The sequence below is a fragment of the Thamnophis elegans genome, chromosome 2, assembly GCF_009769535.1.
Source record: "Thamnophis elegans isolate rThaEle1 chromosome 2, rThaEle1.pri, whole genome shotgun sequence".
NCBI lineage: Eukaryota > Metazoa > Chordata > Lepidosauria > Squamata > Colubridae > Thamnophis > Thamnophis elegans.
Window position 1 is genome coordinate 142,108,880 of NC_045542.1, and position 142,291 is coordinate 142,251,170.

A 142,291-nucleotide genomic window follows, 5' to 3' on the forward strand; every position below is an offset into this window, starting at 1 on the left:
TCAGTTATTCAACCCTAATTACATAGGTTTGTTGGCATTTATTTTTAAATAAATTTTATCACTAGCTTGGGAGACCAGGAACATATAAATTAAACTATTAATAGAATTAATAAGCATTATATTTAAATTGTGAGCTGGAAAATAAGAACTGCTGGAGTATATTATTCAGAGCTGAGCACTTAGAGCAGTGGTAGTCAACCTGGTTCCTACCGCCCACTAGTGGGCATTCCAGCTTTCATGGTGGGCGGTAGGGGTTTGCTGTAACTCTGCTTTATAAATTTTATAAAGTTACTTCCCTACTTTATAAATCACTATTACTGTGGAACCGGTGGGCGGTTAGAAAATTTTACTACTAACAGAGATACAAAAGTGGGCGGTAGGTATAAAAAGGTTGACTACCCCTGACTTAGAGAGTCCAAGTGATAGGGCATATGAAAGTGTTTTCTCATTACCATTGTACAGATTTTGAGTTTTAATAAAAATGATAGGTCAGGATGGTTAGTGCTGACTTGATCACCACAAAGGAAATAGGGTGTGCCAGAATGTTGAGTCCTATGGACTTCAGTATCATCCTGAATAACTTGAAATAAATACAAAGTCCCTTTTCAACAGAGCATCATTTACAGTTTGACTCAAAGCCAGGAAAAAAAATCAACCATCTAAGTGTATCAATGGCAGATGAGAACTTGATGGCTATTCATGGGTAATTCATAAACTGGCAATTCCTGAATACTTAACAGCAGCTGTTTTGGTTGATGTTAGACTGGTTGATCTCATGTGGCAGTTCAGGGAATAGCTTATGAAATTCATGTTGGAAGAATGTTTTGGATGTACAGAAACTAAGAGCTAGCTAAACCAGAGAGAAACAGAATGTAACCTCTTTGCCAGCATGTCCAGAAAATATTTTTCAGTAATCATGATGGATAGCAATAGCACTTAATGCTATTGCTTATATGCAGCTCCATAGTGCTCTACAGCCCACTTTAAGCCCACAATGTCAACATCTTGCCCAATCTGGGTCCTCATTTTATTGACCTCAGAAGGATGGAAGGATGAGTCAACCATGATATTGAGCATTAACGAATATTACAATGAATACCCAGTCTAAGGATGTATATCTAATTGCACAACAAGTAGAAAGAGAAAAGCACACTAGAGTGGACTAAAACAATATGCTATGAGATTTTCAAAGTATTAGAGATTAATAAAAGTATCTAGTCAAGATGTGAGTTTCTACAATCAAGAATACCCACGCTAGACTACTGCCTGACTTGGTTTTAATTGTAACAATGACAAGATTGAAGGAAATAAATTGATCTGAGTCCAACACACTAAAATAGGAGAGCAAGAGAGGTGTTAAAAGCTGTAGTGTGCTTTCTAGAATCAAGGAGCTGCAAGACAAGTTTTGGCAACCGACTATTTAGATAATCACTCTGCTTAGGTTAGATGAACAGTAATGTGTATGGTAGTTGTGCTGGAATTGAGATACTTAGTAAAGGGGCAATTACAATCAAGATTTGATTCAATAAACCTATGCAATTGTTACACTTTGTGGTGTTGCCTTCCTGACAATTGTACCAAGAGAGAGAAAAAATGCTCCATATTATCTCTCTTTTAAGAGAGACAACTTTCTTCTCTGAGCTACCATCATGGCTCCAACAGTGGATCTCAAAAGTTCTTGATGGTGTAAGCCTGAAATGTATTCTTCACTATCCTAAAAACAGACCTGATGTATCAGTTTTGTCTAGTATGTGGCTTTGCACACAAACAACAAATTTACCAGCAGGAGAAAAGGACATAGAAAAAGGACACTTTCCTTGCAGTTTAGTATTCAAAGACATGCTGCCCCCATCTGGATGGGAGCACTGAATTGTTGAGACCAATAAGAGCTTGATGGATTTGTTCTCCATTCATTTCCCTATATATATATATATTTAAAGCTATCCAAGTTCTGTCATTACATCATAATATGCTCCACAGGTTAGTAATGTGCTGCATGAAGAATTGCTTTTTTAAGAAACAAAATCTCCTTTGCTACTTCATTGGTTTCAATGGCTGGTTTTTACTGTTAGTAGTAAAGTTTACTACTTTGTATCCAAGGCAAAACTAGGACTCAAGGCCTAGTTTCTTGCCTGGAGCTTTAATCACTGCATCAAACTGGCTCTCGTGTATTGACTATATAGCTGTCAAGCTGTCTACTCTTAGCAACCATCCAGATAGGGGTGTCAAACTCACATTGTCACAGTGTCATCACATGACGTATCACAACTTTTTTCCTTCACTAAACCAGGCGTGGGCATGGCCAGTGTGTGATGCATCTGGCCCACAGGCCGCGAGTTTGACACCCCTAAATAGATTTTCTCCATGATGATCTGGTCCTTCTGATTTTCCAATGGTACACTCATTGCCATTGTAACTGAGTCCATCCAACTTTGTGCTGGTCATACTCTTCTATATTTCTCAGCAGGAGAGCCTTCCCCGGAGAGCTGGCTCTTGCATGTGTCTGAAGTAATTTGTACCTAAAGTAAAACCTTGATTGATGCGTCGTCAGTTTGTTTTCTTAGCTATCCACTATATTTTCAGGAGTCTTCTACAACACTAAAGTTCATTCGCTTATTACTTTCCTGTCTTCTGTCTGCTGACACAGGTTGGAAGGGACCTTGAAGGTCTTCTAGTCCAACCCCCTGCTTAGGCAGGAAACCCAAACCACTTCACTGTTACCTTTCCCATTTATTTCAAATTAACTCCCTTAGGTACATCTTCTCCCTGAATCATAAATAGCTTTGTTATAGAGCCTGGATGTTTTTACATCTCAACTCTCAAGGATATTATTAAAAATGCCATTTCTCCTGTCCAGGTATTATGAGGGATACTTTTTTAAAATAAGAAATGGCAGTTAAAATGCAATCTGTTATTCTGAAGCTAAATGCCTAGCAATACAGGATGTTCTTAAACCAGAAAGGAAGATGCCAGAGAACCTCATCTGTACTTCTTTTCAGCATTATTTATTCCTGTGATAAGATCAAGCTAGTATCTATTTGACTCTCTGTGAACTGTATTGGGGTCCCAAACCTCCCGGCCGCGGCCTATTGGGCTGCCAAAGCGGCAGGCAAGCGTGCAAAGCTATATTTGCGCATGAATGGGGCTTAGTTTGCGTGTGAGGCCATTCCTCCCCCCCCCACCCCACACAAAGCTGCCACCAATCCATAGAACCAAAAAGGTTGGAGACCCCTGCTGTATATATGATCTGCACTCTTGAAGACCTTGCTGGCTGGGAGCTCAGTGACTACTTATCATTTTATAGTTTAATGAAGAAAACTGGTTTGGGCTCAGTGGTGGGTTTCAAAAAATTTTTGAACCTACTCTGTGGGTGTGGCCTCCTTTGTGGGAGTGGCTTGCCAGCCATGTGTTTTCTTTCTTACTTTCTTTCTCTCTCTATCCTTCCTTTTGTCTCTCTGTCCCTTTTTTTCTTTCATCTCTCACTTTTTCTTTCTTTTTTTCTTTCTTTCCTTTCTTTCTCTTTCTCTGTGCGAGTCAGTCAGTCAGTCAGTCAGTCAGTCTGTGTGTGTGTGTGTGTGTGTGTCAGTGGTGGGTTTCAAAAAAAATTGGAACCTCTTCTGTAGGTGTGGCCTGCTTTCTGGGTCCACTGGTGGAACCTTTTCTAATCGGTTCGGTAGATTTGACGAACCGGTTCCACCGAACTGGTAAGAACCCACCTCTGTTTGGGCTTCTCCAGTTGCTTTATGATTTATTCTTTTTTGCATCAAGATGTATTGTGGAAGGATTGCAAACAGTTGCTACAGTATAATTACATAGTAGAATTACCTAAATCATTAAGAGCAACAATACAAGGGTTTGTTTTTTTATCAATTGGGACAGTTAATATAAAAGGAAGATAAAAGAGCTGTAGTTGAGATTAACATTCCAGAGAAGTGTTACTTTGTGCAAGGAGAATACCAGGCATGTACTGCTTTTTTTTTCAGGAAGGGTATTTGAAAAAATAATTAAGTTCTTAATCTTATTTTTCATCTTATATCAAACATACTTATATAAATGACATTTGTGGGAGGAAGTAGAGGGTAGATGTACAATGTTCTTCTAGTTAATGATAAAGAGGATGGATTGCATTAACTGCCTAAGCAATACAACTGTCACCTGAGTGGTTATTGTTCATTGATAAAATTGAGAGCTAATGGGATCACTGATCAAACCCAACATGACAATCCCTAAATCTGTCCAATATATAAATCTAAATAAACAACTCAAGGCATTTTAGATACTGATTTTTACCTCAGCATTCTTCTGAAGCTCTCATCCTATCTCACTGTCACATTGAGAAAAGCAAAATTATCTTTTAAATCAGATCAACATCAAAATGTTGGAATTAAACTGTTTCAAATTCCTCACAGAGTTAGGTAACTATCTGATTACAGCTAAAAGTACATCTCCGCTACCAACAGGACACACTATACAATCAGGTCACCGGTTTGTGATCTTCAGGCACTATAACTTTAACAATACCCTCCATGACAATTTTGCCACTTTGGACAACTGTACATGACACTGCAATATAAGCAAGACATCTCTTCAATTTCTTCACTTCTGCTGAAGCCAAGACCTGTTCTCCAACATATAAAGGAGATGGAAAATTAATTTCCTGAGAAAGGAAGATACACCCAGGCCCAGGCATTTTCGTACCTAGGACAGCTGAAATAAGTCCATTGATCAAAACACCATGTACAACTGTTCTCCCAAACCTTGATTGCTTTGCATATTCTTCATCCAAGTGTAATGGGTTAGTATCTCCTGTTAATTCAGAAAACATAACAATATCCTTTGATGTGAACTTCTTAATTATTTCAGCTTTGTCTCCAACTTGTATGTGTAAAAACTGAACACGGTGTTGAGTGAAGAATGGCATAGACACGCTTGGCTTTGTGGAAAATATTCTCCCAAGTCTCACACAAAAAAATCTGCATTTGGGCAATGCCATCAGCATCATAGTGTTATACAAACCATAAGCAACTGAATAATTAATCGAGCACCATTTCTCTGCTGTTCCCAGCTAATGCAAGAAGAAATGGAGAAGTCTAAAGAAAGAGGGAAAAAATTCAAATAAAAGCACTAAATCAATTCCTTTTGCATAAAATAACATTCAGGCAGCTTTAAGCAAATAAATGGTAGTTGATTAATTTCCTTGAAGACCAAATTTAATAACTGTAAGCCTAGGACAGGATGGCTAAGTGACTGAACTCAAACATTTCAAGTAGAATGAGATGAAAGGAAATGATGCCAAAAATAATGGTGGTGTCAGCCTGAAGCCCTGAGAAAAGAAATGGCCATAGCAATAGCAATAGCAATAGCAGATTTTTATATACCGCTTCATAGGGCTTTCAGCCCTCTCTAAGCGGTTTACAGAGTCAGCATATTGCCCCCAACAACAATCCGGGTCCTCATTTTACCCACCTCGGAAGGATGGAAGGCTGAGTCAACCCTGAGCCGGTGAGATTTGAACCGCTGAACTGCTGATCTAGCAGTCAGCCTGCAGTGCTGCATTTAACCACTGCGCCACCTTGGCTCATAGCCAGGTTGGCTTATATATTCAAGAAATATAAGTTGCTAACAGCAACAGATTATTTGTACTCAGAGCAGAACAAGCCGGGATGAAATTATTCTCCAAGAAAACAAAAATAGTAATACAATAAAGCAATCAACAGTAAAGCAGCAGATAGTAAACAAAACAAACCTTTAGAAAAATATATTTATCCTATTTCTTATCCACCCAATGAATTCTCTGATTAGGTTAAAAAAACTATACTAGGTTAAAAAACTATTGAAAAAAATATAAAGCAATAAAACACAGAAAACCCAACATACCGTATTTTTTTGGAGTTTAAGACGTATCTTTTTCCCTCAAAAAAAGAGGTTGAAAATCTGGGTGTGTCTTATACACTGAATACAGCATTTTTGCCTCCCAAAACCCCGCCCCTTCACCAAAATGGCCGTGCAGAGCCTGTAGGCTTATAGAGTGCTCCCAGGAGCACTCTATAAGCCGCCTAAAAGCTACGCATGTACTTTTTTTGACAAAACAGGCCCGTTTTTGCGAAAAATGGGCTTTTTGCTTGTTTTTGGTCCCCCACTCCACCCCCTAGGAGCACTCAACAAGCCTCCTAAAGGCTATTAATGTCCTTTTTTTAAAAAATGGGCCTGTTTTCGTGAAAAATGGGCTGTTTTTCTACAAAAACTTTTTAAAAAAATTTGTCTCTTCAAAACTTTGGTGCGTCTTATACCCCGGTGTGTCTTATACTCCAAAAATACAGTACATCCACACACAATGAAAGTCAACTCTAATACTTTAAGGAAAGCATAGGATAAGAAGTACATGTGAATATAGTCTATGGGATGCCCATCTTCAATATAAAATCTAAAAGTCCCAGAGCAATAATTTTATTGAACAAATAAAATTTTCAACAGATTATTTCTCAATTCTTACCTGTATCACCCTAAAGGCACATTTTCTGTTCTGGTATGAACCAAGCAGTGATAGAGCACTCCACAGTTTTACAAGGCCACTGTATAAATAATAGCATTGGATATATTAATGGAAATGACTAATCAGTAGGCAAGTAAAGTAAGCCATAAGTATTTCATAGTAAATAGAATCAAGGTTCAATGAGCTTGGAGCCATATCTATCCAGAAATTAGATCCAAATAAATGTGATGCTGAAATTTTCCAGCATTTATGCTAAGATAAATAATGCTTTCCTGATTAAAAAATAGCAGTTAATGTAATCAATGCTAGCAAGTATGGAGCCTGTCCATTTATATACAGCAGCTTGCCCTTCCAATATTAATGAGGGTGTGGCTTTCTCCTTGGTCTTTTCTTAATTAGTTGTTTTCTGCTTTATTGTTTGACTGGTGTCAATACCTGCTTCTCTGGATGTAGGCTAGCAGTCAGAAGACACACTGAAAGCTCCTTAATCTTCAACCATAGTTTCAACTGGGAAATCACATAAATAATCCAGATCAAGCCATATCCAAAAATGCTAGAAAATTTCTGGAAACTAAGCATTCAGACAAACCAGCCATCAATGGACACATAAAGTTAAACCACATTTACAAATCATTCAAGAGACTATAAAAAAAACTAAGAAGGAAATAGATTAGAACACATCCTCCACCAACACTGGCAGGACAAGCTATTATATATAAACAGGGAGCAAACACCGCTCACAATCCCTGATGGTGTTAGCTACTTGGGTAATGAAACATCTCCAAGCAAACAAGCTCAGAGATCATTAAGAATTCCACAAACCAGTGGTTCTCAAATTTAGCAATCTCAAGATGTGTGCACTTCAACTCCCAGAACTTCCCAGTCAGCATGGGAGAAGTCTACCCATCTTAAAGCTGCTAAGTTTGAAAAACTGGTACAAGACATATGACACCTTACTCAAATTAAAAAAGAATTATCTTCATTTTTTTTTATTATGCTAGAGAGCATTCCTTTATCTAACCACACCTGCCAAGAAAACATATTCAAAATGTCTTACGCATTAGATACTCTAAGTATGGCAGTCAATGTTTTTTCTTCATATGTCAAAACATCAACAGGTAATGCAGCACCAACCTGAAAGGAAACATGCCACTGTTACTAAGATGCACTTTATAAGTCTCAAAGCCATTAAGAAAGCTCTCATAAGAAGTTCAATTCTGTTCCACCAGTACATTTAGTTTAATTTGATGTAATTGCAAACTTGGTATTTAAGGTAAACTTAATGAAGGATGAATGACCTGCAAGTTTTTTCAATATATTTCATTACAAGCCCAAACTTGTAGGATGTAATGGAGAATAATGAGATGATCTTGAATATTTGTTTTTCATCATTTTCATTTTTTAATCTAATTTTCTTGTACACATTTTAATCACCAAGGCCTCTTATATCTGAGAGAAACAGCTGGTATTTGTAATCAGCGGTATTGCCTGATCCTACCTTATTTAAAACATGACGCTTTTGCTGCCAAAAACCATAAATGAGGCTTGGGAAAGGTTGTTTATCTCTTTAGCTACAAAACGACAGCAAGGAATAGAGCAGTGATGCAATATCATTAGAGGGGGCAGAAATTATCTTTTTAAATCTTTGGTGACGGTGTATTTTCATTAAAACAGATGCATGCCAATTAGTGTTTGACATATTTCCTTATTATTTTTTTCCCATATAACAAAACATTACTGTCATTTGATACTAGATTTTACAAATGAAGTTATTATGAAGCAGGAAGCAGTGCCAGAGTGTAAAGAAGAAACTAAGTGACCACTGTGTTCTAAAGCAGTGTTTTTCAACCACTGTGCCGCGGCACACTAGTGTGCCGTGACATAGTGTAAGGTGTGCCGTGGGAAAATTACTTTATATATAGTCAATATAGGCACAGAGTTAAAATTTTTTAACATTTTCTAATGGTGGTGTGCCTCGTGATTTTTTTCATGAAAAAAGTGTGCCTTTGCACAAAAAAGGTTGAAAAACACTGTTCTAAAGGATATTAACTAATAACAGATAAAGGCTGATATGCAAAGAACCAGTTTATTAACAACCTGAATCCTAGCTCAGCATGGTGTATAAATGCAGCTAGTAAAAGTCTTCTTAATACAGGGATTTCAATCAAAACTTTTAGAGTTTTCCAATCACCTCCTTCTGTATATACTGTACATAAATCAGAAGGATTTATAATTACCTCAAAAATAATTTTAAAAAATGACATACCTCACCATGGAGTCGTTTCAAAGCAGAGATGATAAGTTGTTTGAAATCAACAGGATTTAAACTAATGCCAGCTTCTTCAAACTCCCTACAAAACATTTTATGCAATACGGTTTATTAGTGTAATATGCCACAAACATGTTAAAATTATTCAGAACCGGGCAGAAATGGAATGGGAATATTTTAGAAAAGGGATTTGAACTTACAAATGGATCTTCAAATAATGGTATTCAGAAACATTCTTCAGGACTATTCTTTCATAAGCAGCAGGTTCGATGCCCTTATTTTCATCGTCAAATTCAGACATCTTAGGATGCCCACATCTAAAAGACAGAACAGTCCATTCTGACATATTGCCAAGTCCTAAGCTCAAAATCACAAACTCTTAATTATGATCGTCACCTGCACTTTAAAAATGTATGCACTGGCAGAGGGGGGAAATTTCTTATTTTTCATTCTTTTGGTTCACTAGGCAACCTAAGCCAGGCTGCATAGGTTTGTTAGTAGTTATTCCCATAGTGGCCATAGGTGAGTCCAAAGAAGCAAACGTAGACTGGAGGAAGAATGAGAATGTCCACATCTTAACTGGTGTTTCAGATTCAGGCACGGGCATCTCTTCAATTTAAGTGATCTGGTGATACAATCTGTCTGATCCAGAACAAGAAGCATCTAAAGCTGTCAAGCTTAACTGAAACTCACTTTTGCTTTACTGTAGCTTAAAATAATTTAAATGCCCATGCAAAAGATCAGATGAAAATGCAAGCTTGTAATTTTTGTGGACCAATCTATGGACAGATAAAACTGAAAGCAATTTGATTTCAGGAAAGCTAGGCTGAAGGGACTTGGATCCCCTCAGAATGTTTCCACCTGGAATCTTGTTCTGCTAAAAAAAGTCACTAAACATCTTTATCCAAACTACTTTTTGTTACATCAGTGATATGACAAAAGCATGTGTTTTCATTGCATCCAGACAATACATACAGTGCACAATTTAAGTACACAAATGTTATGGAGAAAGGTTGGGTAACAATAATGTTTAAGTGTTACCACTGAAGGAGAATATATGTAGCTTAGGGTTCAAATGAGGGAATCCTTCGTGCTTGCTGTCTGAGCTTGGTTGTTTTCTTGCAGACGTTTCATTGTCCAAACTAGGTAACATCATCGGCGCAAAGCAGAATATGCTTCCAGCATCCATCTCTAAGGAGAGATGGATGCTTCAGCGCACCATCCTACAACTCTCATCATCATGGGCCAGTGGCATTGATGGGAGATGCATTGATAAGACATGGGGAAATGGAACTTAGGGATATTAATGGAACTTGGCGAATTTTGTCTTGATCACGATTAAGATTTCTGAATCTTACCCCGTTAAGCAAAGCTCTGCGCTTTTCACAGAGCTCCTGCCTAAATGCGGGTCATTGAGCTGGGCCAAAAACGGATGTTAAGATAAGCTTAAATTGGTATGAAAGACGACAGAGTGCATTTCTTCCTCCCAGCTGTAAAATGCGCCAGTCCCTCCCTTCTGTCAATGACCACCGCTACTTACACCCGAGACCTTACAACCAGCGCAGATCGCTCATCCTCGCGCGTCCCCAACACGTGGCCGAACGGAAGCAACGAGTAGACGGGCCTCCAAACGCATCAGCCAATCGTAGGCCGACATTTCTCTTTCTGACCAATGGGAGTGCGTGGCACAATAGGATTCCGTGCGGCGAGTTGGGCATCTCCATAGGTCAGGCGAAGTAAAGACTCTGGGACAAGCCGGCAGTAGGCGGGGTAATTGGAAACCAATAGGATGAAGCGCCGTGGCCGGAAGGCGTGGTCTTTGTTTCCCCCGATCTCAGGGTTGCGTCGTCTTTGCTGCGAGTAGAGTTTCGCCTTTTTCTTGGCTGCTCAGGAGGAGGAGGGGGCGGCGGGCTTGTTTATGGCTGGTTGTTCTGTTCCCGATCTTTGCTGCCGTGACTTAGTAGTGTCTGAATCCTAAGACTTCGTACCCGTGTTTTCTTCGGGAATAAATGTCCCCAAATCACAAAGGATTTGAGTCCCAGGGAAAATGTACACTACATATCTATGGAGATTCTCAGTCATCCACGTCATGGTTGTCCCAAAGGTGCTTTTTCAAGAGGCAACTGGATTTTTTGGTTTTTCTGTGAAGACGTTTTGCTTCTAATCTAAGAAGTTTCCTTGGCTCTGATTGGATGGTGGGGAATCCAATATAAACCCTTCTAATCCCCATGAGAAGCGAAACGTCTTCAAAGAAAAACCAGAAAGTCCAGTTGCCTCTTGAAAAAGCACCTTTGGGATGTACACTACATGCTTCAACTCTGAGTGCTGAAATTTTACTGGCTGGATTCACGCTTTGTACCAAGTTGTGACTCACATTTTAGTGCTAGATGGTTGTGTGAACCAAGGCTTACTTTGTGGTTTACTGTGTTATTGAAACTTAATGTTGGGTTCCTATCGTGTTGGGCTGCATAAACTAATTTTGGCAGTGTGTTCATTTAGATCAGCGTTCCTTAAACTGTGGTTTGATGTTAGACGCTCTGAAGAGTCTGTAAAATACAAATTATCTTCCAGTCAGACAATCACAAAAAAGTCATTTTTATTTAAGAGGTTTTTTATGAAATATTTAATATTGTAATGAACTTAATACTGTTTCAACATGAATCAAATCTACAAATGCATCAGTTTTAATTTTTTAAATTATAAACTGATAAATATATCACTGGAGGGGGAGTTGGAACCAGAAGCATCCGATGGGGATGGCACATCTCCCCCGGAATGTCTGGGGAGTCCAGAGGCGGAAGATGATTTTGGTGGGTTTCAAAAATTTTTAGAACCTCTTCTGTAGGTATGGCCTGCTTTATGGGAATGCCTTGCTGGCCATGTGACCAGATGAGAGTGGCTTGGCAGCCATGTGACTGAGTGGGAGTGGCTTGGCAATCATGTGACTGGGTGGGAGTGGCCAACTTGTAAAATGTGGTGAAACTCAATAACGCTCTTGCTTAGCAACCAAAATGTTGCCTCAGAAACACTGGCATTTGAAGCACACAAGTCTTACAAATTACAAGAACTTTGCACCCCTAACCTTTTAGATAAAAAAACCCAGGGGTGTTCAAACTTGACAGCTTTAAGACTTGTGGACTTCAACTCCCAGAATTCCTACTCCAGTCATGTTGGCTCAGGAACTCTGGTATTGAAGTGTGCAAGTCTTAAAGCTGTCAAGTTACAAGACCCTTGCATCCCTAACTCTTTAGAAAAAAACCCCAGGGATGTTCAAACTTGACTGCCTTAAGACTTTAAGGTTTAGATAGGACTCTTAGAGGTGGGTGGGGCGATTGGTGAGCCAGCCAATCACTGAGCGGCGGGGAGGGCAAGTGTGGTGTGGATGGACAGGGGGAGGGAGCTGGAACCGGTTCTAAACGGCACAGTAGATTTGTGGAACCTCTTCTATAGAAGAGGTTAGAACTGGCAGGAACCCATCCCTGCTTCACAAACACAGGGGAGGATCGGCTGCACACAGGCAGTGGAGATGAGAGACAACAGATCTATCATAAGGAACAGACCCGTCTCCCTCCTCTTTTTGGACTTTTGGAAATCTTGACTTCTAGACTCAGGCTCATGTTTCAGCCTCTGGATTTGCATATCCTGCTTTATAGACTCTGATTCTGACTGGTGACTTACAGATCTTGTTCTGCTCCTGACTTGTGGACTTCGCCTTTCTTCCTTTGGGGAGGCTTGTTTCTGGCAACTATTGGATTCCGTTGGTGGGACTATGTTATATTGACTTGTGGGTGGCTGGTTGTTGGGGAAAAGCGAAATGGAGGTTTACCAACACCCCTGGAGGGCTGTCTGTTGTGATTTAGCAGTACAATAAAATACTTTATTGATGCCTGCATCTGCCTACTCAACCTGGGTCAGGAGAGTAGATCTTTAAAAAAAGGAAGGACAACTAGAGAGATCTTTGGAGCATGCAGAGAATAGATTTTTCTGGACAGATCTCTCTTCCACCATCACTACTTTAGGAAGGAGGGGAAGCACGGCAAAACAGTGCATTCCCTCAGACATGTTGCAGTAGAAGGTTGTGATCAGTTGCACTGAAAGCCACTGAGAGATCAAAGAGGGCCGCACTCCCCCAATCCTGCACTCTCCATAAGTGATACATAAGCGTAACCAATGCAATTTCCATGTAGCATGCTGCCAGAAACTGATTGTCAAGGAGCCAAATAATCTGCTTCCTCTAAGTCTGTGTGTAGTTGCGGAGCACCAACCCTTTTACAGGCAAGCCAGATCAGGAATCAGACACCACCAAGTCTATTGGAGTGCTTTAATATTGTTGCGGTATAATAACAGAATCTTGAAAGCCCATCAAGAGTTTTCCATTCATGGGCTGTCTGTTAAAACAAAGTAAGGTTATGGCATACACTTGAAAGAAGACGGGGAAGGATGCAATTGTGGAATCTGTCTGGCAGGAATAAAGACTGCTTATTCGCAGGGAATATGCTCGTGTAAAGCTTGTATCAATCCAGGCTCAGACCCAAACTGGGGACAACACCATTGTCTCTTTTATCATGGGGTGCAGAGGCAGGATAGGATTATTTTGAGTCTCTTGAGTGAAAAGAAGGCAGAATTCCATTTCTTGTCTGCTCCTTGCCCCCCACCCCCCCATGCAGGGATATAACTTTCTCCAGGTTTTCTTAAATATGGAGGGTTGCAGATACGTCTAACATTGTTACAAGCACTTGGATTGAGAAGGCTTTCTGATCAGGATGGAGATAACAAACACCTACTTCTTCCCATCAGAAATGTACCTTTCTTCCTTCTTTGCATTAGTACCTGCAATGTACATACAATCCACCAGGATCTCCCTCTGCAAAGAGAAAGCAACATCCATGCGCTTCAGCATTGAACCACTGGAGGGCCACAGATGGATTTCAGAGGAAGGTGAGAATGTAATGACATGTATAATCCTGCTTCTCTAGGACACTGCACTCTCTCTCTTTAACCCTTTGAGTTTTGCAGGAGGTAAAACCGGAGGAAAGCCTTGAAGGGAAGAGATCCAACTATGGTGCTGGGTGACTGGTGCATGTTTTCCCATTCAAAGGGAGGCAGGGGGTTCTGACGCTGAAGAAGTAAGAGATATATGCCCTCAGGTTTAACCTTCTGAGTCCATGGATTGGGAGAGCCCTGATCCCATGCTCCCCTGCCCCCCTTTCTATGCTCGTAACAGGCGGGGGTGATGGGAGGAAGCAGATCTCCAGACAAGGCTGTTTTGCCTCCAGTTGTGTTGACCCCAGAAACAAATCCAGATCCCCAGGAAGAAGAAAGGTATTCTGGGGTAGGCAATCACGCGCCATTTCCTGGGGAAATCTCGGTAGTGGGAGAGGGTGAGCTTGCATGGCAAATCACAAGCAGGAAAGAAGAAAAGTTTTACAAGGAAGTAGATGCAGAAGATTGTGCCTGCGTTCTTACTATGGGCTGGATGCCGCTAAAATAGGGCTTGGGTCATCTGCTGTTCAATTTGTCTTAGGAGGGTGAGTGAACCTCGAAACCATCTCCAATCTACGTTCCTTCAATCCTTGTGTTTCACACGAACTCACCACATGCAGTTACTGTCTGGGCTTAAGGCACGTTTTTGTGAACCTCCCTGCCTATAATAATGTAATTTGACTCTTAAAAAGCAACTAGACTCACTTGGTTTTCATTTTATGTGACCTTTCATGGTTTGCTAAGGTGTTCGGGGATTGGCATGTTGTGTAAACCCTGCCTGCAGGTATATAGATATATAGAATAACATATATATTGGAGGTCTTCTAGTCCAACCCCCTGCTTAGGTAGGAAATCCTATACTATTTCAGACAAATGGTTATCCAATCTCTTCTTAAAAACTTCCAGTGTTGGAGCATTTACAACTTCTGGATGCAAATTGTTCCAATGATTAATTGTTCTGTCAGGAGATTCCTTTTTTGTTCTTGGTTGCTTCTCTCCTTGATTAGTTTCCACCCATTGCTTCTTGTCCTGCCTTCAGGTGGTTTGGAGAACAGTTTGACTCCCTCTTGACACTGCTATCATGTCACCTCTAGTTCTTCTTTTCATAACACTAGACATATCCAGTTCCAGCAACCGTTCTTTGTATGTTTTAGCTACCAGTCCCCTAATCATCTTTGTTGCTTTTCCCTGCACTTTTTCCTAGAGTGTATATGTATTTCTTGGTTTTTAAAAGCCCTTCTTTGGGGGAGAAAGAAATAGGGGGGGGGGAGAGAAAAGTGTTCTGAAATGCATTTATTCAGTGCATTTCATCCCAATTTTTGATGAGGGTCAATCCCATAGTTTGCAACACACACGCAATCACACACAGAAACGACCGTATTTTTCAGAATATAAGACTCACCTTTTTCCCTCAAAAAAGAGGCTGAAAATGTGGGTGCCTCTTACACACTGAATATAGCATTTTTAGCCTCCTGAAACCCCACCCGCTTCACCAAAATGGCTGTGTATAGCTTGTAGGAGGCTTTCAGAGAGCTCCTGGGGGCTGGGGATGGCAGAAATGAGTAAAAAACAGACCATTTTCGGCTCAATCCCCCCCCCGCCCCCAGGTTTAAGGTTTATTGACATTTGTATGCCGCCCATTCCCTAGGGACTCTCTCCCAGGAGCACTCTATAAGCTTTCTAATGCATGTTTGACAAAAAACGGGCCTGTTTTCGCGACAAACTGGCTGTTTTTGGGAGGTTTGCAGAGTGCAAAAACTTTTCTTAAAAATTTGCCTCCTCAAAGCCTTGGTATGTCTTATACTTCAGTGCGTCTTATACTCTGAAAAATACGGTAATTGCTGAGTGCCACTGTAATTCTACACTAGCTCAGAAACATACTTCCTTCCAGAAGTAGGATTATTATTGAATGGTTAAATGCACCACTTTCTAATTCTTGGCATTTATTTCGTTTTTGGTCTCAGATACGTAAACTGGAAGCAATTTGTACAGCCTTTCATCTTCAACAAAGGGGGCTGAATGGTTTGTTCCGGTTAGTCCTGAGGCTAGATCAATGTTCCAATGAATGAAAAAGCATTTGGAGATCCTCAAGATTCCTTCAACCTATTTGGAATTGTGTTATAGGAGAGAAGAAGAATGGCAAGCCGTTTAGCAAATGAGAGAACTGGAAAAAGCCCTTCCAATGCTCAGTCTGGAATCCACGGGGAGATCTCGGCAAGAACTGGGCAGAAGATGCTGGAAGAAGGAATTATCGTTTCACAAGTTCAGGCTTTGAATTTCAGGAGCGTCCAATATCAGGAGGATGAGGGTCCCCGAGGACTTTGCAGCCGACTCCACTACTTTTGTAGTCGATGGTTGATACCAGAAAAGCACACAAAAGCACAGCTACTGGACCTGGTTGTTCTGGAGCAGTTCTTGGCCCTTCTGCCCCTGCAGATGGAGAGCTGGGTGCGGGAATGTGGAGCAGAGACCAGCTCCCAGGCGGTGGCCCTGGTGGAAGGTTATCTCCTGAGCCAGGCAGAGGAGAAAAAGGAGCAGGTTGAGTCGCAGGTGAGATAATTTCATCTCAGGAGCCTAGAATGGGTTTAAATGTAATAAACAATGTGTTTGAATTCTATGCTCCTCATTACCAGTTCTCTGGTATTAATAAGATTTCATTAATTCTTGAAGGACATTGTTCCATTATCCATTCTTAGAAGAAAGATTTGGGGCAGCCTTTTCCTAACCCTAACTGATGGACATTGGGTGTTTTCAAGTGGTGTTGAAAAACAGAACAAGAATCCATTTCATGGTTTGCATTGTCCTTTCATTTTTATTCTTTTCTCTGCTTATATTTCAAGCCCTTCACTGTGGAGAATAGAGATCCTGAGAGAAGGAGACATCTATCCGATACCCCCCGGGAACTATTTTTCTTAAGGATTACTCAGGATGACACAAATCAAGAAGCATCCAGAGGTAATACAAGACTCTCCCATTCCCCATAAAGATGTCAGCTGTCTCATCTTCTCTATGTCTTTGCTATTATAGCACACCTCCACCTAGCATTTTAAAAGTCTGTCTCCCTCACAGGGAAGAATAGAGGGATGCTGACTGTCCCTTATGATAAAGATGAAACAATGGCGGAACCTACAACTCAAGTAAGAGAAGGAAAATTATTCATTAGATTTGTATTCTCCCCTTTCTTCAAAAAAATCAAGTTGTGTACATTGTATTGTCTCCTTCCATTTTTTCCCTCTTGTTTGGGCAGCCTTATTTTCATGTCCCCAAGCAACAAAAATTCAATGAGATTCTTATTAGGATTTTTTTAAGACCAATATTTAAAAAAGTATTCTTTATGCTAATTATACTCCATACATTTCAATAACTACTTTTTTACAAAATCCTTCACGATGCCCATTCTTTTTGCCTTAATTTAGGCAAGGATGCTTTAAAAAATGACGTAATATTCATACTGGTACATTACCATTTGAAAAAAAAGCTTTGTTGCAAAGTTTATATTGTATTTTACAAATACAATGTTTACATTACAAAGACATAAGAAAATAAATTCATCAGATTAAAAGATAAGTTAAAATTGATTGAAAGTGGCCGTATAGAAAAAGCTTGGTACAAAAATTGTTCTGAAAGTCCCCTTTGGCTACAAAGGTTAAGAAATGTTCTCCTTAGGAAATTTTCTGTTTCTTTGTCTCCTGTTCAGCCAATGGCTCAGACTATTAGCAGTTTCCTTGCTATATGAAGAGTTTTGTGTCTCTGGATATTGATGGCACTTTACCAAATCTTCCAATACACACACACACACACACACACACACACACACACACTTATTTCTGCAAACATAGGAAGGATTACTGACAGATGGTGTTTCCAAGGCCCACCTGCCAGATGACTCTCTCCAGATGCTGAGATTCTTTTGATGGTGGATGGATTAATGGATTGAGAAGAGTATTTTGAGAGTGGATGGTAGATGTATCAATCCAGAAGGAAACACGGGTTACCTTTACTGAATGGTATCAAAAGTCCTGTAGAATCAATCAAGATGATAAAAGCTGCCTAAAATATTTTCTCAGTCAAATGCTTTCTGTTCTGTCCATTTTCTCATCTCAATCCTGGTACCCTACTAAGCATAGACCTTAGCGCATAACTTTGCTTTGGGAATTTCTAAAGAATGGGGCAGTTCTTTCAGTCCTTCCTAGGCCTATTCTGTACTTTTTTGTTTTTGTTTTCAGGGTTTTTTTGTGCCCTTTGAGGAGGTGGCTATTTATTTCTCCGAGGAGGAGTGGTCTCAGCTGGATTCTGACCAAAAAGCTCTGCATTGGGAAGTCATGCTGGAGAATTATAAGAACGTGGCTTCTTTAGGTAAGGTTTTTTATTCCCCAGTCAGAGTTCAGGAAAACATGTTGTAGTAAGATGCCATTGGCTGTTTCTTATTTAAAAATCTCCAAATAGAGGTCATCTCTTGAGAGGAAAAAGAAAAAAGATATGCTGTTTTACTGCTCCTAGTATGGAAATAGATCAATGGCTTTCTGCTTAGATGCATCCTGTGCCATTTGACATCTGTTGAGTTTTTCTATTTCTATTTAAACCTGTCAGTGATAAAGTAATTCCTTGGTTTGAGATAATGTTAAACTCTGTTATAGAGATTTCATATTTTTGGGCCAGGTACTTCTGTATCAGTACTATGAAGGATTACAATTCAATTAATTTTTGGCTTAATGGACTTTCCTTCCATTTAACTTCTATCCTGAGTCTTGGAATTAGGGCAAACTGGTGCCATTTTTCTATTGCAAACATGCTGCTTAGGATTAATACAAGAACTCTTCTTTTTTTCTCTCTGCAATCATGTGATCTTTGGCAGGAAAAAATCAAAACACAAATGGAAGGTAGCTTTGTATAGGAAGAAAAAAATGAGTTTCAAAATTAATTCTCAGAGGGCTCTTCCGGAATTGGCCCACCTCCAATGAATCTTGGGTTTTCTATAAATGCTTTCTTGGATGTTTCTCCTGGTTTTTAAATTTAAATTTTGTTTTAGATGTTTGAAAGCTTTGATGTCTCATGAATAGAGATATTATAATTTATATACCACGCCATTGTAAGTATAAAGGTAAAGGTAAAGGATCCCCTTGCATGTATGTGCTAGTCATTCCCAACTCTAGAGGGCAGTACTCATCTCCGTTTCAAACCCGAAGAGCCAGTGCTGTCCGAAGACATCTCCATGGTCATGTACTAAACGCCAAAGGTGCACAGAACACTGTTACCTTCCCACCAAAGGTGGTTCGCATTTTTCTACTTGCATTTTTTACATGCTTTCGAACTGCTAGCTTGGCAGAAGCTGGGACAAGTAATGGGAGCTCACCTGGTTATGCAGCGCGAGAGATTCAAATCGCTGAACTGCCAACCTTTCTGTTCAACAAGCTCAGTGTCTTAGTCACCGAGCCACTGCATCCCTTATAAGTGTACAAATATGCAATATATTGGAATTTTGCACAATATCAGAGGGACATTCATATGACTTCTGGAAAATTGACCTTTTTTCATAACCTTGCTAACATTTTTATTTCTCCTTTCCTTTGAAGGTAATAATGGGCAGGAAAATAAAGAGTCAGTTGAACTATTCCAAAAGTTCAGACATGGGAACAGAACAGAGAAGCCTGCAAATCAAATGGAACAACAAAGGCAAGAGAAAAAGCCGTCAAACAATTGGAATAAGGAAAGCTCATCTTCAGTTGATGCTCAGTTGCAAGGCTTTCTTGACCAACTAGGAAAAATAGAGAAAAAATATATTGGGAAAGGTATAGGACTATTCAAAGACATATTAGATGTAAACGAATATTATCCAACCCAAGCCAAACCAGAACCCTATATATGCAAAGACAATGGAAAAAATTACAATGGGACTTTTACCCTTTCTAGGGAAAGAGTGACATCTCATAAAAGGATGCACGTAGGAGAGAAGCCGTTTAAATACTTTGAGTATGGAAAGCACCAATGGGGTCATCTTATTTCCCATAACAGTAAACATATAGAGGAGAAGCCGTATAAATGCCTGGTGTGTGGAAAGGGCTTTAGCCAAAAAAGCACCCTTATTAACCATCAAATGATCCACACAGGAGGGAAGCCATTTAAATGCATGGAGTGTGGAAAGGGCTTTAGCCAAAAGAGCACCCTTATTAACCATCAAATGATCCACACAGAGGATAAGCCATATAAATGCATGGAGTGTGGAAAGGGCTTCAGAAGAAACAGTTATCTTAGATCCCATCAACGCTTCCACGCAGGGGAGAAGCCATATAAATGCATGGACTGTGGAAAGACTTTTAGTTTCGACAGTAATCTTACTTCTCATAGAAGGATCCACACAGGGGAGAAGCCATATAAATGCATGGGGTGTGGAAAGGGCTTCAGTACAAGCAGTGCCCTTACTCTCCATAAAAGGACACACACAGGGGAAAAGCCATTTAAATGCATGGAGTGTGGAAAGGACTTCATAACAAGTGGTGCCCTTACTCTCCATAAAAGGATCCACACAGGGGAGAAGCCATATAAATGCATGGAGTGTGGAAAGAGCTTCAGAACAAGCAGTAAACTTACATCCCATCAAAGGATCCACACAGGGGAGAAGCCATATAAATGCATGGAGTGTGGAAAGAGCTTCAGAACAAGCAGTAAACTTACATTCCATCAAAAGATCCACACAGGGGAGAAGCCATATAAATGCATAGAGTGTGGAAAGAGCTTCAGAACAAGCAGTAAACTTACATCCCATCAAAGGATCCACACAGGGGAGAAGCCATATAAATGCATGGAGTGTGGGAAGGGCTTTAGCCATAAGAGTGCCCTTATTACCCATCAAAGGATCCACACAGGAGAGAAGCCTTATAAATGCATGGAGTGTGGAAAGAGCTTCAGAACAAGCAGTAAGCTTACACCCCATCAAAGGATCCACACAGGGGAGAAGCCATATAAATGCATGGAATGTGGAAAGGACTTCATAACAAGCAGTAAACTTAAATCCCATCAAAGAATCCACACAGGAGGAGGCATATAAATGCATAGTGTGGAAAGACCCTTAGTTCCAACAGTCATCTTCTCATAGAAGGCTCCACACAGGGGAGAAGTCATATAAGTGTGTGGAGTTTGAAAAGGGCTTTAGCCAACAGTCTTAATTCTCATAAAAGGATCCACACAGGAGAAAAGCCATATAAATGCTTGGAATGTGGAAAGGGCTTTAGTCATCTTACTTCCCATAGAAGGATCCACACAGGGGAGAAGCCATAAAATGCATGGAGTGTGGAAAGACCTTTCGTAAGAACAGCCAATTCCATAGAAGGATCCATACAGGGGAGTAGCCATATAAAGGCAGTGAGTGTGGCAAGACTTTTACTTACAGGAATCAACTTACTGGTAATAAAAGGATCTAAATGGGAAAAACCATACAAATCCTTGGAGTGCAGAAAGGGTTTCAGCCAAACTAGCAATCTTACTTCCCATAAGAAGATATGTACAAGGGAAAAGCCATGTAAGTGCATGCACTGTGGAGAGAAAGCAACAGGAGGAGTGATATAATTTCCCATACATTTGGGTGAGAATCTATGTTAATTCTAGATTTAATTACTTAAATCCATGGATTTTCTTTTCAAAAGTGAGTTTTCAGGTCAGTTATTTCTTTCCACTTGATCACACACCAAGTGTTTAAAATGTCCTTCTTTTGACTAATCTTCTTAGAATAGTTTTCACCTTCCTTCTCATTCCTTAAAACATTATCATTTCATTAAACAAACCTATATCCTTTATCCTCACAAAAATTTGGAAACAATGCACCAGAGAAAATCAAAATTATAATCCAGACAGTTCGAGTTTCATCAAAGTTTAGAATTGGAATGATGTGATGGAATGTAATACTGTCCTGTTGAGATGAATCCTGTTGAGATGAAAGACGGGTAAGATCCAATGAACCCACAGTCATAAATCAAAACTGGGAAAAGACAAAGAATCCTATAAGAATAATATTAATAGACAGATCTGGATTTTGGCAAAAAGAAAGAAAGAGAAAAATAGAGGGATGAAACACTAGCCCCCCCAAAAAGCCATTTGTGTGAAATAATTTGGACAGAAAAGGAGAAAGCAGAGAAGTGACAAACCCACTGAAATACAAACTCTAAATTTGGTTTTGGATTTGAAATAGAAACCAAACATTCCGTCGAGATTTCCTTCATCCAAATTTCTAACTAATATATCTTAAGCAACTCCAAGTAATGAAGGTGGAATGCAACAAGGGAGAAAAATCAAGAAAAAAGCACTATTTTCTCACTGATAACTGATAACCTAATCTTACCTGTGCAGGAAGATTTAATTAACCAACTGCCATAAATCAGAACTTGGAAAAGCAGAAGGCGAAGAGAAACATACCCGAGTTTGGCTATATGAAAGTTTGGTCCAATTAATATATTTTTAGCAATTATAATCAATGAGAGGTGGAAAGTAGCAAGGGGGAAAAAAATCAAAGAAAATACAAAGGTTTTTTTTCTGCAAAAGATCAAGATGGCCTCCGCTTCTCTTCTGTTTTACATTAGCTGAATGAGTCAAATTTAAGAGGGACCAGAACTTTGAAATAAGAACTTTATAACTAACTGCAATTTTGGAACTCGACATTAAGGAAGAACAAAAGAACAAAATGGCACTTGCCGCTCTTCTTCTCCACAGCAACGGAACTAGCTAAATTTAAGGTGGACCAGAAATCTGAAATAACAACTGTATAATCAACTGTAACTTTGGAACTGGACATTATGGAAAGGTGGGAATTTGAATAACTACATGAAATTATAAAAAAATATGCATAAATCATTAAAATCAATTCTAAATAGAATTCTGAACTCAGAGAAGCAGGAATTTAAGGAAGAAGGGGGAGAGATGATGAAGGAGTAGAAATGGTGAGAAATAAAAAGCAGACAAAAAACTTCATTGGGTTTGGCAGTGGTATAGGGAAAATTGAAAAGTGGGGATGTGTCCCAACAAAAGGAAATAAAAAGCAGACAAAAGATCTTATGGAGATTGACAGTGGCATAGGGAAAACTGAAGGAGGGGGTTACACCCCAACAAAGGAAAATATAAAAGATTTATTTGACAGTGGCTTGGGGAAAATTGAAGAAGGTGGATGTGTCAAAACAAAGGAAAGGGAGAAGACAGGAATAGAGAAGTGGGACAAAAGACTAGGAAAAATCAGACAATTAGAAATTGTTATATGGGGAAAGATAAAGCTGAGATATGTGGTTTACTCCTAAACATGACAATACAATTGAGTTGCTAATTGATTGAATATGATAACAGAAAGATAATTAAATAAAGGTTAAAATATGGACAAATATGAAACTAATGGGGAGATTCTAAAGCAGAGGTTTGTGATTCACTTTTATACATGATCATTAAATTGAGTTGCTAATTGAATATGACAAGGACAATTAAGCATGGGTTAAAATATACGAAACATGGACATATATAGAACTTCTAAGATGATGAACAAAATGAGATGTTTACTGCTTGTTATTCAATATAGTAGATTAAGGGAATTGTAACGAACATTGAACAGCAAGGATTGCTATTTTTAAGACAATTAAGGGTAATCTAAGCCAAGATATGGAAAAATGGAGAGGGAATATGAAATATACCTACAATGGGAAACTATTCAGATTTAAAGACAGAATCACAAATTAGGGGTGTGTAAGGATGCATAATTATATAAATATAATGATGAGAGTATCTGGGAATTGTAACCAGATCTACATCTCGTCCAAAATTAGGCTGTTTTTTTTTTTAAAAAAAACCACAATTACTATATATGTATATTTTTTTCCTCCCTTAAAAAAAGGAGGAAGATATATGTTAATTAAATATGTATATTGAAAAGGAATTATCATCAACATAAAATGGAGCTCGCTCAGAAGCTGAAATATACCAAATAAATGAGATGAAGAATGGTGTAAAGTAGAGGAGAGTGGCAAGGGAAGAAGAGAGGGACAGGAGAGAGGGCGGGGGGGGGGAGAGGAGAGAAAGAAGGTGTGAAAAGGGGAGAGGAGAAGGAGAGAGGAAAGGGAAGTAAAGAATGACAGAGGGAAGAAAGGAGGTAGAGAGGGGGAGGAGAGAGGGAGAGGAAAGTTATGGATAAGGTACAAATATGGTGTATGAAGAGCAGAAGAGCCAATAATTGTTTTTGGGAGTTGATGGTAAGGTGAGTTGATGTAAACATTTAATAATACAATATGATGTTGGCTGTGTAATAGTATATATGTGATTATATGCTATGAAAATGGAAAAATAAAAAAACTATATATAAAAAAAAGTTGGATACAATGCACCAGAGAAAATCAAAATTATAATCCAAAGACAGTGCAAGTTTCATCAAAGTTTAGAGTGTGATGGAATGTAATACTGCATTGTCCTGTTGAATAATTGTGATATTGAATTAAAAGTGACAAATAGGAGGAGTTATACTTTTAATTTTTCATTACTTCCTCGCTTTCTATTTTTTTCCCTAGTTGGGGATACTCGGGAAAATAACAAAGAAAGTGATGCTTAACATTGCAAATGATCAAGCAGGAAAGGTGACAATTGGAAATCAGTGGGGACCAAAATAAAATAATATCAAATTAAGAAAAACTATTTCAGAAAACTATTTCTTGTCCTCCTATCTCAACACAGAGAAATGGGAAAGGGAACTGCTCTAGGATGCAAAAACACCCCCAAATACCGTATTTTTTGGAGTATAAGACGCACCAAGATTTTGAAGAGGCAAATTTTTAAAAAGTTTTTGCACTTTGCGGACCTCCCAAAAATGACCCATTTTTTCTGAAAACGCACCCATGTTTGTCACAAAAAGGGCATGCATATCCTTTGGGGGGCTTGTAGAGTGCTCCTGGGGCTGAGGGGGATGAAAACGAGCAAAAAACGGCCCATTTCTCGCTCATTTGTGCCCTTCCCAGACCCCGGGAGCACTCTGAAAGCTGCCTAAAGGCTATGCTCGGCCATTTTAGTGAAGTGGGCAGGGTTTTGGGAGGCCAAAAATGCTGTATTCAGGGTATAAGACACACCCAGATTTTCACCCTCTTTTGTGGGAAAAAAGGTGCGTCTTATACTCTGAAAAATATGGCTAATCAAAGTTGCATTCATGGTGTAGAACTGAGACTTGAGGCAGCCAGTAACTATGCGAAAGCATGGAATGGAATAATACTCGGTCAAAGGCCTCTTGGTTTGAGAAACTTGTCACCTGCGGATCAATGGGTAGCCTGTGGGAAGAGCTGAAAGGATGAAGAATTCCTTTCTCACAAAAGGAGCCAGAGCGACAAGTTCCAAACAAGGGTTTTAAAAATAAAGGTTCAATGTTTATTACACTTGTACGCCACCCTATTCCCAAGGTTTTCTGTGGAGCCATGAGTTTTGGTTTTGAAAAACAATTTTCAAATTTGTTTTTGTCCTGCTTGTGCTTTAGTATCTCCCCCAGGTTTCTTTATGTTACCTTTCTAAAGACAGAGGAGTCACTTCAGATATATCTTTTCCTCCTCCTCCTTCCTGCAGCTTCTTATTGGAAGAAATATCTATCTGGTTCAGTTCCAAATGGGGAGAAAAACACTGGAAACATGCAGCTGATTGGAAAGATATTTTAATGAAGCAGAACCCTCAAGCATATGGTCCTGCTGTAGCTGACCAAATGGAGTGGAGAATGAGGGTTATTTATATTAAGAGGAGCCTTCCAATACTTGAGAGGCTGTCACAGAGATGTCAACCTATTTTCCAAAGCACCAATGGTAACATAAGTAATAGATGAAAACTTACCAGATAACCAGCCTAGAACCAAAGAGAAATTTCCTGACAGAACAATTAACTAGTGGAACAGCTGGATTCCAGATGTTTTTGGTGTTCTATCACTGCAACTTTTCAAGAAGACATTGGACAGGCATAAGTCTGCGATGGTGTGGGGTTTCCTGATGGAGCAGGGAATTGAGCTAAACAACACGCAAGATTCCTTCCAACTATGTTACTGGGTATTTTGAATCTCTTGAGTAAGAATCCTATTTCTTCTGGGTGCCTTCACTCCCTGAATAAAAGGATGTAGCTTTCTACAGGAACCCTTCTTAAAAGTGAAAGGGGGCACATGGGTGTAACTCTGTCAGAAGCAATTGGATAAAAAGAAGGGTTATTGATTTGGAGAAAAACAACCTCCTCCTTTCAGGGCCCTGATGGAAAAGGCACCGTTTCCACCCTTTGCATAAGCCCCTTCCATGCACACAGGAATCCACCAGGTGTGTCCCACTAAAACGAGAACCGGATGCCGTGCGATTCCCCATTCGGCCACTGGAGGGCGGACGCCAGAGGTGATTTACCATAAGAGAATGAGAGGGAAGTGACGTCATTGGATCTGACGTCTCTATTTAACCCTTTGAGCTTCGCAGGAGGTTTGAATGGGTGCTGGAAAGTCTTAAAGGGGGGAGAACTACAGGTGGGCAAAGTAAGTGGCGGGTTGAGTGTGTGAGTCTCCGCGTGCAAAAGGGGAGGGGGGACAGGGGGTTCCTGGTGCTAGAGAAGGAAGGGAGAGAAGCCAAGTCCCCATGCAGGTTCCGTCTTCGGAGTCCTGGGGGTGGGAGAGCCCGGGATCCCATGTTCCCCTGCCGCCCCTCTCCACGCAGGTGGCAGGCAGAGGAAAGCGGTGTTCAGGACGAGCCGCGTCGCCCCAGGAACAAATCCCCAGAGAGGAGGGAGGGTCCCGGGGGAATCCTCCGCCCCCAATAGCCTGGAGGTCGGAGATGGGGAGAGCCTGGAGGGCAAATCTGGAGCAGAGAATAAGGAGATGATTGCAAGGGAGGAACTGCAAGAGATTGTGCCCGCCTTCTGCTTATGTGCTGCACGGGACTAAAATAGGGTTGGATCCCCGGAGTTCAAAGCAAAACATCAAAAGCAGGTCACTTTTTTGAATTTCATTTTTTTTAAAGTGAACTTAATGATTTGTTCACCTATTAGAGTTTGGCGTTTTGGGTAAAATCTTCTTTGTAGGTAAATGCAGATCTAGGTTTTTATAAAGCAAGCCCTACTTTGTGAGAAAAAAAAGAAATTAAAATAATGATCCAAAATTTATTTATTTACACACATTCCTGCAAAAGGGCTAACTGTTCAACGTATACAATCCTGTACTGGCTCAGAAAAATATATCTTTCCATCAATTGTTCTTCAGGGGTAAAATCCACCATTTTGTGTTTAATCTCATATACAGAAATTGGAAACCATTTGCCTCTGGGAGGCAAAAAAAAAATTGGGCACCATTTATACTGACTCATTTGGAGGAAAACAAATGGACCACGAAGGCTGAAAGACTTGCCTGACTATTGTTACATGAATGGTACTATGAAAACAAAGGTGTTTGGAGATCCATAAGATTCCCTAGACCCATTTGGCATTGCACTACAAGACAGAGAAAGAATGAAAAGCCAATCTTTAGGAAGTGAGGGAATTGGAAAAGACCCTCTTGGTGTTCAGCCTGGGAGCGATGGGGAAATCTGGGCAAGAACTGGGCAGAAGATACTGGAGGAGGCAACCAGCCTTTCAGAAGTTCAGCCCTGGAAGTTCAGGGGCTTCCAATACAAAGAGAATGAAGGTCCCCGAGGACTATGCAGCCGACTCCATTCCTTTTGTAGTCGATGGTTGAGACCAGAAAAGCACACAAAAGCACAGATGCTGGACCTGGTTGTTTTGGAACAGTTTTTGATGCTTCTGCCCTTGAACATTGAGAGCTGGGTACGAGAGTGTGGAGCAGAGACCAGCTCCCAGGCGGTGGCCCTGGTGGAAGGTTATCTCCTGAGCCAGGTGGTGGAGCAGGAGAGGATTGACTGGCAGGTGAGAGACCTTCTAATCTAATGCACTAAATCTAACAGTGGGTTTGAATTCTTAACTCATGCCTACCAGAGTTCTTTGGCATTCATTATACATGGAGATATTTCTAATTCTTGTAGGATCTTGTTCTTTTATTTGTCATAGTCGTTCCTTTCCTAATTTCCAGCTTCACTTACAGACTTCTGGGGCTTTGGAGGGGTGTTCACAGAAGAAGAATCCACTTTTTGATGTGTATTGTCCATTTATTCTTCTTGTTGTTTCCTGACTACTTTTTCAAGTCCTTCATGATGGAGATCAGAGATCCTGAGGGAAGGAGGCATCCTTCAAGTTCATCTCCGGAAATCTCTCAGGAGATTCCAAATACGGACACAACTGGAGGTAATCTAAAGCTCTCCCATTCCCCAGAGGGATCTCAGCTGTTTCATCTTCTCTATGCCTTCTCTTCTATATAGAATTCCCACGTTATGAATTATGCAGTATAAATTGTCTCCCTCATAGGGAAGAATAGAAGGCAGTTGACCCTTCTTGATGGTGGAACTGAAAGAATGGTTGAAGCTCCAGTTCAAGTAAGAGGAAATTAGTTTCTTAGATTTTTTAAAAAAATAACTTTTATTTTTATTTCTCGTATTCACAAATATACATTCTCATAAGTACTGTTAATATTTATGTGTTATCTTTTAACATTTATTGCAATTCATTTAAAAGTTTAAAAATACAACATTTTCTGGGCTGTTTTCTTTCCACCCCATCTATCCATCTTATTTGACAACAACCCTACTTCTTCTTCTGTCTCCTTTTCCTCCCAAGCTCCTCTCTTCTCTACCTTCTTCTCTCCTCCTCTCCTTTCCCTTTTCTTCATACCCTCCCTCCCCCACTCCTCCTCTCCTATTCCCCTTCCTACCCTCTCTCCTACACTTACTACCCCTCCCTTACTTCTGCTCCTTTTCCCTTTCTTCTTTCCTTCTCCTTTCTCCTCTCTTCCTCTTTCTAATTTCTCTCTCTAATCTTTTGGGTGGCATGTGCCATCTATGAAACATTTTATACAAATTTTCTTTATATGCTGTTGCCATTGTTGGTTTACACTTCCTTTCCCATAGTTGTTGCCATTTTTCTAACTGTCGTGTAACCAAAGTTTTTTGCCCATGCTATCATTGTTTCTTTTACTTCTTCTTCCTCGAATTTAATTCTAAGTAAATAACTATATAGTTTCTTAATCATTTTTTCATTTGTTCCCATAAGTATCTTATCCAATTCTGTGCTTCCCAAGTAAAAAACATTTTGATATCTTGATTGTATTTGCATTTGTGTAAACAGCCTATATCAATCCCTTGTTTTTCTAGTTCTATTTTCTCTTTTAGTTCTCCCCTTTCTGATAAAATATCTTTGTATCTAATAATGTTTCTCATATTACTAATATTTGGATGTGTCATTGTGGCTTCCATTGTTGAAAGCCACATTGGTATTTCCAAGTAGTGTTTTCCTTTCACTTTTTCCCATACTGTTGTTGTAATGTTATTTTTCATTCAGGAGTCAGACAGCCCACGGATAAAAACTGTTCGTCAGCCCATTTGTGTGGCTCCCTATGCTTCCATACCTCCTACCTGATGGTAGGAGAGGAAAGAAGGGCTGACCAGGGTGTGAGTCGTCCCTGAGGATTTTCTTCGCTCTCCTAAAGCAGGGAGCCCTAGCGATGTCGGCTAGCCCACGATGTTTTCTGCTGTACTCACCAACCTCTATAAAGTCTCTATCCACGGCTGTCAAGCCAGGATACCACACCGTAATGCAATGAGTGAGGACGCTTTCTATTGTGGACTGGTAGAAAGAGGTCATCAGTTGTGGTTCCATTTTATTTTTTCACAAGACCTTAAGGAGTCTGGCTTCCCATTATGCACTTGGTTTGAGAGGGCAGGCTGATTGGCATATGAGTGGAGTAGGCTCCAAAATACTTGGGGTGTGTTTGTCTGTCTGGCCACTAGATGGGGCAAGAGAGCAACAACAGTATAAAGTTATATGTTGTGGCAGGGCACTACCCAAAACATTTCTTCAACCCAAACCTTTTCTCTGTTTTCTCACATAAACCCTGTAATGCTACTTAGCTGATCCATTCATCTAAGTGCATAGCTTTGCTTTGGGAATTCATAAGTGATAGGACCTTTTTCTTAACAATTCCTCCTGGGCCTTCTGTGTACTCTCTTTCCCCATCAGGAGGGCCTTGTCTCCTTTGAGGAGGTGACTGTGTATTTCTCCGAGGAGGAGTGGTCTCAGCTGGATCCTGACCAAAAAGCTCTGCATTGGGAAGTCATGACGGAAAATTACAGGAACGTGGCCTCTCTTGGTAAGGGTATTTCCTACTCTGCAGTCAGAAACTTCAGGAAGACTTTTTGTAGTTGGATACCTCTGACTGTTTCTCATTTAAAAAATCTCAAATTGATGTCATCTCTGGAGAGGAAGCAGATAGAAATACATCGTATTCCTGCTCCTAGGAAGGAAATAGATCCATGGTGTTCTCTTTAGATGCATCCTGTGCCATTTCACATCCAATGTATTTTCTATTTCTATTTAAACATGTCAGTGGCAAAGACATTCCTCGTCTTGATGTAATGTTAAACTCCATCGCAGATTTCAGCTCTTTTGGCCCAGATAATTCCATATCATAGAAGAACACTAGTTTCTCCCCTCCTTCAATCATGTGATTTTTTGGGGGGGAAAATGCAAGTGAAACATAGTTTATGTAAGAAGAAAAAGCGGAGGTTCTGACCCATTCTGGAGAACCAGTAGCGGAAATTTTGAGTAGTTTGGAGTACCAGTAAATACCCCCTCTGACTGGCTCCCCCTCACCTATTCTCTGCCTCCTGAGTCCCAGATGATCAGGAGGGAATGGGGAGTTTGCAGTAACCTTTCCCTGCCATGTCCACCAGGCCATGCCCCTCCAAGCCACACCCCAGAACCGTTAGTAGAAAAATTTGAATCTCACCACTGAATTAGTACCCTTCCAATAAATAGGTTTTCTCCTAATACATCTTCGGATGCTTCCTCTGATTTTTCATTAGGTCAGAGCTGATCCTTGTTGATATTTGAGTATCTATGGATAATTATAAAGAAAAAGAATGTTTGGTATTCTTAAATTTTTATGGTTCATTAATGTGAGAATTATCATTTACACCATTGTAAGCAATCAAACATGCTATGTCTTAGAGTCTGAAAAGTTTCAGAAGGCAATAATGATGACTTCCGACTGATTGGACGTTTCCTTTAACCTTGCTGTATTGTTTATTTCTCTTTGCCCTTGAAGGTGATAATGAGAAGGACCATGAAGAGTCCAGAGAATCATTCCAAAGGTTCAGGCATGGAGACGTAATTGAGAAGCCTTCAATTCAAACAGAATTCCAGAGGCAGGAGACAAACGCCTCAAGTAATTGGAATAAGGAAAGCTCATTTTCCATTGAAGTTCACATGCAGGAACTTCTTGAGGAAGGGGGCAAAATACAGAAGAAATGTATGGAGAAAGGTGTAAAACTATCCAAAGACACATTAGAGGTAAATGAACACTATCCAGCCACATCCAAAGAACGGGATTATATACTCAAAGACAATGGAAAAAATTACAATTGGTGTTTCCCATTTTCTCAGGAAAATGAGTCTCTTATATCACAAAAAAGTTTTCCCGTCTGGGAGAATCTGGAGAACGGCTTGGAGAATGGAAATAGCTTCTGTGAAATAAAGTCTTTGACTGCTCAAGAAAGCAACCACAAGGCGAAACCACATAAATGCATGGAATGTGGAAAGAGCTTCAAGGTAAACTATTCTCTTACTCTTCATCGAAGGACCCACACAGGGGAGAAGCCATTTGAATGCTTTGAGTGTGGAAAGTCTTTTAGTCAGAGAAATCACCTGAAATCCCATCAAAGCATCCACACAGGTGAGAAGAAATACAAATGCATGGAGTGTGGAAAGAGCTTCACACAGTCCAGTGGCCTCATTAGTCATAAAAGGATCCACACAGGGGAGAAATCATTTAAGTGCATGGAGTGTGGAAAGGGCTTCACTACAAGCAGTGCCCTTATTCTCCACAAAAGGATCCACACAGGGGAGAAACCATACAAATGCATGGTGTGTGGAAAGAGCTTCAGCCAATCCAGTGGCCTCGTTATTCATAAAAGTATCCACACAGGGGCAAAGCCATATAAATGCATGGAGTGTGGAAAGAGCTTCAGGGTAAATCATTCTCTTACTCTCCATCAAATGACCCACACAGGAAAGAAGCCTTTCACATGCATTGTGTGTGGAAAGTCTTTTAGTCAGAGGAATCACCTTACTCTCCATCAAAACATCCACACAGGTGAAAAGCCATACAAATGCATGGAGTGTGGAAAGAGCTTCACCCAGCCCAGTGGCCTCATTAGTCATAAAAGGATCCACACAGAGGAGAAGCCATTTAAATGCATGGAATGTGGAAAGGACTTCAGTACAAGTAGTGCCCTTACTGTCCATAAGAGAATCCACACAGGGGAAAGGCCATTTAAATGCATTGTGTGTGGAAATTCTTTTAGCCAGAGCCATCATCTTACTCACCATCTGAGAATCCACATGGGAGAAATGATTTAAATGCATGGAGTGTTGAAAGAGCTTCAGAATAAGTAATAATCTTCACCATCAAAGGATCCACACAGGGGAGAAGCCATTCAAATGCATGGCGTGTGGAAAAAGCTTCAGCCACCCTAGTGGCTTCATTTTCCATAAACAGAACCACACGGGAGAAACCATTTAAATGCATGGAGTGCAGAAGGAGCTTCCAAATACACAGTCATCTTACTGACCATAAAAGGATCCATACAGGGGAGAAGCCATTTAAATGCATGGAGTGTGGAAAGTATTTTAGACAGAGCCATCATCTTACTTCCCATCAAAGGATCCACATAGGAGAAAAGACATTTAAATGCATGGAGTGTGGAAAGGGCTTCAATACAAGCAGTGCCCTTACTTTCCATAAGAGGATCAAACACAGGGGAAAGGCCATTGAAATGCATGGAATGTGGAAAGAGCTTCAGAGCAAGCAGTGATCTTACATCCATCAACGGATCCACATAGGAGATAAACCATCTAAATGCACGGAGTGTGGAAAGGACTTCACTACAAGCAGTGCCCTTTTGATAAGAAGATCCACACAGGGGAAAAACAGGAGGAGGAGAAATGACCTAATTTCCCATACAGCGATACACTTGGGTGGGAACAATATGTAAATTCTATAAAGTTACATTTATGAATTTTCCTATTTACAGTGATTGAGCTTGCAAAGGAATTGTCTGTCCATGGGATATGAATTTACTAACAAAAATAAAAAAAACAATGGATGGGTGTCATTTTAATTATGATCTGGATTATTGAAGGTGTTTACATTTAAGTATGATTTCTTTTCAAAAGTAAGATTCCTATTCTCCACTTGTTTCTTCTTCCCGTGTGATCACACTCAAAAGGATTTGAATTTCCTTTTTTTCCCTCATCTTACCCTTTCTGATTCATTAATAGACACCCAATTTATTAGAGTACTTTCCTCCATCCTCAGGAAAGTTGGAACAGTTCAGCCGAGAGATTGTAGGCCAGTGATGGCGAACCTTTTAGGCAAAACTATACACGTCTGCATGCCTTAACTGAAAGGTGTGTATATTTGCATGGAAACATGCCTTTGCGTGGACATGCACAAATGTGCATAGGCACGCATGTGTATCAGAGATCTGAAACTAGCTGGCTGGCGGGAGGTGGGGCATCCCAACGTCAGCTGCATGGCAAGAGGTAAGAAATGTGCCAATCACAAATCCGTGGGACCAAACTAAATAAGTTTGAGTTTAAAAAAATATTTCCGAAAACTACTTTTGATCTTCCTGACCACAAATGAGACGGGGAGCCATCTCTGTGATGTGAAGAATTCCAAAAGACTCAAAAGCTGCATTCCCAGCGTAGAACTGTGACCTGAGCCAGGTACTATGTATAGAGAAGCATGGAGCCTTATTTAGTGAAAGGCCTCATAATCTGAGGCAAATGTCACATGCACATCAATGCGTGAGAAAAGCTGAAAGGATGATGGATTCCTGTTTCTCTTAAGGGCCTAGAATGATGATATGCCTCCACTCCCAAATGCATGTGCAAAATCTGTTTTCAAGCATTACGATGATACAGTTTCTTTTTCTTGCTGCGCCATTCTTCCAATTTTGCAGGCACTGCCACTATAGGATTTAAGGCTATTTTAATAAACTTCAAACACATTCATTTATTATCTTTCAAGTCAAAATGTTGTTTTTCCTCCAATAGCTAGTGATAGAACTCCCAAGAAGCACCTGTATAAACAACTTGTGGTCTCCCTACTATCACTCTCAGTAAACAAACTGAAAGAGTCTTGAGTCTCAAGTTATGAAAGAGAAAGAAGAAAAAACAATGTATCCAGCCTCTTAAGTGGCAGTGTATCTGCTTTTCCTCCTGTTGTTACAACCCTCTTTATAATCCTTATTATTATTATCTTCTTTATATTTCAAGTTTAAGAAAGAAAAAAAACCCTTAAATGAAGATCAGAAGCAATCCAATCAATCCAATCAAGTATTATAAAAAAAGAAGCAAAATTTTAATGCATAGGTGTAAGCAAAAGTGAAGAAGATATTAATCCATTTAGTTTAAAAAACAGCCTTTGCAAAAATTCCACCCATGAAAAAAAAAATCGAAACAGGATAACACACTAAGTTTAATGTAGATTAATTTCACTGCTCACAGCCTTCTGTCTTCAATTTTAATGTAACTTAAATTTTTTTGGGGGGGTAGTCTCTTTTTCTAATAATAAAATTTCCTCATCAATTCGACACCCTTTCTCTTTTTGCTTCCCGTACCAGAGCTGTCACAACTTCAGTAGCTTCAATAGCTGTGTTTCTGTCGCTGGAAATAAAGACTATTCTTGGCTCTTTCAGGGACTTGGCGGTGTCCCTGAGATCAGCAGGAGGTGCCCTTCTCAATCATTGTCTCTGCGGGACAGTTTAGGTCCGAATGGAACGTCCAGCGGTAGAAATATCGACTTGATCTCAGAGCACCAAGATCGCACATCGTGCCATCGCAATGTGAGCCTCTCTATGTTTTCAAGCATTAGGGCAGTGGTGGGTTCTGGATCCCATTCCAACAGGTACGGTTGGAACAGGCCCGGCAGCGTTCTCATGGACTCGCGCATGTGTCCTCCAGCACGCACGTGTGGCTTACCACTTCCATGAGCCTCTGCAACACTCCAGCTGCTCAGCGGAGCGTCGCACAGGCACTGTATGTGCCGTGCATGTGCTCAGAAGTACCAAAGACTTAAAAGACTGGTAAGGAGCTCGGGCAGGCGTGTGGGCCCTCCAGAGCACTGTACCGGAACAGTATCTGGTGCTCCAGGCAGGCTATCTTGTGCCCGTACTGGGGCATACCTCTTGCAACCCACCACTGCACTACGGCCATACTTTGCTCTTCTAAAGTCTGATGGAGATTAAGAAGTTGTCTAAATCTGATTTAAATAAAATTAAATATCAATGATATTGTTACTTTCTAGTCATGTATTATGCTCTTTTACTCTTTGTATTAAAAATATAGTAACATTCCAATATTTGGAAGTATTTGGGTGGGGGAATAGTCTGGATTTTAGAGGATCGTGTTGCTTGAATTTGCTTTTTCAGTGCTGATATTTGATGCCTCCTTGAATCTCTAGAGAGCCTTCAGAGTGGCTCTTTTGGAGGAAAGTGAGTTTTGATCCTCCATAGAAATTCACACAAAGATCACAAATGATTCCTACACAGTAAGGGGAATAAAAATGTGGGGTAGGCAGCATCACCACTCAGTGGTGTTGTAACTGGCTGATAAACCGTACTCAATGATTAGTCCTTAATGATACTACGTCTACATGGAGGGAACTAAGCAGTTTTCTTAAGTAGACTGTTTCTGGAATAGTTTGTTGATTTTTATTTTCGCTTGTTCTTATTTTACAATGCCTTGAGATAAAGACATGTGTTAAGGGCCATGGAGCAGTTATTGTTTATGTATAGGTTTCCTCAAAAACAAATTCATCAATTATCTTTTTAATCCTTGTAATTTAAAAAAAAAATCTGCTTGCACACCCAGTGAAGAAGAAAAAGCTCCATTATTAATGAAGTTTAATCACACAAGAGAATACATGGATGGCAGCATCTATATTGTATCTATGTGTACATCTAAATCTATATTGTAGACGTACATTATATCTACATCTATAGGGAGGACAGAAAACAGTGGGTTGCCTCAGGGTTCTCCCTGAGGTGCAGTTCTCTCCAAAATCTTTATTAGCAATGTAGATGGGGGAAATAGAAGGAAACTCATCAAATTTGGGGACTGTAGGTTTCAGAAATCCATCACAGCAGTGGTGTCCAAAATGTCTGTCTGCCTTACGCAGAGTTTATTTGGCTTTTATACAGTTTTAACAAGCAAAGCAAATCAGGGGTAGCAACAGGACCTTATTGGTACATTTTGCTTGTCAATATCTAAGTCCATCCCAGCCAGAGTAGAGGCTTCACATATCTCCTGGTACTACCTGATTCTAATAAACAGTTGAGGTCATTGGTCACTGAGATCATGGCCGTTTAATGCGCATGTCTGTAGGTAACCTTGCCTCTCTTCCCACATCTGGTTCTGCTAATTAGGTGAGCTCATAGGTATTCAAGGTAACCAGCTACTGAGATCATGGCATTTTACTGCACATGTTTTTACGTAACGTTTCCTCTATTCCTACATCTCACTCTTTTTTGTTTTGTTAGACAAGGCATCGTAAGAGGGGCTAGTAAAAGGATCATAATCGAAAAAGGAACATACTTGCAATTGTTTACACATGGCATATATACTTGACCCTGAAGCAATGCAGGAGAGAGTTTAGGACAAAAGCTGTGATGTACATATTTTGCAAAGGGAGGGAAGACATTGAATAAAACAGCATCCACCAATCAAAATAGCACAAATGATAACTAAATAACATATAACATTTCCCAATAAACCTGTGGCCAACCAAGCACAAAAGCTTTTCCACAAAATCTTAAAATATCAATTTTCAAATCAGAGGCCAAATTGTGTAAAATATTTAATTGGTGCTGGATGGTAATTTATCTAAAAGATTGAAACAACACATCAATTACTAAAATAGCTAAAAAAAGTAACATTAATTACTTTTACCAAATTACCCACAACAACATTAATATTGAAATTAGCGCAAGCAACAAGCGCCGGCACACCCACTATGAATATAGCCAATGCTACATATTCTACTTTATTAAGCAAAACTATCTCAGAGTCACAAATGCTGTTTAGCGTGACTCCATGTCGAAAACTACTTGAGTTAAGTTGCTGTTTGGAAAGCAAAACAGGAATTAACTAGCTAAGACAACATTGTGTTTCCCTAATATTAGCAGGAATATAATTAAAAGTTTCTTGACCATATGTAAAAACCATCCTTGCAAGAGCCAAACATAAGCAAAGTGAAAGGAAATCTCCTAAAAGCTGTGCAATTTAAAACAGGTGAACTAATATGAAAACAGTGAGGTTTTTCACTTGACGATGTACCATTAACTACTTTTGTGCATGTTGTATTGTCAGGAACTGCTATTATCAGAGTATAAAAAGCAATTGCATCAGGGGGTGGATCATAAGCAATCAATCCCCAAATAGATATAGTCTTATAGTTAAAGTTTCATTCAATAGCAATCTACTCAAACCAGTGAAGTTTTGAATTACTGCAGACAGGATACAAACAGGAACCAAGCATGTAGAAAGCAAATTTTCCATTTCATATGATTCAGATAAGCAAAAGACATCAGTTTGTGTGATATTAGCTAGCTGCACCCATAGATTTTTGCTTCAGTCTCTCTTCAATTGAGTTTTTGGGTGAGATGACAGCAGCTATCACTAAAGGGAAGCAATTAACAATCAAACATAAACAAATGATGACTAAGGAATTGGCAGTTAAAACCGCAAAAATGGCAGCACATAAGTTCTCGGGCATTTGTTCCACGTGTCGTTATTGCAGTACTGCTTGCGCTTTGGTGGTCAGGGTTTTTCACATCACTGGACAGCTGGTCTGACAAAATCATATTGGCCACTGTGCTGTCTGTAGAGTTACCTTGGTCATCTCTGGAACTGGGTTTGGGGACTGGTACCACCCTTAGCTGGATGAACACTACGTGCTAGAATCCACAAAGACCTGTAGAAGCAAGCACAGCATATCCTCATCCCCCTAGGGGAAGCAAACAAACTTTTTTAACCTGTTGTGTTACCCATGCCAAATTGGGGTACGCCAAATTGTTGGGTACCCGAGAATCTCTCCTTTTTTATTCATTTGTGAAGACAGTCCTTAAAGGACGAATTAGCACGTTCCACAATGGCTTGACCCGTGGAATTGTAAGGAAGCCCATGAATTAGAACAACGTTCCAAGTTGTACAAAATTTCAAGAAGGCCAATGAAAAATAGGCCGGGCCATTATCAGTTTTTAAAGAGAAAAATTGACCCAAAATAATAAGAGCTGAAAAAAGATGAAAAATAGCGGTTTCTTCTTCTTCATTAGCTGTTAAGATGTGGCCCACAGCACTCCTGAATAGGTAAAAATAGGTAAATGAATATACTTCCAGGGAGCCAGAGAGGGAACATGGGTGACATCCACCATAGTTGATTAGAGGCCAAACCACGGGAATTAACTTCTGTGTCCCCAAAGGGGGATGCCCCAGAACAGTGGTCCCCAACCCCCGGTCCGCGGACCGGTGCCGGGCCGTGGAGTACCTGGCACCGGGCCGCGCAGCGGCCGGGGGCCATGATCGCTGCAGCGGCCGGGGGCCATGATCCCTGCTGCCTCTTCACCCACACGCGCAGCCTGAGATCAACCCCGGGACTCGAACCCGAGAGCCGCCTCTCCGGTCCAAACCCCACTCCCACCCCGGCCGGCCGCCCAGCCGCCTTGGTGGCCCGTGGAGACAGAGCGCGTTCGGTTCGCCGCTACCTGGGGGCGCCGTCCCCATGACGTCACCGCGGAGTCCTCGCCTCCTTCCCTGGCGAGGCTTTCTCCCCGCCAGCCAATCAGAGGCCAGTCCCCGGGCAAGCGGGGACAAGTTGCTGGCCGGTCGAAGCAGAAGCGGGAGATTGGAGGGGGGGGGGGAGAGAGAGAGAGCGAGAGAGCGAGCGCTGGGCGGGTGGCAGCGCGTTCCACAGCGGACTAGGCGCGCCACGGGCTGCCAACCCCCCCCCCACACACACACACATACACACACTGCCTCTCTGGCAATTGGCTGCCCAGGAAGGGAGCGGGGAGCTTTCACAGATAGGAACGTGATGGGGTTTGTTTTCTTCCCCCACTCCTGAGCCCCTTTTTTTTTTTTTGCTTGCCTTCTGGGGTCTCCGCCGTGGAGCAGCCGAGGTCAGATGGGGAGGCGGGGAGAGAGAGAGAGAGAGGGAGAGAGAGATGGGCGGGTGGCAGCTGTCTGTGAAACATCTTCCCCTCCCCACCTCCTGGGCAGCCAATTGCCAGAGAGGCACGGTGGGGGTGGTGGGGGTGGTGGGGGTGGAAGGAAATAAAAAGAGAAGTTGCCCTTTCATTTTGCAATCTCTCTCTACGACCTTGTTTCATTCTCTTCCCTTTTGTTTCGTCCTCATTTCTCAATCTCAGCAACTTTAACACTTTTGGACTTCAACTCCCCAAATTGCCCAGCCAGCTAGAATAGATAGATAGATGGTGGATAGGTGATTGATAGATAGAGAGGGATGGATGGATGGATGGATGGATGGATAAATAGATAAATAGATAGATAGATGATAGATAGATAGAGGATATATACACATACACTCATACACACATACATACACAGAGAGAGACAGAGACAGAGACAGAGACAGACATGGATGGATAGATATCACAGAAGTGAGTACACCCCCTCACATTTTATCAATATTTAAGTATATCTTGCAGCAGTTTAGACATTAATGGCTGGGGGCCATGATCGCTGCAGAAAAACGCCCCCCCACCCCTGCGCACGCTCAGCGGGCCACGGTAAAATTATCAAAGGCTGACTGGTCCGCGGCGATAAAAAGGTTGGGGACCACTGCCCCAGAACACTGGGGACAAGATGAAACAATCTGCTTGGCCTGTTCGAATGGAATATGGCAAGCTTATGTCAGCCTCCTGGCATTCTGATGTAAAAAAGAGTGATTAAAAATAGATCTGAAAAGAAAGTAGAAAAAACATGAACAGCTGCATCTGAGTTGCATACCTGCTGCTTTAAGAAAAAGGTCCTGGAAGAAACAAATAACTACGTATGTGAGAAACAAAATATAAATGCTTTCAGTCTTATAATGATTGCTGCAAAGTTAAAAAAAAACAAAGCCATAAGGTTAAAAATAAATCCTGGGCGTGATGTAAGGACCTAGAAAGTTAAAAATAAGTTGACACACATAATGAAAGTCGAAAATTTAGTTTAAAAGCTGTTGAGAAAAGATTTAGAAAGCCAAAATAGCAATAAACAATTCTAAGTGTTGCAGGGACAGCTTCTATGAAAGGAAGACTTTGACTGCTCAGGAAAGAAACCACAATCTGCTCTCTATCACGAGAAGTCACGAGCCTCTCGCCTGCTTTTGCCATTCCGCGTCCTTCGCAGGCAACTCAGTGTCGGGAAGAGCTCCAGCCCTTTTCTCGCGCTCATCACTTGCGCATGTGCAAGCGAAATACCCTCCAGGGCCAGGATCAAGGCGGAGGAGGCAACGACTCTCCTCCCGCTGTCACCACTGCGCAATGGAGTAACTGGGGACGCAGCGCAGGGGAGCCACGCTGCGCAGGAGACTCCTCAGCGCCAGATTCAAGTCAGCCGTGAGCCGCGGTCCCCTTCGGGTTGGCTCAGGAAGGAGGGGAATGGGGAGCAGCAGCAGCTGGTTGGGTGCAGGGAGGGAAGAGCTCCGGTTCTCCTGCGCTGGACAGGGCTGTCCTTGCACAGGGCTCTGGAGCTCTTCCCTCTCTGCATCCAGAGACGGCTGCTCCGGCTCTTCCCTGAGCCAACACGAAGGGGACCGACCGGAGTCTGGCGCTGAGGAGTCTCCTGCTCAGCGCAGCCAGCTACTCACTTCTCAGCGGCGGCAGCGGAAGGAGTCGCTGTCCCCGCCGCCCTGATTCTGGCCCAGGAGGGTATTTTGCTTGCAGGTGCAAGAAAGAGATGAAAGAGAAAAGGGGAGAATGAGGGAGAGATAGAAAGAGAGCTGAAAGGAGAGAATGGGAGAGAGGGAAAATAGAGGAAAACAAATTAGAGGGAGAAGGGGGAGAGGGAGAAAGAAATGAAAGAGAGCTGAAGGGAGAGAATGAGAGAGGGAAAAGAGAGGGAAACAAATCAGGGGGAAAGAAAGGAAGAGGAAAGAAAGAAAGAAAGAAAGAAAGAAAGAAAGAAAGAAAGAAAGAAAGAAAGAAAGAAACTTTCTCAGACCTATGACGAAAGCAATGGCAAGCTAAATCTCTTGCCAAGAAAACTGCAGTTTGCCAGAAGGCACAAATTGGAAGCAAGTCTGATATTTTTTAAAGAAAATAACAGATGGCCAAAAAATGCATCTGAAAATAAGATTATTTGTAATTTTGGATAACGTATTATATTGTCAAACTCAAAAGAAAAAGATTGTGCTGTTAGTACAATCTTGTCAGCTTCCATCAACTTAGAGTTCACTATGAAAAGATTACAGAGAAGCAATTTCCTACAATTAATAACTTTATTTTGGATTTGCTATCATATTCCATGAGAAAGAAAGAAAAAGAAAGAAGGAAAGGGAAGGAAAGAAAGATAGAAAGGAAGAAGAGAAAGGGAGAGAAAAAATAAGAGAAAAACAGAAATGAGAGGGAGGGGGAGAGAACAGAGAGACCCTATTCCCACAGAAAACACGGAGCCATGAAATCTCAGTGAACTGAACCAGCAATTCATAGACAATCAAACCAGGGGGCTTAGCTGTTTCCCAGGTGTGGGGAATGAGAGAAAGAAAGAAAAAGAAAGAGGGAAAGTGAGGCATTTTCAGCCCTGAATCCCCAGAAGGAAAAAGGCATTTGAGCAAAAGGATTTTTGCTTCTTAAGAAACTTCACTTTTTCTTCTGAATCTCAAATTTGAGGCTTTGAAGGTCAGGCAAGAGGGGAGCTTCTGTTCCTTCTGGGGGAGCCCCTGAATTTGGGGAGGAGACCCCACCCCCCCAATAATCCCCCATTGCTCAATTGGGGCCTGGAGGGGGAGGGGAACTGAGGGAGGATATTAGGGGCTCTGAGTTGCTTCTCTGGAACCGGCTCCCCTTTGTGAAAGGGGCTGGAAACCCTCCCTTTGAAGGGATCCATGGACCATATAGACCAAATTTTTAATCAAGAAACACCCCCACCCACCCACCAGCCAGTCAATGTTACCAATGTTACCAATGTTAAAATCTGGTCACTTTAGGTGTAACTCTGTCAGAAGCAATTGGATAAAGAAGGGTTATGGATCGGGGTGGGGGGGGGAAACAACCTCCTCCTTTCTGGGCCCTGATGGAAAAGGCACCGTTTCCACCCTTTGCATAAGCCCCTTCCATGCACACAGGAACCCGACAGGTGTGTCCCACTAAAACGAGAACAGGACGCCGTGCGATTCCCCATTCGGCCACCGGAGGGCGGACGCCAGAGGTGATTTACCATAGGAGAATGGGAGGGAAGTGACGTCACTGGATCTGACGTCTCTATTTAACCCTTTGAGCTTCGCAGGAGGTTTGAATGAGTGCCGGAAAGTCTTGAAGGGGGGAGAACTACAGGTGGGCAGAGTAAGTGGCGGTTTGAGTGTGTGAGTCTCCGCGTGCAAAAGGGGAGGGGAGAACAGGGGTTCCTGGTGCTAGAGAAGGAAGGGAGAGAAGCCAAGTCCCCATGCAGGTTCCGTCTTCGGAGTCCTGGGGGTGGGAGAGCCCGGGATCCCATGTTCCCCTGCCGCCCCTTTCCACGCAGGTGGCAGGCAGAGGGAATCGGTGCTCAGGGCGAGCCGCGTCGCCCCAGGAACAAATCCCCAGAGAGGAGGGAGGGTCCCGGGGGAATCCTCCACCCCCCATAGCCTGGAGGAAGCTCCGAAGTCGGAGATGGGGAGAGCTTGGAGGGCAAATCTGGAGCAGGGAGTAAGAAGATGGTTGCAAGGGAGGAACTGCAGGAGATTGTGCCCGCCTTCTGCTTACATGCTGCAGGAGACTAAAACAGGGTTGGGAGCTCAAAAGAAAATATCAAAAGCAGATCACTTTTTTGAATGTCATTTTTTTTAAACTGAACTTTGATGATTTGTTCACCTATTAGAGTTTGGTGTGTTGGGTAAAACCTTCTTTGTAGGTAAATGCAGATCTAGGTTTTTATAAAGCAAGCCCTACTTTGTGAGAAAAAAAGAAATTAAAATAATGATCGAAAATGCATTTATTTACACACATTCTTGCACAAGGGCTAAGTGCTCAACGTGTACAATCCTGTACTAGCTATATCTTTCTATTGATTGTTCCTCAGGGGTAAAATCCACCATTTTGTGTTTAATCTCATATACAGAAATTGGAAACCATTTGCCTCTGGGAGGCAAAAAAAATTGGGCACCATTTATACTGACTCATTTGGAGGCAAACAAATGGACCACGAAGGCTGAAAGACTTGCCTGACTATTGTTACATGAATGGTACTATGAAAACAAAGGTGTTTGGAGATCCATAAGATTCCCTAGACCCATTTGGCATTGCACTACAAGACAGCGAAAGAATGAAAAGCCAATCTTTAGGAAGTGAGGGAATTGGAAAAGACCCTCCTGGTGTTCAGCCTGGGAGCGATGGGGAGATCTGGGCAAGAACTGGGCAGAAGATACTGGAGGAGGCAACCAGCCTTTCAGAAGTTCAGCCCTGGAAGTTCAGGGGCTTCCAATACAAAGAGAATGAAGGTCCCCGAGGACTATGCAGCCGACTCCATTCCTTTTGTAGTCAATGGTTGAGACCAGAAAAGCACACAAAAGCACAGATGCTGGACCTGGTTGTTTTGGAACAGTTCTTGGCACTTCTGCCCCTGAACATTGAGAGCTGGGTACGAGAGTGTGGAGCAGAGACCAGCTCCCAGGCGGTGGCCCTGGTGGAAGGTTATCTCCTGAGCCAGGTGGTGGAGCAGAAGGAGAGGATTGACTGGCAGGTGAGAGACCTTCTAATCTAATGCACTAAATCTAACAGTGGGTTGGAATTCTTAACTCACGCCTACCAGAGTTTTTTGGCATTCATTATACATGGAGATACTTTTAATTCTTATAGGACCTTGTTCCTTTATTTGTGATAGTCGTTCCTTTCCTAATTTCCAACCTCACTGATAGACTTCAGGGGCTTTGGTGGGGTGTTCACAGAAGAAGAATCCACTTTTCGATGTGAATTGTCCATTTATTCTTGTTGTTTCCTGCCTACTTTTTCAAGTCCTTCATGGTGGAGATCAGAGATCCTGAGGGAAGGAGGCATCCTTCAAGTTCATCTCCGGAAATCTCTCAGGAGGTTCCAAATATGGACACGACCGGAGGTAATCTAAAGCTCTCCCATTCCCCAGAGGGATCTCAGCTGTTTCATCTTCTCTATGCCTTCTCTATCTTCTATAGAACTCCCACGTTATGAATTATGCAGTATAAATTCTGTCTCCCTCATAGGGAAGAATAGAAGGAAGTTGACCCTTCCTGATGGTGGAACTGAAAGAATGGTTGAAACTCCAGTTCAAGTAAGAGGAAATTAATTTCTTAGATATTTTTTTTTAAAAGTTTTATTTTTATTTCTCATATTCACAAATATACATTCTCATAAGTACTGTTAATGTTTATGTGTTATCTTTTAACGTTTATCACAATTCATTTAAAAGGTTAAAAATACAATCAGGGCTGCTTTCCTTCCTTCCCTTCCCATCTATCCATCTTATTTTACAACAACCCTACTTCTTCTTCCGTCTCCTTTCCTCCCAACCTCCCTTCTTCTCTACCTCCTTCCTCCTCTCCTTTCTCTTTTCTTCTTCCCCTCCCTCCCCCACTCCTCCTCTCTTATTCCCTTTCCTACCCTCTCTCCTACTCTCACGACCCCTCCTTTACTTCCTCTCCTTTTCCCTTTCTTCTTTACCTCTCCTTTGTCCACAATTGGTGGAGACAGCAATCACGTAGGGTTAGCTCCATCCGGTAAGCAATACGGCTGAGTCTACAGATTAAAAGCCATCCTCCTTGCTGTTCTTCCCCAGCTTTAGACTCAACGAGTTCTTGGCTGGATGTGTAGGTGACTTCTCTCTCTTCAAAGTTTGTTTTTTTCTCATTCAACTTTTTAAATTAACTCTAAAATTACCCTCTGCCATCCTTAACAACTTCCAGGCAGAGGGGAGAGATTAAAATAGTCTGGGCTTTGGGGGGGGGGGGTTGAACCAACCCCTGCTATTACCCCTGATGTAGCTGCCATTATCTCTTTAGCAATTGAAAAGGGTATAGCTGAAGGCCTCTAACGTAAGGGATCCTATGGCCACAGTTCTAAATCTAAATCAGAGGGGCCTAAATCCAAGAGTAAAAAGAAACACTCTTCTGGTAAGGATACTGCTGATCCTTCGGCTTCTTGATCTTCCAGAGCAGGAGATGAGGATGAGCAACCTCCCAGAGATTCTGATCTCTCTGAGGACGAGGATCTAGGGCCCAGCCAACCAGCCTTTGTGGGGTTGTTCAAACCTACGCTTTTCCGATCCTTGCTGTTTAAGGCAAAGAAGATTGCTGGCTTTAAGCCTAACTCGGATCCTAAGCCTGCGACCTCAGAAACTGGTGATTCTGAGGATCCTCTTTTCCTAGAACGCACCGTTGAGAAGGAGGTGGTTCCTTCGCCTAGAATTTTTATGAACATGGTGCAGAGGCAATGGGCCTCTCCTGGCACCGGTCCTCTTCCTAATTCTCTTGATAAGCCCCTGTATAATGTAGGGCCTGCCTTAGTTAAGGCACTCGACCTTTCGGTCATTGACCTGCCTGTGGTAGCTCTGCCTTCTCCTAATGCAGCTGCCAGTGCTCCTGAGGATTTGCTTAAGCCTGAGGACAAGCGTTTAGAACAAACGCTTTTCAAAGGTCACCAGACCTCTGCCTGGGTTATTAGGGCTTCCATCGCACGTCCATCAAGACGGACATGCGGTCTTGATGCTCCCAGACTGCAGCCATTTCCAGCTGGTGAGGAACTTTTACTGTTTTTAAAAAAGACTGCCTTTAAAAAACTTAAAATTAATTTAAATTGGAGAGCAGAGGAATCAAGCGGCAGAAGTAAATTTGGAATGGTTTTGGACAGTGATTATCTTACTTTTTAAATGCTATCTTCATGGATGGAATTTATGCAAGACTTTTGAAACAGATGGATTAAGTTTTCTTCTATTTTTTTCTTTTATTGTTCTCTATAACCTATGGACTAAAGTTTTCCTCTTTCATTGCTGTGGGTGTTCTTCTAACCCATTTAAGGATTGGACTCTTTTTTTCTAACTTGAAATACAAAAAAGATACAAAAGAAATAAGGAAATTTGCAATGGTAATACTGCTGCTCGGAGGCTGAAGGGTTTGTGTATTGGAGTTTGTGTATTGGAAACGGAACACTTTTTTTCTTCGCTGATTGTTTTGGCTTGGCACTGCAAGGTCTTACTGCTTGGTTATAGAAAGTGATAAGAAGGGAAGCATACAGATGTCCCTTTGAAGTATATCTCTAACCAGAGAAAAGTGAAAACAAACGTTTTTGTGAATCTATGTTTAATTTTATTAACCTTCCAAGCTAGAGTAGCTGTATTTGTTAGCTGGAGAGAATGACACAATTCCAAAAGCAAACAGAAATCTTGAGCTTGCAAAAGATATTTTCAGAAATACAGAAATTATCAGATACATACAGTGGGGCAAAAAGTATTTAGTCAGCCACCAATTGTGCAAGTTCTCCCACTTAAAAAGATGAGAGAGGCCTGTAATTGACATCATAGGTAGGCCTCAACTATGAGAGGCAAAATGAGAAAACAATTCCAGACAATCACATTCCCTAGATGTTCACAGGATTTACGTATTTATATCAAATGTTCAGCTATGTTCAGGCATTCTGAAGCCTTGCTAGTCTCTTTTCAGCCAGCTTCCCTGGGTTCTAAAGTCTCCTTTTCCACCATAGGTTGCTGGCTCCTATTTCCTTTATCCGTCATTACAAGATAGACCGGTTTACTTCGGCTGAAGCGGCCTTTGGAAGGAGGTTTTACAGCAAGTCCATTCCTTAGACTCCACTTCCACGGAGACCCAATCCCTCCCTTAATTAGGGACTAGTTTGGGTATTTCCCTACGTGACTGCTGTCTCCACCAATTGTGGAGAATGGGTGTTGGCACTTACCTGATATGCTCATTCTCACCGCAGATGGAGACAGCAGTCACTCCCACCCAAATCCGGTCTGGTTTCAGCCTTGATGGGTTTAGGTCTGCCCTGTTTTTCTGTTGTTTGGTTTTCCTTTTTTCTACTTCTCCATATCACCTACACGTCAGTCTACAGTTGTCTTCGCCTAAAGCTGGGGAAGAGCAGCAAGGAGGATGGCTTTTAATCTGTAGACTCAGCCCTATTGGTTACTGGACCAAGCTAACCCTATGTGACTGCTGTCTCCACCTGCAGTGAGAATAAGCGTATCAGGTAAGTACCAACACCCATTCTCCTCTCCTCTTCCTCTTTCTAATCTCTCCCTCTAATCTTTCGGCTGGCATGTGCCATCTATGAAACATTTTATACAAATTTTCTTTATATGCCGTTGCCATTGTTGGTTTACACTTTCCCATAGTTTTTGCCATTTTTCTAACTCTATCGTGTAACCAAAGTTTTTTGCCCATGCTATCATTGTTTCTTCTACTTCTTCCTCTTCTAATTTAATTCTAAGTAAATAACTATATAGTTTCTTAATCATTTTTTTCATGTGTTCCCATAAGTATCGTATCCAATTCTGAGCTTCCCAAGTAAAAAACATTTTGATATCTTGATTGTATTTGCATTTGTGTATGCACCCTATATCAATCCCTTGTTTCTTCTAGTGCTTTTTTCTGTTTTAGTTCTCCCCTTTCTGATAAAATATCTTTGTATCTAATAATGTTTCTCATATTACTAATATTCGGATGTGTCAAACCTTCCATTGTTGAAAGCCACGTTGGTATTTTCAAGTAGTGTTTTCCTTTCACTTTTTCCCGTACTGTTGTTGTAATGTTATTTTTCATTCAGGAGTCAGACAGCCCACAGATAAAAACTGTTCTTCAGCCTGTTTGTGCGTCTGCTTATGCTTCTATATCTCCTACCCAATGGTAGGAGAGGAAAGAAGGGCTGACCAGGGTGTGAATCGTCCCTGAGGATTTTCTTCGCTGTCCTAAAGCAGGGAGCCCTAGCGATGTCGGTTAGCCCACCATGTTTTCTGCTGTGCTCACCAACCTCTATAAAGTCTTTATCCACGGCTGTCAAGCCAGGATACCACACCGTAATGCAATGAGTGAGGATGCTTTCTATTGTGGAACAGTAAAAAGAGGTCATCAGTTTTGGTTCCACTTTATTTTTTTGCAAGACCTTAAGGAGTCTGGCTTCCCATCATGCACTTGGTTTGAGAGGGCAGGCTGATTGGCAAATGAGTGGAGTAGGCTCCAAAATAATATACTTGGGGTGTGTTTGTCTGTCCGGCCACTAGATAGGGCAAGAGAGCAACAACAGTATAAACGTATATGTTGTGGCATAACACTACCCAAATTATTTCTTCAATCCAAACCTTTTCTCTGTTTGTTTTCTCACATAAATCCTGGATGCTACCTAGGAGACCCATTTACCTTAGTGCATAGCTTTGCTTTGGGAATTTGTAAGCGATAGGACCTTTTTTTTAACAATTCCTCCTGGGCCTTCTGTGTACTCTCTTTCCCCATTAGGAGGGCCTTGTCTCCTTCGAAGAGGTGGCTGTGTATTTCTCTGAGGAGGAGTGGTCTCAGCTGGATCCTGACCAAAAAGCTCTGCATTGGGAAGTCATGATGGAAAATTACAGGAATGTGGCCTCTCTTGGTAAGAGACTTCAGGAAGACTTTTTGTAGTTGGATACCTTGGGCTGTTTCTCATTTAAAAAATCTCAAATTGATCTGCTCTTAGGAAGGAAATAAATCCGTGGTGTTCCCTTTAGATGCATCCTGTGCCATTTCACATCTGATGTATTTTCTATTTCTATGTAAAGATGTCAGTGGCAAAGTCATTCCTTGTCTTGATGTAATGACACATTGGTGGAGACAGCAGTCATGCATTGCTTAAATCAGTCAATAACCAATAGAACTGAGTCTACCAAAGTGATGTCATCGCCTCAGAGGAGTGTCCTCCGGCTTTTTTAGACTCAGTTCAATCTGAACTGGCTGTGGTAACTGCTTTCTCCTCAACTTTAGTAGATATTATAATTACCTTTAATTGGATATTTTTCTAAATTTCACCTAAATTACATCCAAATTGGAAGGAATCAGTGGATAGCTACTCAGAGCTAAGTCTCTTAATTAGCCCCCGGGCTCCTTGGAGAGACTCACCAGGGCTTCTTCGAGGCTTCTGCCTCCTGAGCTTACTGGCAATTCAGAGGCTCTCCTGCAAGCAGTGCCTCTCAGCAATGCCATTGCAGGCTCCGCTCAGCGCTGCTGCCTCTACTGGCCTCTGGGCATTTGCCTCGTGCCGCCAAGCCCGCAGCCACTTCCAAGCGCCGCAACGCCACCAGCAGCCGCCAAAAGCCTCCAGTAGCCGCAAAAGAGCCGCCGGCCGCCACCACTAGAAGCATCGCCGCCGCCCCTCAGTGCTCCCGCCTCACCGGATCACAGCTGCTGCTCTCTTCAGACTCCGCGGCCTCTCCGCAGGGCCCTCGATGCCCTCCCTCATTCTGCGGCCTCAGCTACCTCTTGGCACTTGGCCCATAGGCTCTGTAGTCTCACCAGCCATTTTGTTTTGACGCGAAGATCTCCAGTGGCCATTTTGGGTACTTCAAGAAGTCGTGAGTACAGACCATGGCCTCATCTCCTGCCCCTGAGCCACCCACCAACGAGACCCGTTCTTCTGGGACCCGCAAACGCAGGCCTGCCCCAGAAGACTCCCTCTCTGAACCCACTCCCAAGGCCCCCAAGGAGTCCCATTTGAGTGCAGCCAAGCCACAGGCAAAGGACAGTGCCACCCATGTTCCTCTCAGCAATGCCAAGGCCAAGATCAATCACACCGAATCCCATCTATTTCAGGCCCAGAGGCCTACTCAGCCTAGTCCTTCTCCTGACCTATCCTCTGATTCGGAGGATTTATTTGTTAAATTTCTAGGCCGCCCAATCCTGGAGGACTCCGGGCGGCTTACAAAGAAAGAAAAAAGAAAGCAAAATAAAAGAATAAGTTAAAAATTCCCACACATACATTTCTAATGGGGGCTGGATCTTAACAATAAGGTCAACACCCCCAGGCCTGCTGGAACAGCCAGGTTTTAACAGCTTTTCTGAATGCCATGAGAGTGGGTAAGGTCCGGACCTCTGGGGGTAGCTGGTTCCACAGGGTCGGAGCAGCCACAGAGAAGGCCCACCTCCGGGGGCCCACCAGCTGACATTGTCCGGCTGATGGCATCTGAAGGAGGCCCACCCTGTGGGATCTTATCGGCCGTTGGGAGGTGTGTGGCAGTAGGCAGTAAGATCTATTTTGCCAAGACAGCCGTCTTTAGGCGCATCGAAGCACTCTTTTTCTTTCCATCCCACAAACAAGGGTCTAAAGGCTTCTCCATCTATGGTCAGGTGCTGGATCCATCAACTATAACTAGGGCTTACCTGGCAAGTCACCTCATGACTCCATCCAACATCACGGCGCATTCTACACGCAGCGCGGCTACATCAGCTGCATGGACAAAGCAGGCCTCAGTGGAAGAGATCTGCAAGGCGGCCACCTGGGCGATCCCCAATTCCTTTATCCTCCATTATAAGATGGACAGATACGTGTCGGCGGATGCAGCTTTGGTATGTCCCATGCATGACCGCTGTCTCCACCAACGTTGGAGAATGGGGCATTGGTTTTTACCTGATACGCCCCTTCTTGAGGCAGGTGGAGACAGCGGTCATCCCCACCCTTGGTTCCTGGCCTAGTGCACGGAGGGGGTTCTCAAGCTAGGCTAGAGTTTTGGAGGATTGAAAGCAGTCAACTAATGCACAGCAGTCTACTTATCTCCTTTGTCACAAAAGCAGGAGGACTCCTCTGAGGCGATGACATAACTTTGGTAGACTCAGTTCTATTGGTTACTAACTGAGTTAACCCATGCATGACCGCTGTCTCCACCTGCCTTGAGAAGGGGCATATCAGGTAAGAACCAATGCCCCATTCCTTGTCTTGATGTAATATTAAACTCCATTGCACATCTCAGCTTTTTTGGCCAATATAATTCCATATCAGTCCTGTGAAGCCGTGATGGCGCAGTGGTTAGAAGGCAGTACTGCAGGCTACTTCTGCTGCCTGCCGGCGGCCTGCAATTTGGCAGTAAGAATCCCGCCAGGCTCAAGGTTGACTCAGCCTTCCATCCTTCTCAGGTCAGTAAAATGAGGACCCAGATTTTTTGGGGCAATATGCTGACTCTGAAAACGGCTTAGAGAGGGCTGTAAAGCGATATATAAATCTAAGTGCTATTGCTATGAGGCCTTGTCGTTCAAGTAAGTGAGTTAACTACTTCTGTTTGATTTCTATCCTGCGCCTTAGAATTAGGGGCGAAATGGTGACGGTTTCCCATTGCAAACATGCAGCTTAAGCTTAATAGAAGAACACTAGTATCTTCCCCCTTCAATCATGTGATTTTTGGCAAATAAAAAACAAAATGTAAGTGAAACATGGTTTTTGTAAGAAGAAAAAGAGCAGGTTGAAAATGAGTTTCAAAGGGGGATTTAGTTCTTGTAGGTCTCTGTTGGAATAGGCACACAGGTGGTATTGAGCAGGTTCCGCCCATTTCTGGAGAACTAGTAGCGGAAATTTTGAGTAGTTTGGAGAACCAGTAAATAGCACCTCTGGCTGGCCCAGTCCCCATCTATTCTCTGCCTCCCGAGTTCCAGCTGATCGGAAGCGAATGGGGAGTTTGCGCTAACCTTCCCCTGGAGTGGGATGGTAATGGAGATTTTACAGCATCCTTCCCCTGCCACACCCGCCAGGCCATGCCCACCAAACCACGCCCACAGAACTGGTAGTAAAAAAAATTGAATCCCACCACTGAATTGGTACCTTTCCAATAAATGTTAGGTTTTCTCCTAATGCAACTTTGGATGCTTCCTCTGATTTTCCATTAAGTCAGAGCTGACCCTTGTTGGGATTTGAATATCTATGGATAATTATAGAGAAAAAGAATGTCTGCTATTCTTATTCTTATTCTGCTATTTATATCATTGTAAGCAATCAAACATGCTATGTCTTAGAGTCTGAAAAGTTTCAGAAGGCAATAATGATGACTTCCGACTGATTGGTCTTTTCCTTTAACCTTGTTTATTTCTCTTTCCCCTTGAAGGTGATAATGAGCAGGACCATGAAGAGTCAAGGGAATCATTCCAAGGGTTCAGGCATGGAGATGCAATGGAGAAGCCTGCAATTGAAACAGAATTTCACAGGCAGGAGAGAAACCCCTCAAGTAATTGGAATAATTTAAGCTCATCTTCCATTGAGGCTCACATGCAGGAGCTTCTTGAGGAAGGAAGAAAAATACAGAAGAAATATATGGGGAAAGGTGTAAAACTATCCAAAGACACATTAGAAGTAAATGAACACTATCCATCCACATCCAAAGGCCAAGATTATATACGCAAACACAATGGAAAAAATTACAATTGGACTATCCCATTTTCTCAGGAAAATGGGTCACTTACATCACAAAAAAGTCTTCCCATCGGAGAGAATCTGGAGAATGGAAACAGCTTCTGTGAAAGGAAGACTTTGACTGTTCAGGAAAGAAACCACAAGGAGAAGCCATATAACTGCATGGACTGGGGTTCGGGATTCCATAAGATTGCATCCCTTGTGAGACATAAGATAATTCTCACATGTGATAAACAATATAAATGCATAGATAGTGGAAAGAGCTTCAACAAAGAGAGTAATCCTACATCCCATAAAAGGATTCATATGGGGGAGAAGCCATTTAAATGCATGGAGTGTGGAAAGGGTTTCAGTACAAGCAGTGCCCTTACCGTCCATAAGAGGATCCACACAGGGGAAAGGCCATTCAAATGCCTGGAGTGTGGAAAGTCTTTTTGTCAGAGACATCATCTTACTTCCCATCAAAGGAGCCACACACGGGAGAAGGCATTTAAATGCATGGAATGTGGAAAGGACTTCAGTACAAGCAGTGCCCTTACCGTCCATAAGAGGATCCACACAGGGGAAAGGCCATTTAAATGCCTGGAGTGTGGAAAGAGCTTCATCCAGCCTAGTGGCCTCATTAATCATAAAAGGATCCACACAGGGGAGAAGCCATTTAAATGCATGGAGTGTGGAAAGTCTTTTTGTCAGAGCCATCATCTAACTTCCCATCAAAGGATCCACACACGGGAGAAGTCGTTTAAATGCATGGAGTGTGGAGAGTCTTTTTGTCAGAGCCATCATCTTACTTCCCATCAAAGGATCCACACAGGGGAGAAGGCATTCAAATGCATGGACTGTGGAAAGTCTTTTGCTCAGAGCCACAGTCTTATGGACCATCAAAGGATTCACACAGGGGAAAGGCCATTTAAATGCATGGAGTGTGGAAAGGGCTTCCGTACAAGCAGTGCCCTTACCGTCCATAAGAGGATCCACACAGGGGAAAGGCCATTTAAATGCCTGGAGTGTGGAGAGTCTTTTTGTCAGAGTCATCATCTTACTTCCCATCAAAGGATCCACACAGAGGAGAAGGCATTCAAATGCACGGAGTGTGGAAAGTCTTTTAGTCATAGCCACAGTCTTACTTCCCATCAAAGGATCCACACAGGGGAGAATCTATTCAAATGCATGGAGTGTGGAAAGGTCTTCAGTACAAGCAGTGCCCTTACTGTCCATAAGAGGATCCACACAGGGGAAAGGCCATTTAAATGCCTGGTGTGCGGAAAGGGCTTCAGTACAAGCAGTGCCTTTAACGTTCATAAAATGATCCACAAAGGGGAAAAGCCATTTAAATGCATGGAGTGTGGAAAGAGCTTCAGAAGAAGCAATTTGCTTAAATGCCATCAAAGGATCCACACAGGAGAGAAGCCTTTCGCATGCATGGAGTGTGGAAAGAGCTTCAGGCTAAAGTATTTTCTTATAACCCATCAAAAGATCCACACAGGGGAGAAACCATACAAATGCATGGAGTGTGGAAAGAGCTTCAGCTACTCCAGTGGCCTCATTCTCCATAAACGGAACCACACAGGGGAGAAACCATATAAATGCATGGAGTGTGGAAAGAGCTTCAGACAAAGCAATGCCCTTACCGTCCATAAGAGGATCCACACAGGGGAAAGGCCATTTAAATGCCTGGAGTGTGGAAAGAGCTTCATCCAATATAATGGCCTCATTAATCATAAAAGGATCCACACACGGGATAAGCCATTTAAATGCATGGAGTGTGGAAAGTCTTTTTGTCAGAGCCATCATCTTACTTCCCATCAAAGGATCCACACAGGGGAGAATCCATTCAAAAGCATGGAGTGTAGAAAGGGCTTCAGTACAAGTAGTGCCCTTACTGTCCATGAGAGGATCCACACTGGGGGAAAGGCCATTTAAATGCCTGGCGTGTAGAAAGGGTTTCAGAACAAGCAATTTGCTTAAATGCCATCAAAGGATCCGCACAGGGGAGAAACCATACAAATGCATGGAGTGTGGAAAGAGCTTCAACTATTCCAGTGGCTTCATTTTCCATAAACGGAACCACACAGGGGAGAAACTATATAAACGCTTGGTATGTGGAAAGAGCTTCAGAAGAAGCAATTTGCTTAAATGCCATCAAAGGATCCACACAGGGGAGAAACCATACAGATGCATGGAGTGTGGAAAGAGGTTCAGTTACTCCAGTGGCCTCATTTTCCATAAACGGAGTCACACGGGAGAGAAACCATATAAATGCATGGAGTGTGGAAAGGGCTTCAGTATAAGCAGTGCCCTTACTGTCCATAAAAGGATGCACACAAGGGAGAAGCCATTTAAATGCATGTAGTGTGGAAAGGGCTTCAGTATAAGCAGTGCCCTTACTGTCCATCAAAGGATCCACACAGGGGAGAAGGCATTCAAATGCATGGAGTGTGGAAAGTCTTTTGGTCAGAACCATAGTCTTACTTCCCATCAAAGGATCCACATAGGAGAGAATCCATTCAAATGCATGGAGTGTGGAAAGGACTTCAGTAGAAGCAGTGCCCTTACTATCCATAAGAGGATTCACACAGGGGAAAGGCCATACAAATGCATGGAATGTAGAAAGGGCTTCAGTACAAGCAATGTTCTTACGGTCCATAAGATGATCCACACACAAGGAAAGGAAGTGCTTGCTGTTGCTGTGAAACAACTGATTTTTCCCAACTCCCGGGATCTCCGTTGAATTTTGGTAACTGGATGGGCCAATCGGACCTAAACCGTCCCGTGATAGGTAGGGGTATATCCTGCTGATCCCAGAGACACCCGCAAAGTCTCTGGTGATCTGGGAAAAAGCCCCTTTTGCTGGCAACTTTTAGTCAGACATTAGGCTGCTGAAACAGCAGACAGCTCCGTAATGCAAGGCCAGGAGAGAGGCATGTCGTTTGGTGACAATTTTAAATTCTTTTTTTCTTTTTTTTTAAGTTTTTTTTAAAAAATCAAACAAAAACATACATAAAAATATCATCAGTTACATATCTATTTAGCATGTCATTTGGTCACAAATGTTTGTGCGTCACCGCTTTCAGTTACATATAAGATCAATAGTTATCAACCCAATATACATTAGTACATTGGTTATCATTATAAATCATATATTCATATAATACTCTGTTATAATTTCTTCCTTTTAAACATGTATTCTAAAGGTTAAATTCATATGTATGCTAACTATCTGTTACATCATTATAAATCTATTAAATAATAACATATCTTTATAGTATCATCTGCCTTATTCTGATATTTCTTACAGTATATAAGAAAAAAAGAATCACCAACATTTTATATTTGTGTATCATTACTTTCAATTATATGTAAAATCATAAAATATCTATCAAATGTATTTAAATACATCTTTATCATTGTGCCTCATATATTCAACTACAATTATTATTTCTTCATTTTAAACAAGATGTTCTAAATATTCAATTCATATATATACCAATATTCCATTACTTTGTTGTAAATCTATAAAATCTATATATTCAATTCATTCATTCATTCATTCATTCATTCATTCATATATATGTATATATATATATGTAGGTCTCTAGTTGTTCGGGTTTTCTCCCGAATAGTTTGTTGATTTTTATTTTCGCTGGTTGTTCTTATTTTACAATGCCTTGAGATAAAGAAAGACGTGTTAAGAGCAATGGAGCAGTTATTGTTTATTTAGAGGTTTCCTCAAAAACAAATTCCTCAATTATCCTTTAATCCTTGTAATTTAAAAGAAATTCTGCTTGCACACCCAGTGAAGAAGAAAAAGCTCCATTATTAATGAAGTTTAATCATACAAGAATACATGGAGGGAAGCATCCACATTATATATACGTATATATTACATCTAAATCTATAATGTAGACGTACATTACATCTACATCTATAGGGAGGAAAGAAAACAGTGGGTTTACTCTAGGGTTCTGCCTGAGATGCAGTTCTCTCCAAAATCTTAATTAACAATGTAGATGGGGGAATAGAAGAAAACTCAACAAATTTGGGGACAACACCAAGGTAGAGTGAATAGCCAACGCTTTAGAAGATAGGCTCAAGGTCCAGAAGGATCTCAACAGATTTGAACGCTGGGCCCTATCCAAAATTATGCAGTTCAGCTTTTAAACGGGCAGGGAAATAATAAAAGTACTTCTATGGAAGAGGAGATATCTGGCTCAACAGCCAGAACTCTAGAAATATCCCAAAGAACAACAACAAAGATGATCAGGAGATTAAAGTGTGAACAGTTGCAGGAACTGGGTTCTAACATAACTGAGAGAAGAACAAGGGATGACATAAGAGGAGCCTTCTAATACATGACAGGCTGTCACAGAGAAAATTCCTGGCGGAACAGTTAACTAGTGGAACAGTTGGACTCCAAAGGATTTGGGTGCTCTATCACTGCAGCTTTTCAAGAAGACATTGGACAGGCATTAGTTTGCAATGGTGTGGGGTTTCCTGCTGGAGCAGGGAATTGGGCTACGCAACATGAAATATCCCTTCCAACTATGTTACTGGGTATTCTATATTTTGAATCTCTTGAGTAAGAAGAAGGCTGGATCCGATTTGTTCTGGGTGCCTTCACTCCCTGAATAAAATGTAGCTTTCTACAGGAACCCTTCTTAAAAGTGAGAAGGTGCACATGGGTGTAACTCTGTCAGAAGCAATTGGATAAAGAAGGGTTATGGATGTGGGGGGAATAACCTCCTCCTTTCTGGGCCCTGATGAAAAGGCACCGTTTCCACCCTTTGCATAAGCCCCTTCCACGCACACAGGAACCCGACAGGTGTGTCCCACTAAAACGAGAATAGACGCCGTGCGATTCCCCATTCGGCCACTGGAGGGCGGACGCCAGAGGTGATTTACCATAGGAGAATGGGAGGGAAGTGACTTCACTGGATCTGACGACTCTATTTAACCCTTTGAGCTTCGCAGGAGGTAGGAATGGGTGCCGGAAAGTCTTAAAGGGGGGAGAACTACAGGTGGGCAGAGTAAGTGGCTATGTGTGAGTGTGTCTCCACGTGCAAAAGGGGAGGGGGGGACAGGGAGTTCCTGGTGCTAGAGAAGGAAGGGAGAGAAGCCAAGTCCCCATGCAGGTTCCATCTTCGGAGTCCTGGGGGTGGGAGAGCTCGGGATCCCATGTTCCCCTGCCGCCCCTCTCCACGCAGGTGGCAGGCAGAGGGAATCGGTGCTCAGGACGAGCCGCGTCGCCCCAGGAACAAATCCCCAGAGAGGAGGGAGGGTCCCGGGGGAATCCTCCGCCCCTCCATAGCCTGGAGGAAGCTCCGAGGTCGGAGATGGGGAGAGCCTGGAGGGCAAATCTGGAACAGAGAATAAGAAGATGGTTGCAAGGGAGGAACTGAAAGAAATTGTGCCCGCCTTCTGCTTATGTGCTGCAGGAGACTAAAATAGGGTTGAATCCCCGGGAGTTCAAAAGAAAACATCAAAAGCAGATCACGTTTTTGAATTTCATTTTTTTAAAAGTGAACTTTCGTAGTTTGTTCACCTATTAGAGTTTGGCGTGTTGGGTAAAACCTGGGTAAAACCTTCTTTGTAGGTAAATGCAGATCTAGGTTTTTATAAAGCAAGCTCTACTTTGTGAGAAAAAAAGAAATTAAAATAATGATCCAAAATTTATTTACGCACATTCTTGCACAAGGGTTAACTGTTCAATGTGTACAATCCTGTACTAGCTCGGAAAAATATATCTTTCCATCAATTGTTCTTCAGGGGTAAAATCCACCATTTTGTGTTTAATCTCATATACAGAAATTGGAAACCATTTGTAGCGCATCTCTGGGAGGCAAAAAAATTGGGCACCATTTATACTGACTCATTTGGAGGCAAACAAATGGACCATGAAGGCTGAAAGACTTGCCTGACTATTGTTACATGAATGGTACTATGAAAACAAAGGTGTTTGGAGATTCATAAGATTCCCTAGACCCATTTGGCATTGCACTACAAGACAAAGAATGAAAAGCCAATCTTTAGGAAGTGAAGGAATTGGAAAAGACCCTCTTGGTATTCAGCCTGGGAGCGATGGGGAGATCTGGGCAAGAACTGGGCAGAAGATACTGGAGGAGGCAACCAGCCTTTCAGAAGTTCAGCCCTGGAAGTTCAGGGGCTTCCAATACAAAGAGAATGAAGGTCCCCGAGGACTATGCAGCCGACTCCATTCCTTTTGTAGTCAATGGTTGAGACCAGAAAAGCACACAAAAGCACAGATGCTGGACCTGGTTGTTTTGGAACAGTTCTTGGCACTTCTGCCCCTGAACATTGAGAGCTGGGTACGAGAGTGTGGAGCAGAGACCAGCTCCCAGGCGGTGGCCCTGGTGGAAGGTTATCTCCTGAGCCAGGTGGTGGAGCAGAAGGAGAGGATTGACTGGCAGGTGAGAGACCTTCTAATCTAATGCACTAAATTTAACAGTGGGTTTGAATTCTTAATTCACACCTATTAGAATTCTTTGGCATTCATTATACGTGGATATACTTTTAATTCTTGTAGGACCTTGTTCCTTTATTTGTGATAGTCGTTCCTTTCCTAATTTCCAACCTCACTGATAGACCTCCGGGGCTTTGGTGGGGTGTTCACAGAAGAAGAATCCACTTTTTGATGTGTATTGTCCATTTATACTTCTTGTTGTTTCCTGCCTACTTTTTCAAGTCCTTCATGGTGGAGATCAGAGATCCTGAGGGAAGGAGACATCCTTCAAGTTCATCTCCGGAAATCTCTCAGGAGGTTCCAAATACGGACACGACCGGAGGTAATCTAAAGCTCTCCCATTCCCCAGAGGGATCTCAGCTGTTTCATCTTCTCTATGCCTTCTCTTCTATATAGAACTCCCACGTTATGAATTATGCAGTATAAATTCTGTCTCGTAGGGAAGAATAGAGGGAAGTTGACCCTTCCTGATGGTGGAACTCAAAGAATGGTTGAAACTCCACTTCAAGTAAGAGGAAATTTATTTCTTAGTTATATTTTTATTTCTTGTATTCACAAGTATACATTCTCATAAGTACTGTTAATATTTATGTGTTATCTTTTAACATTTATCACAATTCGTTTAAAAGTTTAAAAATGCAATCAGGGCCGCTTTCCTTCCACCCCATCTATCCATCTTATTTTACAACAACCCTACTTCTTCTTCCGTCTCCTTTCCTCCCAACCTCCCTTCTTCTCTACCTCCTTCCTTCCTCCTCTCCTTTCTCTTTTCTTCTTCCCCACCCTCCCCCACCTGCTCTGAAGTTGGTTTAGCCAAAGAAGAGCAGACCTGCTAAAAAATGAGGAAAAAGTGGAAGCCCTAATAGCCCAGGCAGAGGTCTGGTGACCTTTGACAAGCGTTTGTTCTAAACGCTTGTCCTCGGGCTTAAGCAAATCCTCAGGAGCACTGGCAGCTGCATTAGGAGAAGCCAGAGCTACCACAGGCAGGTCAATGGCCGAAAGGTCGAGAGCCTTAACTAAGGCCCTACATTATACAGGGGCTTATCAAGAGAATTAGGAAGAGGACCAGTGCCAGGAGAGGCCCATTGCCTCTGCACCACGTTCATAAAAATTCTAGGTGAAGGAACCACCTCCTTCTCAACGGTGTGTTCTAGGAAAAGAGGATCCTCAGAATCCCCAGTTTCTGAGGCCGCAGGCTTAGGATCCGAGTTAGGTTAGTTTCTTAATCATTTTTTCATGTGTTCCCATAAGTATCTTATCCAATTCTGAGTTTCCCAAGTTAAAACCATTTTCATATCTTGATTTTATTTGCATTTGTGTATGTACCCTATATCAATCCCTTGTTTCTTCTAGTTCTTTTTTCTGTTTTAGTTCTCCCCTTTCTGATAAAATACCTTTGTATCTAATAATGTTTCTCATATTACTAATATTCGGATGTGTCAAACCTTTCATTGTTGAAAGCCACATTGGTATTTCCAAGTAGTGTTTTCCTTTCACTTTTTCCCATACTGTTGTTGTAATGTTATTTTTCATTCAGGAGTCAGACAGCCCACAGATAAAAACTGTTCTTCAGCCTGTTTGTGCGTCTGCTTATGCTTCTATATCTCCTACTCAATGGTAGGAGAGGAAAGAAGGGTGTGAGTCCTCCCTGAGGATTTTCTTCGCTCCCCTAAAGCAGGGAGCCCTAGCAATGTCGGCTAGCCCACGATGTTTTCTGCTGTGCTCACCAACCTCTGTAAAGTCTGTCAAGCTAGGATACCACACCGTAATGCATTCAGTGAGGACGCTTTCTATTGTAGACCAGTAGAAAGAGGTCATCAGTTGTGGTTCGATTTTATTTTTTTGCAAGACCTTAAGGAGTCTGGCTTCCCATCATTCACTTGGTTTGAGAGGGCAGGCTGATTGGCAAATGAGTGGAGTAGGCTCCAAAATAATATACTTGGAGTGTGTTTGTCTGTCCGGCCACTAGATGGGGCAAGAGAGCAACAACAGTATAAACGTATATGTTGTGGCATAACACTACCCAAAATATTTCTTCAATCCAAACCTTTTCTCTGTCTGTTTTCTCACATAAACCCCGGAATGCTACCTAGGAGAGCCATTTACCTTAGTGCATAGCTTTGCTTTGGGAATTTATAAGTGATAGGACCTTTTTTTTAACAATTGCTCCTGGGCTTTCTGTGTACTGTCTTTCCTCATCAGGAGGGCCTTGTCTCCTTCGAGGAGGTGGCTGTGTATTTCTCCGAGGAGGAATGGTCTCAGCTGGATCCTGACCAAAAAGCTCTGCATTGGGAAGTCATGATGGAAAATTACAGGAACGTGGCCTCTCTTGGTAAGGGTATTTCCTACTCTGCAGTCAGAGACTTCAGGAAGACTTTTTGTAGTTGGATACCTCTGACTGTTTCTCATTTAAAAAATCTCAAATTGATGTCATCTCTGGAGAGGAAGCAGGTAGAAATACGTCGTTCTCCTGGTCCTAGGAAGGAAATAGATCTGTGATGTTCTCTTTAGATGCATCCTTTGCCATTTCACGTTTGATGTATTTTCTATTTCTAAGTAAAGACATCAGTGGCAAAGTCATTCCTTGTCTTGATGTAAAGTTAAATTCCATTGCACATCTCAGCTTTTTTTGCCCATATAATTCCATATCAGTTCTGTGAAGCCGTGATGGCGTGGTTAGAATGCAGCACTGCAGGCTACTTCTGCTGCCTGCCGGCTGCCTGCAATTTGGCAGTAAGAATCCCACCAGGCTCAAGGTTGACTCAGCCTTCCATCCTTCTGTGGTCAGTAAAATGAGGACCCAGATTTTGGGGGGCAATATGCTGACTCTGAAAACGGCTTAGAGAGGGCTGTAAAGCGATATATAAGTCTAAGTGCTATTGCTATGAGGCCTTGTCGTTCAAGTAAGTGAGTTAACTACTTCTGTTTGATTTCTATCCTGCGCCTTAGAATTAGGGGCGAAATGGTGACAGTTTCCCTTTGCAAACATGCAGCTTAAGCTTAATAGAAGAACACTAGTATCTTCCCCCTTCAATCGTGATTTTTGGCAAATAAAAAACAAAATGTAAGTGAAACATGGTTTTTGTAAGAAGAAAAAGAGGAGATTGAAAATGAGTTTCAAAGGGGGATTTAGTTCTTGTAGGTCTCTGTTGGAGTAGACGCACAGGTGGTATTCACAGGTTCCGCCCATTTCTGGAAAACTAGTAGTGGACATTTTGAGTAGTTTGGGAAACCGGTAAATAGCACCTCTGGCTGACCCAGTCCCCATTTATTCTCTGCCTCCCAAGTCCCAGCTGATCACAAGGGAATGGGGAGTTTGCGTTAACCTTCCCCTGGAGTGGGTTGGGAATAGGCGATTTTACAGCAACCTTCCCCTGCCACACCCACCAGGCCATGCCCACCAAACCACGCCCAGAGAACTGCTAGTAAAAAAATTTAAATCCCACAACTGAATTGGTAACTTTCCAATAAATGTTAGGTTTTCTCCCAATACAACTTTGGATGCTCCCTCTGATTTTTCATTAAGTTAGAGCTGACCCTTGTTGGGATATGAATATCTATGGATAATAATAAAGAAAAAGAATGTCTGCTATTCTTAAATCTTTTAGGCTTCATTAATGTGGGAATTATCATTTATATCATTGTAAGCAATCAAACATGCTATATTTTAGAGCCTGAAAAGTTTCAGAAGGCAATAATGAGGACTTCCGACCACTGTTCCCTCTAAGGTGCGCGCGTGCGCGGCCGCGCACATGGAAAGAAATCCCCGCGCAGAAGTTTCTAACTGCCGCGCAGAGATTTCTACCAAAGCAAACGTGGGGAAGTCCTTTGCAGGCGGCTAGAACTGGCCGCCCGCAAAGGACCTCCCCAGACTTGTTTTGATGAGCCGCCAGTCCTCTTGCTTCTTCTCCTTCACCAGCAAAGCTCCCGCTGGCTTCCCGGCCCATGGCTTTGGCCTCTCTCCCTCCACGCGGAGCCCCTGAGCTGGCTCCCGCGTTATCCCTCCCCCTTCCTCCTCTGCCGTGCTTTTGAGGCCGCGGGAGCTAGTAGGAAAGCGGCCGAGCCCTCCGCCGCTTTCCTACTAGCTCCCGCGGCCTCAAAAGCACGGCAGAGGAGGAAGGGGGAGGGATAACGCGGGAGCCAGCTCAGGTGCTCCGCGTGGAGGGAGAGACGCCACTGCCACGGGCGGGGAAGCCAGCGGGAGCTTTGCTGGTGAAGGAGAAGAAGCAAGAGGACTGGCGGCTTTGAAATGCAACCCCTGCCTTGGTCCCGCCGGCCGCGGATTTGATTCGGCGTAAGTGGGGGCCGAACACATGCTGAGCCGACTTTGCGCAGTGAGGCGGAGTAATTCAACCCCCCCCCAAAGAACGTGTGTGTGTGTGAGAGAGAGAGAGAGAGAGAGAGAAGGAAGGAAGGAAGCCCTCCCCCTGTGAAAAAAACTGAAGATGGAGCAGTGAATGAATAAACCATAAAAGCAACAAACAGTTAATGCGTAAGTAAGCTGAGGAGGAAGTTCTCAACTAAGGAAGAAATATTAGAAAGAAATATAAAAAGCTCAATATGCCAAAACACTTATTTTAGGTCTTCATTTAATTACTTGTATTGTAGTCTGATGTAACATCTTTTTAAAGTTAACGTTACAAAAGATAGGGTACAAAACTTAAATAATAAAAAAAATTCTACATTCATTTTGAAAAATAAATGCAATACTTGATTAATTTCATATCTTTATTTAAAATAGTTTTGGCATGGTGTATGATTTTATTGACTCAGTTGGAAATGATGTGGATGTTGTATCTGACTCTGAGGTATATATATTCTTAAGTAACATAACATATAGCATATTGTCCAAACTTGCTAGACTATTTAATTGATCTTACTACTTTAAAGGGGGAGAGTTTCATGATAAATTATTTTATTACATTTATGTTGCATTTATATATTATATTTATTACATTTATATTTCACATTATATATTTGTATTGTTATTTTAGTGTTTATTGTCAATTTTGATAGATATTATATTGATATATCAATACTGATTTTACTCATACTAAATAACAATTACTGCTATTATTTATCAGCATCAAATATTTACAGTTTTTAATATTGAGTTAGTCGTATTTTAGAATAATAGGATTATCTTTTAATAGGATAATTGGCAAAATCTAATTCACACGTGATGGGTTGCATTCCAAAGAATGTGAGAGGACAGGTTGCCTGCAAAATGCCAGGACCCAGGACCCTGTTGGTGCCATGTCTCTCTCTAGCCAATCTAACAATGTAAAAGCTGAGCAGAGAGCCTTTTTTTTTTTTCAGGGTGAGCGGAAAAGTATAGTGTTTGAGTGGCACTTTTCATGCCTGGCATTCATCGGGTTCAAACCTCGCTCGCAATTGGCGCTTGACGCTTGGAATGTTGCGCAAATGTCCAGCAGACGCGACAGCAGTTCAAACTGTGGCTCTCTTAGGTGCTCAGGCATGAAACTGTGCCGCTCACACACTGTACTTTTCCGCTCACACTGAAAAAAAATTAGAGGGAACATTGCTTCCGACTGATTGGTCTTTTCCTTTAACCTTGTTTATTTCCCTTTCTCCTTGAAGGTGATAATGAGCAGGACCATGAAGAGTCAAGGGAATCATTTCATGGGTTCAAGCATGGAGACGTAATGGAGAAACCTGCAATTCAAACAGAATTCCACAGGCAGGAGAGAAACCCCTCAAGTAATTGGAATAAGTTAAGCTCATCTTCCATTGAGGCTCACATGCAGGAGCTTCTTGAAGGGGGAAAAATACAGAAGAAAAATATGGGGAAAGGTGTAAAACTATCCAAAGCCACATTAGAGGTAAATGAACACTATCCCTCCACATCCAAAGACAAACGCAAAGACAATGGAAAAAATTACAGTTGTCCATTTAAATGCATGGAGTGTGGAAAGAGCTTTAGCCATCAAAGTGGCCTCATTAATCATAAAAGGATCCACACAGGGGAGAAGCCATTTAAATGCATGGAGTGTGGAAAGTCCTTTGGTCAGAGCCATCATCTTACTTCCCATCAAAGGATCCACACAGGGGAGAATCCATTCAAATGCATGGAGTGTGGAAAGGGCTTCAGTACAAGCAGTGCCCTTACCATCCATAAGAAGATCCACACAGGGGAAAGGTCATTCAAATGCATGGAGTGTGGAAAGGGCTTCAGTACAAGCAGTGCCCTTACCATCCATAAGAAGATCCACACAGGGGAAAGGCCTTTCAAATGCATGGAGTGTGGAAAGTCTTTTGGTCACAAACACAGTCTTACTTCCCATCAAAGGATCCACACTGGGGGGAATCTATTCAAATGCATGGAGTGTGGAAAGGGCTTCAATACAAGCAGTGCCCTTACCGTCCATAAGAGGATCCACACAGGGGAAAAGCCATTTAAATGCCTGGAGTGTGGAAAGTCTTTTTGTCAGAGCCATCATCTTACTTACCATCAAAGGATCCACACAGGGGAGAATCCATTCAAATGCATGGAGTGTGGAAAGGGCTTCAGTACAAGCAGTTCCCTTACTGTCCATAAGAGGATCCACACAGGGGAAAGGCCATTTAAATGCCTGACCTGTGGAAAGGGCTTCAGTACAACCAGTGTCTTTAAGGTCCATAAAATGATCCACAAAGGGGAAAAGCCATTTAAATGCATGGAGTGTGGAAAGAGCTTCAGAAAAAGCCATTTGCTTAAATGCCATCAAAGGATCCACACAGGGGAGAAGCCTTTTACGTGCATGGAGTGTGGAAAGAGCTTTAGGGTAAAGTATTTTCTTATAACCCATCAAAAGTTCCACACAGCAGAGAAACCATACAAATGCGTGGAGTGTGGAAAGAGCTTCAGCTACTCCAGTGGCCTCATTTTCCATAAACGGAGCCACACAGGGGAGAAACCATATAAATGCATGGAGTGTGGAAAGGGCTTCAGAATAAGCAGTGCCCTTACCGTCCATAAAAGGATCCACACAGGGGAGAAGCCATTTAAATGCATGGAGTGTGGAAAGGGCTTCAGAATGAGCAGCGCCCTTACCATCCATAAAAGGACCCACACAGGGGAGAAGCCATTTAAATGCATGGAGTGTGGAAAGTCTTTTTGTCAGATCCATCATCTTACTTCCCATCAAAGGATCCACACAGAGGAGAAGGCATTCAAATGCATGGAGTGTGGAAAGTCTTTTTGTCAGAGCCATCATCTTACATCCCATCAAAGGATCCACACAGGGGAGAATCCATTCAAATGCATGGAGTGTGGAAAGGGCTTCAGTACAAGTAATACCCTTACTGTCCATAAGAGGATCCACACAGGGGAAAGGCCATTTAAATGTCTGGAATGTGGAAAGGGTTTCAGTACAAGCAGTGCCCTTACTATCCATAAGAGGATCCACACAGGGGAAAGGCCATACAAATGCATGGAGTGCAGAAAGGGCTTCCGTACAAGCAGTGCTCTTACTGTCCATAAGATGATCCACACACGAGGAAAGGAATGGCTTGATGTTGCTGTAAAACAACGGACTTTTCCAGATTCCCGGGATCGCCGCTGAATCCAGGTTGCTGGGTGGTCCATTTGGAGCTAAACCATCCTATAGAGATGGTGATAGGTAGGGGTATATCCTGCTGATCCCAGAGACACCCGCAAATTGTCTGGTAGTCCAGGAAAAAGCCCTTTTTCCAGCGACTTTGTGTCAGACATTAGGCTGCTGAAATGGCAGACAGCTCCATAACACAAGGGCAGGAGAGAGGCATGTCGTTTGGTGACAATTTTAAATTCTTTTTTTCTTTTTTGTAAAAGTTTTTTAAAAAAACAAATAAAAACATACATAAAAATATCATCAGTTACATATCTATTTAGGATGTCATTTGGTCACAAACATTTGTGCGTCACCGCTTTCGGTTGCATATAAGATCAATAGTTATCAACCCAATATACATTAGTATATTGATTATCATTATAAATCACATATTCATATAATGCTCTGTTATAATTTCTTCCTTTTAAACATGTTTTCCTTTTAAACATGTATTCTAAAGGTTAAATTCATATGTATGCTATCTGTTACATCATTATAAATTTATTAAATAGCATATCTTAATGGTATCATCTATCTTATTCTGATATTTCTTACCTTATATAAGAAAAAAAATCACCAACATTGTATATTGGTGTATCATTATTTTCAGTTATATGTAAAATAAAATATCTATCAAATGTATATAAATATACCTTTCATTGTGTCTCATATATTCAACTACAATTATTTTTTCATTTTAAACAAGATGTTCTAAATATTCAATTCATATATATACCAATACTCCATTACTTTGTTATAACTCTATACAATCTATATAAGTGTAATATGTCTTTATAATATCTCCTTTCGCATTTTATTATTATAATTCAAAATTATGGTAATTGTATTCATTGATAAAACAAGTCCCAAATCTTAAAAAAATGTTCATCTTCTCCTCTAATTTCAAATGTCAATTTACTCATTTCAGCACATTCCATTGTTTTTCAAATAACTTCCTCCTGCGTTGGTATTTTCTCATTTTTCCAATTTTTTGCAAATACAATTCTGGCTGCCTTTAAAATATTTACAATCAAATATTTCAAGTCTTTATTATATGTATCTGTTATAATACCCAATGAAAACGTCTCTGGTTTAAAGTCTATGCATTTCTGTGTCATTTTCTCCAATCGTGTGGATTTTAGTCCAATACCTTTTAGCTTCTGGGAAAGTCCACCACATGTGGTAGTATGATCCCGGTGTCTGATGACATTTCCAACACTTTTCGGATTTGTTCTTGAACATTCTTGCTATTCTCTTTGGGGGTAGATGCCACCTGTAAAACATCTTATACAAATTTTCCTTATAATCTGTTGACATTGTCATTTTATAATTTTGGGACCACAATTTCTGCCATTTCTCTAATTCAATCCCATGTCCTAAATTTTCCCCCCAAGCTATCATACATTCTTTAACTTGTTATTCTTTTAGTTTAACCTCCAGTAAATGTCCATATAGTTTTTAAATTACTTTTTCATCCGTACCTATCAAGATTTTATTATAATTATAATAATAAAGTTATTTTATCATAAAAACCTTCCATTTTACAGTCTTTATCATATCTAGATTGTATTTGCACATATGAAAACCAATTCATTCCAATTCCTTCCTGTTTCAGCTCTTGTATAGATTTAAGTTTACCCTCTGCATTCAAAATTTCACCATATCTAATCGTTTGTTCCTTTTTGTATGTTATTTGATAAGAAAAGCTTCAATAGTTGATAGCCAGACTGGAATTTTTAAGTAAAATTGCTTTTTAATCTTCTCCCAATTTAATAACAAAGCCTCCCTTAAGTAATGTCTTCTAAAATAACCTTGTGTTTTAGTACCTTTATACCATAAAAAAGCATGCCATCCCAACAATAGGTCATGTCCTTCTAAAATCAGTAGTCTGGAATTCCTTAGTGTTATCCACTCCTTAACCCACATCAAGCTAGTTGCCTGGCGATATAGTTCCCAATTGGGTAGGCCCATGCCTCCTCTTGTTCTAGCATCTTGTAATGACTTTAATTTTATTTTTGCTTTTTCCCACTGCCAAATGAATTCAATACTATTTTATTTAATTCATCAAAATATTTTTTCCCTAGTCTAATTGGAATTGTCTGGAAGAGATATAAAATTCTAGGTAAAATGTTCATTTTCATTGTAGAAATTTTCCCTATCATTGATAATTATAAATTTTCCCATTTCATTAGATCAGACTCAATCTGTTGCTTAGGTTTATGATAATTGTTCTCTTTAAGAGTGCTACATCTTCAGTTAATAAAAAAAAAGGGAACCAACTTAGATACAGTTAAAGTTTTGATTATTAGGGGGAAAATGTTATGCTACAGGCTATAGTCAAATAAAGGAGGGATAAGAATAACAACGTATATATAGATAAGGGTATAATATAAGGAAATTTTAAACAGTGATTTGGAAAGGAGGATTAGAAAACTTTTGTTATTAAATATTATGGAAGTTTAGCTAGAATAGGACTAAAGGATTTAGTGTTAAGTGGAGGATTTTAGAAATAGTAATTGAAAGGCCAGTTCCACTTTGGTATATTTTATGATGAAGGACGCTTAAAGAATTATTGTCAAATGAAAATGGAGATATGATGATGGTGACATGTTTAAATATTTGAGTTAAAATGCTTGAGTTAATATGAATTATGTTTGTTGATTGTGGAAGAGATGCATGAAAGTCTTTTTGTAACCAACTGATACACTTTCTACAGCATGTAAAGAAGAATTGTTTTTGTTTTAAATTAAAAATAAAAAAAATATTTAAAAAAAGAGTGCTACATCTTGCAGTTAAGCATATCCCTAAATATTTAACCTTGTTTGTAACTTGGATCCCCAATGCTTCTGTCAATTCTTCCTTTTGCCTCGATGTTATATTCTTTGTCAAAATTTTCATTTTGTCTTTATTTATTTTCAAACCAGTTACATTCCCATATTCCTCTACTCTCTCAATCAATTTGGGTGCCGTTTCAAGTGGATCCTCGAGAATAAAACCCAAATCATCTGCAAATGCTTGTAGTTTATATTCTTTTTTATTTTCATTTCTTTTATTTCTTTTTCTTCTCTGATCTTTCTAATTAATACTTCTAGTGTTAAAACAAAAAGTAAAGGTGATAGTGGGCAGCCTTGTCTTGTACCTTTCTTTATTTCAATGGAATCCGTCAATTCTCCATCTTTGCTGTTTGTTTATGGTATATGGTTTGAATGGCTTGTGTAAATTTCTTGCCAAAATTCATCTGTTCCAATTGTAAGAACATAAATCGCCAATTCACATTGTCAAATGCTTTCTGGGCATCTAAAAAGATCAAAGCCATTTGTTTTTCAGGGTGTGCCTCATAATATTCCAATGTATTTAAAATTATCCTCATATTATCTTTGATTTGTCTTTTTGGAAGAAACCCATTTTGATCGGGATGGATAAACCCATTTAAATATTTTAAAGTCTTTTAGTTAGTATCAAAGCAAATAACATAGTCTGAATTCAGCAAGGGGATGGGTCTATAATTCTTAATTTGTAATAAATCAACCTCCTCTTGGGTAGGAGTGTAATATATGCCTCTGACCATGATTTGGGTATCCTACTTTCGGACATTACCTCATTTATAACTTCCAGTAGTGGAATGGACAACAAATCTTGAAAAGTCTTCTAGAATTCTGCAGGCAGCTCATCTGGGTTTGGAGTCTTGCATTATTTTGTTTTTCAAGTGCCTCAGTTAATTCCGTCATGGTTATTCTACTTTCTAATATCATTTCCATTTCTTTGGGTATCTGGGGAAGATTGGTTTCTTGTAGATATTGTTTAACTCCTCCCTCATCTAAATTCTCTTGTTCATACAGCTTAACATATTAATCTTGTATAATTTTCTTCTTCTTTACCATTCCGTAGCAAATCTATCCTTGATTATTTTTTAATTGCAATATTTTTTTTTATTCTCTTTTTTCAATGTGTACGCCAACCATCTGCCTGGTTTATTAGCATTTTCAAAAGAGTTCTGTTTAGCACCTCTAATTTTTTGTGCTAATTTCTCCTTTTCCAATAAATCCATTTTGTGCTTATTTATATCCATTTTTATTTTAATATCCTTTTTTTGTGGAGACTTCTGTAACCCTTTTTCAAGGGCCTTGTAATCATTCTCTAAACCTTTAAGAAGTTGTCTTTTCTTTATGTTTCCCTTTCTTGTATAGCTATTATCAAACCTCTAGTATAAGCCTTCATTGTATCCCAGAGGTTCTGCATCGATGTATCTTCCTTTCTTGTCCTTGCCATGTAAATATTAAACCTGGTATAAGCCATCTATGGTTAACACCTTTCTTAAGTAGACTCTTAATCAGAAATTGATATGTTCTTCTCGTCTCTCTTACTCTTTTTGGGATTTGTTTTAGCACTATAACCTCCTCCCCCTTATATTCCAATTTTCTATCTCTTGTTTTCTGTAAAATTTGTGATTTAATTATTTTTATGGTAAATCTTACATGGACTTTCCTCGGAGTCTATTTCTCACTGCATATCTTGTGTAGACTCGAAACACCTCATCTATGCCATCAATCATCTTCTCCTGGGCTATCTCTAACACATCTTTCAGTCATTCTGATATTATTTGGGCCAAATCCTCACCTTTTTCTTCTATGTTTTGGAATCTTAAAAAGAATTCTGACTGATCCATTTCCCATCCCAGTATTCCGCTGCTGTCTTTTTCCACTGTGTTCAATCTACCATCAATAGTCTCCATTTTCTTCTCTCTTTCTTCATCCTTTTCTTCAATTTTTGTAGTCTGTCTTCATATTACATCATCCATTGTTGAATTGTTTCAATTTTTTCTTGCTTTTCTTGTCTTTTGTTCTATATTCTCTATCCTCTTCTCAATACTCTCTCCTCTGGCTTCCAGTTTTTGTATCCCTTGCATAATTGCCTCTAATGTTACACCCTTGTCCTTTTCCTTCTCCTGTTGAAGCATTGTCTATATTGATCTTTGCCCTCCTGCGGGTGAAGAGGAAGGGGCTGTTGTTGCGGAGTGAACAGTTGCTATTTTTCTACTCATCTTCCTTTTCGTGTTTGATTTTTAACCATGAGGAAGCAGAAAGTGGAAGATGAGGAAGAACAAGAGGAAAAAAGGGGAAAGGAAAAGGGAAAAATATGCAATAATATGGAAGATCAAAAATCAGGAAGGGAAGAAAAAAGAAGATAAGAAGTAAAAACAAAAATTCTTGGATCTCTCCTATGTAAATAGTTATGAAAAGAAGAAAGGGAAGAAGATAAAAAAAAGGAAAAAAGGGGAAAAAATTCTTTAGTCCAAACACACTTAAAACACTAAAAAAAAAAAATCAAAACAGAAAAAGTAGACAGAATGGAACCACAACTTCCAAAACAAAGTAAGGTAAACACAAAAGGGAGTAAAAAAAGGAAAAGTTCAAAGTCTTTATTGGGTGAAAGCCTTTCCAAGGTCACTCTAAGCTTTCCCCTTTAAAAAGAAAGATTTAGTTTATTACTTCAGAATAATTTTCACTGCTACTGTTAGTTTCCAAGAAACAGCTGTATTCCTCTCACTATCATATCTAACTAAATAGCCTTGGAGAGTTTCTCTCCAAACATTCATGCAAAAATAAAAACATTGTTCCAAAACCACTAGGTGGCAGTGATACTTGTTTCAATCCCAACCCTTGTTACAATGTTACACTCTGTCTTTAACGTTCTCTAAGAAAAATGGAAATGATTAATAAAAAGGGAAAAAATTCTAGGTCAGTTCCAACTTAATTGGAACAATAATTCAAAAAAAAAAAGTCCAACAGAATAAGTAAGAAGAAAAGTACAAAGAGCTAGTCCAAGTCCAAATCAAATCGCTTCAAATAGCTTCTTGAGTCCAGTCAGGCTTCCGGCATTGAAAAGGGAAAAAAAGGAAACCTTCAATTAACTATTTCTTACATCCGCCACTTATTTTCTTATCAGTCTTTTTCTTTAAGTAGAATGTCCCAAGTTTTAGGATATTCTCTCTCCAAAGAAAAATAAAATAAAACTCTCACCAAATTGACATGCTTCTCTTTAGCGCTTAGGTTCGGGGTGGTCAGCAGTTTCAGCAGCTGAGAGGCTGACTCTTAGTCGCTGGCAAGGGGGGCTTTTTCCCGGATCACCAGAGACATTGTGGGTGTCTCTGGGATCGACAGGATGTACCCCTACCTATCCCTGTCTCTACAGGACGGTTTAGGTCCAAATGGACCATCTAAACAACCAGAATTGGGCGGCAATCCTGGGACTCCAGGAAAATCTGACCGTTCCACAGCAACACCACGCCCTCTTCCTTAAATTCTTTTTTTCTATTGGAGAGAGAACGCCCTAAATTTGGAGATTTTATTAAAAATAAAGACTGATGAGAGAGTAAGTGGTGGATCTAATGCATGGTCAATTGAAGGTTTCCCTTTTTACTACCGGAAGCCGGATTGGACTTTCATTGCAATTTTACGTTTTAAAGTGGAATGATTCTTTGCGCTTTTTTTTCTTACTTTATTTATTGGATTCTTTGGAAAAATTGACACAACTACGTTTGAACTATTTAAAAGTTTCTCTCTTTTTACCTTTGCTTAATGAGTTAATATATTTTCTTTTCTTGGCTTTCCATTTTATTTTATTTTTTTTAAGTAAAAGGCAGAGTGTAAGAGACAAAGACTGAGTGAGAAACAAATATCACTGCCACAATGAAACAATGTTTTTATTTTTTGCATGAATGTCTGGAGAGAAGCTGTTTTTCTTAAGGTTATCTTTCTAAGGCTTGATAGTGAGAGGAACAGAGTTGTTTATACAGGTGTCCCTTGGCAAACTTTCAATGCCTGGAAACCCACTTTGAAAGTATAAATAAAAACTTTAAGGGAAAGCTCAGAGTGACCCTGAAAAGGCTTTCACACTACAAAAGCTTTGAATTCCTTTTTCTTTTTCTTTGGTGGCGGTGTTAATCTTACTCTGTTATGGAAGCTAGGACTCCTTTCCGTCTTCCTTTTACTTTTTAAATTTTACTTTATATTGAGGCACTTTGTGAGCTTGTTTTAAGTGGACTGCACCAAAGGAACACTTAAATATTCTACTTCTTTTTTTTCTCTTTTTTCCCTTCTATTTATAACTTTTGTATTTTCATATTTTTATATTTTGATTTGGGAATTGCTCTCCCTTATTTTTTTGTTTTGTTCCCCTTTATATTTTTTATTTTTTACTTTTTATTTTCCCCCCTTTTTAATTAGAACCAATTGGAAAAGGGCATACAAGAGACCAAAGATTTTTACCCTTTTTGGCTTTTTATATTATTGTATCCTTTTCTCTTTTCTCTTTGTGATTCTTCTGCTGCCCCCACCCCCTATTTAGTGTTTTATTTCTTGTTTTTTGGCCTCCCCATGGCTACGTGGGACCACAATTTCATTTTACATTAGTTGGATTAAAACACACAAAAGAAAAAAAACTGGAAGATGAGTAAAAAAATAGCAACCATTGGCTCCGCCACAACAACTCCCTCCTCTTCACCTGTGGGAGGACAAAGATCAATACAGGCAGATGCTGCCAGACCATTCTCACTCCGGATGTTTACTTGACTTGCAATAAAGAGTTGTTGTTACTGAAGCCTTTGTGTGCCTCCTTTTCCCAAAAACAACCAAGCTAGAGTGAATAGCCAATGCTTTAGATTTAGAAGATAGGCTCAAGGTCCAGAAGGATCATCAAAGATTTGAACACAGGCACCTATCGAAAATTATGCAGTTCAGCTTTTAAACAGGCAGGGAAATAATAAAAGTACTTCTATGGAAAAGGAGATATCTGGCTCAATAGCCGGAACTCTAGAAATATCCCAAAGAACAACAACAAAGATGATTAGGAGATTAAAGCATGAACAGTTGCAGGAGCTGGGTTCTAAACAGAGAGAACAAGGGTTGACGTAAGAGGAGCCTTCCAATACATGAGGGGTTGTCATAGAGAACTTTCCTGACAGAACAATTAACTAAAGGAACAGCTGGACTCCAGATGTTTTTGGTGTTCTATCATTGAAGCTTTTCAAAAAGACATTGGACAGGCATTAGTCTGCGATGGTGTGGGGTTTCCTGCTGGAGCAGGGAATTGGGCTACACAACATGAAATATCCCTTCCAACAATGTTACTGGGTATTCTATATTTTGAATCTCTTGAGTAAGAATAAGGCTGAATCCTATTTCTTCTGGGTGCCTTCACTCCCTGTATAAAAGGATGTAGCTTTCTACAGGAACCCTTCTTAAAAGTGAAAGGGGACACATGGGTGTAACTCTATCAGAAGCAATTGGATAAAGAAAGGTTATTGATCGGGAGGAAAACAACCTCCTCCTTTCTGGGCCCTGATGGAAAAGCACCGTTTCCACCCTTTGCATAAGCACCTTCTATGCACACAGGAATCCACCAGGTGTGTCCCTCTAAAAAGAGAACCGGACGCCATGCGATTCCCCATTCGGCCACTGGAGGGCGGACGCCAGAGGGGATTTACCATAAGAGAATTGGAGGGAAGTGACGTCACTGGATCTGACGTCTCTATTTAACCCTTTGAGCTTCGCAGGAGGTTTGAATGGGTGCCGGAAAGTCTTAAAGGGGGGAGAACTACAGGTGGGCAGAGTAAGTGGCTATGTGTGAGTGTGTCTCCGCGTGCAAAAGGGGAGGGGGGGGACAGGGGGTTCCTGGTGCTAGAGAAGGAAGGGAGAGAAGCCAAGTCCCCATGCAGGTTCCGTCTTCGGAGTCCTGGGGGTGGGAGAGCCCTGGATCCCATGTTCCTCTGCCGCCCCTCTCCACGCAGGTGGCAGGCAGAGGGAAGCGGTGCTCAGGGCGAGCCGCGTTGCCCCAGGAACAAATCCCCAGAGAGGAGGGAGGGTCCCGGGGGAATCCTCCACCCCCCATAGCCTGGAGGAAGCTCCGAGGTCGGAGAAGGGGAGAGCTTGGAGGGCAAATCTGGAACAGAGAATAAGAAGATGGTTGCAAGGGAGGAACTGCAGGAGATTGTGCCCGCCTTCTCCTTAAATGCTGCAGGAGACTAAAACAGGGTTGGATCCCCGGGAGTTCAATTTCTCTTGGGAGGGTGAGTGAACCAGCACATCAATAACCCCGGGTGTCTCCTGTAAAGAGTTGCTTAGCCTGTTTGTGTTTGGGTATTTTTCTGAACCTACCTCCGTGCAATTATGTGATTTGGCTCTCCAAAAGCAAACCCTGAAGAAAGGGAACATCCAAAGCAGGTTCATTTTTTTTTAAAAGGGAACTTTCCTGGTTTAGAGTTTGGCATGTTGGGTAAAACCTTTGTAGGTAAATGCAGATCTATTTTTTTTTATAAAGCAAGCCTAACTTTGTGAGAAGAAAAGAAATTGAAACACTGATCCAACATGCATTTATTCAGTGTTCCAAGTCCTTGATGGAAATCAATCTCAGTTTTTGTACAAACACATATAACTGCACAAGGGTGAACTGCTCAATGCCTCTGCAATCCTGTACTAGCTTGGAAAAATATATCTTTCCATTGGAATGTTCTTAATCCACCACATTCTTTTAATCTCACATATAGGAATTGGAAACTACTTGTACTACCTCTCTGGGAGGCAAAAAATTGGACAGAGGTGGCTGAAAGTCTTCCCTGACCTGTAGCTACAGCAATGGTACTATGAATAGAAAGGTGTTTGAAGAGAAAGAATGAAAAGCCAATCTTTGGTGAGTGAGAAAATTGGAAAAGGCCCTTTGGGTGTCCAACCTGGGAGCTATGAAGAGATCTGGGCAAGAACTGGTCAGAAGATCTTGGAGGAGACAGCCACCCTTTCAGAAGTTCAGCTATGGAAGTTCAGGAGCTTTCAGCACCAGGAGGATGAAGGGCCGCGAGGACTATGCAGCCAACTCCATTCCTTTTGTAGTCGATGGTTGAGGTCAGAAAATTACACAAAAGCGCAGATACTGGACCTGGTTGTTTTGGAACAGTTCTTGGCACTTCTGCCTCTGCACATTGAGAGCTGGGTACGAGAGTGTGGAGCAGAGACCAGCTCCCAGGCAGTGGCCCTGGTGGAAGGTTATCTCCTGAGCCAGGTGGTGGAGCAGAAGGAGAGGATTGACTGGCAGGTGAGAGATCTTCATTTGGGAGCTCAGAATTCATTAAATCCAAATTTAAGTTTAAATTTAGTCTAAGTCTAAATCTAACAGTGTGTTTGAATTCTTAACTCACGCCTACCAGAGTTCTTTGGCATTCATTATACATGGAGATACTGTACTTCTAATTCTTGTAGGACCTTGTTCTTTTATTTTTGATAGTTGTTCCTTTCCTAATTCCCAATGTCATTGATAGCCTTCAGGGGCTTTGGAGGGGTTTTCACAGAAGAAGAATCCACTTTTTGATGTTTATTATCCATTCATTTTTCTTCTTGTTTCCTGCCTGCTTTTTCAAGTCCTTCATGGTAGAGATCAGAGATCCTGAGGGAAGGAGGCATCCATCAAATTCATCTCCGGAAATGTTTTTCAAGAGAATCTCTCAGGAGGATCCAAATATGGACACGACCAGAGGTAATACGAGGTTCTCCCACTCCCCAGAAAGATATCAGCTGTTTCATCTTCTCTATGCCTTCTCTTCTATAGAACTTCTACGTTATGAATTATGCAGTGTAAATTTTGTCTCCCTCATAGGGAAGAATAGAAGGACGTTGACCCTTCCTGATGGTGGAACTGAAAGAATGGTTGAAACTCCAGTTCAAGTAAGAGGAAATTAATTTATTAGATTTGTATGCTCCCTTTCCTTCAGAAAGTCAAGCTGATGTACATAGACAGTGTCCTTCCATTTTTCCTTCTTTTTGGGGTTGGCTTATTTTTGTGTTCCTGAGCAAGATTTTAAGTTGAAACAGCTTCTTTTTAGAAAATCTTCTAAGACCAGTATTTTAAATAACTGCTAATTGTTTCCAATTATTATTATTACAATTGTAGTTATGCTAATTACACACTTTTCAAATAATCCTTCTGGATGCTTATTTTTTTCCCTAACTCTGAGTTAGATTTTTGCAAGGATGCTGAAAACTGTCTAAATATTCACAATGGCAATTACAATTAAAAAAAAACGTTTTTAGTCAAGGCACTTTTGGCTTGCAAATAAATTCTTTTTTAAAAATATATGTTTTATTATTATTTTTTAAATATACATCTGTATTGTGTGTGAACAGAATTAGTTCTGAGTATCATTCATATTAGTCCAGTTCACAATAAAAGTATTAGCAATTTCTATCCCATTTATCAAATTTTAGTAACCCTCATTTTATTTTTAAAACATACATAAACAAGAAATGCCTAACTCCTCATCTTTATCTCTATCTTCATCTCTATCTTCCTTGTTCAGTCTAGACATTTCTCTATTATACGTATATAAAAAAGTTTGACTATCATTCATTTTAATCCAATTCACGTTAACGTTGTTAATAGTCTCTATCATATTTATCAAATTTATATAATCTTCATCATATTATTGAAACATACATAAAAAAGAAAAATGCCTAACATCTGTAAATTTCTAATCTTTCTATTGTTTTATTCATTCTATAAACAATTTATGTTTTAATATTTCCCCTATCTAATGTTATCTCCGTCTCCTTAGCTTACACTCAGGCTTCTTTAATGTTTAAAGGGCAATTTTTAATCCATCATCTCTTCTCTTCTTTAGTGCTTCAATTTTTATCGCATTTTTAAATTTGCCTCCCACACTCTTCATCTTTGTCTCTATCTTTATGTATGTGTTCTTTGTTTAATCTAAACTTTCTTCCCAGTACAATCTTGCGTTGCCAATTCTCCTAGTTATCTGCCCATATCCCAATCTCCTTATCAAAAGCATCTTCCTGTCTCTCCAATTGTTGATTTATCTGTTTTATTTTCTTCAGTCTTTCTTCCTTTGTCAGCTGATTTGTCAATCCTATTTTGGCTCAAGTCCTTGATTCATTTGTTGATGTGACCAATACCTCTGTTATTTCCGCTCCTTTTGCTTATCATTTATCTGTTGTTCCTCTTCGTTGAGCTGTTGCTTTATTTGCTGATTTTTCTGATCCATATTTTTTCCCTGTTCATGTTCCATTTGCTAGCTTAAATAGTCCATTTCATCCATTCTTACTGTTGCTTTGACCAGTTTGTGGGCAGTTTGGTCCTTGTTCCATGTTTCATACAAAGTGTTTTCCATTTTCTGATCCATACCATCGACTAAGAAACAACAAAGTCAACTCATTGAGAAATCCTCTCATTTCCACAGCTGTTCCTTCAACTCCAGTCATAATAACAATACAAGTAGAATAAACAATCCTCAATCAACTTCAGAGGTTCCAAAACCCTAAACGTATGGTTGTTAAGTGGCACTCTCCTCTCCAACTTCCACACTGCCTTTTTTCCAGCAGATATTTATTTCACTCAATCTCCAATTCTTTCAAAACAGGGTCAATTGTTTAAATAAACCCATTCTAGCATTTAGTCAATGTTCTGATAGTCCAAGGTGTTTTCCAAGTTCTTTAAATGTACTCTGTGTTTTAATCTTTTGTTATAGTTTCCCAATGTCTCTTTTATAAAATTTTGTTCTTATTTCTGCCTCTAGTGAGCATAAAACAATAAACAGCTAAAAATCACAGCCACCAAATATCAAGTATTTGCTCCTCTGTAAATTTCCAGGAGTCTGGGAGTCACTTTTTCTTTCATCACTAGATGATGCTCTCAACTTACTTTTCAGCATAAATCTCTTTCAAAATATTTTCTTCCACCATTTTAAACAGTTATATTTTTAGAGTCCCTTCTCTTGTATTTTTTTTTATTTTTGGGATAGTTTATAAAGAAAAAAAGAATCATCTCACCCAGCAACACAATCTCTGTTCACTCATCTCTTTGCTCCTGAACTATCTTAGGTTTTCTGACTGTGCCCAACTTCATGGCAGCCATTTTTGCTGCCGCTGCTCCTTGTCTTCAGATGAGGGGGCTTTCCAAGTCAGGGAGGAGAGATGTGGCTCTCCTCAACCTGCAAGGTGATCCCCCTTTACTTCACCATCCCTCCAAGGTGGCAGTGGCTCCAATTACATCCTCCAACCAGAAGAGCTTGGAATGGGGCCGCGGAGATCGCGCTCCTCACTTCCAAAGGCGCCAGAAGTACAACTGGAAGCCTCTTGCAAATAAATTCTAATACCTTGCTTTATACCTGAATTTGCAGCCAAACAGTAAAAAAGTTTCTCCTTGAGAAATTTCTCCCCCTTTGTTATCTTCCATTCAATCAATGTCTCAGACTACAAGCAGCTTCCTTACAACTTGAGGAGGACAAGCACTTTCATGAAGATGTTGAGAAGAGGCAGGATTGCTGTTTCTTGGGAAACCATGAGACCTTTATTAAAATGCTGCAAAGAACCCTTCCCCCTCCCAAACACAGAAACGTTTCCTTCTGCAGACACTGGAAGGATTGTGTTCTCACCCAGGCTTCCTTAAAAAGCAAGAAGCAAAGTCTTGGTCCCACCAAAACCCCTTTTATTTACATGACTGTGAATTCCTTTTATTCACAGTCAGCACGGCTTACACAAACCTTATCTCGTTTGGGGAGCTGCCAAATAACTAGTTTCCAAATGCAGGGCAATGCAAAACTTGGCACAGACTCTTATAGTCACAAACAGAACTTTCACTCTTGAAATAACCGAATGAACATTTTTTTTCCTGCAAAAGCCCCCTCCCTGTTCGCTCCTTTTTTGTTTCCTATGGGCGGGGCCAATCACCTCCAAGGTATGGCTTTACTCCTGAGTCGATCCTGCTTTCTTAGTTGTTCTTGTCTTCTGGCAGCTCTGTGCATGCACACACTGGGAACAGGCTCCAGCTGTTCCTCTGCCTCACTGCTGTCTAGCTCCCTCTCTGCCTCCGATGCAGAGCCCTCATCTGAGCTTTTCTCAGTCCCCAAGAATGGCCCATGTTCCTCCCCAACCTCCTCACTGTCCAACTATGCTTCCAACTCTGCTGGCCACCGGCGAGCCACAACAGATTGGTGTCACTGATAGATGGAGTTTTGGAATGATAGTAGCTCAATTGATCCAGAAGAAAGTTGTGTTACTTTCACTGACACTGAAAGCCCTGCAGAATCAGTCAAATGGATAAAACATTTCCAAACTATTGCTTCAGTTAAAAGCTTTTGGCTTTGTCCGTTTTCTCACATAAACCCTGGAATGCTACTTAGCAGAGCCATGCACCTTAGTGCAGTGATGGCAAACCTTTTTTGGCTCGTGTGCCAAAAACAATGGGGGCGCAGGGGGGGTCATGAGCAGGTGTGCCACACCCATAAAGCTATGCGCACGACCCCAGCATGCATGCGTGCACAACCAGCACTCCCCCACATTTTTGGCATGCTTTTTTCGCCCTCCCCAGGGTCCAGGGACTTTATAGGATCCTATGAGCAAATTGGAAGCGTTTGTAGGGTTGTTTTTTACCTTCTGGAGCCTTCAGGGAAGCCTCCTGAAGGCTCCGGAGGGCTAAAACTGCCCCCACAAGCAAATCAGAAGTACGTTCTTGAACCGCCGGTTTGCCTGTAGGGCCATTTTTTTGCCCTCCAGAGGCTTCAAGGAAGCTTCTGGAGGGCAAAAAATGGCCTTAAAAGAAGGCCGAAGTCAGCTGTGCACGCTGGTCAGCTGACAGGGCAATTCCTCCCATACCCTGACAAATGGCTCTGCATGCCATAGGTTCACCATCACAGCTTTAGTGCATAGCTTTGCTTTGGGAATTTATAAGTGATAGGATCTTTTTTTTAACAATTCCTCCTGGGCCTTCTGTGTACTCTCTTTCCCCATCAGGAGGGCTTTGTCTCCTTCGAGGAGGTGGCTGTGTATTTCTCCGAGGAGGAATGGTCTCAGCTGGATCCTGACCAAAAAGCTCTGCATTGGGAAGTCATGATGGAAAATTACAGGAATGTGGCCTCTCTTGGTAAGGGTGTTTTCTACTCTGCAGTCAGAGACTTCAGGAAGACTTTTTGTAGTTGGATACCTCTGGCTGTTTCTCATTTAAAAAATTCAAATTGATGTCATCTTGGAGAGGAAGCAGGTAGAAATACGTCGTTCTCCTGCTCCTAGGAAGGAAATAGATCCGTGGTATTCTTTGGATGCATCCTGTGCCATTTAACATGCAATGTATTTTCTATTTCTATGTAAAGATGTCAGTGGCAAAGTCATTCCTTGTCTTGATGTAATGTTAAACTCCATTGCAGATTTCAGCTTTTTTGGTCCATATAATTCCATATCAGTCCTGTGAAGCCGTGATGGCGCAGTGGTTAGAATGCAGTATTGCAGGCTACTTCTGCTAACTGCCGGCTGCCTGCAATTTTGCAGAACAAATCCCACCAGGCTCAAGGTTGACTCAGCCTTCCATCCTTCTGAGGTCAGTAAAATAAGGACCCAGATTGTTGAGGGCAATATACTGACTCTGAAAACCGCCTAGAGAGGGCTGTAAAGTCCTGTGAAGTGATATATAAATCTAAGTGCTATTACTATGAGGTCTTGTCATTCAAGTAAGTTGGTTAATTAGTTCTGTTTTATTTCTATCCTGCGCCTTAGAATTAGGAGTGAAATGGTGACGGTTCCCCATTGCAAACATGCAGCATAAACTTAATAGAAGAACACTTCCCCCTTCAATGTGATTTTTGGTAAATAAACAAAATGCAAGTGAAACATGTTTTCTGTAAGAGGAAAAAGAGGAGGTTGAAGATGAGTTTAAAGGGGGATGACTTCTGACTGATAGATCTTTTCCTTTAAACTTGCTGTCTTGTTTATTTCTCTTTCCCCTTGAAGGTGATAATGAGCAAGACCATGAAGAGTTAAGGGAATCATTCCAAGGGTTCAGGCTTGGAGATGTGATGGAGCACCCTGCAATTCAAATGGAATTCCACAGGCGAAACTCCTCAAATAATTGGAATAAAGAAAGCTCATCTTCCATTGAGGCTTACATGCAGGAGCTTCTTGAGGAAGGGAGAAAAATACAGAAGAAATATATGGGGAAAGGTGTAAAACTATCCAAAGACACATCAGCGGTAAATGAACACTATCCATCCACATCCAAAGGCCGGGATTATATACCCAAAGACAATGGAAAAAATTACAATTCTCAGGAAAATGGGTCTCTTACATCACAAAAAAGTCTTCCCGTTGGGGAGAATCCAGAGAATGGAAAGAGCTTCTTTGAAAGGAAGACTTTGAGTGCTCAGGAAAGGAACCACAAGGAGAAGCCATATAAATGCATGGACTGTGGTTCGGAATTCTATAAGGTTGCATCCCTTGTGAGACATAAAGTAATTCTTACATGTGATGCACCGTATAAATGCATACACTATGGAAAAGGATTCAACAAAGAGAGTAATCTTACATCTCATAGAAGGATTCACATGGGGGAAAAGCCCTATAAATACATCAAGACATCTGTACACAGCAGCAATCTTACTGTCCATCAAAGGATTCACACAGGGGAGAAACCATTTAAATGCATGGAGTGTGGAAAGAGCTTCAGAAGAAGCAGTCAGCTTACTTCCCATCAAAGGATCCACACAGGGGAGAAGCCATTCAAATGCATGGAGTGTGGAAAGAGCTTCAGCCGCTCCAGTGGCCTCAGTTCCCATAAACAGAGCCACACAGAGGAGAAACCATTTAAATGCATGGAGTGTGGAAAGAGCTTCAGGCAAACCAGAACTCTCATTATTCATAAAAGGATCCACACAGGGGAGAAAGCATATAAATGCATGGAGTGTGGAAAGAGATTCAGAAGAAGCAGTCATCTTTCATCCCATCAAAGGATCCATACAGGGGAGAAACCATTTAAATGCATGGAATGTGGAAAGAGCTTCAGCACACACAGTGATCTTACTTCCCATAAAAGGATCCACACAGGGGAGAAGCCATATAAATGCATGGAGTGTGGAAAGAGCTTCAGACAAACCAGAACTCTCATTATTCATAAAAGGATCCACACAGGGGAGAAACCATATAAATGCACTGAGTGTGGAAAGAGCTTCGGTGTAAACTGTTCTCTTAAATCCCATAAAAGGATCCACACAGGGGAGAAACCATACAAATGCATGGAGTGTGGAAAGAGCTTCAGCCAATCCAGTGGCCTCATTATTCATAAAAGGATCCACACAGGGGAGAAACCATATAAATGCATGGAGTGTGGAAAGAGCTTCAGCCAACTCAGTGGCTTCATTATTCATAGAAGAATCCACACAGGGGAGAAGCCATTTAAATGCACTGAGTGTGGAAAGTCTTTTAGTCAGAACACTCACCTTACTGGCCATAAAACAATCCACACAGGGGAGAAGCCATTTAAATGCAAGGAGTGTGGAAAGGGCTTCACTTTAAATTGTTCTCTTACATACCATCAAAGGATCCACAGAAGGGAGAAGCTATTTAAATGTATGGAGTGTGGAATGTCTTTTAGTCAGATCACTCACCTTACTTCCCATAAAAGGAGCCACATGGGAGAAACCGTATAAATGCTGGGCACGTGGAAAAACGTGTCAGGAATCACCTTACTGGTCATCAAAGATCCACACGGGGAGAAGCCAAGATAAATGCATGGACTTTGGAGAGAGCTGTAGGAGGAGAAATGTCTTAATTTCCCATACTCAGGGAAATTGGGTGGGAATGTATGTTAATTCGAGAAAGTTACATTAATGAATTTTCCTATATACAGGGAATGAGCTTGCAAAGGAATTTTTTTCTAGCTCAATCCTTCCTATTGTTTGAGCGTGGGATATGAATTTACTAATGAAAATAAAAACAATTCCTAGGTGCCATTTTTATTATGACCTGGATTATTGAAGGTATCTATATTTAAATTTAAATACGATTTATTTTCAACGGTAGAATTCCTATTCCCCACTTGTTTGTTCTTTCCACTTGATCACACTCAAAAGGATTTAAATTTCCCTTTTTTTCTTATTCTTTCCCTTTCTCATTCATTAATAGACACCCAATTTATTAGAGTGCTTTTCTCTATCCTCAGAAAATTTGGAACAGAGCAGCAGAGAGATTCTAGGCTTTTTAAAATATACAAACACAATCCAAAGAATTCAAGTTCCATCAAACTTTAGAGTGAAGTGGAATTTGATATTGAATTGAGTAATTGTGATATTACATTAACAGTGACAAATAAGAGGTTTTCTACTTTTAATTTTTCATGATTACACCCTCTTCTCTTTTTGTCCCAAGTTAGGGATACTCAAGAAAATAACAAAGTGATGCCACTGTGCTAACATTGCAAACGATCAAGCAAGAAAGGGGCCAATCACAAATCAGTAAGGCCAAAATAAATAAGCTTGAGTTTTAAAAAAAAACTATTTCAGAAAACAAATTCTGATCTTCCTTACCACAAAAGAGATGGGGAGCCATCTCTGTGATGCGAAAAATTCCAAAAGACTCAAAAGTTGCATCCACGGTATAGAACTGTGACCTGAGGCAGTTACTATGCATAGAGCAGCATGGAGCCTTATTTAGTGAAAGGCCTCATAATCTGAGGGAATTGCCACATGTACATCAATGTACAGTGAGTGAGAAGAGCTGATGGGATGAAGGATTCCTCTCTCTCTCAAGGACCTAGAATGATGAGAAGCTCCCCAAATCAATATGCAAAATCTTTTTTCAAGTATAATAGCTATATTTCGCTCTTCTAAAATGTGATGAAGACTAAGAAGTCGTCTAAATTTGATTTAAATAAAATTAAATATCAATGATATAGTTACTTTCTAGTCATATATTAAGAGCTTTTTCTCTTTAGTTGCATTTAAAACATTCAAATATTTGGAAGTATTTGGGTGGGGGCATTGTCATGCCACAAAATGTAACTTGTACATGCCACAACATGGCTGGAGGGACAGATAGGCCCAACTCAATTGTCTGAAGCCTGACTCCATTTTCCTTCGGCATTTGGAGAAGGCCAAAGCAGCCACTTTGATCTGTGACACATGGTCATCTGGAGACAGGCCTACGCCCCTCACATGGAGCATCACTGGTGAAGTTCAAGCTGCTTGTTGTTTGGTTAAATTCATCAGTAGCTTTATGCTGTCTATCTTGTATTTGTATCTTATCTCTCACTGTATGTATCTTTATTTTCTTCAGTTTCACCATACCCTGTTCTCCCAATAAAGCATTCAGATCTACGCACAGGGTCTGTTTTATTGGAGGATAGGTTGGTTTTGCTGCATGTTGAGCTGCACACAGACTAATGTGCAGTGCGGAACAGAACAGGCATAGTCAGGATTTCATGTTGGTTTGAATTTGCTTTTCACAGGACTTTGCTCCTTCAATCTCCGGAGAGCCTTCAGAGTGGCTGTTTTGGAAGAAAGTGAGCTTTGATGCTCCACAGAAATTTTCTTAATATTCATAAGATCACGTATGATTCCTACACAGTAAGTGGAATAAAAATGCAGGATAGATGGCATCACCACCAGATAGATTTGTAACTGGCTGACAAACCATACTCAATGAGTAGTTCTTAAAGGTAATGTAGAAAGTTGGCACACACCGTTCTCCTAGAACAGTGATGGCAAACCTTTTTTGGCTTGCATGCCAAAAGAGGGGACGCACAAGAAGGTTGCGCGTGGATGTGCCAAATCCATAATGCAATGTTCAACCCCAATGTGCCTTTATAGGAGAGCCTTTATAGGAGCTGGGGAGGGTGTAAACAGCCTCCTCCGCCACCCTGGAGGCGTCAGGAACTTCCTTGAAGCCTCCAGAGTGCAAAAGACCGCCCCTCCGGGTAAACCGGAAGTTCGGGAACGGACTTCCGGTTTGCTCGTAGGGCTGGTTTTAGCCTGCCAGAATCTTCAGGGACCTTCAGGAGTCCGGTTTGTCCATAGGGCCATTTTTAGTCTTCCAGAGCCTTCAGGGAAGTTTCCTGAAGGTTCCTGAAGGCTCCGGAGGACTAAAAACAGCCCTACGGACAAACTGGAAGTGACTTCTGATTTGCTCATAGAGTCATTTTTTTGCCCTCCAGAACCTTCAGGAAGCCCCTGGGGAGGGCAAAAACAGCCCCCCTCCCCTGGAGACTCTCTGGAGGCTTCAGGAGCTTCCCTGAAGGTTTCAGAGGGCAAAAAATGGCCCTACGCGCAAACCGGAAGTCACCATTCCCGAACTTCTGGGTTCCTCGTAGGGCTGTTCTATGCCCTCCAGAGACTTCAGGAAGCTCCTGAAGCCTCCAAAGGGCCTCCAAGGGAGGGGGCTGTTTTGCCCTCTGCAGGATCCTAGAAAGCCTCTGGAGCCTGGGGAGAATGAAAAAAACGCACCAAAAGCGGGAGGGGGGTTTGCTGGTCACGTGCACATGAATGTTGCAGCGCGTGCATAGCATTATGGGTGTGGCATGCCTGCGCACGAACTCTTTGTGCTCCCCCCGGTTTTGGCACGGGAGCCAAAAAAGGTTTGCCATCACTGATTTAGAAGATAGGCTCAAGGTCCAGAAGGATCTTGACAGATTTGAATACTGGGCCCTACCCAATAAAATGCAGCTCAGATTTTAAACTTAAACAAGAAAATGATAAAAATACTTGTATGGAAAAGGAGATATCTGACTCAACAGCAGTAACTCTAGAGATATTGCAAAGAAGAACAATAAAGATGATTAGAGGGCAGGAGACTAAACATGAAGAACAGTTGTAGGAACTGTGTTCTAACATAACAAGGAGAACAAGGGATGATGTAACAGGAGCCTTCCAATACATGAGGGGCTGTCACAGAGAAGATGTCAACCAATTTTCCAAAGCACCAATGGTAAGATAAGTAATAGATGAAAGGTTTTCAAAGAGATATCTAGCCTACAACCAAGGAGAAATTTCCAGACAGAACAATTAACTAGTGGAGACCCCTGCTCTGGTGTGTGTGTATCTGCGTGTGTGTATGTATGTTTGTGTATAAAAGGCAGCACTGATCACTGATTATAACAGCACAAGAACAGGCACTAAGCACCGGATCTATAGAAGTAGGGATTTACCATACTAGATAGAACTCAAGGGATAGATCAGTATCTCTCAGCTGAAACGTATGAAGTTTAACTCCCAGAATTTCCCAGCCAGCTATCTAGGAGTTTCCACAGAAGATCGTGGAGAATAGAGTTAAGAATCTCTGGGATTTCCGGATCCCGAAGGATAATCATGCATTAGATCAGGAGTGTCCAAACTTGGGGACTTTAAGACTTGTGGACTTCAACTCCCAGAATTGGGGAATTCTGGGAGTTAAAGTCCACAAGTCTTAAAGTTCCCAAGTTTGGACACCCCTGCATTAGATAATCAACCAGACACTATAGTAGTAGACAAATTAATAGACAAAGACCAGAAGAGCTCTGGAAGCCAGGCAATGGGGCCTACGCAAGGCACCCCTCAATGTGGGTGATGTCGAGTTGGCCATGCCCACCCAGTGACATGCCAACCCAGCCACGCCCAGCCACTCAGTCATTAAGGCAGAGAATTATTTGAATACCACCATTGTGTGATGGTGTAGGGTTTCCTGCTCCATCAGGGAATTGGGTTACACAACACACAAGATCCCTTCCAACTATGTTACTCTGTTTTCCATATTTTGAATCTCTTGAGTAAAAAGAAGCCTGAATCCGATTTCTTCCATGTCCCTTCACTCCCTGTATAAAAGGATGTAGCCTTCTTAAAAATGAAAGGGGGCACATGGGTGTAACAAAGTTAGAAGCAATTTGATAAAGAAGGGTTATTAATCGGGGGGGGGGGAACAATCGCATCCTTTCTGGGCCCTGATGGAAAAGGCACCGTTTCAACCCTTTGCATAAGCCCCTTCCATGCACACAGGAATCCACCAGGTGTGTCCCTCTAAAACAAGAACCGGACGCCGTGCGATTCCCCATTCGACCACTGGAGGGCGGACGCCCGAGGTGATTTACCATAGGAGAATTGGAGGGAAGTGACGTCACTGGATCTGACGTCTCTATTTAACCCTTTGGGCTTCGCAGGAGGTTTGAATGGGTGCCGGAAAGTCTTAAAGGGGGGAGAATTACAGGTGGGCAGAGTAAGTGGCTGTGTGTGAGTGTGTCTCCACGTGCAAAAGGGGAGGGGAGAACAGGGGTTCCTGGTGCTAGAGAAGGAAGGGAGAGAAGCCAAGTCCCCATGCTGGTTCCATTTTCTGAGTCCTGGGGGTGGGAGAGCCCGGGATCCCATGTTCCCCTGCCGCCCCTTTCCACGCAGTTGCCAGGCAGAGGGAAGCGGTGCTCAGGGCGAGCCGCGTTGCCCCAGGAACAAATCCCCAGAGAGGAGGGAGGGTCCCGGGGAAATCCTCCGCCCCTCCATAGCCTGGAGGAAGCTCCGAGGTCGGAGATGGGGAGAACCTGGAGGGCAAATCTGGAGCAGAGAATAAGAAGATGGTTGCAAGGGAGGAACTGCAGGAGATTGTGCCCGCCTTCTTAAGTGCTGCAGGAGACTAAAATAGGGTTGGATCCCCGGGAGTTCAATTTCTCTTGGGAGGGTGAGTGAACCAGCACATCAATAACCCCGGTGTCTCATGTGAACTCAGCCTAAGTAACAGGTTGCTTACCCAGTTTGTGTTTAGGGTATGTATGTTTTGGGAACCTGCCTGTGTGTAATTGTGTGATTTGGCTCTTAAAAAGGAAAACCTGAAGAAAGGGAACATCTAAAGAAGGTTTTTTTTCTTAAGTGAACTTTCCTGTTTTGTTTACCTGTTAGAGTTTGTCTAAACCCCCTTGCAGGTAAATGTACATTTAGGCTTTTATAAAGCAAGCACTCCTTTCTGAGAAAAAAGCAACTGAAAATGATGCAAAATGCATTTTATTCATTGTTCTAGGTCCATGATGGATGCAAGTCCCAAAGTTTGTATCAAACACAGATTCATGTACTTGGATTAAGTGCTCAATGCCACTGTAATCCTGTATTGGCTCAGAAAAAATCCTTCTTTCCTTTGAAATGTGTGTTCTTCACAGTTAAATCCACCACTTTCTAATTGATCTCAGATATACCATAGAAATTGGATACCATTTGTAACACTCTCTGCTGGAGGCAAAAAATCGGACAGAGATGGCTGAAAGTCTTGCCTGACCTTTAGCTATGAATGGTGTTATGAATAGAAAGGTGTTTGGAGATCCATAAGATTCCCTGGACCCATCACAGGACAGAGGAGGAATGAAAAGCCAATCTTTAGTGAGTGAGGAAATTGGAAAAAGCCCTTCTGGTGTTCAGCCTGGGAGTTGTGGGAAGATCTGGGCGAGAACTAGGCAGAAGATCCTGGAGGAGACAACCACCCTTTCAGAAGTTCAGCCCTGGAACTTCAAGAGCTTCCAATACAAAGAGAATGAGGGTCCCCGAGGACTTTGCAGTCAACTCCATTTCTTTGGTAGTTGATGGTTGAGACCAGAAAAGCACACAAAAGCACAGATGCTGGACCTGGTGGTTCTGGAGCAGTTCCTGGCGCTTCTGCCCCTGCAGATGGAGAGCTGGGTGCGGGAGTGTGGAGCAGAGACCAGCTCCCAGGCGGTGGCCCTGGTGGAAGGCTTCCTCCTGAGCCAGACGGAAGAGAAGAAGGAGAGGACTGAGTGGCAGGTGAGAGACCTTTATTTGGGATCTCAGAAATTGTTAAATCTAATAAGCAATGTGTTTGATTTTTAACACTTCCCTACCAGAGTTCTTTAGCATTCATTATATGTGGAGATACTCTGAAAATTCCTGCAGGACATTGTTTTGTTATTTGTGATAGTCGTTCCTTTCCTTCTTTCCAATCTCACTGATGGATTGTGGAGCTTCAAAATTGTATTCACAGAAAAAGAATCTTAATGTGTATTGTCCATTCATTCTTGTTTTCTGCGTACTTTTTCAAGTCCTTCATGGTAGAGATCAGAGATCCTGAGCAAAGGAGGCATCCATCATGTTCATCTCCAGAAATGTTTTTCAGGAGGATATCTCAGGAGGATCCATACATGGACATGACCAGAGGTAATACAAGGCTCTCCCATTTCCCAGAGAGATCTCAGCTGTTTCATCTTCTCTATGCCTTCTCTTCTATAGAACTCATGTGTTATGAATTATGCAGTGCAAATTCTGTCTCCCTCATAGGGAAGAATAGAAGGAAGTTGACCCTTCCAGATGATGGAACTGAAAGAATGGTTGAAACTCCAGTTCAAGTAAGAGGAAATTAATTGATTCGATTTGTATGCTCCCTTCTTTCAGAAAGACAAGCTGATGTACATAAACTGTCTCCTTCCATTAAACTTTTTAAAGACCAGTACTTTTTTAAAAAAGTGCTGCTTGTTGCCAGTTATTATTACAATAATTGTAATTATGTAATTACTCTAATCCCTTTTCAAATAATCCTTCATGATACACCATTCTTTTTGTAATTCTTTGAGTTGGATATGTAAAAAGATGATGGAAAATAGTTGAATATTTACACTGGTCATGTACCATTTTTTTTTTTAAAAAAGCTTTGTTTATAGTCAGTGATAAAACTAAGTGGTGCAGATTAAAAGGTAACACTATTAAAACCCAATGTGAGTTAGTAGACATTCTCAAAGTAGAAATTGTTCTTAAAGAGCACTTAATCAAGGAATTTTGGCTTGCAAAGTAAATTCTAATGTCCTGATTTGTACCTGAATTTGGAAGCCAAACAATCCAGCCTTGCAAAAGCTAAACATGTCCTTCTTGGGAATTTTTTTCTGCTTTTTTATCTTCCATTCAGTCAATGTCTCAAGACTAGAAGCAAGGATTGAAGTCATTGATATGTGGGGTTTCCAAGGCCCGTCTGCTAGTTGATTCTCTCCAGAAGTCTTCCAATGGTGAATAGATGAATGCCAGATCAATCAATCAAAAGGAAATTGGGGTTATTTTCACTGAAAACATCTGAATGTCCCGGAGAATCAAATTGATTAAGCCTATCCAAAACATTCCTTCAATCCAAACCTTTTCTCTGTCAATTTTCTTACATAAACTCTGGAATGCTACTTAGCAGAGCCATTTGTCTAAGTGCATAGCTTTGCTTTGGGAATTTATAAATCATAGAACCCTTTTTTAAACAATTCCTCCTGGGCCTTCTGTGTACTCTCTTTCCCCATCAGGAGGGCCTTGTCTCCTTCGAGGAGGTGGCTGTGTATTTCTCCGAAGAGGAATGGTCTCAGCTGGATCCTGACCAAAAAGCTCTGCATTGGGAAGTCATGATGGAAAATTACAGGAATGTGGCCTCTCTTGGTAAGGCTGTTTCCTACTCTGCAGTCAGAGATTTCAGGAACACGTTTCGTAATTATAGGCTGTTTCTGATTATTATTATTATTTATTATTATTATAACCAAAAATGTTTTGCTGTTTTCAGAATTATGATTCATGCATATAGAAATAATTATTTTTGCCATGCCATTGTAAGCATGCAAATGAGTGATGCAGTGGCCAAGAGGTGGAGCTCTTGCCTCACAGTCAGAAGGTTGTGACTTTTATCCTAGGTAGAGGCAGATATTTCTTGGTCTGGGCACAATGAAAATATATCATCTGCTAACTCCGCCTTGGAGACAGGAAGGGCATTCGGCCAGTAAAGCCTCAGCTCCGTTCAGTTGCTCCGACTTCACCCCAATGCAAGGGATTATGGGGTCATTAAAGGGGGGAAATTATAAATATGCAAGCATGCAATATGTTGGAATCTGGCAAATATCAGAAGGCAATTATTATAAATTCTGACAGTGAACCTTTACCCTAACCTTGCTATCATTTTTATTGTTGTTCCCTTTTGAAGGTGATATTGGACAGGACTATAAAGAGTCTAGGGAAGCCTTCCAAGTGGTCAGACATGGAGATGTAATGGAGAAGCCTGAAATTCAAATGCAATTCCAGCGGCAGGAGAGAAATCAGTCAAATAATTGGAATAATGAAAGCTCATCTTCCATTGATGCTCACATGCAGTTTCTTGAGCAACCAAAAAAAATAAAGAAAAAATATATTGGGAAAGGTATAAGACTATCCAAACAAACATTAGATGTAAATGGAGAGTATCTGACCCAAGCCAAAGGACAAGATTGTATATACAAAGACAATGGAAAACAATACAATTGGACTTTCACACTTTCTCAAGAAAATGTGTCTCTTATATCACATAAAAGCATTCACATGGGAGAGAAGCTGAATAAATCTCTTGAGCATGAGAAAAGCTTAGGTGAAAACAAGACTCTTACGATTCATAAAAGGATCCACACGGAGGAAAAATCATTCAAATGCATGGAGTGTGGAAAGGGATTCAGCAAACCCAGTAGCCTTACTTCCCACAAAAGGATCCACACAGGGGAGAAGCCATATAAATGCATGGAGTGTGGAAAAGGGTTTAGTTGCAACAGTAATCTTACTTCCCACAAAAGGATCCACACAGGGGAGAAGCCATATAAATGCATGGAGTGTGGAAAGAGCTTCAGAGTACATAGTGATCTTACTTCCCACAAAAGGATCCACACAGGGGAGAAGCCATATAAATGCATGGAGTGTGGAAAGAGCTTCAGAATACATAGTGATCTTACAACCCACAAAAGGATCCACACAGGCGAGAGGCCTTATAAATGCATGGAATGTGGAAAGACTTTTACTCATAACAGTCAACTTGCTTCCCATAAAGCGATCCACACAGGAGAGCGGCCCTACAATTGCATGGAATGTGGAAAGACTTTTACTCATAGCAGTCAACTTGCTTCTCATACATGGATCCATAGAGGGGAGAAGCCATATAAATGCATGGAGTGTGGAAAGGGCTTCCATGTGAATTCATCCCTTATGAGACATAAGAGAATTCACACCGGGGATAAACCATATAAATGTATGGAGTGTGGAAAAGGCTTCAGTGAACTCGGTAATCTTACTTCCCATAAAAGGATCCACACTGGAGAGAGGCCATATAAATGCTTGGAGTGTGGAAAGGACTTCAGTGAACACAGTAATCTTATTTCCCATAAAAGGATCCACACAGGAGAGAAGCCATTTAAATGCACGGATTGTGGAAGGGTTTTCAGTCAGCGTAGTAGCCTTACTTCCCATAAAAGGATCCATACAGGGGAGAAACCATATAAATGTATGGAATGTGAAAGGTGCTTTAGTGAATACAGTAATCTTATTTCCCATAAAAGGACACACACAGGAGAGAAGCCCTTTAAATGCACGGACTGTGGACAGTGCTTCAGCCGACCCAGTATGCTTACTTCCCATAAAAGGATCCATAGAGATGTGGAGCCAATTTCTGAAACAGAGAGAGATTTGGGTGAGAATGTATGCTAATTTAGTGGATTAAATCTATGGATTTTCCTATTTAACTGACTGGACTCCGAAAGAAATGTTTTTTTGAGTTTGGCAACTGGTAGCCCCAGAGAGAGAGAGGAATATATTATTTAAAATGAAAACAATGTGCATGTTTTCATTGTAATCATGAATGAATGAATGATCTATGTACCTATTTAACTTTTTTTAGAAATACATTTCTGCTCCCTGTGAGTGACATCTGTCTGCATTTTTAGAGGTGCTGCTTCTGCTATTAAATTTTAACTTTCATGTGTAACTTGGTTTTTTCTTTCTATTTTGCCTTTTACTTTGGATGAGTAGATTACATGTTAATTGCCAGGTTGAATGCTGTCAAGTCCAATGCACTCCCTTGATGAACTACAATTAAAGACTTTTATTGCTTTCAGGATGAAACTTCATCTGAGTTATCACTTTCATCTGATTTATGGTGTGGAAGGGCAATGGCAGAATTCAGTCTTTTATCTTGAAATGAAGTTATTTTAGCCATTTTTGGCTTTCTCATTAGATATTGAAAAGGCTACATTATTTATTTTAATTGCTCTATCAATTTTGAAGAACTTTAGTATTTCATTTGATTTTACACATATATACTGTTCCTTAATTCAAGAAGAGGAAAATTTCCTCTCTTTTTTTCCTTTCCTCCTCCTTTCATTATGGGAATAGCAATTTTGATCTTAGAAACTGTTGTTTGGGAACACTTTGAATTCTTTTTGATATTCTTTTTGAGTATAAATATAATGAATATAATAACAGTTATTTGGGGGGGGGAAGCTAAAACGCATAGTGAGCTGAATCAGTTTAGGCTAGAGTGAAGAATTTCTGGAGTGTTGATATTAAGCGCTGATCTGAAGTCCACAAAAGGGACCTTTTTGGTCCCTGGGGATTCAAGATTTTGCAGGATGTAATGGAATGATACATTAACAGCATCATCTGCCAATCTATTTGCTCAGTAGACAAACTGCAAGGGGTCTAACGGTGGATCCATGAAGACTTTCAGGTAACCTCTCAAAAGTCTTCATGACTACAGGTGTCGGAGCAACTGACCTGTAGTAATTCAACACCCTGATGGAGAATTTCTTAGGAACAGGATGTTGGTAGAGCGTTTAAAGCAAGAAAGAAGATAATGTGTCTCCTGTGATTTATTAAAAACCTGTGTGAAGATGGGGGACACTTGTTTGGCCCAAGCTTTCAAGCAAGAGGGAGTCACTTTGTTCATACTTTTCCAATCTTTTGTCTATGAAATAGACCTGGCACATTTTTTTCTGAGATCACCAGAGGTTGGGGGGAGGGCGGGCTCAGGGATGCAGATAGATGTACGTAAATTAGCTACTGTTGGTGTATTTGGGTTGGAGTAGGTAACAGTAGAAAACAGTGATCTCTAAAAACCTACAGTAGAACACATTCAGGTCATCTGCCAGTTGGTGATTCTCTTCAGTAAGGCAGGGATGTCTGTTCTTCAGGCTTTTCCATACAGTTGCAGGTTCATTAGCTGAGAATTTATTTTTCAGCTTTTCAGAGTAGCTTCTCTTTTCTACCTTGTCAATAGTTCCTGGCCTGATTATATGAGATTCTATCTCCTTTAATGTAGGGCCTCCTCTTTAGCATGACAAAGCTGCTTGATCTTTGTCGTAAACCAAAGATGATTGTTATTATATTGTTGTTGCCCAAGCTCTTGTTAGGCATACAATTGTCCTCAGAAAAGCTAACACATGATATCACATTATCAGTAAATTCACCCAAGTCCATTGAAACAGCTTCAAAAATATTCCAATTGAGCAAGCCACTAGCTTTAACTTGGCTCCTCAGTCCATCTCTGCACTATTCTTAATATAGAGTTTGCAGTTTTGAGTTACTGCCCATAGTTGCACAAGGGAAAGAGCAGTAATCACATTTTAATGTGGAATAGCAGTGATCCAATATGCTGTTGCCTCTAATGAGGTAACTAATGTGCTATATATATATATGGACAGCTCATGAGTGAGGTGGCTCTGTTAAAATCGGCTAAGACAATTATGGTAAGTAGGGAGTCTGGATATTTCCGTTCTCTACAAAGTACTGTATCTGGTCAGTTAAGAGTCTACATGCGCTGCTTATGCAAACCTACAGTGGTATATAGGCCCCAACCAAGATAAATGAGGAAAACTCTTGCAGAGCATAAAAAGGTTTACAGCTGATGAATATTGTTAATAGAGGGATAGCATCAAGATCACATAAAGTTTTAGTTCCGATTTGTACTGCACTGCTAAGACTACATTTGGAACACGGCATCTACTTTCTGTCACCATGATACAAAAAAGATGTTGAGACTCCCCATTCGGCCACTGGAGGGCGGACGCTGGAGGTGATTTACCATAGGAGAATGGGAGGGAAGTGACGTCACTGGATCTGACGTCTCTATTTAACCCTTTGAGCTTCACAGGAGGTTTGAATGGGTGCCGGAAAGTCTTAAAGGGGGGAGAACTACAGGTGGGCAGAGTAAGTGGCGGTTTGAGTGTGTGAGTCTCCGCGTGCAAAGGGGGGGGGGGAAACAGGGGTTCCTGGTGCTAGAGAAGGAAGGGAGAGAAGCCAAGTCCCCATGCAGGTTCCGTCTTCGGAGTCCTGGGGGTGGGAGAGCCCGGGATCCCATGTTCCAGTGCCGTCCCTTTCCACGCAGGTGGCAGGCAGAGGGAAGCGGTGCTCAGCACGAGCCGCGTCGCCCCAGGAACAAATCCCCAGAGAGGAGGGAGGGTCCCGGGGGAATCCTCCGCCCCTCCATAGCCTGGAGGAAGCTCCGAGGTCGGAGAAGGGGAGAGCTTGGAGGGCAAATCTGGAGCAGAGAATAAGAAGATGGTTGCAAGGGAGGAACTGCAGGAGATTGTGCCCGCCTTCTGCTTACGTGCTGCAGAAGACTAGAATAGTGTTGGATCCCCGGGAGTTCAATTTCTCTTGGGATGGTGAGGGAACCAGCACATCACTAACTCCGGTGTCTCATGCCTGTGTGTAATTGTGTGATTTGTCTCTTAAAAAGGAAAACCTGAAGAAAGGGAACATCCAAAGCAGGTTTTTTTTTTCTTAAGTGCACTTTCCTGTTTTGTTCACCTGTTAGAGTTTGTCTAAACCCCCTTGCAGGTAAATGTACATTTAGGCTTTTATAAAGCAAGCACTCCTTTCTGAGAAAAAAGCAACTGAAAATGATGCAAAATGCATTTTATTCATTGTTCTAGGTCCACGATGGACGCAAGTCCCAAAGTTTATATCAAACACAGATTCATGTACAGGGATTAAGTGCTCAATGCCACTGTAATCCTGTATTGGCTCAGAAAAAATACTTCTTTCCTTTGGAATGTGTGTTCTTCACAGTTAAATCCACCACTTTCTAATTGATCTCAGATATATCATAGAAATTGGATACCATTTGTAATACTCTGTGCTGCAGCCAGAAAATTGGACAGAGGTGGCTGAAAGACTTGCCTGACCCATAACTACAGGAATGGTACTATGAATAGAAAGGTGTTTGGAGATCCACAAGATTCCCTGGACCCATTTGGAGTTGTACCACAGGACAGAGAAGGAATGAAACACCAATCTTTAGCAAGTGAGGGAACTGGAAAAGGCCCTTCCGATGCTCAGTCTGGAAGCCATGGAGAGATCTGGGCAAGAATTGGGCAGAAGATCCTGGAGAAGACAACCAGCCTTTCAGATGTTGAACCCTGGAACTTCAGGAGCTTCCAATACAAAGAGAATGAGGGTCCCCGAAGACTTTGCAGCAGACTTCATTCCTTTTGTAGTGGATGGTTGAGACCAGAAAAGCACACAAAAGCGCAGATGCTGGATCTGGTTGTTTTGGAGTGGTTCCTGGCCCTTCTGCCCCTGCAGATGGAGAGCTGGGTGCAGGAGTGTGGAGCAGAGACCAGCTCCCAGGCGGTGGCCCTGGTGGAAGGCTTCCTCCTGAGCCAGGTGGAGCAGAAGAAGGAGAGGACTGAGTGGCAGGTGAGAGACCTTTATTTGGGACCTCAGAAATTGTTAAATCTAATAAAGTGTTTTTGAATTATTATCCATTGCCTACCTGAGTTCCTTGGCATTCATCATATGTGGAGATACTCTGAAAATTCCTGCAGGACATTGTTTTGTTATTTGTGATAGTCGTTCCTTTCCTTCTTCCCAATCTCACTGATGGATTCTGGAGCTTCAAAATGGTGTTCACAGAAAAAGAATCTTGATGTTTATTGTCCATTCATTCTTTTTGTTTCCTGCCAACTTTTTCAAGTCCTTCATGGTGGAGATCAGAGATCCTGAGGGAATGAGGCATCCATCCAATTCATCTCTTGAAATGTTTTGCAGGAGGATCTCTCAGGATATTTCAAATCAAGACACAACCAGAGGTAATACAAGGCTCCCTCATTCCCCAGAGAGATTTCAGCTGTTTTATCTTCTGTATGTCTTGCCTTTTTTAGAATATCACCACCTATTTTATGAATTATGTAGTTTAAAATTCTGTCTCCTCACAGGGAAGAATACTAGAAAATTGGTAATTTCCAAATGTGGAGCTGAAACAGTGGTTGAAACTCCAATTCAGGTAAGAAGAGGAAATTTATTTACTAGAATTGAATTTTCCTTTTCCTTCACAAAATCAGAGGTGGTGTACATAATACTGTCTCCTTCCATTAATGTTTTTGAAGACCAGTACTTTTAAAAAGTGCTTCTTGTTGCCAATAATTGTAATTATGCTGCTGTGTTTCCCTGAAAATAAGACCTAGCCTCAAAATAAACCCTAGGCTTTATTTTATATGTGCATCTAATATAAGCCCTACCCCCAACAAAATAAGCCCACTCCGTTGCATCTGGTTGCATGAAGTGGGATGAAGCACACCGGTAAAAATCAAGCTAGGGTGGAGATTCGGGTGTGTGTTTTGTAGAGGCCCCCATGTCCCACACCCACTTACTTTATGAAAGTTGCAACTAGTCCTCCCTTGCCCTCACACCTACCTCACCTTGCCAGCCCACTTCTGCGGCCACTTGCCACCGTTTGCGCGTATCGCCCCTGGCTTCCTTTTTGCTGTCAGAGGCCTTCAAGAAAGCCCCCTGCAGCCGAGAAACGATATCCAGATTGATGGGCACCTTTCTGAAGGCCTATGACAGCAAAACGGAGGTTGGGGGCAATATGCACAATTGGTGGCAAGTGGCCACATGAGCTGCTGTTGGTGCCGCCGCCGCGAAGTGAGACTGGGAAAAACATTCCACAAATATAAGACCTAATGCCTCTTTTGGAGAAAAAAAATTAAACCTGGTCTTATTTTTGGGGATTACTCTAAACCTTTTCAAGTAATCCTTCATGATGCCCAATCTGTTTGTAATTCTTTGAGTTGGATTTATGCAAAGGATGCTTAAAAATAACTTAATATTTACACTGGCAAATTACCATTTTTTTTAAAAAAAAAGCTTTGTTTACAAAGTGATAAAACTAAGTGGAGCAGATTAAAAGATAACACTGTTAAAATCCAATGTGCCTTAATAGAAATTCTCAAAGTAGAAATTGTTCTTGAAAGAGCACATAATCAAGGAATTTTGTCTTGCAAAGTAAACTCTAATGTCTTCATTTGTGCCTGAATTTGGAGGCTAAACAACCTAGCTTTGCAAAAGGTAAAAATGTCCTTCTTGGGAAACTTCTCCCACTTTGTTATCTTCCATTCAGTCGATGTCTCAGACTAGAAGAAACTTCCTTAAATCCGAGAAGAAGCAGAAGCCAAATGCCTATCTGAGTTCTCCCAGCACTTTCATGAAGGGGTTGCGGATAGATAGGAGTGCAGCTTCTTGGTATACTATGAGCCATTTATTAAATGCCACAAAAATACCCCCCACACAGAGATTCTCACATTTCCTTACTTAGCAGAGCCATTTATCTTAGTTTATAGCTTTGCTTTGGGAATTTATAAGCAATAGGATCTTTTTTAAACAATTCCTCCTGGGCCTTCTGTGTACTCTCTTTCCCCATCAGGAGGGCCTTGTCTCCTTCGAGGAGGTGGCTGTGTATTTCTCCGAGGAGGAGTGGTCTCAGCTGGATCCTGACCAAAAAGCTCTGCATTGGGAAGTCATGACGGAAAATTACAGGAACGTGGCCTCTCTTGGTAAGAGTGTTCCCTACTCCGCAGTCAGAGGAAGATGTTTTGTAATTATAGGCTGTTTCTGATTATTATTTATTATTATAACCAAAAATGTTCACTATATTTCCATTTCCCAGTTCTATTCCTTCTGTTTTTTCCATTTTTTTCTTGCCGCATGGATAATATAGCACCTTTTTCAAGTCCAAAGTTAATTTTCATGTCATTGCCGAACAGTTGAACTGTGTTGAATATTGATTTAAGTTCAGTGAGGCTTTACATATATATATATATTTAAATCATCCATGTAAAGTAGATGGTTTATCTTGCTATGTTGGCTTGAGATTTGGTATCCCAGTTTTGTGTTTTGTAGGATTATTGTCAGTGGAATTATTGCAGTGGAATGTTGAACAGTAGAGGTGAAAGTGAATCCCCCTGGAAGATTCCTCATCTGATACTGATTTCACCAATGTTCTCCCCATTTGCTGTTAGAACTGTTTTCCATTTTTGTATATTTGCTTTCAAAAATCTACCGATATTTTTGCTGATTGCAAAGTTTTCCAGACAGGTCTTAATCCAACTGTGGGGTAATGAGTCAAATGCCTTCTTGTAATCAATCCACGCCATATTTAAATTTATTTTTCTTCATTTTGCATTTTTAGTACCATTTTGTCAATGAGCAGCTGATCTTTTGTTCCTCTTGATTTTTTATAATTTCCTTTTTGTTCTACTGGATACAAACTGTTTTCCATCAGATGATTGAATACTGAATTTACCAGTATCCTTGTAAAAAGTTTGAACGTTGTTGGCAGACAAGTAATTTGGTGATAGTTGCTTGGTTCTGTGTCCTTTTCTGGATCTTTCATTATCAAGTGTGTTCGACCAGCTGTTAACCATTTTTCACTTGTTACATTTTGAAGCATTTTATCAAATTGGTGTTTTAGCCAGTATCCATGCAGTTCATCCAGGCCAGGTGCACTCCAGTTCTTAATCATCTTTGCTTGTTTTGCCACCATGTCAGTTTTTATTACAATATTTTTCGATTTTGTTTTGTGTTGTTTGTTGTTGAATATCTTTGATCCAAGAGGCAGTTTTGTTGTTGTTGTTATTATTATTTATTCATAAAACATGAAATTCAGTCAATTGAACATTCAAAAATGCATCACAAATACCACTGACTGGTGCTAATGGTTGATACGGTTTGCTGCCAGCTTCTAGGTATCAACCAAGTACATTCTTAAAATATACAATTATTGTTGTTATTATTTTGCTATTCTCAGACTTATAATTTATGCATAATAGCAATAATTATTTTTGTCATGCTATTATAAGCATGGACATGAGGAGTGCAGTGGCTGAGAGGTGGAGCTCCCACCTCACAATCAGAAGGCTGTGACTTTTATCCTAGGTAGTGGCAGATATTTCTTGGTCTGGGCACAATGAAAATATATCTGAAGGCAATTATTATAAATTCTGATAGATTGATCTTTTTTCCTAACCTTGCTATCGTTTTTATTGCTGTTCCCAAGGTAATAACAGGCAGGACCATAAAGAGTCTAAGGATTCCTTCCAAGTGGTCAGACATGAAGATGTAATGGAGAAGCCTGAAATTCAAATGAAATTCCAGAGGCAGGAGAGAAATCAGTCAAATAATTGGAATAAGGAAAGCTCATCTTCCATTGATGCTCATATACAGTTTCTTGAGCAACCAAGAAAAGTAAAGAAAAAAGGTATTGGGAAAGGTATAAGAAAATCCAAACAAACATTAGATGTAAATGGAGAATATCTGACCCAAGCCAAAGGACAAGATTGTATATACAAAGACAATGGAAAACAATACAATTGGACTTTCACACTTTCTCAAGAAAATGTGTCTCTTAGATCACATAAAAATATCCACATGGCAGAGAAGCCGAATAAATCCCTAGAGCATGGAAAAAGCTTCAGTGAAAACAAGACTCTTACGATTCATAAAAGGATCCACACAGAGCAAAAACCATTTAAATGCATGGAGTGTGGAAAGGGATTCAGCAAGCCCAGTGAGCTTAGTTCCCACAAAAGGATCCACACAGGGGAGAAACCATTTAAATGCATGGAGTGTGGAAAGGGATTCAACAAGCCCAGTGAGCTTAGTTCCCACAAAAGGATCCACACAGGAGAGAAGCCATATAAATGCATTGAGTGTGGAAAGGGATTCAGCAAGCCCAGTGAGCTTAGTTCCCACAAAAGGATCCACACAGGGGAGAAACCATTTAAATGCATGGAGTGTGGAAAGAACTTTAGTTCCAACAGTAGTCTTTCTTCCCACAAAAGGATCCACACAGGGGAGAAGCCATATAAATGCATGGAGTGTGGAAAGAGCTTCAGAACAAACAGTGATCTTACATCCCATAAAAGGATCCACACAGGCGAGAAACCATTTAAATGCATGGAGTGTGGAAAGGGATTCAACAAGCCGAGTGAGCTTAGTTCCCACAAAAGGATCCACACAGGAGAGAAGCCATATAAATGCATGGAGTGTGGAAAGAACTTTAGTTCCAACAGTAGTCTTTCTTCCCACAAAAGGATCCACACAGGGGAGAAGCCATATAAATGCATGGAGTGTGGAAAGAGCTTCAGAACAAACAGTGGTCTTACATCCCATAAAAGGATCCACACAGGCGAAAAACCATATAAATGCATGGAGTGTGGAAAGGACTTCAGAATGCATAAGACTTTCACAATCCATATAAGGATCCACTCAGGAGAGAGGCCATATGAATGCTTGGAGTGTGGAAAGGGCTTCCGTGAAAACAGTAGTCTTAACTACCATAAAATGATCCACACAGGGGAGAAGCCACATAAATGCATGGAGTGTGGAAAGGGCTTCAGCAAACCCAGTAGCCTTATTTCCCATAAAAGAATCCATACAGGGGAGAAACCATATAAATGTATGGAATGTGGAAGGTGCTTTTGTGAATACAGCAATCTTATTTCCCATAAAAGGATCCACACAGGAGAGAAGCCATTTAAATGCACGGATTGTGGAAGGGTTTTCAGACAGAGTAGTAGCCTTACTTCCCATAAAAGGATCCATACAGGGGAGAAACCATATAAATGTATGGAATGTGAAAGGTGCTTTAGTGAATATAGTCATCTTATTTCCCATAAAATGACACACACAGGGGAGAAGCCATATAAATGCATGGAGTGTGGAAAGAGCTTCAGAACAAACAGTGATCTTACATCCCATAAAAGGATCCACACAGGCGAGAAACCATATAAATGCATGGAGTGTGGAAAGGACTTCAGAATACATAGGACTTTCACAATCCATAAAAGGATCCACTCAGGAGAGAAGCCATATGAATGCTTGGAGTGTGGAAAGAGCTTCCGTGAAAACAGTACTCTTAACTACCATAAAATGATCCACACAGGGGAGAAGCCCCATAAATGCATGGAGTGTGGAAAGGGTTTCAGCAAACCCAGTAGCCTTATTTCCCATAAAAGAATCCATAGAGGGGAGAAACCATATAAATGTATGGAATGTGGAAGGTACTTTAGTAAATACAGTCATCTTATTTCCCATAAAAGGACACACACAGGAGAGAAGCCATTTAAATGCACAGATTGCGGACAGTGCTTCAGCCGACCCAATATGCTTACTTCCCATAAAAGGATCCATAGAGATGTGGAGCCAATTTTTGAAACAGAGAGAGATTTGGGTGAGAATGTATGCTAATTTAGTGGATTAAATCTATGGATTTTCCTATTTAACCCACTGGACTCAGAAAGGAATGGGTTTTTTTTGAGTTTGGCAACTGGTAGCCCCAGAGAGAGAGAGGAATATATTAATTAAAATGAAAACAATGTGCATGTTTTCATTGTAATCATGAATGAATGAATGATCTATGTACCTATTTAACTTTTTTTAGAAATACATTTCTGCTCCCTGTGAGTGACATCTGTCTGCATTTTTAGAGGTGCTGCTTCTGCTATTAAATTTTAACTTTCATTTGTAACTTGGTTTTTTCTTTTTCTTTTGCCTTTTACTTTGGATGAGTAGATTACATGTTAATTGCCAGGTTGAATGCTGCCAAGTCCAATACACTCCCTTGATGAACTACAATTAAAGACTTTTATTGCTTTCAGGATGAAACTTCATCTGAGTTATCATTTTCATCTGATTTATGGCGTGGAAGGGCAATGGCAGAGTTCAGTCTTTTATCTTGAAATGAAGTTATTTTAGCCATTTTTGACTTTTTCATTAGTTATTGAAAAGGCTACATTATTTATTTTAATTGCTCTATAAATTTTGAAGAACTTTAGTATTTCATTTGATTTTACACATATATACTGTTCCTTAATTCAAGAAGAGGAAAATTTCCTCTCTTTTTTTCCTTTCCTCCTCCTTTCATTATGGGAATAGCAATTTTGATCTTAGAAACTGTTGTTTGGGAACACTTTGAATTCTTTTTGATATTGAACATTGCTTAAAGATTATTTATTTGGCATGCTGTATATTGGCCATGAGGTCACTGAAGTTTATTAAGAATCAGAACTAATGAAGTATTTTTAGAACTACACATCAAACAAAATAGAGAGAGGGGGGAAAAAGAGAAGGGAAGGGGGGAGACAGAAACAGAAAGAGAGAAAGAAAGAAAAATTAAAGAAAAAAAAGAAAGTTAAGACAGGATTATAATGTTCAACTTTTTATGGAGAGTTTGAGTAGAAAATGCTCTTGAATATAGAAACCATGTAAAATGTTTGATGAATTTGATGCAATGGCTAAAAATATAAAAACATAAAAGTTAGATATGCAAATGGGAGCCATAGAAGCCAATTTATCGCTGTTGGATTTGAAAGAGTAAGAATTTTATCTGAGAATCAGGTTTGTCAAAAATGTGGGAAAGGGCACTAACATAAAATATTTAATTAATGGTAATATGACCTCTTGATTTCTTACGTTTATAAAATACTACCTGAGTATAAATATAATGAATATAACAAAAGTTATTGGGGGGGGGGGAAGCTAAAATGCAAATATCAATGAAACATGAAACCTGAAATCTCTAATGAGACCAATGACCATTGTATCCTCTGTAAATTCCAGAATGTTAAAAGAGGGGTCCCCTGAGATGCAGTCATCGGTACAGAGGGAGGAGAGCAATGGAGAGAGCACATAGCCCTGAGGGGCGCTAATTACCTGGGTACTAGATGTAATTTTCCCACATTACACCTGTTGCTTCCTATCTATCAAAAAGCTGATTATCTACTCACAAGTATGAACAGGCATAGTGAGCTGAATCAGTTTAGGCTAGAGTGAAGAATTTCTGGAGTGTTGATATTAAGCGCTGATCTGAAGTCCACAAAAAGGACCTTTTGGGTCCCTGGGGATTCAAGATTTTGCAGGATGTAATGGAATGATACATTAACAGCATCATCTGCCAATCTATTTGCTCAGTAGACAAACTGCAAGGGGTCTAACAGTGGATCCGTGAAGACTTTCAGGTAACCTCTCAAAAGTCTTCATGACTACAGGTGTCAGAGCAACTGACCTGTAGTCATTCAACACCCTGATGGAGAATTTTTTAGGAACAGGATGTTGGTAGAGCGTTTAAAGCAAGAAAGAAGATAAGGCGTCTCCTGTGATTTATTAAAAACCTGTGTGAAGATGGCGGACACTTGTTTGGCCCAAGCTTTCAAGCAAGAGGGAGTCACTTTGTCCATACTTTTCCAATCTTTTGTCTATGAAATAGACCTGGCACACCTTTTTCTGAGATCACCAGAGGTTGGGGGGAGGGCGGGCTCAGGGATGCAGATAGATGTACGTAAATTAGCTACTGTTGGTGTATTTGGGTTGGAGTAGGTAACAGTAGAAAACAGTGATCTCTAAAAACCTACACTAGAACACATTCAGGTCATCTGCCAGTTGGTGATTCTCTTCAGTAAGGCAGGGATGTCTGTTCTTCAGGCTTTTCCATACAGTTGCAGGTTCATTAGCTGAGAATTTATTTTTCAGCTTTTCAGAGTAGCTTCTCTTTTCTACCTTGTCAATAGTTCCTGGCCTGATTATATGAGATTCTATCTCCTTTTCTGTAGGCCTCCTCTTTAGCATGACAAAGCTGCTTGAGCTTTGTCGTAAACCAAAGATGATTGTTATTATATTGTTGTTGCCCAAGCTCTTGTTAGGCATACAATTGTCCTCAGAAAAGCTAACACATGATATCACATTATCAGTAAATTCACCCAAGTCCATTGAAACAGCTTCAAAAATATTCCAATTGAGCAAGCCACTAGCTTTAACTTGGCTCCTCAGTCCATCTCTTAACTATTCTTAATATAGGGTTTGCAGTTTTGAGTTACTGCCCATAGTTGCACAAGGGAAAGAGCAGTAATCACATTTTAATGTGGAATAGCAGTGATCCAATATGCTGTTGCCTCTAATGAGGTAACTAATGTGCTATATATATATATGGACAACTCATGAGTGAGGTGGCTCTGTTAAAATCGGCTAAGACAATTATGGTAAGTAGGGAGTCTGGATATTTCCGTTCTCTACAAAGTACTGTATCTGGTCAGTTAAGAGTCTACATGCGCTGCTTATGCAAACCTGCAGTGGTATATAGGCCCCAACCAAGATAAATGAGGAAAACTCTTGCAGAGCATAAAAAGGTTTACAGCTGATGAATATTGTTAATAGAGGGATAGCATCAAGATCACATAAAGTGTTAGTTCCGATTTGTACTGCACTGCTAAGACTACATTTGGAACACGGCATCTACTTTCTGTCACCATGATACAAAAAAGATGTTGAGACTCTAGAAAGACTGCAGAGAAGAACAGCAAAGATGATAGAGACTAAAACATGAAGAACGGTTGCAGGAACTGGGTATGTCTAGTTTAAAGAAAGAAGGACTTGGAGAGACATGACAGCAGTGTTCCAATATCCCAGGGGTTGCCACAAAGAAGAGGGAGTCAAACTATTCTCCAAAGCACCTGAGGACAGAACAAGAAGCAATGGGTGGAAACTAATCAAAGAGAGAAGCAACTTAGAACTGAAGAGGAATTTCCTGACATTTAGAACAATTAATCAGTGGAACAGCTTGACTCCAGAAGTTGTGAATGCCCCAACACTGGAAGTCTTTAAGAAGATGTTGGATAGCCATTTGTCTGAAATGGTATAGGGTTTCCTGCCTAGGCAGGGGGTTGGACTAGAAGACCTCCAAGGTCCCTTCCAACTCTGCTGTTGTATTTGTATTGTATGATTAGGGCAGTGTTTTTCAACCACTGTGCCGCGGCACACTAGTGTGCCGTGACATAGTGTAAGGTGTGCCGTGGGAGAATTACTTTATATATAGTCAATATAGGCACAGAGTTAAAAAATTTTAACATTTTCTAATGGTGGTGTGCCTCGTGATTTTTTTCATGAAAAAAGTGTGCCTTTGCACAAAAAAGGTTGAAAAACACTGGATTAGGGGACAGTAGGCTAAAAACATGAAGAGCAGTTGCAGGAACTGGGCTGGTCTACTCAAATGAAGAGGACTAGGGATGATGTAACGGGAGACTTTCAACACAGATGAATTCAACATATTCTCCAAAGAACCTCTGGCAGAATAAGAAGAAATGGATGAAAATCTAGCCTAGAATGGACGAGAAATTTCCTGACAGAACAATTAACTAGTGGAACAATTGTCCACCAGAAGTTTTAAGTGCTCCACCCCTGCAGGCTTTTAAGAAGAGTTTTGAGAGGCATTTGTCTGCGGTGGCATAAGACCTCCGAGGTCCCTTCCAAGTATGTTACTCTGAATTCTGTATTTGAATCTCTTGAGTAAGAATAATTGTACTTGTCTGTTCTTTTGCCCCCTCTATGAAGGGATGAAGCTTTTTATAGGACTGTCCTTGAAAGTGAAAGAGTGCTATTGTGTGTGACACTGTCTGAAACAATTGGATGAAGGAGGGTTAACAAACCTCCTCCTTACTCCGCCCTGATGGAAAATGCACCGTTTCCACCCTTTGCATAAGCACCTTCCATGCACACAAGAATATGCCAGTTGTGTCCCTCAGAAACGAGAGCCGGGCGTCCTGCGATTCCCCATTCGGCCACTGGAGGGCGGACGCCAGAGGGGATTTACCATAAGAGAATGGGGGAAGTGACGTCATTGGATCTGACGTCTCTATTTAACCCTTTGAGCTTCGCAGGAGGTTTGAATGGGTGCCGGAAAGTCTTAAAGGGGGGAGAACTACAGGTGGGCAGAGTAAGTGGCGGTTTGAGTGTGTGAGTCTCCGCGTGCAAAGGGGGGGGGGGAAACAGGGGTTCCTGGTGCTAGAGAAGGAAAGGAGAGAAGCCAAGTCCCCATGCAGGTTCCGTCTTCGGAGTCCTGGGGGTGAGAGAGCCCTGGATCCCATGTTCCTCTGCCGCCCCTTTCCACGCAGGTGGCAGGCAGAGGGAAGCGGTGCTCAGGACGAGCCGCGTCGCCCCAGGAACAAATCCCCAGAGAGGAGGGAGGGTCCCGGGGGAATCCTCCGCCCCTCCATAGCCTGGAGGAAGCTCCGAGGTAGGAAAAGGGGAGAGCTTGGAGGGCAAATCTGGAACAGAGAACAAGAAGATGGTTGCAAGGGAGGAACTGCAAGAGATTGTGCCCGCCTTCTCCTTACGTGCTGCAGGAGACTAGAATAGTGTTGGATCCCCGGGAGTTCAATTTCTCTTGGGAGGGTGAGGGAACCAGCACATCACTAACTCCGGTGTCTCATGTGAACTCAGCCTAAGTAACAGGTTGCTTAGCCAGTTTGTGTTTAGGGTATGTATGTTTTGGGAACCTGCCTGTGTGTAATTGTGTGATTTGGCTCTTAAAAAGGAAAACCTGAAGAAAGGGAAAATCCAAAGCAGGTTTTTTTTTCCTTAAGTGAACTTTCCTGTTTTGTTCACCTGTTAGAGTTTGTCTAAACCCCCTTGCAGGTAAATGTACATTTAGGCTTTTATAAAGCAAGCACTCCTTTCTGAGAAAAAAGCAACTGAAAATGATGCAAAATGCATTTTATTCATTGTTCTAGGTCAATGATGGACGCAAGTCCCAAAGTTTATATCAAACACAGATTCATGTACAGGGATTAAGTGCTCAATGCCACTGTAATCCTGTATTGGTTCAGAAAAATCCTTCTTTCCTTTGGAATGTGTGTTCTTCACAGTTAAATCCACCACTTTCTAATTGATCTCAGATATACCCTAGAAATTGGATACCATTTGTAATACTCTGTGCTGCAGCCAGAAAATTGGACAGAGGTGGCTGAACTTGACCCGTAACTACAGGAATGGTACTATGAATAGAAAGGTGTTTGGAGATCCACAAGATTCCCTGGACCCATTTGGAGTTGCACCACAGGACAGAGAAGGAATGAAAAACCAATCTTTAGCAAGTGAGGGAACTGGAAAAGGCCCTTCTGATGCTCAGTCTGGAAGCCATGGAGAGATCTGGGCAAGAATTGGGCAGAAGATCCTGGAGAAGACAACCAGCCTTTCAGATGTTGAACCCTGGAACTTCAGGAGCTTCCAATACAAAGAGAATGAGGGTCCCCGAGGACTTTGCAGCAGACTTCATTCCTTTTGTAGTCGATGGTTGAGACCAGAAAAGCACACAAAAGCGCAGATGCTGGATCTGGTTGTTTTGGAGTGGTTCCTGGCGCTTCTGCCCCTGCAGATGGAGAGCTGGGTGCAGGAGTGTGGAGCAGAGACCAGCTCCCAGGCGGTGGCCCTGGCGGAAGGCTTCCTCCTGAGCCAGGCGGAGGAGAAGAAGGAGAGGACTGAGTGGCAGGTGAGTGACCTTTATTTGGGACCTCAGAAATTGTTAAATCTAATAAAGTGTTTTTGAATTATTATCCATTGCCTACCTGAGTTCTTTGGCATTCATCATATGTGGAGATACTCTGAAAATTCCTGCAGGACATTGTTTTGTTATTTGTGATAGTCGTTCCTTTCCTTCTTCCCAATCTCACTGATGGATTCTGGAGCTTCAAAATGGTGTTCACAGAAAAAGAATCTTGATGTTTATTGTCCATTCATTCTTTTTGTTTCCTGGCTACTTTTTCAAGTCCTTCATGGTGGAGATCAGAGATCCTGAGGGAATGAGGCATCCATCCAATTCATCTCTTGAAATGTTTTGCAGTAGGATCTCTCAGGATATTTCAAATCAAGACACAACCAGAGGTAATACAAGGCTCCCCCATTCCCCAGAGAGATTTCAGCTGTTTTATCTTCTGTATGTCTTGCCTTTTTTAGAATATCACCTCCCATGTTACGAATTATGTAGTTCAAAATTCTGTCTCCTCACAGGAAAGAATAGTAGAAAATTGGCAATTTCCAAATGTGGAGCTGAAACAGTGGTTGAAACTCCAATTCAGGTAAGAAGAGGAAATTTATTTATTAGAATTGTATTTTCCTTTTCCTTCACAAAGTCAGAGGTGGTGTACATAATACTGTCTCCTTCCATTAATGTTTTTGAAGACCACTACTTTTAAAAAGTGCTTGCGCGTATCACCCCTGGCTTCCTTTTTGCTGTCAGAGGCCTTCAGGAAAGCCCCCTGCAGCCGAGAAACGAGATCCAGATTGATGGGCACCTTTCTGAAGGCCTATGACAGCAAAACGGAGGTTGGGGGCAATATGCACAATTGGTGGCAAGTGGCCACAGAAGAAGTGAGCCGGCAGTGGCCACATGAGCTGCTGTTGGTGCTGCCGTCGCGAAGTGAGACTGGGAAAAACATTCCACAAATGTAAGACCTAATGCCTCTTTTGGAGAAAAAAAATTAAACCTGGTCTTATTTTGGGGATTACTCTAAACCTTTTCAAGTAATCCTTCATGATGCCCAATCTGTTTGTAATTCTTTGAGTTGGATTTGTGCAAAGGATGCTTAAAAATAACTTAATATTTACACTGGCAAATTATCATTTTTTTTAAAAAAAAGCTTTGTTTACAAAGTGATAAAACTAAGTGGAGTGGATTAAAAGATAATACTATTAAAATCCAATGTGCGTTAATAGAAATTCTCAAAGTAGAAATTGTTCTTAAAAGAGCACATAATCAAGGAATTTTGGCTTGCAAAGTAAACTCTAATGTCTTCATTTGTGCCTGAATTTGGAGGCTAAACAACCTAGCTTTGCAAAAGGTAAAAATGTCCTTCTTGGGAAACTTCTCCCACTTTGTTATCTTCCATTCAGTCGATGTCTCAGACTAGAAGAAACTTCCTTAAATCCGAGAAGAAGCAGAAGCCAAATGCCTAGCTGAATTCTCCCAGCACTTTCATGAAGGAGTTGCGGATAGATAGGAGTGCAGCTTCTTGGTATACTATTAGCCATTTATTAAATGCTACAAAAAATGCCCCCCACACAGAGATTCTCACATTTCCTTACTTAGCAGAGCCATTTATCTTAGTTTATAGCTTTGCTTTGGGAATTTATAAGCAATAGGACCTTTTTTAAACAATTCCTCCTGGGCCTTCTGTGTACTCTCTTTCCCCATCAGGAGGGCCTTGTCTCCTTCGAGGAGGTGGCTGTGTATTTCTCCGAGGAGGAGTGGTCTCAGCTGGATCCTGACCAAAAAGCTCTGCATTGGGAAGTCATGATGGAAAATTACAGGAATGTGGCCTCTCTTGGTAAGAGTGTTCCCTACTCCGCAGTCAGAGGAAGATGTTTTGTAATTATAGGCTGTTTCTGATTATTATTTATTATTATAACCAAAAATGTTCATTATATTTCCATTTCCCAGTTCTATTCCTTCTGTTTTTTCCATTTTTTTTTTGCCGCATGGATATTATAACACCTTTTTCAAGTCCAAAGTTCATTTTCATGTCATTGCCGAACAGTTGAACTGTGTTGAATATTGATTTAAGTTCAGTGAGGCTTTACATATATATATTTTTAAATCATCCATGTAAAGTAGATGGTTTATCTTGCTATGTTGGCTTGAGATTTGGTATCCCAGTTTTGTGTTTTGTAGAATTATTGTCAGTGGAATTATTGTAGTGGAATCTTGAACAGTAGTGGTGAAAGTGAATCCCCCTGGAAGATTCCTCATCTGATACTGATTTCACCAATGTTCTCCCCATTTGCTGTTAGAACTGTTTTCCATTTTTGCATATTTGCTTTAAAAAATGTACCGATATTTTTGCTGATTCCAAAGTTTTCCAGACAGGTCTTAATCCAACTGTGGGGTAATGAGTCAAATGCCTTCTTGTAATCAATCCACGCCATATTTAAATTTGTTTTTCTTCATTTTGCATTTTTAGTACCATTTTGTCAATGAGCAGCTGATCTTTTGTTCCTCTTGATTTTTTATAATTTCCTTTTTGTTCTACTGGATACAAACTGTTTTCCATCAGATGATTGAATACTGAATTTACCAGTATCCTTGTAAAAAGTTTGAACGCTGTTGGCAAACAAGTAATTTGGTGATAGTTGCTTGGTTCTGTGCCCTTTTCTGGATCTTTCATTATCAAGTGTGTTCGACCAGCTGTTAACCATTTTTCACTTGTTACATTTTGAAGCATTTGATCAAATTGGTGTTTTAGCCATATCCATGCAGTTCATCCAGGCCAGGTGCACTCCAGTTCTTAATCTTCTTTGCTTGTTTTGCCACCATGTTGGTTTTTATTACAATATTTTGTTTTGTGTTGTTTGTTGTTGAATATCTTTGATCCAGAAGGCAGTTTTGTTGTGTTCCACTGGGTTTTCTCACAGTTCTTTCCAAAAGTTCAAAGTTTTTTCTTTATATGGGTAAACATTAGTTTGGACTTCATTACTATTGTTATTGTTGTTATTGTTGTTGTTATTGTTATTGTTGTTATTGTTATTATTGTTATTATTATTATTTATTCATAAAACATGAAATTCAGTCAACTGAACATTCAAAAATGCATCACAAATACCACTGACTGGTGCTAATGGTTAATACGGTTTGCTGCCAGCTTCTAGGTATCAACCAAGTACATTCTTAAAATATACAATTATTGTTGTTATTATTTTGCTATTTTCAGACTTATAATTTATGCATAATAACAATAATTATTTTTGTCATGCTATTATAAGCATGGACATGAGCGGTGCAGTGGCTGAGAGGTGGAGCTCTCACCTCACAATCAGAAGGCTGTGACTTTTATCCTAGGTAGAGGCAGATATTTCTTTGTCTGGGCACAATGAAAATATATCTGCTGCGAACTCTGCCTTGGAGACAGGAAGGGCATTCGGCCAGTAAAGCCTCAGCTCCGTTCAGTTGCTCCGACTTCACCCCAATGCAAGGGATTACAGGGTCATTAAAGGGGGGAAATTATAAATATGCAAGCATGCAATATATTGGAATCTGGTAAATATCAGAAGGCAATTATTATAAATTCTGATAGATTGATCTTTTTTCCTAACCTTGCTATCGCTTTTATTGCTGTTCCCAAGGTAATAACAGGCAGGCCCATAAAGAGTCTAAGGATTCCTTCCAAGTGGTCAGACATGGAGATGTAATGGAGAAGCCTGAAATTCAAATGAAATTCCAGAGGCAGAAGAGAAGTCATTCAAATAATTGGAATAAGGAAAGCTCATCTTCCATTGATGCTCATATACAGTTTCTTGAGCAACCAAGAAAAGTAAAGAAAAAAGGTATTGGGAAAGGTATAAGACTATCCAAACAAACATTAGATGTAAATGGAGAGTATCTGACCCAAGCCAAAGGACAAGATTGTATATACAAAGACAATGGAAAACAATACAATTGGACTTTCACACTTTCTCAAGAAAATGTGTCTCTTAGATCACATAAAAGTATCCACGTGGCAGAGAAGCAGAATAAATCCCTAGAGCATGGAAAAAGCTTCAGTGAAAACAAGACTCTTACTATTCATAAAAGGATCCACACAGAGGAAAAACCATTTAAATGCATTGAGTGTGGAAAGGGATTCAGCAAGCCCAGTGAGCTTAGTTCCCACAAAAGGATCCACACAGGGGAGAAACCATTTAAATGCATGGAGTGTGGAAAGAACTTTAGTTCCAACAGTAGTCTTTCTTCCCACAAAAGAATCCACACAGGGGAGAAGCCATATAAATGCATGGAGTGTGGAAAGAGCTTCAGAACAAACAGTGATTTTACATGCCATAAAAGGATCCACACAGGGGAGAAACCATTTAAATGCATGGAGTGTGGAAAGGGGTTCAACAAGTCCAGTGAGCTTAGTTCCCACAAAAGGATCCACACAGGAGAGAAGCGATATAAATGCATTGAGTGTGGAAAGGGATTCAGCAAGCCCAGTGAGCTTAGTTCCCACAAAAGGATCCACACAGGGGAGAAACCATTTAAATGCATGGAGTGTGGAAAGAACTTTAGTTCCAACAGTAGTCTTTCTTCCCACAAAAGAATCCACACAGGGGAGAAGCCATATAAATGCATGGAGTGTGGAAAGAGCTTCAGAACAAACAGTGATCTTACATCCCATAAAAGGATCCACACAGGGGAGAAACCATTTAAATGCATGGAGTGTGGAAAGGGATTCAACAAGTCCAGTGAGCTTAGTTCCCACAAAAGGATCCACACAGGAGAGAAGCGATATAAATGCATGGAGTGTGGAAAGAACTTTAGTTCCAGCAGTAGTCTTTCTTCCCACAAAAGGATCCACACAGGGGAGAAGCCATATAAATGCACGGATTGTGGAAGGGTTTTCAGACAGAGTAGTATCCTTACTTCCCATAAAAGGATCCATACAGGGGAGAAACCATATAAATGTATGGAATGTGGAAGGTGCTTTTGTGAACACAGCACTCTTATTTCCCATAAAAGGATCCACTCAGGAGAGAAGCCATTTAAATGCATCGATTGTGGAAGGGTTTTCAGACAGAGTAGTAGCCTTACTTCCCATAAAAGGATCCATACAGGGGAGAAACCATATAAATGTATGGAATGTGAAAGGTGCTTTAGTGAATATAGTCATCTTATTTCCCATAAAAGGACACACACAGGAGAGAAGCCATTTAAATGCACAGATTGTGGACAGTGCTTCAGCCGACCCAATATGCTTACTTCCCATAAAAGGATCCATAGAGATGTGGAGCCAATTTTTGAAACAGAGAGAGATTTGGGTGAGAATGTATGCTAATTTAGTGGATTAAATCTATGGATTTTCCTATTTAACCCACTGGACTCAGAAAGGAATGGGTTTTTTTTTTTGAGTTTGGCAACTGGTAGCCCCAGAGAGAGAGAGGAATATATTAATTAAAATGAAAACAATGTGCATGTTTTCATTGTAATCATGAATGAATGAATGATCTATGTACCTATTTAACTTTTTTTAGAAATACATTTCTGCTCCCTGTGAGTGACATCTGTCTGCATTTTTAGAGGTGCTGCTTCTGCTATTAAATTTTAACTTTCATGTGTAACTTGGTTTTTTCTTTTTCTTTTGCCTTTTACTTTGGATGAGTAGATTACATGTTAATTGCCAGGTTGAATGCTGTCAAGTCCAATGCACTCCCTTGATGAACAACAATTAAAGACTTTTATTGCTTTCAGGATGAAACTTCATCTGAGTTATCACTTTCATCTGATTTATGGCGTGGAAGGGCAATGGCAGAGTTCAGTCTTTTATCTTGAAATGAAGTTATTTTAGCCATTTTTGACTTTTTCATTAGTTATTGAAAAGGCTACATTATTTATTTTAATTGCTCTATAAATTTTGAAGAACTTTAGTATTTCATTTGATTTTACACATATATACTGTTCCTTAATTCAAGAAGAGGAAAATTTCCTCTCTTTTTTTCCTTTCCTCCTCCTTTCATTATGGGAATAGCAATTTTGATCTTAGAAACTGTTGTTTGGGAACACTTTGAATTCTTTTTGATATTAAACATTGCTTAAAGATTATTTATTTGGCATGCTGTATATTGGCCATGAGGTCACTGAAGTTTATTAAGAATCAGAACTAATGAAGTATTTTTAGAAGTACACATCAAACAAAATAGAGAGAGGGGAAAAAAGAGAAGGGAAGGGGGGAGACAGAAACAGAAAGAGAGAAAGAAAGAAAAATTAAAGAAAAAAAAAGAAAGTTAAGACAGGATTATAATGTTCAACTTTTTATGGAGAGTTTGAGTAGAAAATGCTCTTGAATATAGAAACCATGTAAGGTGTTTGATGAATTTGATGCAATGGCTAAAAATATAAAAACATAAAAGTTAGATATGCAAATGGGAGCCATAGAAGCCAATTTATCGCTGTTGGATTTGAAAGAGTAAGAATTTTATCTGAGAATCAGGTTTGTCAAAAATGTGGGAAAGGGCGCTAACATAAAATATTTAATTAATGGTAATATGACTTCTTGATTTCTTACGTTTATAAAATACTACCTGAGTATTAATATAATGAATATAACAACAGTTATTGGGGGGGGGGAAGCTAAAACGCAAATATCAATGAAACATGAAACCTGAAATCTCTAATGAGACCAATGACCATTGTATCCTCTGTAAATTCCAGAATGTTAAAAGAGGGGTCCCCTGAGATGCAGTCATCGGTACAGAGGGAGGAGAGCAATGGAGAGAGCACATAGCCCTGAGGGGCGCTAATTACCTGGGTACTAGATGTAATTTTCCCACATTACACCTGTTGCTTCCTATCTATCAAAAATCTGATTATCTACTCACAAGTAGGAACAGGCATAGTGAGGTGAATCAGTTTAGGCTAGAGTGAAGAATTTCTGGAGTGTTGGTATTAAGCGCTGATCTGAAGTCCACAAAAAGGACCTTTTGGGTCCCTGGGGATTCAAGATTTTGCAGGATGTAATGGAATGATACATTAACAGCATCATCTGCCAATCTATTTGCTCAGTAGACAAACTGCAAGGGGTCTAACAGTGGATCCGTGAAGACTTTCAGGTAACCTCTCAAAAGTCTTCATGACTAGAGGTGTCAGAGCAACTGACCTGTAGTCATTCAACACCCTGATGGAGAATTTCTTAGGAACAGGATGTTGGTAGAGTGTTTAAAGCAAGAAAGAAGATAATGTGTCTCCTGTGATTTATTAAAAACCTGTGTGAAGATGGCGGACACTTGTTTGGCCCAAGCTTTCAAGCAAGAGGGAGTCACTTTGTCCATACTTTTTCAATCTTTTGTCTATGAAATAGACCTGGCATATTTTTTCCTGAGATCACCAGAGGTTGGAGGGAGGGCGGGCTCAGGGATGCAGATAGATGTACGTAAATTAGCTACTGTTGGTGTATTTGGATTGGAGTAGGTAACAGTAGAAAACAGTGATCTCTAAAAACCTACAGTAGAACACATTCAGGTCATCTGCCAGTTGGTGATTCTCTTCAGTAAGGCAGGGATGTCTGTTCTTCAGGCTTTTCCATACAGTTGCAGGTTCATTAGCTGAGAATTTATTTTTCAGCTTTTCAGAGTAGCTTCTCTTTTCTACCTTGTCAATAGTTCCTGGGCTGATTATATGAGATTCTATCTCCTTTAATGTAGGGCCTCCTCTTTAGCATGAGAAAGCTGCTTGAGCTTTGTGGTAAACCAAATAATGATTGTTATTATATTGTTGTTGCCCAAGCTCTTGTTAGGCATACAATTGTCCTCAGAAAAGCTAACACATGATATCACATTATCAGTAAATTCACCCAAGTCCATTGAAACAGCTTCAAAAATATTCCAATTGAGCAAGCCACTAGCTTTAACTTGGCTCCTCAGTCAATCTCTTCACTATTTTTAATATAGGGTTTGCAGTTTTGAGTTACTGCCCATAGTTGCACAAGGGAAAGAGCAGTAATCACATTTTAATGTGGAATAGCAGTGATCCAATATGCTGTTGCCTCTAATGAGACAACTAATGTGCTGTATATATATATATGGACAACTCATGAGTGAGGTGGCTCTGTTAAAATAGGCTAAGACAATTAGGGTAAGTAGGGAGTCTGGATATTTCCGTTCTCTACAAAGTACTGTATCTGGTCAGTTAAGAGTCTACATGCGCTGCTTGTGCAAACCTGCAGTGGTAAATAGGCCCCAACCAAGATAAATGAGGAAAACTCTTGCAGAGCATAAAAAGGTTTACAGTTGATGAATATTGTTAATAGAGGGATAGCATCAAGATCACATAAAGTTTTAGTTCCGATTTGTACTGCACTGCTAAGACTACATTTGGAACACGGCATCTACTTTCTGTCACCATGATACAAAAAAGATGTTGAGACTCTAGAAAGACTGCAGAGAAGAACAGCAAAGATGATAGAGACTAAAACATATGAAGAACGGTTGCAGGAACTGGGTATGTCTAGTTTAAAGAAATAGCAATAGCAATAGCAGTAGACTTATATACCGCTTCATAGGCCTTTCAGCCCTCTCTAAGCGGTTTACAGAGAGTCAGCATATTGCCCCCAACAATCTGGGTCCTCATTTTACCCACCTCGGAAGGATGGAAGGCTGAGTCAACCCTGAGCCGGTGAGATTTGAACCGCTGACCTGCTGATCTAGCAGTAGCCTGCAGTGCTGCATTTAACCACTGCGCCACCTTGGCTCCCCAAGAAGGACTTGGGGAGACATGATAGCAGTGTTCCAATATCTCAGGGGTTGCACAAAGAAGAGGGAGTCAAACTATTCTCCAAAGCACCTGAGGGCAGAACAAGAAGCAATGGGTGGAAACTAATCAAAGAGAGAAGCAACTTAGAACTGAGGAGGAATTTCCTGACAGTTAGAACAATTAATCAGTGAAATAATTTGCCTCCAGAAGTTGTGAATGCCCTAACACTGGAAGTCTTTAAGAAGATGTTGGATAGCCATCTGTCTGAAATGGTATAGGGTTTCCTGCCTAGGCAGGGGGTTGGACTAGAAGACCTCCAAGGTCCCTTCAAACTCTGCTATTGTATTTGTATTTTAGGATTTAGGATTTTATTAACATTTATAGGCCGCCCTTTTCCCTGAGGGGACTCAGGGCGGCTTACATAAAATAGGGAGGGGGGGTACAAAACATAAACATAAAACAATACATGAGAGTAAAATAGTACACAACATTCATTCATCATCCGGGTGGGGACAGATTGTGGTCTTTATCCCCAGGCCTGACAGGATAGCCAGGTCTTAAGGGCTGTGCAGAAGGTCTGGACGGTGGTGAGGGTACGAATCTCCACGGGGAGATCGTTCCAAAGGGTCGGAGCTACTACTGAAAAGGCTCTCCTCCGTGTGGTTGCCAGTCGACACTGACTGGCAGATGGAACTCGGAGGAGGCCTAATCTATGCGATCTTATTGGTCGCAAGGAGGTAATTGGCAGGAGGCGGTCTCTCAAGTACGCAGATCCACTACCATGAAGGGCTTTATGAGTGGTAAGTAGCACCTTGAAGCGCACCCGGAGATCGACAGGTAGTCAGCGCAGCTCGCGGAGGATAGGTGTTATGTGGGCGAACCGAGGTGCGCCCACAATCACTCGCGCGGCCGCATTCTGGACTAGCTGAAGTCGCCGGATGCTCTTCAAGGGCAGCCCCATGTAGAGCACGTTGCAGTATTCCAGCCTAGAGGTCACAAGGGCTCGAGTGACTGTTGTGAGAGCCTCCCGGTTCAGGTAGGGTCGCAACTGGCGTACCAGGCGAACCTGGGCAAATGCCCCCCTGGTTACAGCCGTCAAATGGTGGTCGAAAGTAAGCTGTGAATCCAGGAGGACTCCCAAGTTGCGAACCCTCTCTGAGGGGTATAAAATTTGACCCCCCAGCCTGAGTGATGGAACACTAACCAAATTATTGGGAGGGAAACACAACAACCACTCGGTCTTCTCCGGGTTGAGTACAAGCTTGTTAGCCCTCATCCAGTCCCTAACGGCTTCAAGACCCCGGTTCATCACGTCCACCGCTTCATTGAGTTGGCACGGGGCGGACAGATACAGCTGCGTATCGTCCGCGTATTGGTGGTATCTTAGCCCGTGCCTCCGAATGATCTCACCCAGCGGTTTCATGTAGATATTAAATAGTAGGGGGGATAGGACCGAACCCTGCGGCACCCCATATGTAAGGGGCCTAGGGGTCGATCTCTGTATTGTATGATTAGGGGACAGTAGGCTAAAAACACGAAGAGCAGTTGCAGGAACTGGGCTGGTCTACTCAAATGAAGAGGACTAGGGATGATGTAACATGAGACTTTCAACACAGATGAATTCAACATATTCTCCAAAGAACCTCTGGCAGAATAAGAAGAAATGGATGAAAATCTAGTCTAGAATGAAGGAGAAATTTCCTGACAGAACAATTAACTAGTGGAACAATTGTCCACCCGAAGTTTTAAGTGCTTCACCCCTGCAGGCTTTTAAGAAGAGTTTTGAGAGGCATTTGTCTGCGGTGGCATAAGTCCTCCGAGGTCCCTTCCAAGTATGTTACTCTGAATTCTGTATTTTGAATCTCTTGAGTAAGAATAATTGTACTTGTCTGTTCTTTTGCCCCCTCTATGAAGGGATGAAGCTTTTTATAGGACTGTCCTTGAAAGTGAAAGAGTGCTCATGTGTGTGACACTGTCTGAAACAATTGGATGAAGGAGGATTAACAAACCTCCTCCTTACTCCGCCCTGATGGAAAATGCACCGTTTCCACCCTTTGCATTAGCACCTTCCATGCACACAAGAATATGCCAGTTGTGTCCCTCAGAAACGAGAGCCAGGCGCCCTGCGATTCCCCATTCGGCCACTGGAGGGCGGACGCTGGAGGTGATTTACCATAAGAGAATGGGGGAAGTGACGTCACTGGATCTGACGTCTCTATTTAACCCTTTGAGCTTCACAGGAGGTTTGAATGGGTGCCGGAAAGTCTTGAAGGGAGGAGAACTACAGGTGGGCAGAGTAAGTCGCTGTATGTGACTGTGTCTCTCCGTGCAAAGGGGGAGGGGAGAACACGGGTTCCTGGTGCTAGAGAAGGAAGGGAGAGAAGCCAAGTCCCCATGCAGGTTCCGTCTTCGGAGTCCTGGGGGTGAGAGAGCCCGGGATCCCACCTTTCCCCTGCCCCCCCTTTCCACGCAGGTGGCAGGCAGAGGGAATCGGTGCTCAGGACGAGCCGCGTCGCCCCAGGAACAAATCGCCAGAGAGGAGGGAGGGTCCCGGGGGAATCCTCCGCCCCTCCATAGCCTGGAGGAAGCTCCGAGGTAGGAAAAGGGGAGAGCTTGGAGGGCAAATCTGGAGCAGAGAATAAGAAGATGGTTGCAAGGGAGGAACTGCAGGAGATTGTGCCCGCCTTCTGCTTAAGTGCTGCAGGAGACTAGAATAGGGTTGGATCCCCGGGAGTTCCATTTCTCTTGGGAGGGTGAGTGAACCAGCACATCAATAACCCCGGTGTCTCATGTGAACTCAGCCTAAGTAACAGGTTGCTTAGCAGTTTGTGTTTAGGGTATGTATGTTTTGGGAACCTGCCTGTGTGTAATTGTGTGATTTGTCTCTTAAAAAGGAAAACCTGAAGAAAGGGAACATCCAAAGCAGGTTTTTTTTTTCTTAAGTGAACTTTCCTGTTTTGTTCACCTGTTAGAGTTTGTCTAAACCCCCTTGCAGGTAAATGTACATTTAGGCTTTTATAAAGCAAGCACTCCTTTCTGAGGAAAAAGCAACTGAAAATGATGCAAAATGCCTTTTATTCATTGTTCTAGGTCCATGATGGACGCAAGTCCCAAAGTTTATATCAAACACAGATTCATGTACAGGGATTAAGTGCTCAATGCCACTGTAATCCTGTATTGGCTCAGAAAAAATACTTCTTTCCTTTGGAATGTGTGTTCTTCACAGTTGAATCCACCACTTTCTAATTGATCTCAGATATACCCTAGAAATTGGATACCATTTGTAATACTCTGTGCTGCAGCCAGAAAATTGGACAGAGGTGGCTGAACTTGACCCGTAACTACAGGAATGGTACTATGAATAGAAAGGTGTTTGGAGATCCACAAGATTCCCTGGACCCATTTGGAGTTGCACCACAGGACAGAGAAGGAATGAAAAACCAATCTTTAGCAAGTGAGGGAACTGGAAAAGGCCCTTCCGATGCTCAGTCTGGAAGCCATAGAGAGATCTGGGCAAGAATTGGGCAGAAGATCCTGGAGAAGACAACCAGCCTTTCAGATGTTGAACCCTGGAACTTCAGGAGCTTCCAATACAAAGAGAATGAAGGTCCCCGAGGACTTTGCAGCAGACTTCATTCCTTTTGTAGTCGATGGTTGAGACCAGAAAAGCACACAAAAGCGCAGATGCTGGATCTGGTTGTTTTGGAGTGGTTTCTGGCGCTTCTGCCCCTGCAGATGGAGAGCTGGGTGCAGGAGTGTGGAGCAGAGACCAGCTCCCAGGCGGTGGCCCTGGTGGAAGGCTTCCTCCTGAGCCAGGTGGAGGAGAAGAAGGAGAGGACTGAGTGGCAGGTGAGAGACCTTTATTTGGGACCTCAGAAATTGTTAAATCTAATAAAGTGTTTTTGAATTATTATCCATTGCCTACCTGAGTTCTTTGGCATTCATCATATGTGGAGATACTCTGAAAATTCCTGCAGGACATTGTTTTGTTATTTGTGATAGTCGTTCCTTTCCTTCTTCCCAATCTCACTGATGGATTCTGGAGCTTCAAAATGGTGTTCACAGAAAAAGAATCTTGATGTTTATTGTCTATTCATTCTTTTTGTTTCCTGGCTACTTTTTCAAGTCCTTCATGGTGGAGATCAGAGATCCTGAGGGAATGAGGCATCCATCCAATTCATCTCTTGAAATGTTTTGCAGGAGGATCTCTCAGGATATTTCAAATCAAGACACAACCAGAGGTAATACAAGGCTCCCTCATTCCCCAGAGAGATTTCAGCTGTTTTATCTTCTGTATGTCTTGCCTTTTTTAGAATACCACCTCCCATGTTACGAATTATGTAGTTCAAAATTCTGTCTCCTCACAGGGAAGAATAGTAGAAAATTGGCAATTTCCAAATGTGGAGCTGAAACAGTGGTTGAAACTCCAATTCAGGTAAGAAGAGGAAATTTATTTATTAGAATTGTATTTTCCTTTTCCTTCACAAAGTCAGAGGTGGTGTACATAATACTGTCTCCTTCCATTAATGTTTTTGAAGACCACTACTTTTAAAAAGTGCTTGCGCGTATCACCCCTGGCTTCCTTTTTGCTGTCAGAGGCCTTCAGGAAAGCCCCCTGCAGCCGAGAAACGAGATCCAGATTGATGGGCACCTTTCTGAAGGCCTATGACAGCAAAACAGAGGTTGGGGGCAATATGCACAATTGGTGGCAAGTGGCCACAGAAGAAGTGAGCCGGCAGTGGCCACATGAGCTGCTGTTGGTGCTGCCGTCGCGAAGTGAGACTGGGAAAAACATTCCACAAATGTAAGACCTAATGCCTCTTTTGGAGAAAAAAAATTAAACCTGGTCTTATTTTGGGGATTACTCTAAACCTTTTCAAGTAATCCTTCATGATGCCCAATCTGTTTGTAATTCTTTGAGTTGGATTTGTGCAAAGGATGCTTAAAAATAACTTAATATTTACACTGGCAAATTATCATTTTTTTTAAAAAAAAACTTTGTTTACAAAGTGATAAAACTAAGTGGAGTTGATTAAAAGATAATACTATTAAATCCAATGTGCGTTAATAGAAATTCTCAAAGTAGAAATTGTTCTTAAAAGAGCACATAATCAAGGAATTTTGGCTTGTAAAGTAAACTCTAATGTCTTCATTTGTGCCTGAATTTGGAGGCTAAACAACCTAGCTTTGCAAAAGGTAAAAATGTCCTTCTTGGGAAACTTCTCCCACTTTGTTATCTTCCATTCAGTCGATGTCTCAGACTAGAAGAAACTTCCTTAAATCCGAGAAGAAGCAGAAGCCAAATGCCTAGCTGAATTCTCCCAGCACTTTCATGAATGAGTTGCGGATAGATAGGAGTGCAGCTTCTTGGTATACTATGAGCCATTTATTAAATGCTACAAAAAATGCCCCCCACACAGAGATTCTCACATTTCCTTACTTAGCAGAGCCATTTATCTTAGTTTATAGCTTTGCTTTGGGAATTTATAAGCAATAGGACCTTTTTTAAACAATTCCTCCTGGGCCTTCTGTGTACTCTCTTTCCCCATCAGGAGGGCCTTGTCTCCTTCGAGGAGGTGACTGTTGATTTCTCTGAGGAGGAATGGTCTCAGCTGGATCCTGACCAAAAAGCTCTGCATTGGGAAGTCATGATGGAAAATTACAGGAATGTGGCCTCTCTTGGTAAGAGTGTTCCCTACTCCGCAGTCAGAGGAAGATGTTTTGTAATTATAGGCTGTTTCTGATTATTATTTATTATTATAACCAAAAATGTTCATTATATTTCCATTTCCCAGTTCTATTCCTTCTGTTTTTTCCATTTTTTTCTTGCCGCATGGATAATATAACACCTTTTTCAAGTCCAAAGTTCATTTTCATGTCATTGCCGAACAGTTGAACTGTGTTGAAACTGTGTTCAGTGAGGCTTTACATATATATATATTTAAATCATCCATGTAAAGTAGATGGTTTATCTTGCTATGTTGGCTTGAGATTTGGTATCCCAGTTTTGTGTTTTTGTAGGATTATTGTCAGTGGAATTATTGCAGTGGAATGTTGAACAGTAGAGGTGAAAGTGAATCCCCCTGGAAGATTCCTCATCTGATACTGATTTCACCAATGTTCTCCCCATTTGCTGTTAGAACTGTTTTCCATTTTTGCATATTTGCTTTAAAAAAATGTACCGATATTTTTGCTGATTCCAAAGTTTTCTAGACAGGTCTTAATCCAACTGTGGGGTAATGAGTCAAATGCCTTCTTGTAATCAATCCACGCCATATTTAAATTTGTTTTTCTTCATTTTGCATTTTTAGTACCATTTTGTCAATGAGCAGCTGATCTTTTGTTCCTCTTGATTTTTTATAATTTCCTTTTTGTTCTACTGGATACAAACTGTTTTCCATCAGATGATTGAATACTGAATTTACCAGTATCCTTGTAAAAAGTTTGAACAGTTGTTGGCAGACAAGTAATTTGGTGATAGTTGCTTGGTTCTGTGCCCTTTTCTGGATCTTTCATTATCAAGTGTGTTCGACCAGCTGTTAACCATTTTTCACTTGTTACATTTTGAAGCATTTGATCAAATTGGTGTTTTAGCCAGTATCCATGCAGTTCATCCAGGCCAGGTGCACTCCAGTTCTTAATCTTCTTTGCTTGTTTTGCCACCATGTCAGTTTTTATTACAATATTTTTCCATTTTGTTTTGTGTTGTTTGTTATTGAATATCTTTGATCCAGAAGGCAGTTTTGTTGTGTTCCACTGGGTTTTCTCACAGTTCTTTCCAAAAGTTCAAAGTTTTTTCTTTACATGAGTAAACATTAGTTTGGACTTCATGACTATTATTATTGTTATTATTGTTGTTGTTATTGTTGTTGTTGTTATTATTATTATTTATTCATAAAACATGAAATTCGGTCAACTGAACATTCAAAAATGCATCACAAATACCACTGACTGGTGCTAATGGTTGATATGGTTTGCTGCCAGCTTCTAGGTATCAACTAAGTACATTCTTAAAATATACAATTATTGTTATTATTTTGCTATTTTCAGACTTATAATTTATGCATAATAGCAATAATTATTTTTGTCATGCTATTATAAGCATGGACATGAGCGGTGCAGTGGCTTAGAGGTGGAGCTCTCACCTCACAATCAGAAGGCTGTGACTTTTATCCTAGGTAGTGGCAGATATTTCTTGGTCTGGGCACAATGAAAATATATCTGCTGCGAACTCCGCCTTGGAGACAGGAAGGGCATTCGGCCAGTAAAGCCTCAGCTCCGTTCAGTTGCTCCGACTTCACCCCAATGCAAGGGATTACGGGGTCATTAAAGGGGGGAAATTATAAATATGCAAGCATGCAATATATTGGAATCTGGTAAATATCAGAAGGCAATTATTATAAATTCTGATAGATTGATCTTTTTTCCTAACCTTGCTATCGCTTTTATTGCTGTTCCCAAGGTAATAACAGGCAGGCCCATAAAGAGTCTAAGGATTCCTTCCAAGTGGTCAGACATGGAGATGTAATGGAGAAGCCTGAAATTCAAATGAAATTCCAGAGGCAGAAGAGAAGTCATTCAAATAATTGGAATAAGGAAAGCTCATCTTCCATTGATGCTCATATACAGTTTCTTGAGCAACCAAGAAAAGTAAAGAAAAAAGGTATTGGGAAAGGTATAAGACTATCCAAACAAACATTAGATGTAAATGGAGAGTATCTGACCCAAGCCAAAGGACAAGATTGTATATACAAAGACAATGGAAAACAATACAATTGGACTTTCACACTTTCTCAAGAAAATGTGTCTCTTAGATCACATAAAAGTATCCACGTGGCAGAGAAGCAGAATAAATCCCTAGAGCATGGAAAAAGCTTCAGTGAAAACAAGACTCTTACTATTCATAAAAGGATCCACACAGAGGAAAAACCATTTAAATGCATTGAGTGTGGAAAGGGATTCAGCAAGCCCAGTGAGCTTAGTTCCCACAAAAGGATCCACACAGGGGAGAAACCATTTAAATGCATGGAGTGTGGAAAGAACTTTAGTTCCAACAGTAGTCTTTCTTCCCACAAAAGAATCCACACAGGGGAGAAGCCATATAAATGCATGGAGTGTGGAAAGAGCTTCAGAACAAACAGTGATTTTACATGCCATAAAAGGATCCACACAGGGGAGAAACCATTTAAATGCATGGAGTGTGGAAAGGGATTCAACAAGTCCAGTGAGCTTAGTTCCCACAAAAGGATCCACACAGGAGAGAAGCGATATAAATGCATTGAGTGTGGAAAGGGATTCAGCAAGCCCAGTGAGCTTAGTTCCCACAAAAGGATCCACACAGGGGAGAAACCATTTAAATGCATGGAGTGTGGAAAGAACTTTAGTTCCAACAGTAGTCTTTCTTCCCACAAAAGAATCCACACAGGGGAGAAGCCATATAAATGCATGGAGTGTGGAAAGAGCTTTAGTTCCAACAGTAGTCTTTCTTCCCACAAAAGAATCCACACAGGGGAGAAGCCATATAAATGCATGGAGTGTGGAAAGAGCTTTAGTTCCAACAGTAGTCTTTCTTCCCACAAAAGGATCCACACAGGGGAGAAGCCATTTAAATGCACGGATTGTGGAAGGGTTTTCAGACAGAGTAGTAGCCTTACTTCCCATAAAAGGATCCATACAGGGGAGAAACCATATAAATGTATGGAATGTGGAAGGTGCTTTTGTGAACACAGCACTCTTATTTCCCATAAAAGGATCCACTCAGGAGAGAAGCCATTTAAATGCACGGATTGTGGAAGGGTTTTCAGACAGAGTAGTAGCCTTACTTCCCATAAAAGGATCCATACAGGGGAGAAACCATATAAATGTATGGAATGTGAAAGGTCCTTTAGTGAATACAGTCATCTTATTTCCCATAAAAGGACACACACAGGGGAGAAGCGATATAAATGCATGGAGTGTGGAAAGAACTTTAGTTCCAACAGTAGTCTTACATCCCATAAAAGGATCCACACAGGAGAGGAGCCCATTTAAATGCATGGAGTGTGGAAAGAGCTTCAGAACAAACAGTGTTCTTACATCCCATAAAAGGATCCACACAGGCGAGAAACCATATAAATGCATGGAGTGTGGAAAGGACTTCAGAATACATAACACTTTCACAATCCATAAAAGGATCCACTCAGGAGAGAAGCCATATGAATGCTTGGAGTGTGGAAAGAGCTTCCGTGAAAACAGTACTCTTAACTACCATAAAATGATCCACACAGGGGAGAAGCCCCATAAATGCATGGAGTGTGGAAAGGGTTTCAGCAAACCCAGTAGCCTTATTTCCCATAAAAGAATCCATAGAGGGGAGAAACCAACTGGTAGCCCCAGAGAGAGAAAGGAATATATTAATTAAAATGAAAACAATGTGCATGTTTTCATTGTAATCATGAATGAATGAATGATCTATGTACCTATTTAACTTTTTTTAGAAATACATTTCTGTTCCCCGTGAGTGACATCTGTCTGCATTTTTAGAGGTGCTGCTTCTGCTATTAAATTTTAACTTTCATTTGTAACTTGGTTTTTTTCTTTTTCTTTTGCCTTTTACTTTGGATGAGTAGATTACATGTTTAGAGTGTTTATTATAATTTATAGGCCGCCCTTTTCCCTGAGGGGACTCAGGGCGGCTTACAAAACACAGGGAGGGGGGTACAAAGACAAAAAACATAAGACAATACATAATATTAAAAATAGAGCACAACATTCATTCACCATTCGGGAGGGGACAACTAAGATTTTTATCCCCAGGCCTGACGGGATAGCCAGATCTTAAGGGCCGTGCGGAAGGCCTGGGCGGTGGTGAGGGTGCGAATCTCCATGGGGAGATTGTTCCATAGAGTCGGAGCTGCGACTGAGAAGGCTCTCCTCCACGTAGTCGCCAGTCGGCACTGACTGGCGGATGGAATTCGGAGGAGGCCTACCCTGTGCGATCTGATGGGACTCAGGGAGGTAATTGGCAGAAGGTGGTCTCTCAAATAGCCAGATCCACTACCATGGAGCGCTTTGTGAGTGGTAAGTAGGACCTTGAAGTGCACCCGGAGATCAACAGGTAGCCAGCGCAGCTCACGAGGATCGGTGTTATGTGGGCAAACCGTGGTGCGCCCACGATCACTCGCGCGGCCGCATTCTGGACTAGCTGTAGTCGCCGGATACTCTTCAAGGGCAGCCCCATGTAGAGCACATTGCAGTATTCCAGCCTAGAGATCACAAGGGCTCGAGTGACTGTTGTGAGGGCCTCCCGGTTCAGTTAGGGCCGCAACTGGCGCATCAGGCGAACCTGGGCAAATGCCCCCCTGGTCACAGCTGACAAATGATGGTCAAAACTCAGCTGTGGGTCCAGGAGGACTCCCAAGTTGCGGACCCTGTCTGAGGGGTATAAATTTTGTCCCCCCAGCCTGATTGATGGAACATTAGCCAGATTATTGGGAGGAAAACACAACAGCCACTCGGTCTTTTCCGGGTTGAGCACCAGTTTGTTAGCTCTCATCCAGTCTTTAACAGCCTCAAGGCCCCGGTTCATCAATTCCACCGCTTCATTGAGTTGGCACGGGGCGGACAGATACAACTGTGTATCGTCCGCATATTGATGGTATTTTATCCCGTGCCTCCGAATGATCTCGCCCAGCGGTTTCATGTATATGTTAAATAGTAGGGGGGATAAGACCGAGCCCTGCGGCACCCCATAAGTAAGAGGCCTCGGGGACGATCTCTGCCCCCCCACGAACACCGACTGCGACCTGTCCGAGAGGTAGGAGGAGAACCACTGCAAAACAGTGCCGCCCACCCCCACCTCCCGCAGTCGTCGCAGAAGGATACCATGGTCGATGGTATCGAAAGCCGCTGAGAGGTCAAGGAGAACCAGGATGGACGCATGGCCTCCATCTCTGGCTCTCCAGAGATCATCGGTCAATGCGACCAAAGCGGTTTCTGTGCTGTAACCGGGCCTGAAGCCAGACTGGAGGGGGTCAAGATAGTTAGCTTCCTCCAAGGTACGCTGAAGCTGGAAGGCCACCACCTTCTCAACAACCTTCCCCACAAAGGGGAGGTTGGAGACTGGACGGTAGTTATTAAGAACTGCTGGATCCAAGGACGGTTTCTTCAGGAGGGGTCTCACCACCGCCGCCTTCAGCGCGGTGGGGAGATGCCCCTCCCGAAGAGAGGCGGTAACAACCGCCTGGATCCAGCCTCGTGTCACCTCACTGCTGTTGGCAACCAGCCAGGAGGGACACGGGTCCAGTATACAGGTGGAGGCGCTCACAGCTCGCATAGCCTTGTCCACATCCCCGGAGGCAACATCCTGAAACTCAACCCAGAGATGGTCTGCCAAATCATTCCCTTGTGTCTCGGCTGGATCTGCAGGAGTGGAGTCCAGGTCCGATCGAAACCGAGCAACTTTGTCCGCCAAGAACTGTACATACTCCTCAGCCTTACCCTGTAAGGGGTTCTCCGTCTCCCTCCTATTTAGGAGGGAGCGGGTTATCCTAAACAGGGCAGCTGGGCGGGACTCGGCGGACGCTACCAAGGAGGCAATGTGTGATCTTTTGGCTGTTCTTAGAGCCCGAATGTACTCCTTGGTGCAAGCTGTCAACAGTGCCCAGCTCAACTCGGACCTATCGGACCTCCACAGGTGCTCTAGGCGTCTCCTCCGGCGCTTTATCTCACGGAGCTCCTCGGTGAACCAAGGAGGCCTCCGTGGGCCGCTGACTCGGAGGGGCCGTAGTGGCGCAATCCGGTCCAGAGACTCTGATGCTGCCGAGTGCCAGGCCGCAGCAAGAGTCTCCACCGAACTGTGGGCGAGAGCATCTGGAATAACCCCAAGCTCCGTCTGGAACCTTACTGGGTCCATAAGTCGCCTAGGACGGAACCACCTGGTCGGTTCCTCCTCCCTACGGTGGGGGTTTGGCCTCCGGAAGTCTAGCCTCAGTAGGCAGTGGTCTGACCACGACAGGGGAATGGTGTCATTTCCCCTCAGACCAAGATCATAACTCCACTGCTCCGAGAGGAATACGAGGTCGAGCGTGTGACCCGCTGAGTGGGTTGGGCCTCGAATTACCTGGGTCAAGCCCATGGCTGTCATGGAAGCCATGAACTCCTGCGCCCCATCAGAGCGTTCACCGAGCGAAGGCAAATTGAAGTCCCCCAGAACCATAAGCCTAGGGAACTCAACTGCCAGCTCGGCTATTGACTTGAGGAGCGAGGGGAGGGCTGCTGCAATGCAGTTGGGAGGCAGGTACGTAAGCAGCAGACCCACTTGACCCTTGAGGTCCAGGATCACCAGTAAGGACTCACACCCGACAAGCTCCGGAGCAGGGATCCTACGAGGTACTAAAGACTCCCGGATTACAATAGCCACACCGCCACCCCTTCGCTGGGCTCTCGGCTGATGAAGCACCTGAAATCCGTCTGGGCACATCTCTACAAGGGGGACTCCTCCCTCCGTGCCCAGCCATGTCTCAGTAATACATGCCAGGTCTGCGCCCTCGTCTGTTATCAAGTCCCGGACGAGGGGAGCCTTGTGAACAACAGACCTGGCATTTAGCGACAGCAGCCTGAGACCAGGGTCCTGACTGTTAATTGCCAGGTTGAATGCTGTCAAGTCCAATGCACTCCCTTGATGCAATTAAAGACTTTTATTGCTTTCAGGATGAAACTTCATCTGAGTTATCACTTTCATCTGATTTATGGCGTGGAAGGGCAATGGCAGAGTTCAGTCTTTAATCTTGAAATGAAGTGATTTTAGCCATTTTTGGCTTTTTCATTAGTTATTGAAAAGGCTACATTATTTATTTTAATTGCTCTATCAATTTTGAAGAACTTTAGTATTTCATTTGATTTTACACATATATACTGTTCCTTAATTCAAGAAGAGGAAAATTTCCTCTCATTTTTTCCTTTCCTCCTCCTTTCATTATGGGAATAGCAATTTTGATCTTAGAAACTGTTGTTTGGGAACACTTTGAATTCTTTTTGATATTGAACATTGCTTAAAGATTATTTATTTGGCATGCTGTATATTGGCCATGAGGTCACTGAAGTTTATTAAGAATCAGAACTAATGAAGTATTTTTAGAACTACACATCAAACAAAATAGAGAGAGGGGGGAAAAAGAGAAGGGAAGGGGGGAGACAGAAACAGAAAGAGAGAAAGAAAGAAAAATTAAAGAAAAAAAAGAAAGTTAAGACAGGATTATAATGTTCAACTTTTTATGGAGAGTTTGAGTAGAAAATGCTCTTGAATATAGAAACCATGTAAAGTGTTTGATGAATTTGATGCAATGGCTAAAAATATAAAAACATAAAAGTTAGATATGCAAATGGGAGCCATAGAAGCCAATTTATCGCTGTTGGATTTGAAAGAGTAAGAATTTTATCTGAGAATCAGGTTTGTCAAAAATGTGGGAAAGGGCACTAACATAAAATATTTAATTAATGGTAATATGACCTCTTGATTTCTTACGTTTATAAAATACTACCTGAGTATAAATATAATGAATATAACAACAGTTATTGGGGGGGGGGGAAGCTAAAACGCAAATATCAATGAAACATGAAACCTGAAATCTCTAATGAGACCAATGACCATTGTATCCTCTGTAAATTCCAGAATGTTAAAAGAGGGGTCCCCTGAGATGCAGTCATCGGTACAGAGGGAGGAGAGCAATGGAGAGAGCACATAGCCCTGAGGGGCGCTAATTACCTGGGTACTAGATGTAATTTTCCCACATTACACCTGTTGCTTCCTATCTATCAAAAATCTGATTATCTACTCACAAGTATGAACAGGCATAGTGAGCTGAATCAGTTTAGGCTAGAGTGAAGAATTTCTGGAGTGTTGATATTAAGCGCTGATCTGAAGTCCACAAAAAGGACCTTTTTGGTCCCTGGGGATTCAAGATTTTGCAGGATGTAATGGAATGATACATTAACAGCATCATCTGCCAATCTATTTGCTCAGTAGACAAAGTGCAAGGGGTCTAACAGTGGATCCGTGAAGACTTTCAGGTAACCTCTCAAAAGTCTTCATGACTACAGGTGTCAGAGCAACTGACCTGTAGTCATTCAACACCCTGATGGAGAATTTCTTAGGAACAGGATGTTGGTAGAGCGTTTAAAGCAAGAAAGAAGATAAGGCGTCTCCTGTGATTTATTAAAAACCTGTGTGAAGATGGCGGACACTTGTTTGGCCCAAGCTTTCAAGCAAGAGGGAGTCACGTTGTCCATACTTTTCCAATCTTTTGTCTATGAAATACACCTGGCACATTTTTTTCTGAGATCACCAGAGGTTGGGGGGAGGGCTGGCTCAGGGGTGCAGATAGATGTACGTAAATTAGCTACTGTTCGTGTATTTGGGTTGGAGTAGGTAACAGTAGAAAACAGTGATCTCTAAAAACCTACAGTAGAACACATTCAGGTCATCTGCCAGTTGGTGATTCTCTTCAGTAAGGCAGGGATGTCTGTTCTTCAGGCTTTTCCATACAATTGCAGGTTCATTAGCTGAGAATTTATTTTTCAGCTTTTCAGAGTAGCTTCTCTTTTCTACCTTGTCAATAGTTCCTGGCCTGATTATATGAGATTCTATCTCCTTTTCTGTAGGCCTCCTCTTTAGCATGACAAAGCTGCTTGAGCTTTGTCGTAAACCAAAGATGATTGTTATTATATTGTTGTTGCCCAAGCTCTTGTTAGGCATACAATTGTCCTCAGAAAAGCTAACACATGATATCACATTATCAGTAAATTCACCCAAGTCCATTGAAACAGCTTCAAAAATATTCCAATTGAGCAAGCCACTAGCTTTAACTTGGCTCCTCAGTCCATCTCTTCACTATTCTTAATATAGAGTTTGCAGTTTTGAGTTACTGCCCATAGTTGCACAAGGGAAAGAGCAGTAATCCCATTTTAATGTGGAATAGCAGTGAAAAATAAAATATTTTATTTTATTTTGTTCACTCACTGTTTGTTTTTTATTATTGCACCCCCTTCCCTGTGATTGTAAGCCGCCCTGAGTCCCCTCAGGGAGAAGGGCGGCCTATAAATCTTAATAAAATGAAAAATGAAATGAAATGAAAAATGATCCAATATGCTGTTGCCTCTAATGAGACAACTAATGTGCTGTATATATATATGGACAACTCATGAGTGAGGTGGCTCTGTTAAAATCGGCTAAGACAATTATGGTAAGTAGGGAGTCTGGATATTTCCGTTCTCTACAAAGTACTGTATCTGGTCAGTTAAGAGTCTACATGCGCTGCTTATGCAAACCTACAGTGGTATATAGGCCCCAACCAAGATAAATGAAAACTCTTGCAGAGCATAAAAAGGTTTACAGCTGATGAATATTGTTAATAGAGGGATAGCATCAAGATCACATAAAGTGTTAGTTCCGATTTGTACTGCACTGCTAAGACTACATTTGGAACACGGCATCTACTTTCTGTCACCATGATACAAAAAAGATGTTGAGACTCTAGAAAGACTGCAGAGAAGAACAGCAAAGATGATAGAGACTAAAACATATGAAGAACGGTTGCAGGAACTGGGTATGTCTAGTTTAAAGAAAGAAGGACTTGGGGAGACATGATAGCAGTGTTCCAATATCTCAGGGGTTGCCACAAAGAAGAGGGAGTCAAACTATTCTCCAAGGCACCAGAGGGTAGAACAAGAAGCAATGGGTGGAAACTAATCATTGAGAGAAGCAATTTAGAACTGAGGAGGAATTTCCTGACAGAACAATTAATCAGTGGAACAGCTTGCTTTCAGAAGTTGTGAATGCCCCAACACTGGAAGTCTTTAAGAAGATGTTGGATAGCCATTTGTCTGAAATGGTATAGGGTTTCCTGCCTAGGCAGGGGGTTGGACTAGAAGACCTCCAAGGTCCCTTCCAACTCTGCTATTGTATTTGTATTGTATGATTAGGGGACAGTAGGCTAAAAACATGAAGAGCAGTTGCAGGAACTGGGCTGGTCTACTCAAATGAAGAGGACTAGGGATGATGTAACATGAGACTTTCAACACAGATGAATTCAACATATTCTCCAAAGAACCTCTGGCAGAATAAGAAGAAATGGATGAATATCTAGTCTAGAATGGACGAGAAATTTCCTGACAGAACAATTAACTAGTGGAACAATTGGCCACCAGAAGTTTTAAGTGCTCCACCCCTGCAGGTTTTTAAGAAGAGTTTTGAGAGGCACTTGTCTGCGGTGGCATAAGACCTGCGAGGTCCCTTCCAAGTATGTTACTCTGAATTCTGTATTTTGAATCTCTTGAGTAAGAATAATTGTACTTGTCTGTTCTTTTGCCCCCTCTATGAAGGGATGAAGCTTTTTATAGGACTGTCCTTGAAAGTGAAAGAGTGCTCATGTGTGTGACACTGTCTGAAACAATTGGATGAAGGAGGGTTAACAAACCTCCTCCTTACTCCGCCCTGATGGAAAATGCACCGTTTCCACCCTTTGCATAAGCACCTTCCATGCACACAAGAATATGCCAGTTGTGTCCCTCAGAAACGAGAGCCGGGCGCCCTGCGATTCCCCATTCGGCCACTGGAGGGCGGACGCCAGAGGGGATTTACCATAAGAGAATGGGGGAAGTGACGTCACTGGATCTGACGTCTCTATTTAACCCTTTGAGCTTCACAGGAGGTTTGAATGGGTGCCGGAAAGTCTTGAAGAGGGGAGAACTACAGGTGGGCAGAGTAAGTCGCTGTATGTGAGTGTGTCTCCACGGGGAGGGGAGGGGAGAACAGGGGTTCCTGGTGCTAGAGAAGGAAGGGAGAGAAGCCAAGTCCCCATGCAGGTTCCGTCTTCGGAGTCCTGGGGGTGAGAGAGCCCTGGATCCCATGTTCCTCTGCCGCCCCTTTCCACGCAGGTGGCAGGCAGAGGGAATCGGTGCTCAGGACGAGCCGCGTCGCCCCAGGAACAAATCCCCAGAGAGGAGGGAGGGTCCCGGGGGAATCCTCCGCCCCTCCATAGCCTGGAGGAAGCTCCGAGGTCGGAAAATGGGAGAGCTTGGAGGGCAAATCTGGAGCAGAGAATAAGAAGATGGTTGCAAGGGAGGAACTGCAAGAAATTGTGCCCGCCTTCTGCTTACATGCTGCAGGAGACTAAAATAGGGTTGGATCCCCGGGAGTTCAATTTCTCTTGGGAGGGTGAGTGAACAAGCACATCACTAATTCCGGTGTCTCATGTGAACTCAGCCTAAGTAACAGGTTGCTTAGCCAGTTTGTGTTTAGGGTATGTATGTTTTGGGAACCTGCCTGTGTGTAATTGTGTGATTTGTCTCTTAAAAAGGAAAACCTGAAGAAAGGGAACATCCAAAGCAGGTTTTTTTTTTTCTTAAGTGAACTTTCCTGTTTTTTTCATCTGTTAGAGTTTGTCTAAACCCCCTTGCAGGTAAATGTACATTTAGGCTTTTATAAAGCAAGCACTCCTTTCTGAGAAAAAAACAACTGAAAATGATGCAAAATGCATTTTATTCATTGTTCTAGGTCCATGATGGACGCAAGTCCCAAAGTTTATATCAAACACAGATTCATGTACAGGGATTAAGTGCTCAATGCCACTGTAATCCTGTATTGGCTCAGAAAAATACTTCTTTCCTTTGGAATGTGTGTTCTTCACAGTTAAATCCACCACTTTCTAATTGATCTCAGATATACCCTAGAAATTGGATACCATTTGTAATACTCTGTGCTGCAGCCAGAAAATTGGACAGAGGTGGCTGAACTTGACCCGTAACTACAGGAATGGTAGTATGAATAGAAAGGTGTTTGGAGATCCACAAGATTCCCTGGACCCATTTGGAGTTGCACCACAGGACAGAGAAGGAATGAAAAACCAATCTTTAGCAAGTGAGGGAACTGGAAAAGGCCCGTCCGATGCTCAGTCTGGAAGCCATGGAGAGATCTGGGCAAGAATTGGGCAGAAGATCCTGGAGAAGACAACCAGCCTTTCAGATGTTGAACCCTGGAACTTCAGGAGCTTCCAATACAAAGAGAATGAGGGTCCCCGAGGACTTTGCAGCAGACTTCATTCCTTTTGTAGTCGATGGTTGAGACCAGAAAAGCACACAAAAGCGCAGATGCTGGATCTGGTTGTTTTGGAGTGGCTCCTGGCGCTTCTGCCCCTGCAGATGGAGAGCTGGGTGCAGGAGTGTGGAGCAGAGACCAGCTCCCAGGCGGTGGCCCTGGCGGAAGGCTTCCTCCTGAGCCAGGCGGAGGAGAAGAAGGAGAGGACTGAGTGGCAGGTGAGAGACCTTTATTTGGGACCTCAGAAATTGTTAAATCTAATAAAGTGTTTTTGAATTATTATCCATTGCCTACCTGAATTCTTTGGCATTCATCATATGTGGAGATACTCTGAAAATTCCTGCAGGACATTGTTTTGTTATTTGTGATAGTCGTTCCTTTCCTTCTTCCCAATCTCACTGATGGATTCTGGGGCTTCAAAATGGTGTTCACAGAAAAAGAATCTTGATGTTTATTGTCCATTCATTCTTTTTGTTTCCTGGCTACTTTTTCAAGTCCTTCATGGTGGAGATCAGAGATCCTGAGGGAATGAGGCATCCATCCAATTCATCTCTTGAAATGTTTTGCAGGAGGATCTCTCAGGATATTTCAAATCAAGACACAACCAGAGGTAATACAAGGCTCCCTCATTCCCCAGAGAGATTTCAGCTGTTTTATCTTCTGTATGTCTTGCCTTTTTTAGAATATCACCTCCCATGTTACGAATTATGTAGTTTAAAATTCTGTCTCCTCATAGGGAAGAATAGTAGAAAATTGGCAATTTCCAAATGTGGAGCTGAAACAGTGGTTGAAACTCCAATTCAGGTAAGAAGAGGAAATTTATTTATTAGAATTGTATTTTCCTTTTCCTTCACAAAGTCAGAGGTGGTGTACATAATACTGTCTCCTTCCATTAATGTTTTTGAAGACCACTACTTTTAAAAAGTGCTTGCGCGTATCACCCCTGGCTTCCTTTTTGCTGTCAGAGGCCTTCAGGAAAGCCCCCTGCAGCCGAGAAACGAGATCCAGATTGATGGGCACCTTTCTGAAGGCCTATGACAGCAAAACGGAGGTTGGGGGCAATATGCACAATTGGTGGCAAGTGGCCACAGAAGAAGTGAGCCGGCAGTGGCCACATGAGCTGCTGTTGGTGCTGCCGCCGCGAAGTGAGACTGGGAAAAACATTCCACAAATATAAGACCTAATGCCTCTTTTGGAGAAAAAAAATTAAACCTGGTCTTATTTTTGGGGATTACTCTAAACCTTTTCAAGTAATCCTTCATGATGCCCAATCTTTTTGTAATTCTTTGAGTTGGATTTGTGCAAAGGATGCTTAAAAAGAACTTAATATTTACACTGGCAAATTATCATTTTTTTTTAAAAAAAGCTTTGTTTACAAAGTGATAAAACTAAGTGGAGCGGATTAAAAGATAATACTATTAAAATCCAATGTGCGTTAATAGAAATTCTCAAAGTAGAAATTGTTCTTAAAAGAGCACATAATCAAGGAATTTTGGCTTGCAAAGTAAACTCTAATGTCTTCATTTGTGCCTGAATTTGGAGGCTAAACAACCTAGCTTTGCAAAAGGTAAAAATGTCCTTCTTGGGAAACTTCTCCCACTTTGTTATCTTCCATTCAGTCGATGTCTCAGACTAGAAGAAACTTCCTTAAATCCGAGAAGAAGCAGAAGCCAAATGCCTAGCTGAATTCTCCCAGCACCTTCATGAAGGGGTTGCGGATAGATAGGAGTGCAGCTTCTTGGTATACTATGAGCCATTTATTAAATGCTACAAAAAATGCCCCCCACACAGAGATTCTCACATTTCCTTACTTAGCAGAGCCATTTATCTTAGTTTATAGCTTTGCTTTGGAAATTTATAAGCAATAGGACCTTTTTTAAACAATTCCTCCTGGGCCTTCTGTGTACTCTCTTTCCTCATCAGGAGGGCCTTGTCTCCTTCAAGGAGGTGGCTGTGTATTTCTCCGAGGAGGAGTGGTCTCAGCTGGATCCTGACCAAAAAGCTCTGCATTGGGAAGTCATGATGGAAAATTACAGGAACGTGGCCTCTCTTGGTAAGAGTGTTCCCTACTCTGCAGTCAGAGGAAGATGTTTTGTAATTATAGGCTGTTTCTGATTATTATTTATTATTATAACCAAAAATGTTCATTATATTTCCATTTCCCAGTTCTATTCCTTCTGTTTTTTCCATTTTTTTTTTTTGCCGCATGGATAATATAACACCTTTTTCAAGTCCAAAGTTCATTTTCATGTCATTGCCGAACAGTTGAACTGTGTTGAATATTGATTTAAGTTCAGTGAGGCTTTACATATATATATTTTTAAATCATCCATGTAAAGTAGATGGTTTATCTTTCTATGTTGGCTTGAGATTTGGTATCCCAGTTTTGTGTTTTGTAGGATTATTGTCAGTGGAATTATTGCAGTGGAATGTTGAACAGTAGTGGTGAAAGTGAATCCCCCTGGAAGATTCCTCATCTGATACTGATTTCACCAATGTTCTCCCCATTTGCTGTTAGAACTGTTTTCCATTTTTGCATGTTTGCTTTCAAAAAGGTACCGATATTTTTGCTGATTCCAAAGTTTTCCAGACAGGTCTTAATCCAAATGTGGGGTAATGAGTCAAATGCCTTCTTGTAATCAATCCACGCCATATTTAAATTTGTTTTTCTTCATTTTGCATTTTTAGTACCATTTTGTCAATGAGCAGCTGATCTTTTGTTCCTCTTGATTTTTTATAATTTCCTTTTTGTTCTACTGGATACAAACTGTTTTCCATCAGATGATTGAATACTGAATTTACCAGTATGCTTGTAAAAAGTTTGAACAGTTGTTGGCAGACAAGTAATTTGGTGATAGTTGCTTGGTTCTGTGCCCTTTTCTGGATCTTTCATTATCAAGTGTGTTCTACCAGCTGTTAACCATTTTTCACTTGTTACATTTTGAAGCATTTGATCAAATTGGTGTTTTAGCCAGTATCCATGCAGTTCATCCAGGCCAGGTGCACTCCAGTTCTTAATCTTCTTTGCTTGTTTTGCCACCATGTCAGTTTTTATTACAATATTTTTCCATTTTGTTTTGTGTTGTTTGTTGTTGAATATCTTTGATCCAGGAGGCAGTTTTGTTGTGTTCCACTGGGTTTTCTCACAGTTCTTTCCAAAAGTTCAAAGTTTTTTCTTTACATGAGTAAACATTAGTTTGGACTTCATGACTATTATTATTGTTATTATTGTTGTTGTTATTGTTGTTGTTGTTATTATTATTTATTCATAAAACATGAAATTCGGTCAACTGAACATTCAAAAATGCATCACAAATACCACTGACTGGTGCTAATGGTTGATACGGTTTGCTGCCAGCTTCTAGGTATCAACCAAGTACATTCTTAAAATATACAATTATTGTTATTATTTTGCTATTTTCAGACTTATAATTTATGCATAATAGCAATAATTATTTTTGTCATGCTATTATAAGCATGGACATGAGCGGTGCAGTGGCTTAGAGGTGGAGCTCTCACCTCACAATCAGAAGGCTGTGTCTTTTATCCTAGGTAGAGGCAGATATTTCTTGGTCTGGGCACAATGAAAATATATCTGCTGCGAACTCTGCCTTGGAGACAGGAAGGGCATTCGGCCAGTAAAGCCTCAGCTCCGTTCAGTTCCTCCGACTTCACCCCAATGCAAGGGATTACAGGGTCATTAAAGCGGGGAAATTATAAATATGCAAGCATGCAATATATTGGAATCTGGTAAATATCAGAAGGCAATTATTATAAATTCTGATAGATTGATCTTTTTTCCTAACCTTGCTATCGCTTTTATTGCTGTTCCCAAGGTAATAACAGGCAGGACCATAAAGAGTCTAAGGATTTCTTCCAAGTGGTCAGACATGGAGATGTAATGGAGAAGCCTGAAATTCAAATGAAATTCCAGAGGCAGAAGAGAAATCATTCAAATAATTGGAATAAGGAAAGCTCATCTTCCATTGATGCTCATATACAGTTTCTTGAGCAACCAAGAAAAGTAAAGAAAAAAGGTATTGGGAAAGGTATAAGACTATCCAAACAAACATTAGATGTAAATGGAGAGTATCTGACCCAAGCCAAAGGACAAGATTGTATATACAAAGACAATGGAAAACAATACAATTGGACTTTCACGCTTTCTCAAGAAAATGTGTCTCTTAGATCACATAAAAGTATCCACATGGCAGAGAAGCCAAATAAATCCCTAGAGCATGGAAAAAGCTTCAGTGAAAACAAGACTCTTACGATTCATAAAAGGATCCACACAGAGGAAAAACCATTTAAATGCATGGAGTGTGGAAAGGGATTCAGCAAGCCCAGTGAGCTTAGTTCCCACAAAAGGATCCACACAGGGGAGAAACCATTTAAATGCATGGAGTGTGGAAAGGGATTCAACAAGCCCAGTGAGCTTAGTTCCCACAAAAGGATCCACACAGGAGAGAAGCCACATAAATGCATGGAGTGTGGAAAGAACTTTAGTTCCAACAGTAGTCCTTCTTCCCACAAAAGAATCCACAAAGGGGAGAAGCCATATAAATGCATGGAGTGTGGAAAGAGCTTCAGAACAAACAGTGATCTTACATCCCATAAAAGGATCCACACAGGGGAGAAACCATTTAAATGCATGGAGTGTGGAAAGGGATTCAACAAGCCCAGTGAGCTTAGTTCCCACAAAAGGATCCACACAGGAGAGAAGCAATATAAATGCATGGAGTGTGGAAAGAGCTTCAGAACAAACAATGATCTTACATCCCACAAAAGGATCCACACAGGAGAGAAGCGATATAAATGCATGGAGTGTGGAAATAACTTTAGTTCCAACAGTAGTCTTTCTTCCCACAAAAGGATCCACACAGGGGAGAAGCCATATAAATGTATGGAATGTGGAAGGTGCTTTTGTGAACACAGCACTCTTATTTCCCATAAAAGGATCCACTCAGGAGAGAAGCCATTTAAATGCACGGATTGTGGAAGGGTTTTCAGACAGAGTAGTAGCCTTACTTCCCATAAAAGGATCCATACAGGGGAGAAACCATATAAATGTATGGAATGTGAAAGGTCCTTTAGTGAATACAGTCATCTTATTTCCCATAAAAGGACACACACAGGGGAGAAGCGATATAAATGCATGGAGTGTGGAAAGAACTTTAGTTCCAACAGTAGTCTTTCTTCCCACAAAAGGATCCACACAGGGGAGAAGCCATATAAATGCATGGAGTGTGGAAAGAGCTTCAGAACAAACAGTGTTCTTACATCCCATAAAAGGATCCACACAGGCGAGAAACCATATAAATGCATGGAGTGTGGAAAGAACTTTAGAATACATAACACTTTCACAATCCATAAAAGGATCCACTCGGGAGAGAGGCCATATGAATGCTTGGAGTGTGGAAAGAGCTTCCGTGAAAACAGTACTCTTAACTACCATAAAATGATCCACACAGGGGAGAAGCCCCATAAATGCATGGAGTGTGGAAAGGGCTTCAGCAAACCCAGTAGCCTTATTTCCCATAAAAGAATCCATAGAGGAGAGAAACCATATAAATATATGGAATGAGGAAGGTGCTTTAGCGAATACAATCATCTTATTTCCCATAAAAGGACACACACAGGAGAGGAGCCATTTAAATGCACGGATTGTGGACAGTGCTTCAGCCGACCCAATATGCTTACTTCCCATAAAAGGATGCATAGAGATGTGGAGCCAATTTTCAAAACAGAGAGAGATTTGGGAGAGAATGTATGCTAATTTAGTGGATTAAATCTATGGATTTTCCTATTTAACCGACTGGACTCAGAAAG

At 41.4% G+C, this 142,291-nt stretch overlaps 7 protein-coding genes, 1 long non-coding RNA gene and 1 pseudogene across 14 annotated transcripts; 7 read left to right on the forward strand and 2 right to left on the reverse strand.

The window, feature by feature from the left end:
• Positions 1–3,652: 3,652 nt before the first annotated feature.
• On the reverse strand, positions 3,653–4,942 carry HTD2 (hydroxyacyl-thioester dehydratase type 2). Its single transcript, XM_032210653.1, has one exon. It carries the CDS (start codon positions 4,919–4,921, stop codon positions 4,475–4,477), a length of 447 nt encoding a protein of 148 aa, XP_032066544.1. The 5' UTR covers positions 4,922–4,942; the 3' UTR covers positions 3,653–4,474.
• Positions 4,943–4,966: 24 nt separating this feature from the next.
• On the reverse strand, positions 4,967–10,381 carry RPP14 (ribonuclease P/MRP subunit p14). The gene is made up of 6 exons (XM_032210654.1): positions 10,303–10,381; positions 8,963–9,079; positions 8,760–8,844; positions 7,551–7,627; positions 6,494–6,572; positions 4,967–5,090 (listed from the first exon to the last, which is right to left on the reverse strand). The coding sequence occupies exons 2-6, from the start codon at positions 9,061–9,063 to the stop codon at positions 5,034–5,036; spliced, it is 399 nt and encodes a 132-aa protein (XP_032066545.1). The 5' UTR covers positions 9,064–9,079; positions 10,303–10,381; the 3' UTR covers positions 4,967–5,033.
• Positions 10,382–14,103: 3,722 nt separating this feature from the next.
• On the forward strand, positions 14,104–33,846 carry LOC116524020 (zinc finger protein 845-like). The gene is made up of 12 exons (XM_032239117.1): positions 14,104–14,290; positions 15,710–16,295; positions 16,586–16,700; positions 16,815–16,882; positions 17,972–18,101; positions 19,319–20,785; positions 21,133–21,261; positions 27,163–27,620; positions 27,896–27,995; positions 28,116–28,183; positions 29,823–29,952; positions 30,910–33,846. The coding sequence occupies exons 2-12, from the start codon at positions 15,882–15,884 to the stop codon at positions 32,220–32,222; spliced, it is 4,392 nt and encodes a 1,463-aa protein (XP_032095008.1). The 5' UTR covers positions 14,104–14,290; positions 15,710–15,881; the 3' UTR covers positions 32,223–33,846.
• A 7,635-nt stretch (positions 33,847–41,481) lies between these two features.
• Positions 41,482–54,476, forward strand: LOC116502678 (zinc finger protein 420-like). Of its 5 annotated transcripts, none has more exons than XM_032208569.1 (6): positions 41,482–42,433; positions 43,149–43,808; positions 44,081–44,180; positions 44,305–44,372; positions 48,562–48,691; positions 52,161–54,476. In XM_032208569.1, exons 2-6 carry the CDS (start codon positions 43,392–43,394, stop codon positions 54,386–54,388), a joined length of 2,943 nt encoding a protein of 980 aa, XP_032064460.1. In that variant the 5' UTR covers positions 41,482–42,433; positions 43,149–43,391; the 3' UTR covers positions 54,389–54,476. The 5 variants fall into 5 exon arrangements, with proteins under 5 accessions (XP_032064460.1, XP_032064459.1, XP_032064461.1 ...); XM_032208568.1 differs by having other exon boundaries at positions 43,188–43,808; XM_032208570.1 differs by having other exon boundaries at positions 41,482–42,424; positions 43,188–43,808.
• Positions 54,477–57,170: 2,694 nt separating this feature from the next.
• Positions 57,171–67,383, forward strand: LOC116502679 (zinc finger protein 420-like). Of its 2 annotated transcripts, XM_032208575.1 has the most exons (7): positions 57,171–57,492; positions 58,271–58,893; positions 59,169–59,268; positions 59,387–59,454; positions 61,149–61,278; positions 64,548–65,106; positions 65,191–67,383. In XM_032208575.1, exons 2-7 carry the CDS (start codon positions 58,477–58,479, stop codon positions 66,509–66,511), a joined length of 2,595 nt encoding a protein of 864 aa, XP_032064466.1. In that variant the 5' UTR covers positions 57,171–57,492; positions 58,271–58,476; the 3' UTR covers positions 66,512–67,383. The 2 variants fall into 2 exon arrangements, with proteins under 2 accessions (XP_032064466.1, XP_032064465.1); XM_032208574.1 differs by having other exon boundaries at positions 64,548–67,383.
• A 7,691-nt stretch (positions 67,384–75,074) lies between these two features.
• On the forward strand, positions 75,075–104,304 carry LOC116524021. The gene is given in 15 exon segments (XM_032239118.1): positions 75,075–75,148; positions 76,083–76,624; positions 76,948–77,062; positions 77,183–77,250; positions 81,331–81,460; positions 82,321–83,998; positions 84,000–84,156; positions 90,281–90,661; positions 91,592–91,721; positions 92,257–93,771; positions 96,220–96,272; positions 97,242–97,766; positions 98,044–98,352; positions 99,772–99,901; positions 101,404–104,304. Coding segments are annotated over 14 exon segments (7,800 nt in total). The 5' UTR covers positions 75,075–75,148; positions 76,083–76,207; the 3' UTR covers positions 103,596–104,304.
• Positions 104,305–109,629: 5,325 nt separating this feature from the next.
• Positions 109,630–115,262, forward strand: LOC116502685 (zinc finger protein 708-like). 2 transcript variants are annotated; one of them, XM_032208587.1, is made up of 5 exons: positions 109,630–109,665; positions 109,943–110,057; positions 110,184–110,251; positions 111,370–111,499; positions 113,292–115,262. In XM_032208587.1, the coding sequence occupies exons 2-5, from the start codon at positions 109,949–109,951 to the stop codon at positions 114,977–114,979; spliced, it is 1,995 nt and encodes a 664-aa protein (XP_032064478.1). In that variant the 5' UTR covers positions 109,630–109,665; positions 109,943–109,948; the 3' UTR covers positions 114,980–115,262. The 2 variants fall into 2 exon arrangements, with proteins under 2 accessions (XP_032064478.1, XP_032064477.1); XM_032208586.1 differs by lacking the exon at positions 109,630–109,665 and having other exon boundaries at positions 109,679–110,057.
• Positions 115,263–120,590: 5,328 nt separating this feature from the next.
• LOC116502700 overlaps positions 120,591–142,291 on the forward strand; it is a 21,771-nt pseudogene continuing 70 nt past the window's right edge.
• Positions 137,042–137,816, forward strand: LOC116502704. The gene is made up of 2 exons (XR_004254575.1): positions 137,042–137,072; positions 137,199–137,816. It is a non-coding gene; the product is annotated as an uncharacterized LOC116502704 (long non-coding RNA).

Bases quoted from the DNA above. Each gene is read 5' to 3' on its own strand.
- RPP14 (XM_032210654.1), bottom strand. From the start codon at position 9,063: ATGTCTGAATTTGACGATGAAAATAAGGGCATCGAACCTGCTGCTTAT. The intron at 8,845-8,962 runs GTAAGTTCAAAT...AATGTTTTGTAG, and splicing joins CATTATTTGAAGATCCATTT to GGAGTTTGAAGAAGCTGGCA. The intron at 7,628-8,759 runs GTATGTCATTTT...GTTTCCTTTCAG, and splicing joins TGAAACGACTCCATGGTGAG to GTTGGTGCTGCATTACCTGT.
- LOC116502679 (XM_032208574.1), top strand. From the start codon at position 58,477: ATGAAAAGCCAATCTTTAGGAAGTGAAGGAATTGGAAAAGACCCTCTT. The intron at 59,269-59,386 runs GTAATCTAAAGC...TCTGTCTCGTAG, and splicing joins AAATACGGACACGACCGGAG to GGAAGAATAGAGGGAAGTTG. The intron at 59,455-61,148 runs GTAAGAGGAAAT...TTTCCTCATCAG, and splicing joins TGGTTGAAACTCCACTTCAA to GAGGGCCTTGTCTCCTTCGA.
- HTD2 (XM_032210653.1), bottom strand. From the start codon at position 4,921: ATGCCATTCTTCACTCAACACCGTGTTCAGTTTTTACACATACAAGTT.
- LOC116524020 (XM_032239117.1), top strand. From the start codon at position 15,882: ATGGCAAGCCGTTTAGCAAATGAGAGAACTGGAAAAAGCCCTTCCAAT. The intron at 16,883-17,971 runs GTAAGAGAAGGA...TTTTGTTTTCAG, and splicing joins TGGCGGAACCTACAACTCAA to GGTTTTTTTGTGCCCTTTGA. The intron at 29,953-30,909 runs GTAAGGGTATTT...TTGCCCTTGAAG, and splicing joins CAGGAACGTGGCCTCTCTTG to GTGATAATGAGAAGGACCAT.
- LOC116502685 (XM_032208586.1), top strand. From the start codon at position 109,895: ATGTTTATTGTCCATTCATTCTTTTTGTTTCCTGGCTACTTTTTCAAG. The intron at 110,252-111,369 runs GTAAGAAGAGGA...TTTCCCCATCAG, and splicing joins TGGTTGAAACTCCAATTCAG to GAGGGCCTTGTCTCCTTCGA. The intron at 111,500-113,291 runs GTAAGAGTGTTC...GCTGTTCCCAAG, and splicing joins CAGGAATGTGGCCTCTCTTG to GTAATAACAGGCAGGCCCAT.
- LOC116502678 (XM_032208569.1), top strand. From the start codon at position 43,392: ATGAAAAGCCAATCTTTAGGAAGTGAGGGAATTGGAAAAGACCCTCCT. The intron at 44,373-48,561 runs GTAAGAGGAAAT...TTTCCCCATTAG, and splicing joins TGGTTGAAACTCCAGTTCAA to GAGGGCCTTGTCTCCTTCGA. The intron at 48,692-52,160 runs GTAAGAGACTTC...TTCCCCTTGAAG, and splicing joins CAGGAATGTGGCCTCTCTTG to GTGATAATGAGCAGGACCAT.